Here is a 144,179-nt window from a genome sequence, read left to right as displayed (position 1 = left end):
ACTATGAGATTATGCAACTCCCGTTTGCCGGAGGAACACTTTGTGTGCTACCAAACGTCACGACGTAAATGGGTGATTATAAAGGAGCTCTACAGGTGTCTCCAAAGGTAGATGTTGGGTTGGCGTATTTCGAGATAAGAATTTGTCACTCCGACTGTCGGAGAGGTATCTCTGGGCCCTCTCGGTAATGCACATCACATAAGCCTTGCAAGCATTGCAACTAATGAGTTAGTTGCGAGATGATGTATTACAGAACGAGTAAAGAGACTTGCCGGTAACGAGATTGAACTAGGTATTGGATACCGACGATCGAATCTCGGGCAAGTAACATACCGATGACAAAGGGAACAACGTATGTTGTTATGCGGTCTGACCGATAAAGATCTTCATAGAATATGTAGGAGCCAATATGGGCATCCAGGTCCCGCTATTGGTTATTGACCGGAGATTTGTCTCAGTCATGTCTGCATTGTTCTCGAACCGTAGGGTCCGCACGCTTAACGTTACGATGACAGTTATTATGAGTTTATGCATTTTGATGTACCGAAGTTAGTTCGGAGTCCCAGATGTGATCACGGACATGACGAGGAGTCTCGAAATGGTCGAGACATAAAGATTGATATATTGGACGACTATATTCGGACACCGGAAGGGTTCCGGAGAAGTATCGGATAAAACGGGAGCACCGGGGGGTTACCGGAACCCCCCGGGGGGTTAATGGGCCTCATGGGCCTAAAGTGGAGAAGAGGAAGGGGCTGCCAGGGCAGGCCGCGCGCCCCCTCTCCTCTAGTCCGAATTGGACAAGGAGGAAGGGGCGGCGCCCCCCCCCCCCCCTTTCCTATTCTCCCTCCACCTCTCCTAGTTGGACAAGGAACGGGAGGGGAGTCCTACTCCCGGTAGGAGTAGGACTCCTCCTGCGCGCCTCCATAGGGCCGGCCGCACCCCCCCTTGGATCCTTTATATACGGGGGCAGGGGGCACCCCTAGACACACAAGTTGATCCACGTGATTGTTCCTTAGCCATGTGCGGTGCCCCCTGCCACCATATTCCACCTCGATCATATCGTTGTAGTGCTTAGGCGAAGCCCTGCGTCGGTAGAACATCATCATCGTCACCACGCCGTTGTGCTGACGGAACTCATTCCCGAAGCTTTGCTGGATCGGAGCCCGGGGAGCGTCATCGAGCTGTACGTGTGCTAAGAACTCAGAGGTGCCGGAGTAACGGTGCTTGGATCGGTCGGATCGGGGAGACGTACGACTACTTCCTCGACGTCGCGTCAACGCTTCCGTTGTGGTCTACGAGGGTACGTAGACAACACTCTCCCCTCTCGTTTCTATGCATCATCATGATCTTGCGTGTGCGTAGGAATTTTTTTGAAATTACTACGTTCCCCAACACTTGGGTCTGCACACCGCGTCCCATCAGACCATATGGTACTTGCGTTTGGGTCCCGCACCTTCCCAAAAGAAACGGGACCGTGGTGTGTCCATTTTGGCATGCACCCCTTCGGCCAAGAGGAACAGCCCCATCGTGAACTGCGGCAGCGAGGACAGGCTCGCGTTTGTGAGAACAAGACGAGCTGCAGAGGAGAGGAACTTCCCCCTCCACGGACAACCCCCCCCCCCCACCTTGGTCCAGAGTGGAGCCCGGCCCTCAATCGAGATACGTTTGGCATCCAACGGGAGGCCAAGGTAGGTGAATGGGAGTTTGCCTAGTTTGCAATTGAGCTGGTCCGCGATACGTCTACTGTCGGACGGCTCGAGCCCCATGGGCATCACTTCGCATTTGTGGAAGTTGATCTTGAGCCCCGACATAAGTTCAAAGCTAATCAACAGGGCTTTGATCGTGGCCACGCTGTGAAGGTCCGGTTGGAACAACAGAAGCGTGTCGTCGGCGTATTGCAGGTGCGATATCCCCCTTGGGATGAGGTGTCCCAACACCCCTTTGATATGGCCTGCCTCCGTTGCTTTCCGTAGCAAGGTTGCAAGTGCATCTGCCACAAAGTTGAACAAGAGAGGTGCCATGGGATCACCCTGGCGTAGGCCACGCTTGTTCCGGAAGAAGTGCCCTACTTCTTCGTTCACCGAGACCGCAGTTTGGCCCCCCGAGACCAACTGCATGACTCGGTGCACCCACACCGGCGAGAAGCCTTGGCTCGTCAGGATTTGTCTGAGGAAATCCCAGTTGACGCGGTCGTAAGCTTTTTCGAAGTCTAATTTTAGTAAAATCGCCGGCTCGCGCGTGCGCCTAAGTTCATGGAGGGTCTCTTGCAATGCTAATGGTCCCTCCAAAATGTTCCTACCGCGAATGAAGGCAGATTGGGAACGACTGATTGTGCGGTGTGTGATCGGAGTAAGCCTAGTGGCACATCCCTTGGCGCATATTTTGAAAGGCACATTAATGAGCGCTATTGGTCTGTACTGGCGGATATTATCCGCACCAGACACTTTCGGGATTAGCGAGAGCACGCCGTAGTTTAACCTAGCAATGTCCAGAAAACCGCGCATGAAGCCATTGCACACTGCGAAGATGGGATCGCGCAACAATGGCCAGAAGTGTTTGAACAACGCCACCGGCCACCCATCGGGCCCCGGGGCCGTGTCTGTTTTCATGCTTTGGAGAGCATCGTCAATCTCCTTGGGGAGGAACGCGAGCCCCAGCTCTTCGTTCTCCGACTCTAAGACCTTTTGAGCTGGGAGCCAAGCGTCCTCACTCAGCCTAGCGCGCTGAGGCTCGTCAGTCCCCATCAGGCTAATGTAAAAGTCGTAGATGTGATTGCTAATCTCCGATTGCTGGAGGAGGAGCCCCTGCTCCGTCTGCAGTCTAAGGATTAGGCATTTCCTGCGTCGGCCATTCGCGTACGCGTGGAAGTAACCAGTGTTCGCATCGCCCTTGAGCGTCCACTTAAGGCCTCCTCTACGCCTCCAATATTCCTCCTCAAATCGAAGCAACGCCTCGACTTGCCCTTCCAAGGCATATCGGTGCGCCCATTCGTGCTCCGAGAAAGGACGCAAGTCTGCTTGAATGTCGAGAATTGCAATCTCGTCGAGAAGTCTCACCCTCAAAACTTTCTCGTCTCGCCCCTGGTTCGCGCCCCATCCCTTGAGGCTTGCACGCAGGCGTCCCCCGACCACTGTCCAAAACTCCATAGGGCCGCGCTGCTGGCCCGTGGCTTGAACACACCTCAACCATCTTTCCCGAAAGATGTTGTCAAAGTCAGGGACCTCAAACCACGCTGTTTCGAAGAAGAAACGTGGGCTGCGACGTAACCTATCTTCCCCTGAAGATAAGATGAGTGAAACATGGTCCGAGCCGATCCTTGTTTTAGCAAGGAGCGAGCATAATGGGAACACCACTCCCCATTCCGGAGACATGAAAGCGCGATCCAAGACGGATCGCACCGGGGCTAGTTGCTTGTTGGTCCAAGTGTACCTTGCCCCCGTCCTTGCCACTTCCCTAAGTGACATTGACGCAATTGCGCTATTGAACATGGTCACCCCTGACCAGTTGATGTTGTGGTTGTTTTTGTCCGTGCTCGATCGGATGAGATTAAAATCTCCACCCACTAGAAGCGGGACTCGGGATGCGACGACTGCCAGCACCTTGGCTTCGAGTTCTCCCCGAAACTCTGACGAATGTGAGTGATCTGCTGGTCCATAGACTTGCAGGATCACGAGCTCGCGTAGCGAAGCTCTCACGCGAATATTGGCTGCAATAAAAAAGGTGCCTACCTCCCAGGACAACACCTCATAGATGGCACTGCAAAAGCCTAGCAGCATGCCACCCGAATGCCCAACGGCCGGGCTGTGCTTCCAAATGAAACGCTCCAGAGGGTCTGTGGCTACGATATCTTGGTGACGAAAATCGGCTTTAATGGTTTCCTGGAGCCCTACTATATCTATCCCTTCTTTCCTGATGTAGTCTCTAAGTTGGGTGCACCGCCCCGAGTGGCCGAAGCCACGGATGTTCCAAATGAGCATCCGCATCTATATGACGCGGTTTCGCAGGCGCACACCCCTAGAGGTGATCGCCTTGGCCACGCGCCTCACCTTGCCGCAGCGAGGCGAGGGAGGAGCAGCAACCCCTGTTGCTATCTCCCCTTCGGGTCGGAGTCTTAGCAACGTCGAGGGCTCATCCTCGACAGCCAGACGCTCCGCGTGTTGAGCAGCCGCCGCTGCAAGAGCCGCCTGAGCCAGCTCTTTAGCGCGCACCAACGAGATTAACTCGCTAACCCCGCCCTCCCCCACCGGTTCAACCCCACTTTCCAACAACACCTTGCCTAGGTGCTCGTCCGAGAAGGAATCCAAAATCGAAAAGCGGGGCAATGGATTACCTGAGGTTTCCCGATTCTTCTGTGCTTGGAGGAGTTGGGCGCGTTGGAGCGAAGGCATGTGCCCTTTGGCGCCCTTGGCCCGTGCACTAACCCGAACAGGGGCCACCTGCCCATCCACGACGACCTTGGAACGCTTGGCCTTCGGGACAGACACCGTCTTGGCCTCCTCCAGCGCGATCGGAGCGGAGGTGGGAACAGCCAGCGCCATCACCGCCTGCCGGGGAGTCGCCGGCGCGCCCTGGAGCTCCGCCGTACGTCCGGCCTCCGCGCTAACCTTGCGCGCGGCCAACTTCTTGAGCTGTTTCACCACACCGAGCTTGTTGGAGCTGCGGCCACCTTGAGATGGAGAGCGCGAGGCGAGCGGCAGCGTCTCCATGGACACCGCGATAGGAGTGCGCGCCTCCCCCAGCGGCTCCTCCATCTGGCCCGCACTAGGCTCCGCCACCGACCGCACCGGGGGGGACGTGACCGAGCCCAGGTTTGAGCCATACTGGTTGGGGATGGAGAGGTCCAAATCCATGGACCCCCCTGCCAGCGGCAGCTCCGTCGAAGGAAACGGTGCCCGGTTCGTCGCCCCGCCCTGTAGAAGGAATCATCTTCCATGCTTGCATCCGCCTCCTTGTCGCCGCCCAGGTTGCCGTCACGCCCTGCCCCATCCATGCCTTTGTCATTTGGAGAAGGAGGATTTGGAGAGGGCAAGGCGGGCGCCGCGATTTGCTTCGGGGGAAGCTCGGGCTCGATGGTGATGTTGAAACCCTCGCCATTGAACCAGATCTGGACCACTCCGCTCAGTTTGTGGGGATTGCGGCAAGCGAAACGCATACGGACCGGCCCCGAACGAATGAGAGACTCCTCATCTATCAGGAGGGGACGTCCGAGCATGGTGGTGGCCGCCATGAGCAGGTCGGAGCGCCGTTGCTTGGGTGGGATTCCTCCCAATTTGACCCACACCTCTGGCATCGCCATTCCCTTGGGGGCGTCGAGGACCGCGTCGCGGATGTCCACCATGAGGTTGTTGAGGGAGAGGAACAACTTGCCGCTCCTTGTTGCCATCCGGAGCATCACCGGATCAAGGAAGACCACCGAGAACGCCCCGCCCTCCATAGGTGAGATCTACCAGTCCCATTCGCCCTCGAAGAGGAGTGGCAGCTCCGCTTGCTGAATCGCTTGGGTGAGCGCTCCGGAAGGCATGGAGAGCACAGCCGCGTTGGCCCCCAGCTGGATCCGGTAGATGAACTTGATATGGAGTAGCTTCTGTGCAACATGTTCCCGCACAAAGTGATAGTCAACTTCAATGTGTTTTGTCCGAGCATGAACCGCGGAGTCCTACCTACCGCACGAGTCAACACACGCATCGCATGTTCGTCCACACTTGCAAATTATACAGATATACAGATATGGATCGGAGAAGAGGCCTCGTTTCCCTTCCTTCCTTCCTTCCTTCCCTCCTTCCACTTGCATTTTGCTCCTCCTTCTTCCTTCCTTCCTTCCTTCTTTGGATTCCTTCCACTTCCGTATTGTTGAGCGCTCGTATTTCCCCGCTGCAAGTCCTCCCCTCCAGCTGCAGGTTAGTGCTCTCCGTTGACTCTACTACTTATCCTCGCCGATCTGTTGTGTGTGTATGGCAGTCGTGCTGTAATTGCTTTGTGCAAAGCTCGATTGTAGATCTGCGTTGTGCAAAGCTAGATTGGATTACCGTCGGAGAACCAAGAAAGAGCCGACAAGTTAGATTGCTCATAAAATCTGTGCTCACGTTTATTATATCTGTATGTGTAAACATGCCCCTGCGTCTTCTGCGTTTACATCCAGGTGAACCAATAGCATGGCTGATGGGCCAAGCCGTGTGCCACTCCATTCACTGGAGATTATGACAGATAATTTCTCTCAAGGCCGGGTGCTTGGCAGCGGTTCTTACGGAAAAGTTTACCTGGTGTGATTAACCATTGACAATTTCAGAAATGGTAAAATAAATTCATCATTCGTTTGCATTGTTTATTTCATCTATTGTGGTGGGATTTAGGCGCATGCATCATCAAGGGCACCATTTGCTCATATTCGTTTTCTAGCAATCTTGTTGAGCAACAACATGCATATAACTTTCCAGAAATCTTTGCATATTCCAGGAAGAATACCTGAGTATAATATTTTCTTCTTTATAGATGCCACATATATCCCTATAAACAGAAAACTGAACCATATATATTTTTCCAATAGGGGGCGCGGGAAGATGGGCAAAAAATTGCTGTAAAGATTCTTCATGACATGCCAGGGCATGACGATGTGCAATTTGATAAGGAATTTTACAATCTTGTAAATTTGCAACACCAGAACATCGTGGAGTTAGTTGGTTATTGCCATGAAACCCGCCAAGAATACTTGCCGTACAACAAACCTAAGGTTCTTGCTAATGTGACTAAGAGAGCGCTTTGCTTTGAGTATATGGAAAATGGAAGCCTTAGCGACTGTCTTTCTGGTAAATGTATAATGATGCTTCACTTGTATACTTAGAATGTCAACCTTTCATTTTCTGTATATATGTTTCAAGAATTCTAATATTTTCTTTACTTATTTTAGACGAATTTAAGGGACATGGTTGGCGCAATCGCTACGCTATAATTAAGGGTATTTCCAATGGTTTGAAGTACCTTCACGAGGAACTGAAGACTCCCATTTTTCATTTGGATCTAAAACCGGCAAACATATTGCTGGATAAGAAGATGATCCCGAAAATTGCTGATTTCGGATTATCCAGATTCTTCATGGAAGATAAATCCTATAGCACTGATAGTCCTATAGGAACACGGTAAGCTTATTCTACATGTGAAATGTTTAATTTCTCTCAGTACAGAATTCCTATTTTCGTCAGTCAGTAACAGTACGCGTTGTGTCGTGCTTGCAGTGGGTACTTACCACCGGAGTTTATAGATCATGGCATAATCTCAAATAAACTGGATATATTCAGCCTGGGAGTTGTAGTTATAAAGATAATTGCAGGTTCCAAAGGCCACTGCAGAAGTGCTGAAATGACCTCTGAGCAATTCATTGAGATTGTAAGGATCGTATTTATTGATATCGGATGTACATTGTCATTCTGCTATTCTGTTTTCTTTTACCGACCATTCTTTGTGCTATCATTATCCAGGTACATGGGAATTGGATGACTAGGCTACAATCAGAGGCATCAGGTGATTTGTTGGAGTCGTATTCTGAACAAGTAAATAGATGCATCGTCATTGCTTTGAGCTGTGTGGAGGATGATCGACAGAAAAGGCCAACCATAGGGGACATCGTTAATATGCTAACTGATACAGAGACACCAGAAAACTATCATGGGGCATTAATTGACCAGGTATGATTGTAGTCGTTTTTCTTGTTTTCCCATCCTACAAAAACAAGTGCCAAGCTTGAACATATATATATTGCTGATGCTTCCGACCTGAAAATAGTATTCCAATGGATATTAATATTCTTAAGTTTGACGGGTTGGATGGTGCACCCTGATACTGTAGATGAGCACTTTCATGGTAAAGGACACTGGCTTGAAAGATGTTCATCCCCTAAGCGCTGTCTGTGCAACAACGGGTGAGACGAAGACATCTGAGGTTTGTTGTTGATCTTGATGGATTTGAACGTGATCAAGTAGACGCCAGGATATTCTCTGATTTTTTCCCCGTATATTTCACCTTCTGTTTTGGGCCTGGGACGGCACATGTTTTGATCAACCATGCTTACTTCAGGTCATACTTCGTGATGGTGACCGTATATTAAGGTCAATGGATGTGCACCCTACAGAGCCTTGGTGAGTTCAAACTTCTAGCCGTATTGTTTGTTACCTAAAAAGGCTTCCGCCCCGCTTTATATATAAATCAAAGATCACCAATGTCCCGATACAGACGCACGCCACCAGAACAACGCACACACCCAAGGCATGATACACAGGCGCTGAGCGCAGCAACACCACCCCTAACTACGAAGAGATGAAGCCGCATACGACGATCCGAGGACTCCAAAGCGGCGCCTTCAGCAAGGACACGACACCGGAGCGCCGCCACCGCCCGATCCAAGGATCAGAGTTTTCCCTAGAGCCCACGATGGGCGATGAGAGCCGCGACGACGCCTTCAAGAAGGGAACGAGTTTCGCCGCAGCCGGTCTGTCCGCAGAAAGAACAGCTTTTCACCCCGGCCACCCCTCACCGCCACCGAACGCCACACCCCGGCTGCCAAGCCGCCCGCACGGCCATGGCCACCCGGCAGCACCAAGCCGTAGCCTCTGCCCAAAAGCACCGCGCTACCACCACCGGGGCCGCCGCCCCGGCATCCAAGACCTAGGCACCACCTGAACCGAGACCCGCCGCTACCCCAACCGAAGAGACGAGCGGAAAGGCCCCGCCTTTCACACCCCTAGACGACCCCAGCGCTGAGGCCCAATAGGCTGGCCAAAACTGGCCTCCATCGCCCATGCTGCAGCCCCGAGTGCGAGACGAGCTTTGTCCTACTGCCGGGCGCGAGACGAGCTCCATCCTGCTGCCGGGCCCGAGACGAGCTCCATCCTGCTGCCGGGCATGAGACGAGCGAAGGACCGCAGCTCGGAGAGGGCCAGCCCTTGGACCGAAGTAACGCCCGGACGACGAGGAGATGGAGCGACGGTCGAAGCGGTCCGGACGAAAACGAACCGACGCCGGAGATAGCCGGCCATCGCCGTGGGCAGATCCGCCAAACCACCATGTAGCTGCCGCGCCCCCGGGAGGCCATCACCATGTCCCGGACCTCCATGCGCCACCGCCCACGGCCGGAGCAACGGCTACAACAGACTGCGGCCCCAACCGCGCCGTCCACCCGGATCCCCCCGCCAGAACCAAGTCGGACGCACCGCCACCCGCCCTGCAGCCGCGCAATAGCCACCCTAGCCACCCATGAAGGCTGGAGGGAGACCTCCAGGAGCGGGAGGAGAAGCCACCGGCGGCCACCAAGCCATCCGCCGCCACCACCGCCCGAATCAGGCCTGGACCGGACCAGATCGGGCCGCCGCAGCCGCGACGGGCACCGCCACCACGCAGCCCACCGCGTCGGGCCACACGTCCGCGACACCGCGCCGACACGCCCTGCGCCCACGCATCGCTACCATTCGAAGCTTCACGGCCGCGCCGGCCGTCTCCGAAGGGAGGCGAGAAACCCCACCGCCGCCGCCCACGTCGCCTCCCCGAGCGAGGTGACCGGGGGCTTCCTCCGGGCTCCTCTCCAGCTCGCCGCCCTCGCCCTTCCTCCTCCCGCCGCCGCCCGCGAGCGCGTCGGTCCTCGGACGCAGTGAGCTGGCGTCGGCGGGCCTGCCTTTCCCCGCGCGCAGCACCACCCTGCTCGGACGGTTGGTGGAGGTGCCGTGTGCCCGGTGGCTCTCTACGCGGTGGTGCGGCCGTTGGCGGTGGGGCGGCGTGGTGGCACTGTGGCTGGCGGCGCCCCCCAGCCCAGATATGGGCCCATTTGGGCCCCATCTGGGTTGGGCGGGCCGGTGACTTGGCGTTCGGCGACGATGTTCCCTGGTGGTGGCGTGGTGGCGGCGGTCTCGGACGGTGAGGACTCCGTTGGTCGGCGTGCTGCAGCGTGGTGACAGGACTGTCCAGGTCCAGTGGGCCCGGCCAGGCCGTCGTGGCCCGGCAAGTCCTCGTCGTCGCGTCCGGTCGGCTCCGCTGCGGCGGTGGAGGCAGTCCCCTCCCTCCGGTCGAGTTGTGTTCGCTCCTGTGGCCGGTATCTCCTATCCATCTCCAGGTCTCGTGTTGACAGCTCCAGTGAGGCGGTGAGGGTTGTCCGGTAATCGTGATGGCACAAGCAGGTGGGTGGCTGCGAGGGTGGTACATTTCAAAATGCCTGGGGTGGTGGTGCTAGTTGTCGGTCGGGAGAAACCCCTGTCGGCCTGTCTGGCACCGATGCGATGACGCCTGCGGGCGCCATGGGACCTTCCTGAGGGGCATCGGGTATACCCCTTCCCCACTATCCCTCGTGTACCAGGGAAACCCTAGAACTTGTTCAGGCAACAGCGGCGGCATCGTGGCATTCCTTCTTGAAGGTGTTGCTTGGGGTGCGGCGCTTCGAGATGTTGGGAGTGTGGTGGTACTTCTTCGGAGGGTGCAACGGTTGCCGGTCTTCCTCTCTTCATTGATCTACCGGTGTCGGCATTTATTTCTCTTTCTTCTTCTTCTTCTTTTCCTTTGGGATATCTGTGCTGCAGCCCCAGCAAGCTGGATGTATCGAATGTTTGCTTTATAATATAAAGCGGGGGGAAACCCTTTATTTCAGAGAGAGAGAGAGAGAGAGAGTATGGTAGCGTCTGCAATATAAAACTGTCTCACAACGGGGGAGTGCTTCACATAGGTGCTTAAGTAGCGTTTGGATTTTTGGTCCGTGAAGTGAGGACAGCAGTTTTCTCTCCTAAGCAGGCGCTAGCACCGAAATCCAATCTTTGCTTCCATCCTCCCATCCTAAGCACATGTGCAAGCCGAAGCCTAAATAAAACCGGGTTTTCTTTCTGAGGCACCAGCATAAGCACCTGCGGTGTACAGAGCTGGGGGGGGGGGGGGGGGTCCGCATTGGCTGACCAAGTCATCGCAATCCAAGTTTCATCAGAATTTTCAAGAAGCTTGGCAGCATAAATACAGTTACTCTTTCCTCCACATCTCTCTTGGCTCATACAGGAAAATGTAGGATTCCTCTTATCAAGGCTAACAAACAGGGCATGGTTTTCCAATTTCTCCATCTTCACCAACTTCTTTGGCTTGAATGCAAAGTCATGGCAGAAGACATTGAAGGAGCTACTATATGGGCCATTAGACTCGACAGAGCTTACCTAGAGGTCAACCATGAGAAGCATGTCACCATAGGCCACCAACCATGGTTTAATAGGCAGGGATTCCCACATCATTTGCTACTTCTTGCATCGTGAACTGATGTATTAAGTGTACTGCGTGGAACCTCAGCAGACCATCTACGACAAAGATATCACCTTTGAAGAGTACAATCTGATTGATGCTGGAATCATCAAGAGCAAGAGGGCTCTGACCAGTAGTTTGTTCCAACCTGCCACTCAAACATGGAATACGTTGAGAAAAGGAGGAGGCGAGAGTTGGGTGAAATTAATGGAGCCGTGAGTACCGAAGTTTGTTGCTGTCTGGGAGTTTGGGGGCTTCGCTTTGGTACCGGTGTACAAATCAACAAGGAGGGAATTGTTGGCAATAAGCCATGCCCGTGCCCGTGCGGTGGTGACCGGCGTCGACGCGACAGTTCTGGTCCATGGTGGGCACAGGTGTGTCCCAGCGTGAGTCCGTGCTCACGTTGGTTGCGTGAAGGAGCTACATGCACGAAGACCATTGCGATCTGTTGGAGCCGGCCGCGTGCGTGTAGATCATAGAGTCAGTACGTGGTTAGTTGGTGTGTAGCCGAGTCAAGTGCATGCGCTTAGTGGTTGTTAACTAGCGTGGTGCGTCTGTGTATGCATGTTTGCCTAGTCTTTTGCGTGAGTGGCATAGGAGCCGGGCAGGCTGTTGCCCTGGTAGCGTGTGTCCGCGTGTGCTACTTAAGCGGATGTAGCCGGTATGAGCCATGTTGAGGAGCTAGGAGAGATGTAGTCTCCGGTAGTCTTTCGTGTGGTGTCGAGTTCGTGCTCGGGAAAAGGCTGTTCGGGCAGCAGGCATATGTGCGCCGGAAACCACCGTGTCCACCGTATTCTTCCTCCTTCTTCTTCCACCTCAGCTCGAGTGATAGGAGAGGTAGCTAGAGGGCTTTGGTTCCAACAGGAATGCTCCTCGTAGAAGATAAGATACCCACATGAACAGCCAAATAGTTTTCAAAATAAGACTTGTCAATGTTGCACCCACTGTTTTCTTACTCGTTTGAACTAGACCGAGAGTGCGGCTTGGCACGCTGCCTGGCTCAACGAGGTCACCCAACATCTAAAACTACAATATAACACAGTGTTTAGTACATTCAAACATCCCAGGGAAATTAGAGTAACCGCCCAGGATAAATGAGTTCAGTATAGATCACAAACAATAAAGATATACCAAAAGCAAGGTATAGCCAATGCACAGGATAATTGATCTGCAAGTTTACAACAAAGCACAAAAGATTCAATTTGTAGCAAAGCAAGGCACAATGGATGCCCAGGACAACCAGCCCGCATAAAGTCAGTACGAAGCATAAAGATCTAAGACACCAAAAGTACGACAGAGTAACACAGGGGGATAAGGAACCTATATCACTCGATTTCCTAAACTAAAATCTTACAAAATATTTGTATCCGCTAACAACATAGCATAACCACATCATGAACAAATCTTCACTTTGTAAACAACTGGCCTGAGTCGTGGTGCTCCCATGGGTCCGCCTAGCGAACAATCCACCATGGAGAAAGAGGCAGGGATGCAGGAAGAGAAGTAGGAGCATTTGGTACACCTGGAGGTGGCGCAGAGACTACTTGGGACTGGCGTCTTCTCCATGCTGACGCCGATGGTGCTTCTTCAACACATGCTCCTCTTCATAGCCACAGTGCTGTGTCATGCAAGGCGCGGTGAGTTATCCAATTCCAATGAGAATCTAGTTTAACCCTGAATGCAGATATATGAAGGACCATTTTCCATTAGCAGTGAAGGAACCCAGCAATGGTCAACATCGAGAAGTCACCCAGGAGCTTTGCTGGCTAGCACCATCGATGGTAGCCATCATCCAGGCTAGTCACCCAGGGGTTCTATCCTCAGCTCTACCTGGATTAAGTTGATGCCTCGTGCCTCCTTGGCATCACTCTTTTCTAATGGCCTGGGTATCCAACAGCAACAATGAACAAAGAGGTGACATTTAAACAACTGGAAAAAAAATCAAGATGACCTACAAATGATGTATGTGCAAGAAGCTGAACACAATGATGAGAAATGCATATTAATACTAGGAAATTCTTATGATATCTGTCTGACGAACCAAGATTGTCTCTTTGGCCCAATTGACAAAGAAGAACATTGTTTTCTTTTGGTAAGTGAACCAATTCCAGCTAGTCATGGTTGGATCGGCTGCTATTCTGTTGAAGCCAACTAGAAGTTGTGCGTTTTCAGTTTTAGTAATAGTTCAAAGGGAGTCAATTGATTTACTTCATAATAAGAATTTCTCCAATCTGGAATGATGTTGCAAAGGCATCAAGAAAGGGGAAACTGTAACAAAATGTTACTTGCGCTGACTGCCCGCAAAAAAGTGAGAAATAATTAGAGTACAAAGCTTTTCTTTTTTGGAAAAGGAGGTTAAGACACTGGCCTCTGCATCAATCGATGTATACATCCATCTTTGTTAATTATTCAACAAAGATCTGACCAGAACATACATCAAGCCACCCGAAGCCACTACTCACACCTACAAACTTAATAATGTGAAGTGCTCTCACTCCCCATATCTAAAACTGGTGTCGTCGCCGATCCATCCAATAACGTATCGGAACCTACAACTAGTGCAGCAAACCTAAAGCGTGCACCACATGCACACGTTCTATAGGCCGCCATCATCATCAAACTGTTAACCCATCTTCAGGAAAGAGATCCACATCATCCTTGCCAGTCCGGTCCTCTGTCGACGCCACCATGACACCCAACGGCACCACCTCCCTGCGCGCAAACTGTTGAGCACATCGCGGTTGCTAACGGTACACCGAAGCACCATGCCGCAAAGTACCACCAGCCGACACAGCTTGAAGTCCCTGGAAGATCTATCATGCGTAGCACCTGCCGAACAGGCATGACAAAGCGTAGCAGCTGTCGGCTAGGCATGACTTGACATCTCCACCGAACCTCCGTGCAAGATGAAGCCGCTCCACCTCCTGCCTCTATCATCCAACGTTGCTCCACAACCGATGCTTCTAAGAGAGAAACGACGTCGCAGTGATGCCGCAGTGACGCCATCGTCCGATCTGGAAGACCAGCTCTTAGGGTTTTCCCCGGAGCAGTACGAGTGGGTCGATAGTAGTTACAGGATGATGCCTTCATCAATGTACGACGCCGAATGCCGCCTTCGGCTCGGTTTTCACCGGCAACTATGTCTCCCCAACTCGTCACCGGGACTAGATGACGGATCTCGAGATCCGGCCACCCAGCCTCAGGCCGGCCACCTCCGACGGAGGAGATGACCACCACCACCACAATCCGAAGCCGAACCCGAGGTTGAGCGTCGACAGCATGGCCGCCGCCACCACCTGCCGCCCGGAGATCCGACCTGCCAGCCGCCACCGCGGCACGCGAGACACGTGAACGAGGCAGAGCTTCACCACTGCCTCAGCCACTGCCACCGGAAGGGGAACAGTAACCTCCGGCCCGCGCCACCTACCGGCCAGATCCGGCCGCCGCCTCGAGGCACGCCCCTCCTACCATGCATCCCTTCACGCCGCAACGCCCCCATGCAGCAGCTGCTCCGGCGCGCCCCAGCGCCGCGGTGCCCCGCGCCCGTGCTACGCCTTGACCCGACGAGAGCGGCCCGCTCCGCCCTATCACGCGAGAGGAAGATCTAGCCCCGCCACCGCCGCCGCCGGTCAGGCTTCGCCAGGCCGCAATCTCTGGCAGCGGCGAGGAAGGAGGAGGTGACTGGCGGCGTTTTGATCGGGAGGCCCTCCTCGTCCACCTCGCGGGTGGCGGCGCGAGAGAGGGTCGAGCCTTAGAGTACAAAGCTAATAGTATCATCTATCAACCTCAAAGTAGCATGTCAATTTATACTTTGATGCACCCAAAATTTGTGTACAGTCGTGATACCTAGACTACCAACAACAGATATTTATTCTTTACAGATTCAAGAGGAATGGAGGGGAAAAACTGAAGAACAAGGACCCACCAAATCCTTTAGCAAATAGGATAGGAAATGAAGCTAGCTCCAAGGTCTCGCCCTCTCGGTCTCAAATGTAGCCTGCAGCACAACCATAAAAAGACCATTAGCACACCTGGACAATTTGTCAAGCACCTAGCGTGCAAAACATTACGATGAACTGGGAGGGAGGTGGCGCATTGGTGAGCTTCCCAGGAGGCTTTGCAGCAGCGAAGGCCATCAGGGATGGGAGTGCCCATCCAAGCAACAACTGCTGCGCGCACACACAGCAACAGCAGCATGCCGGCCTCCCTTCCCCATGGCCGCGGAGTAGGCAGTGGCGACCGGCAGTGCGAGAAGTCAGAGACGGGGCGAGAGAAGGAAAACCAGGCGTCTCGCCGATTGATTGGGACGGAGCAATGAATCGGACAGCTACATGGCGCGGAGCCTTCCTTCCACGAACCATGAGCGGGCTATGCAAGTGGAACCGCGGAGTCTTTACCTACCGCACGGGTCAACACACGCATCGCATGTTCGTCCACACTTGCAAATTATACAAATATACAGGTATGGATCGGAGAAGAGACGCCTCGTTTCCCTTCCTTCCTTCCTTCCACTTGCATTTTGTTGAGCGCTCCTCTCATATTTCCCCGCTGCAAGTCCTCCTCTGCAGCTGCAGGTTAGTGCTCTCCGTTGACTCTACTACTTATCCTCGCCGATTTCTTGTGCGTGTATGGCAGTCGTGCTGTAATTGCTTTGTGCAAAGCTCGACTGTAGATCTGCGTTGTACAAAGCTCGATTGGATTGCCGTCGGAGAACCAAGAAAGAGCCGACAAGTTAGATTGCTTAGAAATCTGAGCTAACGTTTATTATATCTGTGTAAACATGCTCCTGCTTCTTCTGCTTTTACATCCAGGTGAACCAATAACATGGCTGATGGGCCAAGCCGTGTGCCACTCCATTCACTGGAAATTATGACAGATAATTTCTCTCAGGACCGGGTAATTGGCAGCGGTTCGTACGGAAAAGTTTACCTGGTATGATTAACCATTCTCAATTTCATAAGTATATGATTAGAAATGGCACCATTTTCTTATATTCGTTTTCTATCATTCTTGTTGAGGAGCAACTTGCATATATATATATATGATTTTCCAAAAATCTACGCCTATTCAAGTATGAGTATACTTGAGTAATATTTTCTGCTTTATGGATGCCACATATATCCCTGCAATCAGACAACTAAACAGTATATGTCCAATAGGGTAAGCGGGAAGATGGTCAAAAACTTGCTGTAAAGATTCTTCACGACATGTCCGGACATGACGATGTGCAATTTGATAAGGAATTTTACAATCTTGCAAATCTGCAACACCAGAACATCGTGCAGTTAGTTGGTTATTGCCATGAAACAAGACGTGAATATTTGCCGTACAACAACAGTAAGGTTCTTGCTGATGTGACAAAGAGGGCGCTTTGCTTTGAGTTTATGGAAAATGGAAGCCTTAGCGACTCTCTTTTTGGTAAATCTGTGATGATGCTTGATTTGTATACGTACGTAGCATGGTAACTTCTCATTTTTTGTCTACATGTTTCAAGAATTCTAATATTGTCTCTATTTATATAGACGAATTTAATGGACATGGTTGGCGCACGCGCTACGCTATAATCAAGGGTATTTGCAATGGTTTGAAGTACCTTCACGAGGAACTGAAGCCTCCTATTTTTCATTTTGATCTAAAACCAGCCAACATATTGCTGGATAAGAACATGATCCCGAAAATTGCTGATTTCGGACTGTCCAGATTCTTCAAGGAAGAAAAATCTCATAGCACTAATAGTCCTATAGGAACACTGTAAGCTTTTTCTTCATGTGAACTGTTTTATTTTCTAAGCAGAGAATTCCTATTTGTGTTAGGCACAGGGAATGCCAGTAACATATATACCCGTTGTGTCGTGCTTGCAGTGGGTACTTACCACCGGAGTTTATACATCATCGAATAATCTCAAATAAACTGGATATATTCAGCCTGGGAGTTGTAGTTATAAAGATAATTGCAGGTCCTACAGGCCACTGCAGAAGTGCTGAAATGACCTCTGAGCAATTCACTGAGATTGTAAGAATTACGTCTACCAATTAAGATAAGCTGTATATTGTCACTGCTAGCGCTCTGTTTTCTTTAATCTAATAAACTAACGTTCGATGTGTTCTGAATTGCCAGGTGCATGGGAATTGGAGGAATAGGCTACAATCAGCAGCGTCCGGGTATTTGTTGGAGTTGTATTCTGAACAAGTAAATATATGCATGGAAATTGCTTTAAGCTGTTTGGAGACCGATCGGCAGAAAAGGCCAACTATAGGGGATATTGTTAATATGCTAACTGAGACAGAGACACAAGAAAACTATCATGGGGCATTAGTTGACCAGGTACGATCAGAAATACCACAATCTTTTTTTCTTTTATGATTGTAGTCGTTTTTTTTGTTTTCCCATCCTACAAAAACAAGTGTCAAGCTTGAACATATATATATTACTGATGCTTCTGACCTGAAAATGTTATGCCAATGGCTATTAATTTTTCGTAACTTTGATCGTGGCATAGACGGGTGGTATGATGCACCCCGTCTTTGCTTGCGTCGAAACCATTTTATTGCAGTTAACCTCGTGGCTTTCTTCTTGCATGCAGATCAGCACTTGCATGGTCAAGGACTCTGAGATGATAGATGTCCATCCCCTCCAGATCCACTTCTGTTTTGGGCCGAATAAGATTATGTCCTGCCCATTTCATGTAACTAATAACATGGATGATCAGCATGTGTCCGTGAGGTGTGTCGCAAAACTCCCGGAGGCAGGCCGTTATCTGAGAGATGTATCCGGTGTTGTGCCACCAAGGTCCACACACACCTTCTTTGTATCGATGAAACAAGTAGAGCAGCCGCCGACCAACATGAGCGTGCTTGACATGGTCATAGAGACTATCCTAGGGGAAGTACTGTCGTCGGATGGTTCGTTTGAGAGGTATTTTAAGGATGCTAGAAAAGAAAACAGCCGTGGATTTCGTGAGGTTACCCTAAATGCCATCTGTGCAACAACTTATGAGAAGACATCTGAGGTTAGTTGTTGGTCTTGATGGATTTGAATGTGATCAAGTAGATGCTAGCTAGGATATTCTCTGATACTTTCTTTCCGTATATTTCACCTTTTCTGTCTTCGGCCTGATACGGCACATGTTTTGATCTACCATGCTTACTTCAGGTCATACTCCGTGAGGGTGATTACGCTGCACTAAGCTCAATGGATGTGCACCCTACAGAGCCTTGGTGACTTCAAGCTTCTAGCGGTATTTATTGTTTGTTGTGTGTACAAAGTGTCATACACTTAATCACTTCAGAAACCAGGCCTTAGCCTTGCATTATAGATAAAGCAACCAACCAAAGATCCATACAAGAAATACGAAGGTAAAGGAAGTCGAGATATTTTACGGTACATCATATTACCGAATTTAAGGAGTATTATTAAGTTGATCCAACAGCCAATATGATTCAACCTTGGAGTTTAGTAATTTCCTACTAGACTCCCCATGACCTTGCATCCTCCTGCTGCATAAACGGTCGTCGATTGGTCTTCGCCTGACCACACTGCGCTACCGTATGCCATAAGCGCTGCTGTGTGGCTCGGCGACCGCTAAGCACCACACAGCACCATTGTGTTTGTCGAGTTCCAAGGTATACACATATAGCTAGCCTCCGACTCTATACGTCCTGCTTCCGACTCTATATGTCCTGCACGAATTCAACTGAAATCATATCCTATAGCAGTTGCATCTGCTCACGACCGATGCATGCAAAAGAAGGAGATTATTGACGTGGCCAGTATTCTTGAACGGGCGGACCTCTGAAGCCTGGTGTGGATGAACAGATGAGCTGGTGGAGTTGTGGCTCGATGCCGTCTTCGTTGACCGGCCGTAAGACTTGCTCGACGCGGCCATGGCTGCCTTCCCGCAGTTTTTTTTCTTACATTCCCTTACGGATGGACACTTACACATACAAGTTCCATAAGAAAAACTTAAATTCAGCCTAAGGAATTGAATCGGCTAAAATACCGGTGATGCCTTAATATACTACACTAATTCTGGTGTAGTATAGCATCATCTGGACCGATCATTCACAAAAATAAACAGCCCAGGATGATTTCATGTACCGTAAAAGGTCTCAGGAAGTCTGTGGGACACAACCAAACAAGCCCCCAAAAATTAGAAACAGGTACATGGAGGTGACTGGCGCTAGCTCGCCGGAACCAGATGACTCGCCACCACTTGAAGCTGGACAACCATCGTGTGAAGGGTGTCACACAGGAAGCCGTCACTACTGCATATATAAAAGCAAGACATGCAATTTTTTTAAGGATCTCAACCCTTAATTAAATCTCAATATTCATAGGGATACAGATTAAATCAAGCAAAACATAGAAGCCACACATGATGCCCAAAAGGAAGGGAAGAATCCGCCTTCAGAAGGGAATGAGCTTCCCAAAAGGAAGGGAAGAAGCCGCCTTCAGAAGGGAATGAGCTTCCCCATCGGGTTCCCGCTTCTCATGAATGACCTTGAGTGCTCGAAAAACTCCACGGCGGTGATTAATATCTTGAAGAATGGTAGCATAGCGACCTGAATCTGCCGTTTCAATGGCAGTCACAACCTCAACGCAGTCGGAGGCAATACATATGGACTCGACATGTAAATCAGCAGCAAGTATCAGAGCCTAGTTAATAGCATGTGCTTCTAGCGTCGCCGTATCGACAAGGCCGTCGAAAATGATAGCGGCGGCGCCAAGATATTGGCCTTGCTTTCACGTCGCATGTTCAGGCTTGCGGCGGTTCATTTTCTCGAAAAAGGTGCAGCCTTTACTAACTCACAATGAAGCATCATGGGGATACAAAACACAATGAGCATACATCCGGCCTCCTCATATGTAGGATGCACACCCCCAATATCAACGCACACACATAAAAATCACGACAGCAAATAGCAAAGCCGTAAAAGACCAACGCTATGTCTAGGCGGATGAAAGGAATGAAAAGCAACATTGATCCACGTCAAGCAGTTGTAGCCACCAAAAATGATGTAAGCGTATATGGCCCAGACATAATATACACAAGCCGTAAACTATGCACACACCAAGCAAATAGCCCATCACGGAGCCATTGATCGCAGGGAGAGAGAATACGCCATCACCGGAATCCCACCCTATAGAAAATCTGGCAATTCCATGCTTCCATCACCAGTGTCTCTCAATGATAAATCTGCACATCCCAGACAATACACCACGAGTTGTCACTGTCCTGTTAAGGCTGTGATTCTCACCGGAAAATTGCCACACACCAGCTTCATATTGCGACGTCACCACCCATGCTATGGCTCAATGCCTCAGCCACCCAAAACAGAGCACCGGTGAGACATGGAAGCGTCCCCCACAACACGAACCTACTAACATCCACTAGCCCACCTCACTGATGCAGGTCCAAGACAATGCTCCCAAGAGAGAAAAAAGACACCATTGACGTCATCGTCTGATCCAAGATTACCGTAACCTAGGGTTTCCCTCGAAGCAGCAGGTATGTAGATGAGAATGGCATCAACGACACCTTCGACAACGTAATGATGCCCAAAGACGTCACCATCGTCGGCCCAAAAATAATCCAAGCACGGCTTTCACCGTCCTTCGCGCCGCAGCCAAACAAACCGTCCCATGGCACGCCATCTAGGATAGAACCACACCACCATCACGTGCATTCGCCGAGCCACAAGACGCCACTCGTCGAACCCTGCCGTCACCCGCATCGGAGACGCGCCGCTGAGCCCCAATGCAGTGTGATTTCCCAGCCCTTGGGCCGAGTGGCACCACAAAGCGAGCAACACCGGGACACGAGGAAGAGCACGGGAAGCACACCGGCCTCGAGCACCGCAGAAAACCAGCACTAGCCATGTCCTACCTGTAGTCGTCGTCCCATGCACAAGCTGTACCATGTGCCATCAACGGAAGAAGCCCTGCCGCCACCCTCTGCTACACGGCCTTCGGCCGAAGGCCTCCTATGGTCATAACGAGGAGGAGAATGGCTAGACGGGGATGGCGTCTAAGCGAATGGTCACCGCCAGTGTCGCTCAGGTGAGCGACACGGGCCAGATCCTATTTTTTTAGGAGCGAGTGGTTTGATCTTATTGTGGGAGGCCCAAAGGGCCCAAGCCATGGCTGCAAAGGAGAACAAGAGGGGGCATCTCCTCCTACCGGTGAGAGACTCAATAATTACCACAAGGTCACTCAAATGCGTCGGGCAACAATTGCACCCCAAGGCCTCGCGAAGGCAACCCCAAACGAATTGAGCCACGATGCACAAGAAGAAAATATAAGTAAAACTCTCGCCAACCCTTCCTAGAGGGAAAAGGCTTACACCGCGTTGGTCTATGGGATAGCGAACCTATGCCCATTTGCCCATGTGGTACTTCTACTTCTCATCGGGCCCCTGCCAAAAGAAGTGATAAACTTCCTTGTCCATCTCTGTGTGGATCAGATCGAAGAGAAGGTACAAACCCATAGGAACATGGGTAGGGTAGAGGGTTATTTAGGATATTCTTAGCGACTTTGGACATGAACTTGCCCTGCCATGGCTCCATACGGGACCTAAACCACTCTACTAGTACGCCTAAGTCCTAGATTAGGATCCACGAGTCACTAATTGGAAAACCCAGGTAGATAATGGGGAAGGCGGGGAGCAGGTAATTCGGGTTGTTCGCAATGTGTTGCTAATCGTCTAGCGAGTAATAACCCAGAACCACCACCTCGCTCTTGGGACATTTAACTTCAAACCAGACATCAGCTCAAAACAAAGCAAGAGAAACTCCAGGTTGATGATGTCATGGTCGGATCCATCCACCATAAACAACGTGTCGTACGCATACTAGAGGTGGCTGAGACCGCCTCCAGCGATCAAGTGGAACATCACAGAGTTTTCCTCCCATGTTTCAACTTAAGGTATGTTTTCCTCCCATCCACCTTATTAATGTCATCACAATAGAGCTTGTCTAGGACATAATGTCTTGCATAGCAGGGGATGCACTATTCAAATTTAGAAAAAATGAAATTACATGTTAAAGCAAACATCTTTAGCCATGCTTAATTAAGAAGGAAATAAGTTCATAATTACATTATAATATAATCCCAAAAAAAATTACCGCATAATATTTGTAGCCCTCTTTAAGCGTGAGGAAGAAGAACTTATCATTTTCCAAGTGAGGTTTGTCGTACATACCCCCCTCATCGGTACAGTCATAGCACTCGGGGATCCTATCCTTGGTATTTTTAACTTGCGTACATGTATATACATGTCAGATATCTACTTGACCATGACTATCGAACTCGCTAAAAATAGTTTTGGCATCGATGGTGGTTCCCAACTACCCTAGACTCAAATGTGGTGGTTTTCTGTAATTCACTCTGAAACAAGAGAACAGAGGTTGGGAATGGGAAGGCAGCGGAAGGATCATGAGAGGTCAAGCGTCTAATTACCAAGCGAGATGCATAAACCTTAGAATCAGGTTGGTCGATCCCTTTTTGATCCAAAACCATCGGATGACCGGCTCAGGGGTCCATTAGTGCAACACGACCTAGATCCATTCCCGCAGTGCCGCTTGCTTTAACTGGGACATGTCATATTGAATCAAGGGAGGAAATTATCCATGAGTGCCACCTGCAGGGGCACTTTCCCTTAGCACTGGATGTGTTGCCAACTGGACTCTTCTCCCTTAGGAACATATTTATTATTATTTTCCTGATTTTTTATTTATTTTTATGTATTTGTTTTTTTCTGGTTTTTTGGTGGAGCATAGGTGTGCTTTCTGCGTGGAGCACATGTGTGCTTCACATACGAGAACACATGTGCTCCACATGGGACCACAAGTGTGCTTCACGCAAGAGCATAGATTGTGCTTCACATTCAAAGCACGGGTTAGTATTAGGTGGATGCATGAGTTAATTAGTAATAGGTGGGAGCACGGTTTAATTCATGTTTGGAGCACAGTTGTGCTTCACGTTGGGAACATGGGTTAGTACTAGGTAGGCACGGATTAGTTCACATTGGGAGCATAGATTAGTGTGGTTAGGAGCACACATGTTAATACTAGTTGCGAGCACAACTTAGTGCCAGTTGGGAGCACAACTTAGTGCTAGCTGGGAGCATAAATTTCACCCAAAAATAAGTTCATCAAGACCTATCAACGTGCACGTTAAATTTCAATATCTCCACATGAGGAATACAATGGTGAAAACGGTTTGTAATTTGAACTGACGGTTCACGATATTTTTTTTTAAACAGATCTTAAAAAACACAACCAACTTCATATTCCTTACGAATGGCTGTGAACAAACCCACCAAAACTCCATAGTGACGACAAGTGGTCCACATGCGATGCGTCGGTTGTCACCATCAGAGGAGTTTGGGATAACCTATGTAAGGGGTACCTCTTAATTAGTGACTAGATCATTGATGGCGCGCGTTGCTGCGCCCGGCTATTTTTTCACTTGATGCTAAAAACTTTTGTAATGCATGGACTTGTGAAAATAAAGTTATGTTTGTGTAGACAAAGACACGCATGTTCCACACTAATAAAAAAAGTTAATAATCTACATACATAATTAGTCTTGGAAAATATGTAACAAATCAATTATTTGTGAACACCAGAAAAGAATTATAAATCAACATATATAAACAGCCAAAAGCTACCACCTGTCCGAAAGACAACTCTCTCAATAGGCAATATTTCATCGAAGAATGGAATACTATCCTCTGGTTCCATATCTGCAAGGGAAGGCTTAGAGAGAAATATGCATATGATGGATTATTTTTATGGAAGGAAAGGAGAAGAGCAAACTTAAATCTTTTATATTCAATAACAAAAGAACCCAATTAAACAAAAGCAAAGCAATATAGTAAATAAAAGCCTAGTTGTAGCTGAACTTTGTTTCTATTTGTAAAATTATTTATTAAAATATTAACATCCCAACATTAGCTTATAGGATGTGTGCCATTTTTAAAATTTTGTAAGAGAAAGACTAGTTACACCTCACAGTCAAAAAGATGTGCTTGCTTCTAGGGAGAGGTCAATGTGATATGCTCATACAACTGAACCATGCACTACTATTTTACAACTATAACTGGACACAGAGGTTTAATTGGCTCCACAAAATACAGAACTATTAGATCGTGGAGTGAGCGACATGTGTTACCGGAGCAGAGCAAATGGTTGACACCGGATGTACTCATTGACAGGGAATGCAAAGCCTCAATAGATGATGCCTGCACCAGATCTTATGTAAGAAGATTCAATGCGAAAGTGTGGAGTCCCATTGGATTCAGATTGTAATAGTTGGTCGAACGATTAAATCATGACCAAGACATGTTCCTCCAAACTAATGAGAACAATTCCACAACCATGAAGCGAGACTGCTTTTTAATTGTAGATGCCCACACATATCCATAACCAAATGCATGATGATTAATGAAGGAAAATAGAGAAAAAAGGAATTGGTCGAACAAAATCAAACAATGTATAGGGCAGCAAAATGCTAATATAGGGCTCACCTCCAAACAAGAGCAGGTTGTGGGTATGTGGTATTGACGCCGTTCCTGGAGAAACAAGGCTCAATAGAAGGGGAACAAAAGCTTGCCATCATTTCCCTCACCTACAAGTGCCCTAGAAGTTAACTTGGATTCCACCACGGGGAGAGAGCAAAGAATATGTCATTGCTATCATGTTCAGGTTGTAAAGACTTAATTGTAATACAGTCCACTACAAATAAAAGATATAAATATGAAGTTCAGTTTGCAATGCTAAACATCACGTTGACATATTTACATAGATACCTACGGAGAATTGGAGATAACAAACCTAGTCAACATGCATCATCATAGAAAGGAAAATATTTATCAAACAAAGTATACTAATCAACGATGGTATAGCAAGAGAACATACTGATCAACTGGCTTTCAGGCAGTGCTTATGCAAAGATCGCTATCCTGCAACATGAATAAACTCAGGCTTTAATCTCTCTCTAGTATATGATTTGCTCGACCTACAAATTAGTGCTACATATATGCAGGGAGAATATTATGCAGAGAATCACACATGAGGATTGTTTGACTTACTTCCATAAATGTAGCAAAATAATAGTGTCAATCCATCCTATTAGAAATATGAAGACGAACCATTGGATTTAAGAGTCGAACCTGTAGGCTATGTTTTTTCTCTCTGCCCAATATAACAACCAGATGGGGCCTTGAACGAATTTGTAGATGTCGCTCAGGTGGAGGCAACACTGAGACGATTTGCTCGCATATGGATTTATTTTGGGGGCGCATGCACCGCCGCCTCGTTGCCTGGAAGTGAGAGTATGGCATGTCGTCTGTGATGCCGGTCGCTGCCACAACGTTGATTAGGGCTTGAGAGACAGAGAGAGGCGCTGCAGATCTCACCTAGAAGGGGAACACATTTGGCCGCAACGGCAGGGGAAGGAACAGCCGGCACGGCGGCCATCTTGACGACCTCTCGCCTAGGGACGGCAAGTAGCTATGGACTCTGGCATTCAAGTTCAAGGCTGGAGTTCAAAATAGGAGAACATGAGCAGGATAAACATGGTGTAATACGCAATCATGCATCCAAGATATTAGATGCCAGTCTTTTAAACACTCCCAAGTGCCACCTCTAAGTTTTTATATAAATGCTTGTAGGTAAAGAGAGGGAAAGGGAAAACGTAGGGCAGCAGAAGATTAATGCCACACATATCTCACAACATCTGCAAAGAGAATAATATATCAAACAATGGTAAATCAGATCTGCAGAATTAAGCATGACGTTAGAGCCTTGTTTAGAAGTAAGAACCTCGAGTGCTTTTTCAGCATTTGTTTCTGCGATCACACCAACTGCTGCATTTGCTGACCTATACAATCAAAATAAAAGCCATCTTATTAGTTATTGTCTTCATTTGGCACTTGGAACGTCATCTTCCTCACGTAGGATATATTCTCCGAACTGGATCAACTTACAAATGGTTCCAAAAATAGGAAGAAAACATACTGATCGATTGGACTTCAGGCAGAGCTTATGCAAAGAGCGCTATATATCAAAATGACTACACTCGGGCTTTAATCTTTCTCTCGTAAATAATTGCTCAACCTAGAAATTCAGTGCTACGTATATGCAGGGAGGAGAATATTATGTGGAGAATCTCAAGTTTATAGCAGCGGCAACCAACAAAGGCAAGGTCTGAGTGTGCACTATTATTAATAGTTTAATACTGAATGTAAGGTACATCTCTTGCGCAGTCAATATGATACACTGGGCTAAGCAAAATGTTGGATTTTCATAGAAAATGGAAAGAGCTTTGTACAACAATTAATTAGTGTACACCTCTTAAAATACAATGACCAACATCTATTCAGGCCAAGTTTAGGAACATGAAGCAAACACTTTATGAGCTAAATAAGCAACATTCTTGCATCCAGCCGACACAAATGGCAAATTCTATTGAGAACTTTTTCAGATTTACAATTCCGATAGTCACAGTTTTGCATAAGAAGTGGAAAATACTAATGTTGCTTTATATTCCCTCCGTTTCTAAATATAAGTCTTTGTAGAGATTTTACTATGAACCACATACGGATGTATATAGATGCATTTTAGAGTGTAGATTCATTTATTTTGCTCCGTATGTAGTCCATAGTGGAATCTATTCAAAGACTTATATTGAGGAACGGAGGGAGTACTTTTGATGACCCACCTTACAATCGAGCAGAACCAACCCATCCAGGCACCAAGCACAACCCACCTCGAACCCGAGAACTGCATTCATTTTGGAGTAGAGAGAACACCGTAAATCATAATAGATTCTAAGAGTAGATGCCCTCGCGCGTCTTGGCTGGATCCACCGAGAAGGCCTCACAGTGAATAAATTGTTGTTCTGTTTACATGAATAAAACCTTATATGGTTACACACCCAGTGAAAATAGTTCGTTGGATCTCGATAGTAGTGATACACATATTCGTAATGTAGAAGCCAAAAGATGCAGAGTTGATAATGATAGTGCAACTTATTTGTGGCACTGCCGTTTAGGTCATATCGGTGTAAAGCGCAGGAAGAAACTACATAGTGATGGACTTTTGGAACCACTTGATTATGAGTCACTTGGTACTTGCGAACCGTGCCTCATGGGCAAGATGACTAAAACACCGTTCTCCGGTACTATGGAGAGAGCAACAGATTTGTTGGAAATCATACATACAGATGTATGTGGTCCGATGAATGTTGAGGCTCGTGGCGGATATCGTTATTTTCTCACCTTCACAGATGACTTAAGCAGATATGGGTATATCTACTTAATGAAACATCAGTCTGAAACATTTGAAAAGTTCAAAGAATTTCAGAGTGAAGTTGAAAATCATCGTAACAAGAAAATAAAGTTTCTACGATCTGATCGTGGAGGAGAATATTTGAGTTACGAGTTTGGTGTACATTTGAAAAATTGTGGAATAGTTTCGCAACTCACGCCACCCGGAACACCACAACGTAATGGTGTGTCCGAACGTCGTAATCGTACTTTACTAGATATGGTGCGATCTATGATGTCTCTTACTGATTTACCGCTATCGTTTTGGGGATACGCTCTAGAGACGGCCGCATTCACGTTAAATAGGGCACCATCAAAATCCGTTGAGACGACGCCTTATGAACTATGGTTTGGCAAGAAACCAAAGTTGTTGTTTCTGAAAGTTTGGGGCTGCGATGCTTATGTGAAAAAGCTTCAACCTGATAAGCTCGAACCCAAATCGGAGAAATGTGTCTTCATAGGATATCCAAAGGATACTGTTGGATACACCTTCTATCACAGATCCGAAGGCAAGACTTTTGTTGCTAAATTCGGAAACTTTCTGGAGAAGGAGTTTCTCTCGAAAGAAGTAAGTGGGAGGAAAGTAGAACTTGACGAGGTAACTGTACCTGCTCCCTTATTGGAAAGTAGTACATCACAGAAAACTGTTTCAGTGACACCTACACCAGTTAGTGAGGAAACTAATGATGATGATCATGAAACTTCAGATCAAGATACTACTGAACCTCGTAGATCAACCAGAGTGAGATCCGCGCCAGAGTGGTACGGTAATCCAGTTCTGGAAGTCATGCTACTAGATCATGATGAACCTACGAACTATGAAGAAGCGATGGTGAGCCTAGATTCCGCAAAATGGCTTGAAGCCATGAAATCTGAGATGGGATCCATGCATGAGAACAAAGTATGGACTTTGATTGACTTGCCCGATGATCGGCAAGCAATTGAAAATAAATGGATCTTCAAGAAGAAGACTGACGCTGACGGTAATTTTACTGTCTACAAAGCTCGACTTGTCGCAAAAGGTTTTCGGCAAGTTCAAGGGATTGACTACGATGAGACCTTCTCACCCGTAGCGATGCTTAAGTCTGTCCGAATCATGTTAGCAATTGCCGCATTTTATGATTATGAAATTTGGCAGATGGATGTCAAAACTGCATTCCTGAATGGATTTCTGGAAGAAGAGTTGTATATGATGCAACCAGAAGGTTTTGTCAATCCTAAAAGTGTTAACAAAATATGCAATCTCCAGCGATCCATCTGTGGACTGGTGCAAGCATCTCGGAGTTGGAATATGCACTTTGATGAGATGATCAAAGTATATAGTTTTATACAGACTTATGGTGGAGCCTGTATTTACAAGAAAGTGAGTGGGAGCACTACAGCATTTCTGACAAGTATATGTGAATGACATATTATTGATCGGAAATAATGTAGAATTATTCTGCAAAGCATAAAGGAGTGTTTGAAAGAAGTTTTTCAAAGAAAGACCTCGGCGAAGCTGCTTACATATTAAGCATCAAGATCTATAGAGATAGATCAAGACGCTTGATAAGTTTTTTCAATGAGTACATACCTTGACAATATTTTGAAGTAGTTCAAAATGGAACAGTCAAAGAAAAGAGTTCTTGGTTGTGTTACAAGTTGTGAAATTGAGTAAGACTCAAAGTCCGACCACGGCAGAAGATAGAAAGAGAATGAAAGTCATTCCCTATGCCTCATCCATAGGTTCTATAAAGTATGCCATGCTGTGTACCAGACCTATTGTATAACCTACACTGATTTTGGCAAGGGAAGTACAATAGTGATCTAGAAGTAGATCACTGGACAGCGGTCAAAGTTATCCTTAGCGGAATAAGGATATGTTTCTCGATTATGGAGATGACAAATAGGTTCGCCGTAAAGGGTTACGTCGATGCAAGTTTTGACACTGATCTGGATGACTCTAAGTCTCAATCTAGATACATGTTGAAAGTGGGAGCAATTAGTTAGAATAGCTCCGTGCAGAGCATTGTTGACATAGAAATTTGCAAAATACTTACGGATCTGAATATGACAGACCCGTTGACTAAAAATTATCTCACAAGCAAAACATGATCACACTCTAGTAAACCCTTTGGGTGTTGATCACATATCGATGTGAACTATGGGTGTTAATCACATGGTGATGTGAACTATTGCTGTTAAATCACATGGTGATGTGAACTAGATTATTGACTCTAGTGCAAGTGGGAGACTGAAGGAAATATGCCCTAGAGGCAATAATAAAGTTATTATTTATTTCGTTATATCACGATAAATGTTTATTATTCATGCTAGAATTGTATTAACCGGAAACATAATACATGTGTGAATACATGATGGTGCAACTTATTTGTGGCACTGCCGTTTAGGTCATATCGGTGTAAAGCGCATGAAGAAACTCCATACTGATGGACTTTTGGAACCACTTGATTATGAATCACTTGGTACTTAACCGTGCCTCATGGGCAAGATGACTAAAACACCGTTCTCCGGTACTATGGAGAGAGCAACAGATTTGTTGGAAATCATACATACAGATGTATGTGGTCCGATGAATGTTGAGGCTCGTGGCGGATATCGTTATTTTCTCACCTTCACAGATGACTTAAGCAGATATGGGTATATCTACTTAATGAAACATAAGTCTGAAACATTTTAAAAGTTCAAAGAATTTCAGAGTGAAGTTGAAAATCATCGTAACAAGAAAATAAAGTTTCTACGATCTGATCGTGGAGGAGAATATTTGAGTTACGAGTTTGGTGTACATTTGAAAAATTGTGGAATAGTTTCGCAACTCACGCCACCCGGAACACCACAACGTAATGGTGTGTCCGAACGTCGTAATCGTACTTTACTAGATATGGTGCGATCTATGATGTCTCTTACTGATTTACCGCTATCGTTTTGGGGATACGCTCTAGAGACGGCCGCATTCACGTTAAATAGGGCACCATCAAAATCCGTTGAGACGACGCCTTATGAACTATGGTTTGGCAAGAAACCAAAGTTGTTGTTTCTGAAAGTTTGGGGCTGCGATGCTTATGTGAAAAAGCTTCAACCTGATAAGCTCGAACCCAAATCGGAGAAATGTGTCTTCATAGGATATCCAAAGGATACTGTTGGATACACCTTCTATCACAGATCCGAAGGCAAGACTTTTGTTGCTAAATTCGGAAACTTTCTGGAGAAGGAGTTTCTCTCGAAAGAAGTAAGTGGGAGGAAAGTAGAACTTGACGAGGTAACTGTACCTGCTCCCTTATTGGAAAGTAGTACATCACAGAAAACTGTTTCAGTGACACCTACACCAGTTAGTGAGGAAACTAATGATGATGATCATGAAACTTCAGATCAAGATACTACTGAACCTCGTAGATCAACCAGAGTGAGATCCGCGCCAGAGTGGTACGGTAATCCAGTTCTGGAAGTCATGCTACTAGATCATGATGAACCTACGAACTATGAAGAAGCGATGGTGAGCCCAGATTCCGCAAAATGGCTTGAAGCCATGAAATCTGAGATGGGATCCATGCATGAGAACAAAGTATGGACTTTGGTTGACTTGCCCGATGATCGGCAAGCAATTGAAAATAAATGGATCTTCAAGAAGAAGACTGACGCTGACGGTAATTTTACTGTCTACAAAGCTCGACTTGTCGCAAAAGGTTTTCGGCAAGTTCAAGGGATTGACTACGATGAGACCTTCTCACCCGTAGCGATGCTTAAGTCTGTCCGAATCATGTTAGCAATTGCCGCATTTTATGATTATGAAATTTGGCAGATGGATGTCAAAACTGCATTCCTGAATGGATTTCTGGAAGAAGAGTTGTATATGATGCAACCAGAAGGTTTTGTCAATCCTAAAAGTGTTAACAAAATATGCAATCTCCAGCGATCCATCTGTGGACTGGTGCAAGCATCTCGGAGTTGGAATATGCACTTTGATGAGATGATCAAAGTATATAGTTTTATACAGACTTATGGTGGAGCCTGTATTTACAAGAAAGTGAGTGGGAGCACTACAGCATTTCTGACAAGTATATGTGAATGACATATTATTGATCGGAAATAATGTAGAATTATTCTGCAAAGCATAAAGGAGTGTTTGAAAGAAGTTTTTCAAAGAAAGACCTCGGCGAAGCTGCTTACATATTAAGCATCAAGATCTATAGAGATAGATCAAGACGCTTGATAAGTTTTTTCAATGAGTACATCCCTTGACAATATTTTGAAGTAGTTCAAAATGGAACAGTCAAAGAAAAGAGTTCTTGGTTGTGTTACAAGGTGTGAAATTGAGTAAGACTCAAAGCCCGACCACGGCAGAAGATAGAAAGAGAATGAAAGTCATTCCCTATGCCTCATCCATAGGTTCTATAAAGTATGCCATGCTGTGTACCAGACCTATTGTATAACCTACACTGATTTTGGCAAGGGAAGTACAATAGTGATCTAGAAGTAGATCACTGGACAGCGGTCAAAGTTATCCTTAGTGGAATAAGGATATGTTTCTCGATTATGGAGATGACAAATAGGTTCGCCGTAAAGGGTTACGTCGATGCAAGTTTTGACACTGATCTGGATGACTCTAAGTCTCAATCTAGATACATGTTGAAAGTGGGAGCAATTAGTTAGAGTAGCTCCGTGCAGAGCATTGTTGACATAGAAATTTGCAAAATACTTACGGATCTGAATATGACAGACCCGTTGACTAAAAATTATCTCACAAGCAAAACATGATCACACTCTAGTAAACCCTTTGGGTGTTGATCACATATCGATGTGAACTATGGGTGTTAATCACATGGTGATGTGAACTATTGCTGTTAAATCACATGGTGATGTGAACTAGATTATTGACTCTAGTGCAAGTGGGAGACTAAAGGAAATATGCCCTAGAGGCAATAATAAAGTTATTATTTATTTCCTTATATCATGATAAATGTTTATTATTCATGCTAGAATTGTATTAACCGGAAACATAATACATGTGTGAATACATAGACAAACTTGGTGTCACTAGTATGCCTCTACTTGACTAGCTCGTTAATCAAAGATGGTTATGTTTCCTAACCATGAACAAAGAGTTGTTATTTGATTAACGGGATCACATCATTAGGTGAATGATCTGATTGACATGACCCATTCCATTAGCTTAGCACCCGATCGTTTAGTATGTTGCTATTGCTTTCTTCATGACTTATACATGTTCCTATGACTATGAGATTATGCAACTCCCGTTTGCCGGAGGAACACTTTGTGTGCTACCAAACGTCACAACGTAAATGGGTGATTATAAAGGAGCTCTACAGGTGTCTCCAAAGGTAGATGTTGGGTTGGCGTATTTCGAGATAAGAATTTGTCACTCCGATTGTCGGAGAGGTATCTCTGGGCCCTCTCGGTAATGCACATCACATAAGCCTTGCAAGCATTGCAACTAATGAGTTAGTTGCGAGATGATGTATTACAGAACGAGTAAAGAGACTTGCCGGTAACGAGATTGAACTAGGTATTGGATACCGACGATCGAATCTCGGGCAAGTAACATACCGATGACAAAGGGAACAACGTATGTTGTTATGCGGTCTGACCGATAAAGATCTTCATAGAGTATGTAGGAGCCAATATGGGCATCCAGGTCCCGCTATTGGTTATTGACCGGAGATTTGTCTCAGTCATGTCTGCATTGTTCTCGAACCGTAGGGTCCTCACGCTTAACGTTACGATGACAGTTATTATGAGTTTATGCATTTTGATGTACCGAAGTTAGTTCGGAGTCCCAGATGTGATCACGGACATGACGAGGAGTCTCGAAATGGTCGAGACATAAAGATTGATATATTGGACGACTATATTCGGACACCGGAAGGGTTCCGGAGAAGTATCGGATAAAACGGGAGCACCGGGGGGTTACCGGAACCCCCCGGGGGGTTAATGGGCCTCATGGGCCTAAAGTGGAGAAGAGGAAGGGGCTGCCAGGGCAGGCCGCGCGCCCCCTCTCCTCTAGTCCGAATTGGACAAGGAGGAAGGGGCGGCGCCCCCCCCCCCCTTTCCTATTCTCCCTCCACCTCTCCTAGTTGGACAAGGAACGGGAGGGGAGTCCTACTCCCGGTAGGAGTAGGACTCCTCCTGCGCGCCTCCATAGGGCCGGCTGCACCCCCCCTTGGATCCTTTATATACGGGGGCAGGGGGCACCCCTAGACACACAAGTTGATCCACGTGATTGTTCCTTAGCCATGTGCGGTGCCCCCTGCCACCATATTCCACCTCGATCATATCGTTGTAGTGCTTAGGCGAAGCCCTGCGTCGGTAGAACATCATCATCATCACCACGCCGTTGTGCTGACGGAACTCATCCCCGAAGCTTTGCTGGATCGGAGCCCGGGGAGCGTCATCGAGTTGTACGTGTGCTAAGAACTCAGAGGTGCCGGAGTAACGGTGCTTGGATCGGTCGGATCGGGAAGACGTACGACTACTTCCTCGACGTCGCGTCAACGCTTCCGTTGCGGTCTACGAGGGTACGTAGACAACACTCTCCCCTCTCGTTGCTATGCATCATCATGATCTTGCGTGTGCGTAGGAAATTTTTTGAAATTACTACGTTCCCCAACACTTGGGTCTGCACACCGCGTCCCATCAGACCATATGGTACTTGCGTTTGGGTCCCGCACCTTCCCAAAAGAAACGGGACCGTGGTGTGTCCATTTTGGCATGCACCCCTTCGGCCAAGAGGAACAGCCCCATCGTGAACTGCGGCAGCGAGGACAGGCTCGCGTTTGTGAGAACAAGACGAGCTGCAGAGGAGAGGAACTTCCCCCTCCACGGACAACCCCCCCCCCCCACCTTGGTCCAGAGTGGAGCCCGGCCCTCAATCGAGATACGTTTGGCATCCAACGGGAGGCCAAGGTAGGTGAACGGGAGTTTGCCTAGTTTGCAATTGAGCTGGTCCGCGATACGTCTACTGTCGGACGGCTCGAGCCCCATGGGCATCACTTCGCATTTGTGGAAGTTGATCTTGAGCCCCGACATAAGTTCAAAGCTAATCAACAGGGCTTTGATCGTGGCCACGCTGTGAAGGTCCGTTTGGAACAACAGAAGCGTGTCGTCGGCGTATTGCAGGTGCGATATCCCCCCTGGGATGAGGTGTCCCAACACCCCTTTGATATGGCCTGCCTCCGTTGCTTTCCGTAGCAAGGTTGCAAGTGCATCTGCCACAAAGTTGAACAAGAGAGGTGCCATGGGATCACCCTGGCGTAGGCCACGCTTGTTCCGGAAGAAGTGCCCTACTTCTTCGTTCACCGAGACCGCAATTTGGCCCCCCGAGACCAACTGCATGACTCGGTGCACCCACACCGGCGAGAAGCCTTGGCTCGTCAGGATTTGTCTGAGGAAATCCCAGTTGACGCAGTCGTAAGCTTTTTCGAAGTCTAATTTTAGTAAAATCGCTGGCTCGCGCGTGCGCCTAAGTTCATGGAGGGTCTCTTGCAATGCTAATGGTCCCTCCAAAATGTTCCTACCGCGAATGAAGGCAGATTGGGAACGACTGATTGTGCGGTTTGCGATCGGAGTAAGCCTAGTGGCACATCCCTTGGCGCATATTTTGAAAGGCACATTAATGAGCGCTATTGGTCTGTACTGGCGGATATTATCCGCACCAGACACTTTCGGGATTAGCGAGAGCACGCCGTAGTTTAACCTAGCAATGTCCACAAAACCGCGCATGAAGCCATTGCACACTGCGAAGATGGGATCGCGCAACAATGGCCAGAAGTGTTTGAACAACGCCACCGGCCACCCATCGGGCCCCGGGGTCGTGTCTGTTTTCATGCTTTGGAGAGCATCGTCAATCTCCATGGGGAGGAACGCGAGCCCCAGCTCTTCGTTCTCCGACTCTAAGACCTTTTGAGCTGGGAGCCAAGCGTCCTCACTCAGCCTAGCGCGCTGAGGCTCGTCAGTCCCCATCAGGCTAATGTAAAAGTCGTAGATGTGATTGCTAATCTCCGATTGCTGGAGGAGGAGCCCCTGCTCCGTCTGCAGTCTAAGGATTAGGCATTTCCTGCGTCGGCCATTCGCGTACGCGTGGAAGTAACCAGTGTTCGCATCGCCCTTGAGCGTCCACTTAAGGCCTCCTCTACGCCTCCAATATTCCTCCTCAAATCGAAGCAACGCCTCGACTTGCCCTTCCAAGGCATATCGGTGTGCCCATTCGTGCTCCGAGAAAGGACGCAAGTCTGCTTGAATGTCGAGAATTGCAATCTTGTCGAGAAGTCTCGCCCTCAAAACTTTCTCGTCTCGCCCCTGGTTCGCGCCCCATCCCTTGAGGCTTGCACGCAGGCGTCCCCCGACCACTGTCCAAAACTCCATAGGGCCGCGCTGCTGGCCCGTGGCTTGAACACACCTCAACCATCTTTCCCGAAAGATGTTGTCAAAGTCAGGGACCTCAAACCACGCTGTTTCGAAGAAGAAACGTGGGCTGCGACGTAACCTATCTTCCCCTGAAGATAAGATGAGTGAAACATGGTCCGAGCCGATCCTTGTTTCAGCAAGGAGCGAGCCTAATGGGAACACCACTCCCCATTCCGGAGACATGAAAGCGCGATCCAAGACGGATCGCACCGGGGCTAGTTGCTTGTTGGTCCAAGTGTACCTTGCCCCCGTCCTTGCCACTTCCCTAAGTGACATTGATGCAATTGCGCTATTGAACATGGTCACCCTTAACCAGTTGATGTTGTCGTTGTTTTTGTCCGTGCTCGATCGGATGAGATTAAAATCTCCACCCACTAGAAGGGGGACTCGGGATGCGGCGACTGCCAGCACCTTGGCTTCGAGTTCTCCCCGAAACTCTGACGAATGTGAGTGATCTGCTGGTCCATAGACTTGCAGGATCACGAGCTCGCGTAGCGAAGCTCTCACGCGAATATTGGCTGCAATAAAAAAGGTGCCTACCACCCAGGACAACACCTCATAGATGGCACTGCAAAAGCCTAGCAGCATGCCACCCGAATGCCCAACGGCCGGGCTGTGCTTCCAAATGAAACGCTCCAGAGGGTCTGTGGCTACGATATCTTGGTGACGAAAATCGGCTTTAATGGTTTCCTGGAGCCCTACTATATCTATCCCTTCTTTCCCGATGTAGTCTCTAAGTTGGGTGCGCCGCCCCGAGTGGCCGAAGCCACCGATGTTCCAAATGAGCATCCGCATTTATATGACGCGGTTTCGCAGGCGCACACCCCTAGAGGTGATCGCCTTGGCCACGCGCTTCACCTTGCCGCAGCGAGGCGAGGGAGGAGCAGCAACCCCTGTTGCTATCTCCCCTTCGGGCCGGAGTCTTAGCAACGTCGAGGGCTCATCCTCGACAGCCAGACGCTCCGCGTGTTGAGCAGCCGCCGCTGCAAGAGCCACCTGAGCCAGCTCTTTAGTGCGCACCAGCGAGATTAACTCGCTAACCCCGCCCTCCCCCATCGGTTCAACCCCACTTTCCACCAACACCTCGCCTAGGTGCTCGTCCGAGAAGGAATCCAAAATCGAAAAGCGGGGCAATGGATTACCTGAGGTTTCCAGATTCTTCTGTGCTTGGAGGAGTTGGGCGCGTTGGAGCGAAGGCATGTGCCCTTTGGCGCCCTTGGCCCGCGCACTAACCCGAACAGGGGCCACCTGCCCATCCACGACGACCTTGGAACGCTTGGCCTTCGGGACAGACACCGTCTTGGCCTCCTCCAGCGCGATCGGAGCGGAGGTGGGAACAGCCAGCGCCATCACCGCCTGCCGGGGAGTCGCCGGCGCGCCCTGGAGCTCCGCCGTACGTCCGGCCTCCGCGCTAACCTTGCGCACGGCCACCTTCTTGAGCTGTTTCACCGCACCAAGCTTGTTGGAGCTGCGGCCACCTTGAGATGGAGAGCGCGAGGCGAGCGGCAGCGTCTCCATGGACACCGCGATAGGAGTGCGCGCCTCCCCCAGCGGCTCCTCCATCTGGCCCGCACCAGGCTCCGCCACCGACCGCACCGGGGGGGACGTGACCGAGCCCAGGTTTGAGCCATACTGGTTGGGGATAGAGAGGTCCAACTCCATGGACCCCCCTGCCAGCGGCAGCTCCGTCGAAGGAAACGGTGCCCGGTTCGTCGCCCCGCCCTATAGAAGGAATCATCTTCCATGCTTGCATCCGCCTCCTTGTCGCCGCCCAGGTTGCCGTCACGCCCTGCCCCATCCATGCCTTTGTCATTTGGAGAAGGAGGATTTGGAGAGGGCAAGGCGGGCGCCGCGATTTGCTTCGGGGGAAGCTCGGGCTCGATGGTGATGTTGAAACCCTCGCCATTGAACCAGATCTGGACCACTCCGCTCAGTTTGTGGGGATTGCGGCAAGCGAAACGCATACGGACCGGCCCCGGACGAATGAGAGACTCCTCATCTATCAGCAGGGGACGTCCGAGCATGGTGGTGGCCGCCATGAGCAGGTCGGAGCGCCGTTGCTTGGGTGGGATTCCTCCCAATTTGACCCACACCTCTGGCATCGCCATTCCCTTGGGGGCGTCGAGGACCGCGTCGCGGATGTCCACCATGAGGTTGTTGAGGGAGAGGAACAACTTGCCGCTCCTTGTTGCCATCCGGAGCATCACCGGATCAAGGAAGACCACCGAGAACGCCCCGCCCTCCATAGGTGAGATCTGCCAGTCCCATTCGCCCTCGAAGAGGAGTGGCAGCTCCGCTTGCAGAATCGCTTGGGTGAGCGCTCCGGAAGGCATGGAGAGCACAGCCGCGTTGGCCCCCAGCTGGATCCGGTAGATGAACTTGATATGGAGTAGCTTCTGTGCAACACGTTCCCGCACAAAGTGATAGTCAACTTCAATGTGTTTTGTCCGAGCATGAACCGCGGAGTCCTACCTACCGCACGAGTCAACACACGCATCGCATGTTCGTCCACACTTGCAAATTATACAGATATACAGATATGGATCGGAGAAGAGGCCTCGTTTCCCTTCCTTCCTTCCTTCCTTCCCTCCTTCCACTTGCATTTTGCTCCTCCTTCTTCCTTCCTTCCTTCCTTCTTTGGATTCCTTCCACTTCCGTATTGTTGAGCGCTCGTATTTCCCCGCTGCAAGTCCTCCCCTCCAGCTGCAGGTTAGTGCTCTCCGTTGACTCTACTACTTATCCTCGCCGATCTGTTGTGTGTGTATGGCAGTCGTGCTGTAATTGCTTTGTGCAAAGCTAGATTGTAGATCTGCGTTGTGTAAAGCTAGATTGGATTACCGTCGGAGAACCAAGAAAGAGCCGACAAGTTAGATTGCTCATAAAATCTGTGCTCACGTTTATTATATCTGTATGTGTAAACATGCCCCTGCGTCTTCTGCGTTTACATCCAGGTGAACCAATAGCATGGCTGATGGGCCAAGCCGTGTGCCACTCCATTCACTGGAGATTATGACAGATAATTTCTCTCAAGGCCGGGTGCTTGGCAGCGGTTCTTACGGAAAAGTTTACCTGGTGTGATTAACCATTGACAATTTCAGAAATGGTAAAATAAATTCATCATTCGTTTGCATTGTTTATTTCATCTATTGTGGTGGGATTTAGGCGCATGCATCATCAAGGGCACCATTTTCTCATATTCGTTTTCTAGCAATCTTGTTGAGCAACAACATGCATATAACTTTCCAGAAATCTTTGCATATTCCAGGAAGAATACCTGAGTATAATATTTTCTTCTTTATAGATGCCACATATATCCCTATAAACAGAAAACTGAACCATATATATTTTTCCAATAGGGGGCGCGGGAAGATGGGCAAAAAATTGCTGTAAAGATTCTTCATGACATGCCAGGGCATGACGATGTGCAATTTGATAAGGAATTTTACAATCTTGTAAATTTGCAACACCAGAACATCGTGGAGTTAGTTGGTTATTGCCATGAAACCCGCCAAGAATACTTGCCGTACAACAAATCTAAGGTTCTTGCTAATGTGACTAAGAGAGCGCTTTGCTTTGAGTATATGGAAAATGGAAGCCTTAGCGACTGTCTTTCTGGTAAATGTATAATGATGCTTCACTTGTATACTTAGAATGTCAACCTTTCATTTTCTGTATATATGTTTCAAGAATTCTAATATTTTCTTTACTTATTTTAGACGAATTTAAGGGACATGGTTGGCGCAATCGCTACGCTATAATTAAGGGTATTTCCAATGGTTTGAAGTACCTTCACGAGGAACTGAAGACTCCCATTTTTCATTTGGATCTAAAACCGGCAAACATATTGCTGGATAAGAAGATGATCCCGAAAATTGCTGATTTCGGATTATCCAGATTCTTCATGGAAGATAAATCCTATAGCACTGATAGTCCTATAGGAACACGGTAAGCTTATTCTACATGTGAAATGTTTAATTTCTCTCAGTACAGAATTCCTATTTTCGTCAGTCAGTAACAGTACGCGTTGTGTCGTGCTTGCAGTGGGTACTTACCACCGGAGTTTATAGATCATGGCATAATCTCAAATAAACTGGATATATTCAGCCTGGGAGTTGTAGTTATAAAGATAATTGCAGGTTCCAAAGGCCACTGCAGAAGTGCTGAAATGACCTCTGAGCAATTCACTGAGATTGTAAGGATCGTATTTATTGATATCGGATGTACATTGTCATTCTGCTATTCTGTTTTCTTTTACCGACCATTCTTTGTGCTATCATTATCCAGGTACATGGGAATTGGATGACTAGGCTACAATCAGAGGCATCAGGTGATTTGTTGGAGTCGTATTCTGAACAAGTAAATAGATGCATCGTCATTGCTTTGAGCTGTGTGGAGGATGATCGACAGAAAAGGCCAACCATAGGGGACATCGTTAATATGCTAACTGATACAGAGACACCAGAAAACTATCATGGGGCATTAATTGACCAGGTATGATTGTAGTCGTTTTTCTTGTTTTCCCATCCTACAAAAACAAGTGCCAAGCTTGAACATATATATATTGCTGATGCTTCCGACCTGAAAATAGTATTCCAATGGATATTAATATTCTTAAGTTTGACGGGTTGGATGGTGCACCCTGATACTGTAGATGAGCACTTTCATGGTAAAGGACACTGGCTTGAAAGATGTTCATCCCCTAAGCGCTGTCTGTGCAACAACGGGTGAGACGAAGACATCTGAGGTTTGTTGTTGATCTTGATGGATTTGAACGTGATCAAGTAGACGCCAGGATATTCTCTGATTTTTTTTCCCCGTATATTTCACCTTCTGTTTTGGGCCTGGGACGGCACATGTTTTGATCAACCATGCTTACTTCAGGTCATACTTCGTGATGGTGACCGTATATTAAGGTCAATGGATGTGCACCCTACAGAGCCTTGGTGAGTTCAAACTTCTAGCCGTATTGTTTGTTACCTAAAAAGGCTTCCGCCCCGCTTTATATATAAATCAAAGATCACCAACGTCCCGATACAGACGCACGCCACCACAACAACGCACACACCCAAGGCATGATACACAGGCGCTGAGCGCAGCAACACCACCCCTAACTACGAAGAGATGAAGCCGCATACGACGATCCGAGGACTCCAAGGCGGCGCCTTCAGCAAGGACACGACACCGGAGCGCTGCCACCGCCCGATCCAAGGATCAGAGTTTCCCCTAGAGCCCACGATGGGCGATGAGAGCCGCGACGACGCCTTCAAGAAGGGAACGAGTTTCGCCGCGGCCGGTCTGTCCGCAGAAAGAACAGGTTTTCACCCCGGCCACCCCTCACCACCACCGAACGCCGCACCCCGGCTGCCAAGCCGCCCGCACGGCCATGGCCACCCGGCAGCACCAAGCCGTAGCCTCTGCCCAAAAGCACCGCGCTACCACCACCGGGGCCGCCGCCCCGGCATCCAAGACCTAGGCACCACCTGAACCGAGACCCGGCGCTACCCCAACCGAAGAGACGAGCGGAAAGGCCCCGCCTTTCACACCCCTGGACGACCCCCAGCGCAGAGGCCCAATAGGCTGGCCAAAACTAGCCTCCATCGCCCATCCTGCAGCCCCGAGTGCGAGACGAGCTTTGTCCTACTGCCGGGCGCGAGACGAGCTCCATCCTGCTGTCGGGCCCGAGACGAGCTCCATCCTGCTGCCGGGCCCGAGACGAGCTCCATCCTGCTGCCGGGCACGAGACGAGCGAAGGACCGCAGCTGGGAGAGGGCCAGCCCTTGGACCGAAGTAACGCCCGGACGACGAGGACATGGAGCAACGGTCGAAGCGGTCCGGACGAAAATGAACCGACGCCGGAGATAGCCGGCCATCGCCGCAAGCAGATCCGCCAAACCACCGTGTAGCTGCCGCGCCCCCGGGACGCCATCACCATGTGCCGGACCTCCATGCGCCACCGCCCACGGCCGGAGCAACGGCTACAACAGACTGCGGCCCCACCCGCGCCGTCCACCCGGATCCCCCCGCCAGATCCAAGTCGGACGCACCGCCACCCGCCCTGCAGCCGCGCAATAGCCACCCCAGCCACCCATGAAGGCTGGAGGGAGACCTCCAGGAGCGGGAGGAGAAGCCACCGGCGGCCACCGGCGGCCACCGGCGGCCACCGAGCCATCCGCCGCCACCACCGCCCGAATCAAGCCTGGACCGGACCAGATCGGGCCGCCGCGGCCGCGACTGGCACCGCCACCACGCAGCCCACCGCGTCGGGCCACACGTCCGCGACACCGCGCCGACACGCCCTGCGCCCATGCATCGCCACCATTCAAAGCTTCACGGCCCGAGCCGGCCGTCTCCGAAGGGGGGCGAGAAACCCCCCCGCCGCCGCCGCCCGCGTCGCCTCCCGAGCGAGGTGACCGGGGGCTTCCTCCGGGCTCCTCTCCAGCTCGCCACCCTCGCCCTGCCTCCTCCCGCCGCCGCCCGTGAGCGCCTCCGTCCTCGGCCGCGGTGAGCTGGCGGCGGCGGGCCTGCCTTTCCCCGCGCGCAGCACCACCCTGCTCGCACGGTTGGTGGAGGTGCCATGGGCCCGGTGGCTCTCTACGCGGTGGTGCGGCCGTTGGCGGTGGGGCAGCGTGGTGGCACTGTGGCTGGCGGCGCCCGCCCAGACCAGATCTGGGCCCATTTGGGCCCCATCTGGGTTGGGGCGGGCCGGTGACTTGGCGTTCGGCGGCGACATTCCCTGGTGGTGGCATGGTGGCGGCGATCTCGGGCGATGAGGACTCCGTTGGTCAGCGTGCTGCAGCGTGGTGACAGGACTGTCCGGGTCCAGTGGGCCCGGCCAGGCCGTCGTGGCCCGGCAAGTCCTCGTCGCCGCGTCCGGTCGGCTCCGCTGCGGCGGTGGAGGCAGTCCCCTCCCTCCGGTCGAGTTGTGTTCGCTCCCGTGGCCGGTATCTCCTATCCATCTCCAGGTCTCGTGTTGACAGCTCCAGTGACGCGGCGAGGGTTGTCCGGTAATCGTGATGGCACAAGCAGGTGGGTGGCTACGAGGGTGGTACATTTCGAAATGCCTGGGGTGGTGGTGCTGGTTGTCGGTCGGGAGAAACCCCTGTCGGCCTGTCCGGCACCGATGCGATGACGCCTGCGGGAGCCATGGGACCTTCCTGAGGGGCATCGGGTATACCCCTTCCCCACTATCCCTCGTGTACCAGGGAAACCCTAGAACTTGTTCGGGCAACAGCGGCGGCATCGTGGCATTCCTTCTTGAAGGTCTTGCTTGGGGTGCGGCGCTTCGAGATGCTGGGAGTGTGGTGGTACTTCTTCGGAGGGTGCAACGGTTGCCGGTCTTCCTCTCTTCATTGATCTACCGGTATCGGCATTTATTTCTCTTTCTTCTTCTTCTTGTTTTCCTTTGGGATATCTGTGCTGCAGCCCCAGCAAGCTGGATGTATTGAATGTTTGCTTTATAATATAAAGCGGGGGAAACCCTTTATTTCAGAGAGAGAGAGAGAGAGTATGGTAGCGTCTGCAAAATAAAACTGTCTCACAACGGGGGAGTGCTTCACATAGGTGCTTAAGTAGCGTTTGGATTTTTGGTCCGTGAAGTGAGGACAGCAGTTTTCTCTCCTAAGCAGCCGCTAGCACCGAAAGCCAATCTTTGCTTCCATCCTCCCATCCTAAGCACATGTGCAAGCCGAAGCCTAAATAAAACCGGGTTTTCTTTCTGAGGCACCGGCATAAGCACCTGCGGTGTACAAAGCCGGGGGGGGGGGGGTCCGCATTGGCTGACCAAGTCATCGCAATCCAAGTTTCATCAGAATTTTCAAGAAGCTTGGCAGCATAAATACAGTTACTCTTTCCTCCACATCTCTCTTGGCTCATACAGGAAAATGTAGGATTCCTCTTATCAAGGCTAACAAATAGGGCATGGTTTTCCAATTTCTCCATCTTCACCAACTTCTTTGGCTTGAATGCAAAGTCATGGCAGAAGACATTGAAGGAGCTACTATATGGGCCATTAGACTCGATAGAGCTTACCTAGAGGTCAACCATGAGAAGCATGTCACCATAGGCCACCAACCATGGTTTAATAGGCAGGGCTTCCCACATCATTTGCTACTTCTTGCATCGTGAACTGATGTGTTAAGTGTACTGCGTGGAACCTCAGCAGACCATCTACGACAAAGATATCACCTTTGAAGAGTACAATCTGATTGATGCTGGAATCATCAAGAGCAAGAGGGCTCTGACCAGTAGTTTGTTCCAACCTGCCACTCAAACATGGAATACGTTGAGAAAAGGAGGAGGCGAGAGTTGGGTGAAATTAATGGAGCCGTGAGTACCCAAGTTTGTTGCTGTCTGGGAGTTTGGGGGCTTCGCTTTGGTACCGGTGTACAAATCAACAAGGAGGGAATTGTTGGCAATAAGCCATGCCCGTGCCCGTGCGGTGGTGACCGGCGTCGACGCGACAGTTCTGGTCCATGGTGGGCACAGGTGTGTCCCAGCGTGAGTCCGTGCTCACGTTGGTTGCGTGAAGGAGCTACATGCACGAAGACCATTGCGATCTGTTGGAGCCGGCCGCGTGCGTGTAGATCATAGAGTCAGTACGTGGTTAGTTGGTGTGTAGCCGAGTCAAGTGCATGCGCTTAGTGGTTGTTAACTAGCGTGGTGCGTCTGTGTATGCATGTTTGCCTAGTCTTTTGCGTGAGTGGCATAGGAGCCGGGCAGGCTGTTGCCCTGGTAGCGTGTGTCCGCGTGTGCTACTTAAGCGGATGTAGCCGGTATGAGCCATGTTGAGGAGCTAGGAGAGATGTAGTCTCTGGTAGTCTTTCGTGTGGTGTCGAGTTCGTGCTCGGGAAAAGGCTGTTCGGGCAGCAGGCATATGTGCGCCGGAAACCACCGTGTCCACCGTGTTCTTCATCCTTCTTCTTCCACCTCAGCTCGAGTGACAGGAGAGGTAGCTAGAAGCTTTGGTTCCAACAGGAATGCTCCTCGTAGAAGATAAGATACCCACATGAGCAGCCAAATAGTTTTCAAAATAAGACTTGTCAATGTTGCACCCACTGTTTTCTTACTCGTTTGAACTAGACCGAGAGTGCGGCTTGGCACGCTGCCTGGATCAACGAGGTCACCCTGTTGGAAATATGCCCTAGAGGCAATAATAAATTGATTATTATTATATTTCCTTGTTCATGATAATCGTTTATTATCCATGCTAGAATTGTATTGATAGGAAACTCAGATACATGTGTGGATACATAGACAACACCATGTCCCTAGTAAGCCTCTAGTTGACTAGCTCGTTGATCAATAGATGGTTACGGTTTCCTGACCATGGACATTGGATGTCGTTGATAACAGGATCACATCATTAGGAGAATGATGTGATGGACAAGACCCAATCCTGAGCCTAGCACAAAGATCGTGTAGTTCGTATGCTAAAGCTTTTCTAATGTCAAGTATCATTTCCTTAGACCATGAGATTGTGCAACTCCCGGATACCGTAGGAATACTTTGGGTGTGCCAAACGTCACAACGTAACTGGCTGGCTATAAAGGTACACTACAGGTATCTCCGAAAGTGTTTGTTGGGTTGGCACGAATCGAGACTGGGATTTGTCACTCCGTGTAAGCGGAGAGGTATCTCTGGGCCCACTCGGTAGGACATCATCATAATGTGCACAATGTGATCAAGGAGTTGATCACGGGATGATGTGTTACGGAACGATTAAAGAGACTTGCCGGTAACGAGATTGAACAAGGTATCGGATACCGACGATCGAATCTCGGGCAAGTATCGTACCGATAGACAAAGGGAATTGTATACTGGATTGATTAAGTCCTTGACATCGTGGTTCATCCGATGAGATCATCGTGGAACATGTGGGAGCCAACATGGGTATCCAGATCCCGCTGTTGGTTATTGACCGGAGAACGTCTCGGTCATGTCTGCATGTCTCCCGAACCCGTAAGGGTGTACACACTTAAGGTTCGATGACGCTAGGGTTATAAAGGAAGCTTGTATGTGGTTACCGAATATTGTTCGGAGTCCCGGATGAGATCCCGGACGTCATGAGGAGTTCCGGAATGGTCCGGAGGTAAAGATTTATATATAGGAAATCCTGTTTCGGCCATCGGGACAAGTTTCGGGGTCATCGGTATTGTACCGGGACCACCGGAAGGGTCCCGGGGGGTCTACCGGGTGGGGCCACCTGCCCCGGGGGCCACATGGGCTGTAAGGGGTGCGCCTTGGCCTACATGGGCCAAGGGCACCAGCCCCAAGAGGCCCATGCGCCTAGGGTTTCAAAAGGGAAGAGTCCCACAAGGGGAAGGCACCCCCTAGGTGCCTTGGGGGGGAGGGAAACCTCCCTTGGCCGCCGCCCCCCTAGGAGATTGGATCTCCTAGGGCCGGCGCCCACCCCCCTTGGGGTCCCTATATATAGTGGGGGTAGGAGGGCCTCTTGACACACCTTTGCCTTGGTGCAGCCCTCTCCCCTCTCCCAAGTCCATCTCCTCTCCCGTGGTGCTTGGCGAAGCCCTGCAGGATTGCCACGCTCCTCCACCACCACCACGCCATTGTGCTGCTGCTGGATGGAGTCTTCCTCAACCTCTCCCTCTCTCCTTCCTGGATCAAGGCGTGGGAGACGTCACCGGGCTGTACGTGTGTTGAACGCAAAGGTGCCATCCGTTCGGCACTTGGTCATCGGTGATTTGGATCACGACGAGTACGACTCCATCAACCCCGTTCACTTGAACGCTTCCGCTTAGCGATCTACAAGGGTATGTAGATGCACTCTCCTTCCCTTCGTTGCTGGTCTCTCCATAGATAGATCTTGGTGACACGTAGGAAAATTTTGAATTTCTGCTATGTTCTCCAACAGTGGCATCATGAGCTAGGTCTATTGCGTAGATTCCATGCACGAGTAGAACACAAAGTAGTTGTGGGCATTGATTTTGTTCAATATGCTTGCCGTTACTAGTCTTATCTTGATTCGGCGGCATCGTGGGATGAAGCGGCCCGGACCGACCTTACACGTACTCTTACGTGAGACTGGTTCCACCGACTGATATGCACTAGTTGCATAAGGTGGCTAGCGGGTGCCTGTCTCTCCCACTTTAGTCGGATCGGATTCGATGAAAAAGGTCCTTATGAAGGGTAAATAGCAATTGGCATATCACGTTGTGGTCTTTGCGTAGGTAAGAAACGTTCTTGCTAGAAACCCATAGCAGCCACGTAAAACATGCAAACAACAATTAGAGGACGTCTAACTTGTTTTTGCAGGGTATGCAATGTGATGTGATATGGCCAAAAAGGATGTGATGTTTCATATATGTGATGTATGAGATTGATCATGTTCTCGTAATAGGAATCATGACTTGCATGTCGATGAGTATGACAACCGGCAGGAGCCATAGGATTTGTCTTTATTTATTTATGACCTGCGTGTCAACTTAAACGTCATGTAATTACTTTACTTTATTGCTAACCGTTAGCTATAGTAGTAGAAGTAATAGTTGGTGAGACAACTTCATGAAGACACAATGATGGAGATCATGATGATGGAGATCATGGTGTCATGCCGGTGACGATGATGATCATGGAGCCCCGAAGATGGAGATCAAAAGGAGCAATATGATATTGGCCATATCATGTCACTATTTGATTGCATGTGATGTTTATCATGTTTATACATCTTGTTTACTTAGAACGACGGTAGTAAATAAGATGATCCCTTCCAACAATTTCAAGAAGTGTTCTCCCCTAACTGTGCACCGTTGCTAAAGTTCGTCGTTTCGAAGCACCACGTGATGATCGGGTGTGATAGATCCTTACGTTCACATACAACGGGTGTAAGACAGTTTTACACATGCAAAACACTTAGGGTTAACTTGACAAGCCTAGCATGTGTACAGACATGGCCTCGGAACACAGAAGACCGAAAGGTCGAGCATGAGTCGTATGGTAGATACGATCAACATGAAGATTTTCACCGATGATGACTAGTCCGTCTCACATGATGATCTGACACGGCCTAGTTGACTCGGATCATGTAATCGCTTAGATGACTAGAGGGATGTCTATCTGAGTGGGAGTTCATAAGATGAACTTAATTATCCTGAACATAGTCAAAAGGTCTTCGCAAATTATGTCGTAGCTCGCGCTTCAGTTCTACTATTTAGATATGTTCCTAGAGAAAATTTAGTTGAAAGTTGATAGTAGCAATTATGCGGACTAGGTCCGTAAATTGAGGATTGTCCTCATTGCTTCATAGAAGGCTTATGTCCTTAATGCACCGCTCAGTGTGTTGAACCTCGAACGTCGTCTGTGGATGTTGCGGACATCTGACATACACGTTTTGTTAACTACGTGATAGTTCAGTTAAATGGTTTAGAGTTGAGGCACCGAAGACGTTTTGAAACGTCACGAAACATATGAGATGTTTTGAGGGCTGAAATTGGGATTTCAGGCTCGTGCCCACGTCAAGAGGTATAAGACCTCCGACGATTTTTCTTGGCCTACAAACTAAGGAGAAAAGCTCAATTGTTGAGCTTGTGCTCAGATTGTCTGAATACAACAATCATTTGAATCAAGTGGGAGTTGATCTTCCAGATGAGACAGTGATGTTTCTCCGAAGTCATTACCACCAAGCTGCTAGAGCTTCGTGATGAACTATAATATATCAGGGACATATATAATGATCCTTGAGAGATTCGCGATGTTTGACACCACAAAAGTAGAAATCAAGAAGGAGCATCAATTGTTGATGGTTGGTGAAACCACTAGTTTCAAGAAGGGCAAGGGCAAGAAGGGATACTTCATGAAACGGCAATTCAGCTGCTGCTCTAGTGAAGAGACCCAAGGTTGAACCCAAACCCGAGACTAAGTGCTTCTGTAATAAGGGGAACAGCCACTGGAGCAGAATTACCCTAGATACTTGGTAGATAAGAAGGCTGGCAAGGTTGATAGAAGTATATTGGATATACATTGTGTTGATGTGTACTTTACTAGTACTCCTAGTAGCACCAGGGTATTAGATACCGGTTCGGTTGCTAAGTGTTAGTAACTCGAAATAAAAGCTACGGAATAAACGGAGACTAGCTAAAGGTGAGATGACGATATGTGTTGGAGGTATTTCCAAGGTTGATCAAATATCGTACGCTCCCTCTACCATCGAGATTGGTGTTTGCGTTGAGAATGGACATGATTGGATTATGTCTATCGCAATACGGTTATTCATTTGAGGAGAATAATGGTTACTCTGTTTATTTGAATAATACCTTCAATGGTCTTGCACCTAAAATGAATGGTTCATTGAATCTCGATCGTAGTGATACACATGTTCATGCCAAAAGATATAAGATAGTAATGATAGTACCACCTACTTGTGGCACTGCCACGAAAGTAATATCGGTATAAAACGCATGAAGAAGCTCCATGTTGATGGATCTTTGGGCTCACTTGTTTTTGAAAAGTTTGAGACATGTGAACCATGTCTATTGGAGTATATGCATGAAGAAACTCCATGCAAATGGACCGTTCGGACTCGCTTGATTTTGAATCACTTGAGACATGCAAATCATACCACATGGGCAAGATGACTGAAAGCCTCTTTTTCAGTAAAATGGAACTAGAAAGCAACTTGTTGGAAGTAATACATTTTGATGTGTGCAGTCCAATGAGTGCTGAGGCGTATAGTGGATATCGTTATGTTCTTACTTCACAGATGATTTGAGTAGATGTTGAGTATATTTACATGATGAATCACGAGTCTGAATTATTGAAAGGTTCAAGTAATTTCAGGGTGAAGTTGAAAGATCGTCGTGACAAGAGGATAACAGATCTATGATATGATCATAGAGATGAATTACGAGTTTGGCACAGAATTAAGACATTGGGAAATTGTTTCACAACTGATACAGCCTGGAACACCATAGTGTGATGGTGTGTCCGAACATCATAACTGCACCCTATTGGATATGATGCATACCATGATGTCTCTTATCGAATTACCACGATAGTTTATGGGTTAGGCATTAGAGACAACCGCATTCACTTTAAATAGGGCACCACGTAATTCCGATGAGATGACACCGTATGAACTATGGTTTGGAGAAACCTAAGCTGTCATTTCTTAAAAGTTTGGGGCAGTGACGCTTACGTGAAAAAGTTTCAGGCTGATAAGCTCGAACCCAAAGCGGATAAATGCATCTTCATAGGACACCCAAAACAGTTGGGTATACCTCCTGTCTCAGATCCGAAAGCAATAAGGGATTGTTTCTGGAATCAGGTCCTTTCTCGAGGAAAAGTTTCTCTCGAAAGAATTGAGTGGGAGGATGGTGGAGACTTGATGAGGTTATTGAACAGTCACTTCAACTAGCGTATAGCAGGGCACAAAGAGTTGTTCCTATGGCACCTACACCAATTGAAATGGAAGCTTATGATATTGATCATGAGACTTCGGATCAAGTCACTCCCAAACCTCGTGGGATGACAAGGATGCGTACTACTTCAAAGTGGTACATAATCCTGTCTTGGAAGTCATGTTGCTAGACAACAATGAACCTACGAGCTATGGAGAAGCAATGGTGGGCCTGGATTCTGATAAATGGCTTGAGGCCATATAATCCGAGAGAGGATCCATATATGAAAACAAAGTGTAGACTTTGGAAGAACTACCTGATGGTCGTAAGGCTGTTAGGTACATATGGATTTTAAAAGGAAGACGGACAATGATGGTAAATATCACCATTAAGAAAGCTCGACTTGTCGTTAAGATGTTTCCCGACAAGTTCAAGGACTTGACTACGATGAGACTTTCTCACTCGTAGCGATGCTAAGAGTCTGTTGGAATAATATTAGCGATTACTGCATTATTTATGAAATCTTGCAGATAGGATGACAAAACATTGTTTCCTCGATGATTTTCTTGAGGAAAGGTTGTATGTAATACAACCGAAAGGTCTTGTCAATCCTGAAAGATGCTAATAAGTATGCAAAGCCCCCGCAATCCTTCTGAGGACTGGAGTAAGCATCTTGGAGTTGGAATGTATGCTTTGATAATAATCAAAGATTTTGGGTGTATACAAAGTTTATGAGAAACTTGTATTTCCAAAGAAGTGAGTGGGAGCACTATAGAATTTCTGATGAATATATGTTGTTGACATATTGTTGATCAGAAATGACGTAGAATTTCTGGAAAGCATATAGGGTTATTTGGAAAGTGTTTTTCAATGGAAAGCCTGGATTAAGCTACTTGAGCTTTGAGCATCAAGATCTATAAGGATAGATCAAAACGCTTAATGGTACTTTCAAAATGAGCACATACCTTGACATGATCTTGAAGGTGTTCAAGATGGATCAGTCAAAAAGGGAGTTCTTGCCTGAGTTGTAAGGTATGAAGTTAAGACTTAAAGCTCGACCGCGGCAGAATAGAGAGAAAGGACGAAGGTCGTCCCCTATGCTTAAGACATAGGCTCTACAGTATGCTATGCTGTGTACCGCACCTAAAGTGTGCCTTGCCATGAGTCAGTCAAGGGGTACAAGAGTGATCCAAGAATGGATCACAGGACAGCGGTCAAAGTTATCCTTAGTAACTAGTGGGCTAAGGAATTTTCTCGATTATGGAGGTGGTAAAAGAGTTCGTCGTAAAGGGTTACGTCGATGCAAGCTTAACATCTATCCGGATAGCTCAGAGTAGAGATACCGGATACGTATAATGGAGCAACAATTTAGAATAGCTCCAAGTAGAACAGTTATTTGGAATAGCTCCAAATAGAACGTGGTAGCTGCATCTAGGAGATGACATAGAGATTTGTAAAGCACACACGGATCTGAAAGGTTCAGATCTGTTGACTAAAACCTCTCTCACAAGCAACATGATCAAACCCAGAACTCATTGAGTGCTAATCACATAGTGATGTGAACTAGATTATTGACTCTAGTAAACTCTTTGGATGTTGGTTACATGGCGATGTGACCTGTGAGTGTTAATCACATCGCGATGTGAACTAGATTATTGACTCTAGTGCAAGTGGGAGACTGTTGGAAATATGCCCTAGAGGCAATAATAAATTGATTATTATTATATTTCCTTGTTCATGATAATCGTTTATTATCCATGCTAGAATTGTATTGATAGGAAACTCAGATACATGTGTGGATACATAGACAACACCATGTCCCTAGTAAGCCTCTAGTTGACTAGCTCGTTGATCAATAGATGGTTACGGTTTCCTGACCATGGACATTGGATGCCGTTGATAACAGGATCACATCATTAGGAGAATGATGTGATGGACAAGACCCAATCCTGAGCCTAGCACAAAGATCGTGTAGTTCGTATGCTAAAGCTTTTCTAATGTCAAGTATCATTTCCTTAGACCATGAGATTGTGCAACTCCCGGATACCGTAGGAATACTTTGGGTGTGCCAAACGTCACAACGTAACTGGCTGGCTATAAAGGTACACTACAGGTATCTCCGAAAGTGTTTGTTGGGTTGGCACGAATCGAGACTGGGATTTGTCACTCCGTGTAAGCGGAGAGGTATCTCTGGGCCCACTCGGTAGGACATCATCATAATGTGCACAATGTGATCAAGGAGTTGATCACGGGATGATGTGTTACGGAACGATTAAAGAGACTTGCCGGTAACGAGATTGAACAAGGTATCGGATACCGACGATCGAATCTCGGGCAAGTATCGTACCGATAGACAAAGGGAATTGTATACTGGATTGATTAAGTCCTTGACATCGTGGTTCATCCGATGAGATCATCGTGGAACATGTGGGAGCCAACATGGGTATCCAGATCCCGCTGTTGGTTATTGACCGGAGAACGTCTCGGTCATGTCTGCATGTCTCCCGAACCCGTAAGGGTGTACACACTTAAGGTTCGATGACGCTAGGGTTATAAAGGAAGCTTGTATGTGGTTACCGAATATTGTTCGGAGTCCCGGATGAGATCCCGGACGTCATGAGGAGTTCCGGAATGGTCCGGAGGTAAAGATTTATATATAGGAAATCCTGTTTCGGCCATCGGGACAAGTTTCGGGGTCATCGGTATTGTACCGGGACCACCGGAAGGGTCCCGGGGGGTCTACCGGGTGGGGCCACCTGCCCCGGGGGCCACATGGGCTGTAAGGGGTGCGCCTTGGCCTACATGGGCCAAGGGCACCAGCCCCAAGAGGCCCATGCGCCTAGGGTTTCAAAAGGGAAGAGTCCCACAAGGGGAAGGCACCCCCTAGGTGCCTTGGGGGGGAGGGAAACCTCCCTTGGCCGCCGCCCCCTAGGAGATTGGATCTCCTAGGGCCGGCGCCCCCCCCCCCCCCCTTGGGCTCCCTATATATAGTGGGGGTAGGAGGGCCTCTTGACACACCTTTGCCTTTGGTGCAGCCCTCTCCCCTCTCCCAAGTCCATCTCCTCTCCCGTGGTGCTTGGCGAAGCCCTGCAGGATTGCCACGCTCCTCCACCACCACCACGCCGTTGTGCTGCTGCTGGATGGAGTCTTCCTCAACCTCTCCCTCTCTCCTTCCTGGATCAAGGCGTGGGAGACGTCACCGGGCTGTACGTGTGTTGAACGCGGAGGTGCCGTCCGTTCGGCACTTGGTCATCGGTGATTTGGATCACGACGAGTACGACTCCATCAACCCCGTTCACTTGAACGCTGCCGCTTAGCGATCTACAAGGGTATGTAGATGCACTCTCCTTCCCTTCGTTACTGGTCTCTCCATAGATAGATCTTGGTGACACGTAGGAAAATTTTGAATTTCTGCTACGTTCTCCAACACACCCAACATCTAAAACTACATTATAACACAGTGTTTAGTACATTCAAACATCCCAGGGAAATTAGAGTAACCGCCCAGGATAAATGAGTTCAGTATAGATCACAAACAATAAAGATATACCAAAAGCAAGGTATAGCCAATGCACAGGATAATTGATCTGCAAGTTTACAACAAAGCACAAAAGATTCAATTTGTAGCAAAGCAAAGCACAATGGATGCCCAGGACAACCAGCCCGCATCAAGTCAGTACGAAGCATAAAGATCTAAGACACCAAAAGTACGACAGAGTAACACAGGGGGATAAGGAACCTATATCACTCGATTTCCTAAACTAAAATCTTACAAAATATTTGTATCCGCTAACAACATAGCATAACCACATCATGAACAAATCTTCACTTTGTAAACAACTGGCCTGAGTCGTGGTGCTCCCATGGGTCCGCCTAGCGAACAATCCACCATGGAGAAAGAGGCAGGGATGCAGGAAGAGAAGTAGGAGCATTTGGTACACCTGGAGGTGACACAGAGACTACTTGGGACTGGCGTCTTCTCCATGCTGACGCCGATGGTGCTTCTTCAACACATGCTCCTCTTCATAGCCACAGTGCTGTGTCATGCAAGGCGTGGTGAGTTATCCAATTCCAATGAGAATCTAGTTTAACCCTGAATGCAGATATATGAAGGACCATTTTCCATTAGCAGTGAAGGAACCCAGCAATGGTCAACATCGAGAAGTCACCCAGGAGCTTTGCTGGCTAGCACCATCGATGGTAGCCATCATCCAGGCTAGTCACCCAGGGGTTCTATCCTCAGCTCTACCTGGATTAAGTTGATGCCTCGTGCCTCCTTGGCATCACTCTTTTCTAATGGCCTGGGTATCCAACAGCAACAATGAACAAAGAGGTGACATTTAAACAACTGGAAAAAAAATCAAGATGACCTACAAATGATGTATGTGCAAGAAGCTGAACACAATGATGAGAAATGCATATTAATACTAGGAAATTCTTATGATATCTGTCTGACGAACCAAGATTGTCTCTTTGGCCCAATTGACAAAGAAGAACATTGTTTTCTTTTGGTAAGTGAACCAATTCCAGCTAGTCATGGTTGGATCGGCTGCTATTCTGTTGAAGCCAACTAGAAGTTGTGCGTTTTCAGTTTTAGTAGTAGTTCAAAGGGAGTCAATTGATTTACTTCATAATAAGAATTTCTCCAATCTGGAATGATGTTGCAAAGGCATCAAGAAAGGGGAAACTGTAACAAAATGTCACTTGCGCTGACTGCCCGCAAAAAAGTGAGAAATAATTAGAGTACAAAGCTTTTCTTTTTTGGAAAAGGAGGTTAAGACACTGGCCTCTGCATCAATCGATGTATACATCCATCTTTATTAATTATTCAACAAAGATCTGACCAGAACATACATCAAGCCACCCGAAGCCACTACTCACACCTACAAACTTAATAATGTGAAGTGCTCTCACTCCCCATATCTAAAACCGGTGTCGTCGCCGATCCATCCAATAACGTATCGGAACCTACAACTAGTGCAGCAAACCTAAAGCGTGCACCACATGCACACATTCTATAGGCCGCCATCATCATCAAACCGTTAACCCATCTTCAGGAAAGAGATCCACATCATCCTTGCCAGTCCGGTCCTCTGTCGACGCCACCATGACACCCAACGGCACCACCTCCCTGCGCGCAAACTGTTGAGCACATCGCGGTTGCTAACGGTACACCGAAGCACCATGCCGCAAAGTACCACCAGCCGACACAGCTTGAAGTCCCTGGAAGATCAGTCATGCGTAGCACCTGCCGAACAGGCATGACAAAGCGTAGCAGCTGTCGGCTAGGCATGACTTGACATCTCCACCGAACCTCCGTGCAAGATGAAGCCGCTCCACCTCCTGCCTCTATCATCCAATGTTGCTCCACAAACGATGCTTCTAAGAGAGAAACGACGTCGCAGTGATGCCGCAGTGACGCCATCGTCCGATCTGGAAGACCAGCTCTTAGGGTGTTCCCCGGAGCAGTACGAGTGGGTCGATAGTAGTTACAGGATGATGCCTTCATCAATGTACGACGCCGAATGCCGCCTTCGGCTCGGTTTTCACCGGCAACTATGTCTCCCCAACTCGTCACCGGGACTAGATGACGGATCTCGAGATCCGGCCACCCAGCCTCAGGCCGGCCACCTCCGACGGAGGAGATGACCACCACCACCGCAATCCGAAGCCGAACCCGAGGTTGAGCATCTACAGCATGGCCGCCGCCACCACCTGCCGCCCGGAGATCCGATCTGCCAGCCGCCACCGCGGCACGCGAGACACGTGAACTTCACCACTGCCTCAGCCACTGCCACCGGAAGGGGAACAGTAACCTCCGGCCCGCGCCACCTACCGGCCAGATCCGGCCGCTGCCTCGAGGCACGCCCCTCCTACCATGCATCCCTTCACGCCGCAACGCCCCCATGCAGCAGCTGCTCCGGCGCGCCCCAGCGCCGCGGTGCCCCGCGCCCGTGCTACGCCTTGACCCGACGAGAGCGGCCCGCTCCGCCCTGTCACGCGAGAGGAAGATCTAGCCCCGCCACCGCCGCCGCCGGTCGGGCTTTGCCCGGCCGCAATCTCTGGCAGCGGCGAGGAAGGAGGAGGTAGACTGGCGGCGTTTTGATCGGGAGGCCCTCCTCGGCCACCTCGCGGGTGGCGGCGCGAGAGAGGGTCGAGCCTTAGAGTACAAAGCTAATAGTATCATCTATCAACCTCAAAGTAGCATGTCAATTTACACTTTGATGCACCCAAAAATTGTGTACAGTCGTGATACCTAGACTACCAACAACAGATATTTATTCTTTACAGATTCAAGAGGAATGGAGGGGAAAAACTGAAGAACAAGGACCCACCAAATCCTTTAGCAAATAGGATAGGAAACGAAGCTAGCTCCAAGGTCTCGCCCTCTCGGTCTCAAATGTAGCCTGCAGCACAACCATAAAAAGACCATTAGCACACCTGGACAATTTGTCAAGCACCTAGCGTGCAAAACATTACGATGAACTGGGAGGGAGCTGGCGCATTGGTGAGCTTCCCAGGAGGCTTTGCAGCAGCGAAGGCCATCAGGGATGGGAGTGCCCATCCAAGCAACAACTGCTGCGCGCACACACAGCAACAGCGGCATGCCGGCCTCCCTTCCCCATGGCCGCGGAGTAGGCAGTGGCGACCGGCAGTGCGAGAAGTCAGAGATGGGGCGAGAGAAGGAAAACCAGGCGTCTCGCCGATTGATTGGGACGGAGCAACGAATCGGTACAGCTACATGGCGCGGAGCCTTCCTTCCACGAACCACGAGCGGGCTATGCAAGTGGAACCACGGAGTCTTTACCTACCGCACGGGTCAACACACACATCGCATGTTCGTCCACACTTGCAAATTATACAGATATACAGGTATGGATCGGAGAAGAGACGCCTCGTTTCCCTTCCTTCCTTCCTTCCACTTGCATTTTGTTGAGCGCTCCTCTCATATTTCCCCGCTGCAAGTCCTCCTCTGCAGCTGCAGGTTAGTGCTCTCCGTTGACTCTACTACTTATCCTCGCCGATCTCTTGTGCGTGTATGGCAGTCGTGCTGTAATTGCTTTGTGCAAAGCTCGACTGTAGATCTACGTTGTACAAAGCTCGATTGGATTGCCGTCGGAGAACCAAGAAAGAGCCGACAAGTTAGATTGCTTAGAAATCTGAGCTAACGTTTATTATATCTGTGTAAACATGCTCCTGCTTCTTCTGCTTTTACATCCAGGTGAACCAATAACATGGCTGATGGGCCAAGCCGTGTGCCACTCCATTCACTGGAAATTATGACAGATAATTTCTCTCAGGACCGGGTAATTGGCAGCGGTTCGTACGGAAAAGTTTACCTGGTATGATTAACCATTCTCAATTTCATAAGTATATGATTAGAAATGGCACCGTTTTCTTATATTCATTTTCTATCATTCTTGTTGAGGAGCAACTTGCATATATATATATATGATTTTCCAAAAATCTACTCCTATTCAAGTATGAGTATACTTGAGTAATATTTTCTGCTTTATGGATGCCACATATATCCCTGCAATCAGAGAACTAAACAGTATATGTCCAATAGGGGAAGCGGGAAGATGGTCAAAAACTTGCTGTAAAGATTCTTCACGACATGTCAGGACATGACGATGTGCAATTTGATAAGGAATTTTACAATCTTGCAAATCTGCAACACCAGAACATCATGCAGTTAGTTGGTTATTGCCATGAAACAAGACGTGAATATTTGCCGTACAACAACAGTAAGGTTCTTGCTGATGTGACAAAGAGGGCGCTTTGCTTTGAGTTTATGGAAAATGGAAGCCTTAGCGACTCTCTTTTTGGTAAATCTGTGATGATGCTTGATTTGTGTACGTACGTAGCATGGTAACTTCTCATTTTTTGTATACATGTTTCAAGAATTCTAATATTGTCTCTATTTATATAGACGAATTTAATGGACATGGTTGGCGCACGCGCTACGCTATAATCAAGGGTATTTGCAATGGTTTGAAGTACCTTCACGAGGAACTGAAGCCTCCTATTTTTCATTTTGATCTAAAACCAGCCAACATATTGCTGGATAAGAACATGATCCCGAAAATTGCTGATTTCGGACTGCCCAGATTCTTCAAGGAAGAAAAATCTCATAGCACTAATAGTCCTATAGGAACACTGTAAGCTTTTTCTTCATGTGAACTGTTTTATTTTCTAAGCAGAGAATTCCTATTTGTGTTAGGCACAGGGAATGCCAGTAACATATATACCTGTTGTGTCGTGCTTGCAGTGGGTACTTACCACCGGAGTTTATACATCATCGAATAATCTCAAATAAACTGGATATATTCAGCCTGGGAGTTGTAGTTATAAAGATAATTGCAGGTCCTACAGGCCACTGCAGAAGTGCTGAAATGACCTCTGAGCAATTCACTGAGATTGTAAGAATTACGTCTACCAATTAAGATAAGCCGTATATTGTCACTGCTAGCGCTCTGTTTTCTTTAATCTAATAAACTAACGTTCGATGTGTTCTGAATTGCCAGGTGCATGGGAATTGGAGGAATAGGCTACAATCAGCAGCGTCCGGGTATTTGTTGGAGTCGTATTCTGAACAAGTAAATATATGCATGGAAATTGCTTTAAGCTGTTTGGAGACCGATCGGCAGAAAAGGCCAACTATAGGGGATATTGTTAATATGCTAACTGAGACAGAGACACAAGAAAACTATCATGGGGCATTAGTTGACCAGGTACGATCAGAAATACCACAATCTTTTTTTCTTTTATGATTGTAGTCGTTTTTATTGTTTTCCCATCCTACAAAAACAAGTGTCAAGCTTGAACATATATATATATATATATATATATATATATATATATATATATATATATATATATATCACTGATGCTTCTGACCTGAAAATGTTATGCCAATGGCTATTAATTTTTCGTAACTTTGATCGTGGCATAGACGGGTGGTATGATGCACCCCGTCTTTGCTTGCGTCGAAACCATTTTATTGCAGTTAACCTCGTGGCTTTCTTCTTGCATGCAGATCAGCACTTGCGTGGTCAAGGACTCTGAGATGATAGATGTCCATCCCCTCCAGATCCACTTCTGTTTTGGGCCGAATAAGATTATGTCCTGCCCATTTCATGTAACTAATAACATGGATGATCAGCATGTGTCCGTGAGGTGTGTCGCAAAACTCCCGGAGGCAGGCCGTTATCTGAGAGATGTATCCGGTGTTGTGCCACCAAGGTCCACACACACCTTCTTTGTATCGATGAAACAAGTAGAGCAGCCGCCGACCAACATGAGCGTGCTTGACATGGTCGTAGAGACTATCCTAGGGGAAGTACTGTTGTCGGATGGTTCGTTTGAGAGGTATTTTAAGGATGCTAGAAAAGAAAACAGCCGTGGATTTCGTGAGGTTACCCTAAATGCCATCTGTGCAACAACGTGTGAGAAGACATCTGAGGTTAGTTGTTGGTCTTGATGGATTTGAATGTGATCAAGTAGATGCTAGCTAGGATATTCTCTGATACTTTCTTTCCGTATATTTCACCTTTTCTGTCTTCGGCCTGATACGGCACATGTTTTGATCTACCATGCTTACTTCAGGTCATACTCCGTGAGGGTGATTACGCTGCACTAAGCTCAATGGATGTGCACCCTACAGAGCCTTGGTGAGTTCAAGCTTCTATCGGTATTTATTGTTTGTTGTGTGTACAAAGTGTCATACACTTAATCACTTCAGAAACCAGGCCTTAGCCTTGCATTATAGATAAAGCAACCAACCAAAGATCCATACAAGAAATACGAAGGTAAAGGAAGTCGAGATATTTTACGGTACATCATATTACCGAATTTAAGGAGTATTATTAAGTTGATCCAACAGCTAATATGATTCAACCTTGGAGTTTAGTAATTTCCTATTAGACTCCCCATGACCTTGCATCCTCCTGCTGCATAAACGGTCGTCGATTGGTCTTCGCCTGACCACACTGCGCTACCGTATGCCATAAGCGCTGCTGTGTGCCTCGGCGACCGCTAAGCACCACACAGCACCATTGTGTTTGTCGAGTTCCAAGGTATACACATATAGCTAGCCTCCGACTCTATACGTCCTGCCTCCGACTCTATATGTCCTGCACGAATTCAACTGAAATCATATCCTGTAGCAGTTGCATCTGCTCACGACCGATGCATGCAAAAGAAGGAGATTATTGACGTGGCCAGTATTCTTGAACGGGCGGACCTCTGAAGCCTGGTGTGGATGAACAGATGAGCTGGTGGAGTTGTGGCTCAATGCCGTCTTCATTGACCGGCCGTAAGACTTGCTCGACGCGGCCATGGCTGCCTTCCCGCAGTTTTTTTTCTTACATTCCCTTACGGATGGACACTTACACATACAAGTTCCATAAGAAAAACTTAAATTCAGCCTAAGGAATTGAATCGGCTAAAATACCGTTGATGCCTTAATATACTACACTAATTCTGGTGTAGTATAGCATCATCTGGACCGATCATTCACAAAAATAAACAGCCCAGGATGATTTCATGTACCGTAAAAGGTCTCAGGAAGTCTGTGGGACACAACCAAACAAGCCCCCAAAAATTAGAAACGGGTACATAGAGGTGACTGGCGCTAGCTCGCCGGAACCAGATGACTCGCCACCACTTGAAGCTGGACAACCATCGTGTGAAGGGTGTCACACAGGAAGCCGTCACTGCTGCATATATAAAAGCAAGACATGCAATTTTTTTAAGGATCTCAACCCTTAATTAAATCTCAATATTCATAGGGATACAGATTAAATCGAGCAAAACATAAAAGCCACACATGATGCCCAAAAGGAAGGGAAGAATCCGCCTTCAGAAGGGAATGAGCTTCCCAAAAGGAAGGGAAGAAGCCGCCTTCAGAAGGGAATGAGCTTCCCCATCGGGTTCCCACTTCTCGTGAATGACCTTGAGTGCTCGAAAACCTCCACGGCGGTGATTAATATCTTGAAGAATGGTAGCATAGCGACCTGAATCTGCCGTTTCAATGGCAGTCACAACCACAACGCAGTCGGAGGCAATACATATGGACTCGACATGTAAATCAGCAGCAAGTACCAGAGCCTAGTTAATAGCATGTGCTTCTAGCGTCGCCGTATCGACAAGGCCGTCGAAAATGATAGCGGCGGCGCCAAGATATTGGCCTTGCTTTCACGTCGCATGTTCAGGCTTGCGGCGGTTCATTTTCTCGAAAAAAGTGCAGCCTTTACTAACTCACAATGAAGCATCATGGGGATACAAAACACAATGAGCATACATCCGGCCTCCTCATATCTAGGATGCACACCCCCAATATCAACGCACACACATAAAAATCACGACAGCAAATAGCAAAGCCGTAAAAGACCAACGCTATGTCTAGGCGGATGAAAGGAATGAAAAGCAACATTGATCCACGTCAAGCAGTTGTAGCCACCAAAAATGATGTAAGCGTATATGGCCCAGACATAATATACACAAGCCGTAAACTATGCACACACCAAGCAAATAGCCCATCACGGAGCCATTGATCGCAGGGAGAGAGAATACGTCATCACCGGAATCCCACCCTACAGAAAATCTGGCAATTCCATGCTTCCATCACCAGTGTCTCTCAATGATAAATCTGGACATCCCAGACAATACACCACGAGTTGTCACTGTCCTGTTAAGGCTGTGATTCTCACCGGAAAATTGCCACACACCAGCTTCATATTGCGACATCACCACCCATGCTACGGCTCAATGCCTCAGCCACCCAAAACAGAGCACCGGTGAGACATGGAAGCGTCCCCCACAACACGAACCTACTAACATCCACTGGCCCACCTCACTGATGCAGCTCCAAGACAATGCTCCCAAGAGAGAAAAAAGACACCATTGATGTCATCGTCTGATCCAAGATTACCGTAACCTAGGGTTTCCCTCGAAGCAGCAGGTAGGTAGATGAGAATGGCATCAACGACACCTTCGACAACGTAATGATGCCCAAAGACGTCGCCATCGTCGGCCCAAAAATAATCCAAGCACGGCTTTCACCGTCCTTCGCGCCACAGCCAAACAAACCGTCCCATGGCACGCCATCTAGGATAGAACCACACCACCATCACGTGCATTCGCCGAGCCACAAGACGCCACTCGTCGAACCCTGCCGTCACCCGCATCGGAGACGCGCCGCTGAGCCCCAATGCAGTGTGATTTCCCAGCCCTTGGGCCGAGTGGCACCACAAAGCGAGCAACACCGGGACACGAGGAAGAGCACGGGAAGCACACCGGCCTCGAGCACCGCAGAAAACCAGCACTAGCCATGTCCTACCTGTAGTCGTCGTCCCATGCACAAGCTGTACCATGTGCCATCAACGGAAGAAGCCCTGCCGCCACCCTCTGCTACACGGCCTTCGGCCGAAGGCCTCCTATGGTCATAACGAGGAGGAGAATGGCTAGACGGGGATGGCGTCTAAGCGAATGGTCACCGCCAGTGTCGCTCAGGTGAGCGACACGGGCCAGATCCTATTTTTTTAGGAGCGAGTGGCTCGATCTTATTGTGGGAGGCCCAAAGGGCCCAAGCCATGACTGCAAAGGAGAACAAGAGGGGGCATCTCCTCCTACCGGTGAGAGACTCAATAATTACCACAAGGTCACTCAAATGCGTCGGGCAACAATTGCATCCCAAGGCCTCGCGAAGGCAACCCCAAACGAATTGAGCCACGATGCACAAGAAGAAAATATAAGTAAAACTCTCGCCAACCCTTCCTAGAGGGAAAAGGCTTACACCGCGTTGGTCTATGGGATAGCGAACCTATGCCCATTTGCCCATGTGGTACTTCTACTTCTCATCGGGCCCCTGCCAAAAGAAGTGATAAACCTCCTTGTCCATCTCTGTGTGGATCAGATCGAAGAGAAGGTACAAACCCATAGGAACATGGGTAGGGTAGAGGGTTATTTAGGATATTCTTAGCGACTTTGGACATGAACTTGCCCTGCCATGGCTCCATACGGGACCTAAACCACTCTACTAGTACGCCTAAGTCCTAGATTAGGATCCACGAGTCACTAATTGGAAAACCCAGGTAGATAATGGGGAAGGCGGGGAGCAGGTAATTCGGGTTGTTCGCAATGTGTTGCTAATCGTCTAGCGAGTAATAACCCAGAACCACCACCTCGCTCTTGGGACATTTAACTTCAAACCAGACATCAGCTCAAAACAAAGCAAGAGAAACTCCAGGTTGATGATGTCATGGTCGGATCCATCCACCATAAACAACGTGTCGTACGCATACTAGAGGTGGCTGAGACCGCCTCCAGCGATCAAGTGGAACATCACAGAGTTTTCCTCCCATGTTTCAACTTAAGGTATGTTTTCCTCCCATCCACCTTATTAATGTCATCACAATAGAGCTTGTCTAGGACATAATGTCTTGCATAGCAGGGGATGCACTATTCAAATTTAGAAAAAATGAAATTACATGTTAAAGCAAACATCTTTAGCCATGCTTAATTAAGAAGGAAATAAGTTCATAATTACATTATAATATAATCCCAAAAAAAATTACCGCATAATATTTGTAGCCCTCTTTAAGCGTGAGGAAGAAGAACTTATCATTTTCCAAGTGAGGTTTGTCGTACATACCCCCCTCATCGGTACAGTCATAGCACTCGGGGATCCTATCCTTGGTATTTTTAACTTGCGTACATGTATATACATGTCAGATATCTACTTGACCATGACTATCGAACTCCCTAAAAATAGTTTTGGCATCGATGGTGGTTCCCAACTACCCTAGACTCAAATGTGGTGGTTTTCTGTAATTCACTCTGAAACAAGAGAATAGAGGTTGGGAATGGGAAGGCAGCGGAAGGATCATGAGAGGTCAAGCGTCTAATTACCAAGCGAGATGCATAAACCTTAGAATCAGGTTGGTCAATCCCTTTTGGATCCAAAACCATCGGATGACCGGCTCCATTAGTGCAACACGACCTAGATCCATTCCCGCAGTGCCGCTTGCTTTAACTAGGACATGTCATATTGAATCAAGGGAGGAACTTATCCATGAGTGCCACCTGCAGGGGCACTTTCCCTTAGCACTGGATGTGTTGCCAACTGGACTCTTCTCCCTTAGGAACAGATTTATTATTATTTTCCTGATTTATTTATTTATTTTTATGTATTTGTTTTTTTTCTGGTTTTTTGGTGGAGCATAGGTGTGCTTTCTGCGTGGAGCACATGTGTGCTTCACATACGAGAACACATGTGCTCCACATGGGACCACAAGTGTGCTTCACGCAAGAGCATAGATTGTGCTTCACATTCAAAGCACGGGTTAGTATTAGGTGGATGCATGAGTTAATTAGTAATAGGTGGGAGCACGGTTTAATTCATGTTTGGAGCACAGTTGTGCTTCACGTTGGGAACATGGGTTAGTACTAGCTAGGCACGGATTAGTTCACATTGGGAGCATAGATTAGTGTGGTTAGGAGCACACATGTTAATACTAGTTGCGAGCACAACTTAGTGCCAGTTGGGAGCACAACTTAGTGCTAGCTGGGAGCATAAATTTCACCCAAAAATAAGTTCATCAAGACCTATCAACGTGCACGTTAAATTTCAATATCTCCACATGAGGAATACAATGGTGAACACGGTTTGTAATTTGAACTCACGGTTCACGATATTTTTTTTTAAACAGATCTTAAAAAACACAACCAACTTCATATTCCTTACGAATGGCTGTGAAAAAACCCACCAAAACTCCATAGTGACGACAAGTGGTCCACATGCGATGCGTCGGTTGTCACCATCAGAGGAGTTCGGGATAACCGATGTAAGGGGTACCTCTTAATTAGTGACTAGATCATTGATGGCGCGCGTTGCTGCGCCCAGCTATTTTTTCACTTGATGCTAAAAACTTTTGTAATGCATGGACTTGTGAAAATAAAGTTATGTTTGTGTAGACAAAGACACGCATGTTCCACACTAATAAAAAAAGTTAATAATCTACATACATAATTAGTCTTGGAAAATATGTAACAAATCAATTATTTGTGAACACCAGAAAAGAATTATAAATCAACATATATAAACAGCCAAAAGCTACCACCTGCCCGAAAGACAACTCTCTCAATAGGCAATATTTCATCGAAGAATGGAATACTATCCTCTGGTTCCATATCTGCAAGGGAAGGCTTAGAGAGAAATATGCATATGATGGATTATTTTTATGGAAGGAAAGGAGAAGAGCAAACTTAAATCTTTTATATTCAATAACAAAAGAACCCAATTAAACAAAAGCAAAGAAATATAGTAAATAAAAGCCTAGTTGTAGCTGAACTTTGCTTCTATTTGTAAAATTATTTATTAAAATATTAACATCCCAACATTAGCTTATAGGATGTGTGCCATTTTTAAAATTTTGTAAGAGAAAGACAAGTTACACCTCACAGTCAAAAAGATGTGCTTGCTTCTAGGGAGAGGTCAATGTGATATGCTCATACAACTGAACCATGCACTACTATTTTACAACTATAACTGGACACAGAGGTTTAATTGGGTCCACAAAATACAGAACTATTAGATCGTGGAGTGAGCGACATGTGTTACCGGAGCAGAGCAAATGGTTGACACCGGATGTACTCATTGACAGGGAATGCAAAGCCTCAATAGATGATGCCTGCACCAGATCTTATGTAAGAAGATTGAATGCCAAAGTGTGGAGTCCCATTGGATTCAGATTGTAATAGTTGGTCGAACGATTAAATCATGACCAAGACATGTTCCTCCAAACTAATGAGAACAATTCCACAACCATGAAGCGAGACTGCTTTTTAATTGTAGATGCCCACACATATCCATAACCAAATGCATGATGATTAATGAAGGAAAATAGAGAAAAAAGGAATTGGTCGAACAAAATCAAACAATGTATAGGGCAGCAAAATGCTAATATAGGGCCCACCTCCAAACAAGAGCAGTTTGTGGGTATGTGGTATTGACGCCGTTCCTGGAGAAAAAAGGCTCAATAGAAGGGGAACAAAAGCTTGCCATCATTTCCCTCACCTACAAGTGCCCTAGAAGTTAACTTGGATTCCACCACGGGGAGAGAGCAAAGAATATGTCATCGCTATCATGTTCAGGTTGTAAAGACTTAATTGTAATACAGTCCACTACAAATAAAAGATATAAATATGAAGTTCAGTTTGCAATGCTAAACATCACGTTGACATATTTACATAGATACCTATGGAGAATTGGAGATAACAAACCTAGTCAACATGCATCATCATAGAAAGGAAAATATTATCAAACAAAGTATACTAATCAACGATGGTATAGCAAGAGAACATACTGATCAACTGGCTTTCAGGCAGTGCTTATGCAAAGATCGCTATCCTGCAACATGAATAAACTCAGGCTTTAATCTCTCTCTAGTATATGATTTGCTCGACCTACAAATTAGTGCTACATATATGCAGGGAGAATATTATGCAGAGAATCACACATGAGGATAGTTTGACTTACTTCCATAAATGTAGCAAAATAATAGTGTCAATCCATCCTATTAGAAATATGAAGACGAACCATTGGATTTAAGAGTCGAACCTGTAGGCTATGTTTTTTCTCTCTGCCCAATATAACAACCAGATGGGGCCTTGAACGAATTTGTAGATGTCGCTCAGGTGGAGGCAACACTGAGACGATTTGCTCGCATATGGATTTATTTTGGGGGCGCACGCACCGCCGCCTCGTTGCCTGGAAGTGAGAGTATGGCATGTCGTCTGTGATGGCGGTCGCTGCCACAACGTTGATTAGGGCTTGAGAGACAGAGAGAGGCGCTGCAGATCTCACCTAGAAGGGGAACACATTTGGCCGCAACGGCAGGGGAAGGAACAGCCGGCACGGCGGCCATCTTGACGACCTCTCGCCTAGGGACGGCAAGTAGCTATGGACTCTGGCATTCAAGTTCAAGGCTGGAGTTCAAAATAGGAGAACATGAGCAGGATAAACATGGTGTAATACGCAATCATGCATCCAAGATATTAGATGCCAGTCTTTTAAACACTCCCAAGTGCCACCTCTAAGTTTTTATATAAATGTTTGTATGTAAAGAGAGGGAAAGGGAAAACGTAGGGCAGCAGAAGATTAATGCCACACATATCTCACAACATCTGCAAAGAGAATAATATATCAAACAATGGTAAATCAGATCTGCAGAATTAAGCATGACGTTAGAGCCTTGTTTAGAAGTAAGAACCTCGAGTGCTTTTTCAGCATTTGTTGCTGCGATCACACCAACTGCTGCATTTGCTGACCTATACAATCAAAATAAAAGCCATCTTATTAGTTATTGTCTTCATTTGGCACTTGAAACGTCATCTTCCTGACGTAGGATATATTCTCCAAACTGGATCAACTTACAAATGGTTCCAAAAATAGGAAGAAAACATACTGATCGATTGGACTTCAGGCAGAGCTTATGCAAAGTGCGCTATATATCAAAATGACTACACTCGGGCTTTAATCTTTCTCTCGTAAATAATTGCTCAACCTAGAAATTCAGTGCTACGTATATGCAGGGAGGATAATATTATGCGGAGAATCTCAAGTTTATAGCAGCAGCAACCATCAAAGGCAAGGTCTGAGTGTGCACTATTATTAATAGTTTAATACTGAATGTAAGGTACATCTCTTGCGCAGTCAATATGATACACTGGGCTAAGCAAAATGTTGGATTTTCATAGAAAATGGAAAGAGCTTTGTACAACAATTAATTAGTGTACACCTCTTAAAATACAATGACCAACATCTATTCAGGCCAAGTTTAGGAACATGAAGCAAACACTTTATGAGCTAAATAAGCAACATTCTTGCATCCAGCCGACACAAATGGCAAATTCTATTGAGAACTTTTTCAGATTTACAATTCCGATAGTCACAGTTTTGCATAAGAAGTGGAAAATACTAATGTTGCTTTATATTCCCTCCGTTCCTAAATATAAGTCTTTGTAGAGATTTTACTATGAACCACATACGGATGTATATAGATGCATTTTAGAGTGTAGATTCATTTATTTTGCTCCGTATGTAGTCCATAGTGGAATATATTCAAAGACTTATATTGAGGAACGGAGGGAGTACTTTTGATGACCCACCTTACAATCGAGCAGAACCAACCCATCCAGGCACCAAGCACAACCCACCTCGAATCCGAGAACTGCATTCATTTTGGAGTAGAGAGAACACCGTAAATCATAATAGATTCTAAGAGTAGATGCCCTCGCGCGTCTTGGCTGGATCCACCGAGAAGGCCTCACTTCTTTGGATCTCCTTGAGCGCCTCGGCTCGATCCACTGAGAAGACCAGCGGACGCTGAATCCCATCGCGGATAGCCCGCGTCGCCGGCATCCCCCCTGTATCGAGCGCCCCCACCGATCTGTTTCCTCCTGTTTGAGCGAACAGTTTTTCCTAGCGGAGCGTCGGATCAGTTTCTACCTAAATGGGCTGTGCGTAGAAGCCCAATTGACCACAGGCCTTTGAAAAAGTTTCCAGAATAGCGGCCTATTAGGACAGCCAGCCCAAATCGCGGATAACTGGCGCTTAGAGAAATATCGGACGGCCAAAAACTAATTTAACACGAATCTGGCGGCTGAAAACGCTGAGGGCGTGAGAGAGCTCTCTTTAGGCTCAGTTATACTGTCCTTAATTTCGTTGAATGGAGCACCCGGACATCTTGGCAGGGGCCCGTGGGCCAGGAGAGAGCTTGGTCAACCTAGGCCTTAGTACTAGCCCATCCCGAGGAAGAGTGAGGGCGGTTCCATGGTGGAACCCTTGCCCCATCTGCGAGAGGGTCAACGATGGCAGTCTTGTGCCCACTGGGGAAGCACCGACGACAGTCGCACTCGAGAGCAGCGCAGCCGACAGACTGCGTACCTCACACCGCCCCGCTTCCACTGGCCAGGAAGTTCCCACGGCGATGCCATGTTCCGCCTCCCCGGTGAATAACCCCAACGGGGAATGCCCGCTGCACCCAGGACAAAGACAACTCCCTGGTGGGAAGACAAGGCCCCGCACTGCTAACATCGAGCCAGGGGACCCGACCACTGTGATGAAGTCACAAAGCGTGCTGGTGCAGTCCTCCTCCTCTTCCGCAAAGTCTGACCAAGCTGGGCCACGAGGCCTCCAAGGCGCCAGCACCGAGGCCGGGCTACCGGCAAGGGCGATTCCGACTACCGCGCCTAGAGAGCGACGTGTATGATGTAAATTTTCTAGAAACCGGTGGAAGCATAAGTTTTGCCTACTATACAGCTAAATGCAGCAGCCCATATATAACCTCTACGCTTGACCTTCATCTCGGTACGAGTCACGTCCAGGGATTATAAATTTTTTAGTTCCTCCGGGGCACTTTATGTGGTTCTTGCTCCTTGTGAAAACTAGGGATGCAAGAAAAGCTCAATTCTTGTGAGCCGTTCGAGATCAACTTACTTCTTGCCAGGACGCGAGATCGACTCTCAAAGAAATGAGTTGTGTCTGAGCATTAATTCTATGTAGTTTGTTAAAAAAAGTGTTGATCTTGAGCTAACACTAGCTCATTAGAGCATTTTATGTAGTTTGACAAATAAAAACATGTTGGTCTTGAGCTAACACAAGCTCTTTAGATTTTAGCTTTACAGCTTAAAATAGTACAATGAGTGGGAGAAAAAAACATATACATTTTGCCTGTAAACTATGTAATCCGGCCTAAGCGAATACAATTTTCTTTTGCTTCAAGATTGATGTATTTTTCCCACACAAAAATATATTTGTAAATAAAAAAATTAAGTGCATCACGTGTCATCGGGGTATTTTATCACCTTGTTCCCTAATAGTATTAAGCTATCTAGTGCATGTGCACAGGTTGATGACTAGTTTTAATAATTATTTTCTATGCCTACTATGTTTCTCAGGATTTTGGCAGGCCATAACAGACGACTTGACATTTGGAACTACAAGACCCAGGTATGTATATACGTAGGATGCAGCCGTATTCTTGTTGGGATGCATTGATGTGGTGGGCCCTCACATATACTTACATACTGACTTCCAATTGTATCCATATTCTTGTTGGGATGCATTGATGGGCTGGGCCCTCACACACTGATTTCAAATTGTATCCATACCTTTTGTGCGATGCAGACAAGAATGATGGAGCGTGAATTCTACCCTGGGTGGGCTCATGCCATCAGAATGTTTGTCTCCTCTAGGGTGTTTGTTAACACCGTTAGGTTTATCATGAAGTCGACGGAGCAATTGTTCGTGGTGGGTGATACGGACGGGTACATCCACGTGCATGACTGTATGACAATGAAGAGAGTCAAGGAATTCAAAGCTCACCATGGTTGGGTCACATCATTGGCCGTTCACCCGACTCAACCATTTGTGCTGTCAGCATCTTCCGACAAACTAATCAAGCTTTGGAACTGGGAGAAGGGGTGGGAGTGCATCCGGACATTCACTGGGCACTTGCACTGGGTGAACCAAGTCAAGTTTAATCCGCATGACGCCAACACTTTTGCCAGTGCTTCCTATGACGGCACAGTGAAGGTTAATTATTACTACTATTCCTTTTTTTACTCGTCCTCGTATGTAGCTACAAATAAATATCGATTGTCCATCTGATATTATTTATTTATTTCTCGTTCACAGATCTGGAGAATTTTATCCCCCACTCATTTCTCCAGCCTCAACTGCGAAAGGGTACAGGCCTGTGTTGATTACTATCCCACGTGTGTTGATCAGCAGCACTACATTGTTACAGGATCGGCATGGTCTTCGAGCTCAACAACTGGGACGGCACGCGTATGGCTTCTAGATCATCATCTTAATTCAACAAAACAAAAAGATACTTATCAGACATACAAACAAACAAATGATATCAGATGTTGTACTGCGTGGTTGCATGCATGCATGACTCACATCTCACATTAATAAAGTCTCTCCTTCATTTTCTAATATCAATCAGATCTGGGATTTGCGAACACAGACATGTATCAGTGAAATCAAGGGGCTCCAAGATCCCTGTAGTGTTGGTGTGATCGATTGCCACCCAGATCGTCCAGCAGTGTTGGTTACCGCGTCAAAGAGCTATTGTGTTTCTCTCCACGACTCCACAACCTACAGGTATAACGCTCCAGCAGCCGCTACAATCCATTGTGGCTTCCTACTACTCCCCTCGGGCATAGTTCTTTTTAAATTTTCAGGGTCACTGTACTAAAGAAACACATGTGATGGTCATTATAGTAAATAAATGTAGATGTTAGATCTCCTTTGAACAACAATCACATAGTAACACGTGGATGTTTAAATTTGGGTCAGAATCCATACGGGAGAAAGCAGACAATCCACAAGTAATACACTCTAACTACAAGCATGCTTTCAACTCAAGTCCTTATATACAAACCAGAGGGCCAATAGCATGGCTACACCATTCCCCTTCTCTTCCTCTGCTTTTCTTTTTGTTTATTATGATGTAGAGTATACATGGCTAGCTAAATTCCGTAAGAAGTTTAGAAATAAATAGTATGACTCGTAATTTTGCAGGTGTGAAAGAACGGTTAATTTCGGTCTCAGCGAGGTTGTCTGTTTTGCAAACATCAAGGCCACAAGAAGGTAGCCGAAATAAATCCTATAACTCTTGTACTTTAGCCCCACACATCTTCTTTTCAAATTTTTGGTGGGAACAAAGCGGGCTAACAAACTAAAGCCATCTCGTCCAGTGCCAACATCCAATCTCAAACAGCCCTCTGAGGGGATAAAAGTACTAACATAGTCAATGAAAGAGCAGTGCTTCCGTACTCCTACACCCGTATTTTCGCATTTAGGGAAAAAGATTAATATACATTTTTATAAAATCTCATTCGGTGAGTCAACTCCATCGTTGTTTTCCCAAAGCTTGTCCTTGATACGCGAAGCTCTTGGGGTGGCGGTGGTGCCGCCGTCCCCGGCCTGTAGCGCCGGCCTTGAAAGATTTTTCCACTGTTGACCCTTATTTGTCATTGGCCCCACCCGCTACTTCTACCCTCGAAGCAGTCTGCCAGTGCCAGCCCTTGCCCATGGTCGCTGCCACCTGCCAAAGAGGATGACCAGACAGGAGGGAGATGTCGAGTACGTGGCCATTTGTGGCAAAGCCTCACCGGTGAACAATCTTGATGAAGATGCAATCATCATCAACAACCCTATCTCAAGCAGAAGTAATTCCAATTCAAACTCTGCATGTGATTGCAGCAGCAGCAGTTCTAACTAAAATTCCAGCAGTTATTGCAGCAGCTCATATTCAGATTAGAGCATTGACAGTACAGATCCAGCAGAGCACACACGAACTGATCGCCCTTGGCAAGGAATCTTCGGAAAGGCAGGAGAAGGAGGCGAGGTCCAGGGCAAGGGAGATGGCCCGTCGGGACGTGCTGGAGACAAAGAGGACGGTGATGCCTAGCGTGAAGATACACTGGCTGGTTCCGAAAGGCAGCTTGGGCTATTCCTCGAGGTTGAGGATCACCTGAACTAGTGGCAGCATCAAAGATCGGTTGTGATCTTGAGTCAGATATGAAACTTCATCTAATATTACACATGTCTCCTATTTGAAGTTATTAACTCCAAACAAAGTATTTCCATAAATCAGTTTTAACAAAACAACAACTTGAACGTTTACACCCCGAAAAAACAACTTGAACTAGTTTTCCCAAAATCCTCTTTAAGCCGTTTTGCTAAAACATGTTCCATATAGCAGCTATCCGAAACAACCATTAAATTACGGGATCAAAGTAGGACGGTTTTATAATTGAGCATGGGGATTTTTCTTCACAATGTTATTCCACAGTTCAGATGTCTGACCAGAGTATCATATGTATGTAGCCTCGCCATTGGACATAAGTACGGAGTTGCCATCGTGGAAATCGATAGATTCTTTAAGGAAGTCCCGCCTCCTACAAGGTAATTGAGGAATAGAGTAAAATAAAGCTTTATCGATGGAGCATGAATTGCGTGATTGAGTTATGCCAATGTAAATTTGGTGCAGATATTGTTCTCAGTGGGGTTATTCAGTTATGTGATTAGCGTTATTTATTTGTACTGTAGAAGTACATTTTTTTGCTGTGTGCATAGGAGTATGTTCTGATCTGTGAAACATTGGTTCCCTCAAAATTTACATTTCTTCAGGATTTTCTGATTTTAAATATGTTATGAACTTTGCGCGTGTCTTCATGAGTTTCCGATTTTTAAATTGATATGAACTTTGTGCTTTCCTGCGGATCCTATTCCCCGCGTAATGCAAGGACTGTGTACCAAATGCGGGCACCCTGTCGCGTCTATGTAGCTGCTTTGAACTGGCCCATTTAAGAGTGAACGCGTGAAAGCAGAGCATTATTTAAGGTTGACGGGAGGGGGTAGACTCCTGGTGTAGGAATATTTGAAGAGCAACACTGTTTTCATGCAGTTTTCTATTCTCAATGATCCCATTGGCTGATGTTGCCTGATTGATGGCAAACAATTCCCTTAGTTTCAAGCCGAAGTTGTTCGGGTCGGCATTGCTATCGTTCCGCGGTAACACACAGGCATTCAATTAGTATCTCTAAAAACCGAGGAGCCATTGTGCGCTTTATCATAGTGTCATACAAAAGCGCTCTATCAAAGTGTCATGCAAACTTCCAAGCAAAACTGCAAATACATACGGGTTGATGATCCAATTTTCAAGAGACGGAATCAGACGAGAGAGATTTGAGTGGCATAGTACTTGTCGGACCTCGTCGTCTGTCCAATTTTCAAGAGACGGAATCAGACAAGAGAGATTTGAGCGGCATAGTCGAGAGCCACATTAATTTAGCATGCCAATATGGATCAATTGTACTTGAACTCAAAACATTGATCCCAAAGTGATGAAACCTTAAAAGCTAGAATACCAGTTGCTAACTAAAATAAACTCAGGTCTTGTTCTAGAAAAGACCACAAAACCCTGCGACAAATATTGCTAGCCAGAACCATAAATTAAGTTGAGGAACACCTAGAGGCTGCTTACTAAGCTGTGTTAACTAATCTAGATGTTGGCTTTAGGGTTTTAGTCTAGTTTTATTTCCTGTCAAATAAACGGACTGCATGAGCCGCAACTTGTGCGTGCAATGCAAGTAGCTTAGTTGGGCGGGCTGGACGTGGTCACCACGGCCCGGTAGCCTCGCAGGTGGACTAGGAGGCACGATCAGCGCTCGTGGGATGGCGCGAGCACGGCGGGTCGTGGCGCATAGATAGGATCTCCACCTGCCTCTCCTTCCTCTGTAACAAATAAATAGAGAGTAAAGAAAACGGGAAAAGTCGCAAGTTTGCATGCGACGCAAAACTCTGTCTTCTCTGTGATTGTGAAATCGAGTGTCTAGATTTCTAACAAGTGGTATCAGAGCCTCGTTTTGGCGATCCTGACCATGTCCGATCACGGAGAACGGCCGGACGGATCCGCGGCGGCGGCGGTGGCCCTCAACGCAGGCGGGGGCGGGCTGGCACGCTCGGCGACTCCACCACGGGAGCGCAGCCGCGGGCGAAGCCGCGTGAGGCAGGAGCGGCAGGTGGTGATCCACCAGGCGGCGGCCACGGAGCGCGTGCCGTTCGTGCCTGGAGCCGGCACCACGTTCCCGACCCTCACCTCGACCAACTACATCGAATGGTCGCTAGTGATGAAGGTCCACCTGGAGTCCTGGGGGCTCTGGGACGCGATCGAGGGCAACGCGCAGCACGTACGCGACGACAAGTCCGCGCTCGGCGTCCTCCTTCGAGCCGTTCCGCCGGAGATGCTCGTCGTCAAGGAGACGGCCAAGGCGGCCTGGGACACCATCAAGGTCATGCGGATGGGAGTACACCGCGTGCGTGAAGCCACCGCGCAACGACTACGCGCGGAATTCGAGCAGATCGCCTTCCACGACGGCGAGATCCTCGACGCTTTTGGCATGCGCATCACCAGCCTCGTCAATCAGCTGCACACGCTGGGCGACAACATCGAGGAGGTACGAGTCGTGCAGAAGCTATTACGTGTTGTTCCTCCCCGATACACGCAGATCGCAGTGGCGATTGAGACTCTTCTGTACCTGAGTGCGGTCTCGGTCGAGGAGTTGATCGGGCGGCTGCGCACAGCCGAGGAGCGATGCGCCGTGCCCGCGGCGACCCAGGGCAGCGGACAGCTCCTCCTCACCGAACAGCAGTGGGAGGCGCGCAAGAAGGGGCGCGAGTCCGGACAGGGCTCTGGCGGAGCCAACGCCAATGGTGGCGGCGGCCGAGGAGGCGGCCGCGGCAGGAACCAGGGGCGAAGGGGCGGTGGCTCCGGTGGCCGCGGTGGCGGCCGTGACATGAGCAAGGTAAAATGCTACAACTGCAACCACATGGGGCACTTCTCGCGCGATTGCACCGAGCCCAGGCGCGAGCGCAAGGAGCAGGTCCACCTTACGGAGGGCGGCACCGAGGAGTCCACGCTCCTCCTGGCGAGTCTGTGCGTGCTCACCGCACCCACGGAGACACCCGTGGAGCACGTCCTGCTCAACGAGGAGCACTCGCAGGCGCGCACAGCGCCGAACGGAGGGGAGTACGACACGGCCTGGTTCCTGGACACAGGCGCGAGCAACCACATGTCCGGCCGGCGCGAGATCTTCTCCGAGCTGGACTGTGGTGTGCGCGGCGCGGTGAAGCTGGGGGACGGGTCTACGGTGCAGATCAAGGGGAGAGGAACCGTCCTCTTCCAGTGCCTCAACGGTGAGCATCTCATTCTGTCGGAGGTGTACTATATGCCCAGGTTGTGCAGCAACATCGTCAGTGTAGGTCAACTGGACGAGAGTGGCTACGACGCGCACATTCGCCGGCGAGTTCAAGCTGCGCGACCCGAGCGGGCGGCTAGTCGCGCGTGTGCAGCGTGGCCACGGACGCCTGTACATGTTGCGCCTGAACCTGGCGCGACCAGTGTGCCTTGCAGTGCACGCTGGCGACGAAGCATGGCTGTGGCACGCACGCTACGGCCACATCGGATTCCAGGCGCTCCGGTCGCTCGCACGGGGCAACATGGTGCGCGGTCTGCCCCTCCTCGATGAGGTGGACCGCGTTTGCGAGGCGTGCCTGGCCGGGAAGCACCGGCGAATTCCTTTTCCCCGCCAGGCACTGAACCGCGCCGGAGAGGTGCTCGAACTCGTTCACGCCGACCTCTGCGGCCCAATCTCCCCCGCGACGCCAGGAGGCAAGCGATACTTCCTCCTGCTCGTCGACGACAAGAGCCGTTATATGTGGATACGGCTGCTCATGACGAAGGACGAAGCGGAGACTGTGCTCCGTCAGTTCCAGGCGGCAGCAGAGCGCGAGTCAGGCTATCGTCTCAAGACCCTGCGTACCGATCGCGGGGGTGAATTCAACTCCACAAGTCTGGGGGAGTTCTTCGCTGAGCTGGGGGTGCACCGACAGCTCACCGCTCCATACACGCCGCAGCAAAACGGCGTGGTCGAGCGCCGGAACCAGACGATCGTCGGCATGGCAAGAAGCTTGCTCAAGGCGAAGGGCGTGCCGGCTCGTTTTTGGGGCGAGCCTGTGTCAACGGCCGTGCACCTGCTCAACAGGGCAACGACAAAGAGTGTGACAGGCATGACACCGTACCAGGCGTGGTGCGGGAGCCGGCCCAGCGTGGAGCACTTCCGGACCTTTGGGTGCGTTGCTCACGTCAAGGTGACGCGCCCGAACGTGAAAAAACTGGACGATCGGAGTGTGCCCATGGTACTTCTCGGGTATGAACCCGGATCGGCTGCCTACCGCGTCTACCATCCGCCTTCCGGGCGCGCCCATGTCTCACGCGACGTGGTGTTCGACGAGAGCGCCGCTTGGGACTGGGGCGCCGTTGCAGAGGAACATGGCGGTGGGCTGGACTCCTTCACCGTGGAGCTGGTGCCCGCACCCACGGCCAGTGCCCAGGCGGAACCTGTGGACGCCCCGGCCGCCCACGCCCCGGAGCTCACGACCAGGGGCGAGCCATCCACGCCACAGGCGGTGTCCGACACGCCTCCTCCCAACAGCCCAGTGTACGGCACGCCGATAGCGACGCCAACGGGCGTTGAATTTGCTTCACCGCCCACGGGTGCGTCGGAGGCACCTGCCGGCGTGGAGGCGCCTCGACGGCACCGCACACTTGAGAATGTCTAGAACACCATGGAGGAGGTGGAGGCAGTCTACAGCGACAACGAGTTGTCTATGTTCGCGGGAGAAGAACCTGCTTCCTTCCTTGAAGCAGAGAGGGAGCAGGGCTGGCGCGCGGCGATGGATGAGGAAATGAAGAGCATCGTCGAGAACAACACCTAGGAGCTATGTGACCTCCCACCCGGTCACCGTCCGATCGGCCTAAAGTGGGTTTATAAACTCAAAAAGGACCCGCGAGGCGTGGTGGTGAAGCACAAGGCGCGTCTGGTAGCAAAGGGCTACGTTCAGCAATAGGGCGTGGATTTCGAGGAGGTGTTCGCGCCGGTCGCGCGCATGGACTCGGTGCGCGTCCTCGTCGCACTCGCGGCGCACCACGGTTGGCAGGTACACCACATGGACGTGAAGTCCGCTTTCTTGAATGGTGACTTGCTCGAGGAGGTTTACGTGCAGCAGTCGTCGGGGTACGTCGCGGCCGGCCGGGAGGGCAAGGTGTTGCGCCTCCGCAAGGCGCTCTACGGGCTTCGCCAAGCACCGAGAGCCTGGAATGCAAAGCTTGACGAGAGCTTGTGCGCTCTGGGGTTCGAGCGATGCCCATCGGAGCACGCCGTGTATCGACGCGGCACGGGCGTCTCACTTCTGATCGTCGGGGTCTACGTCGATGACCTCGTCATCACTGGAGCGGCCACGGCGGAGATCGGCTCCTTCAAGCAACAGATGACCAGGTTGTTTCGTATGAGCGACCTGGGCATGCTCAGCTACTACCTCGGCATCGAGGTAAGCCAGGAGCGCGGCCGCATCGTGCTCGGGCAAGCAGCGTATGCCAAGCGGCTGCTGGAGCGCGCGAAGATGGAGGACTGCAACCCTTGCAACACTCCCATGGAGGCACGGCTCAAGCTGAGCAAGGAGAGCACCGCCGAGCCAGTGGACAAGACAAAATATCGCAGTATCATCGGAGGGCTGCGATACTTGGTGCACAGGAGACCTGGCATCACTTTCGCCGTGGGATACCTGAGCAGGTTCATGAAGAAGCCTGCGGCCGATCACTATGCCGCGATGAAGCATCTGTTAAGGTACGTGGCCGGAACGTTGGACCACGGCTGTGCATATGAGCGCGGCAAAGGAGAGCTGCAGCTCACCGGTTACAGTGACTCTGATCACTCCGGGGACACGGATGACAGGAAGAGTACCACGGGCGTGATCTTCCTCCTCGGCAACAGCCCGGTGAGCTGGCAGTCTCAGAAGCAAAGGGTGGTGGCGATCTCCTCGTGCGAGGCCGAGTACATGGCTGCCACCACAGCTGCCTGCCAAGGCATTTGGCTGGCACGGCTTCTTGGCGAGATGCTGAACAAGGAAGCAGAACCGCCAATGCTCCTCGTCGACAACAAGTCGGCGATCTCTCTCGCGAAGAACCCTGTCTTCCACGATCGCAGCAAACACATTGAGATCAGGTACCACTTCATTCGCGAGTGCGTGGAACAAGGGCGGATCCTCATCAACTACATCAGGACAAGTGGTCAACTGGCCGATGCCCTAACAAAGGCACTTGGACGTCTCATTTTTTTGACTAAAGAAGAAGATCGGGATGGTTGAGATAATTCGCCAACGTCAATATTAGGGGGTGATTTGTTAACTAATCTAGATGTTGGCTTTAGGGTTTTAGTCTAGTTTTATTTCCTGTCAAATAAACGGACTGCATGAGCCGCAACTTGTGCGTGCGATGCAAGTAGCTTAGTTGGGCGGGCTGGACCTGGTCACCACGGCCCGGTAGCCTCGCAGGTGGACTAGGAGGCACGATCAGCGCTCGTGGGATGGCGCGAGCACGGCGGGTCGTGGCGCATAGATAGGATCTCCACCTGCCTCTCCTTCATCTGTAACAAATAAATAGAGAGTAAAGAAAACGGGAAAAGTCGCAAGTTTGCACGCGACGCAAAACCCTGTTTTCTCTGTGATTGTGAGATCGAGTGTCTAGATTTCTAACAAGCTGCAGTTGGGAGGGAACACGCGGCCATATAATACATAGTTAACTGTTTTTTCTCGCACTAGCTAGCCAAGCTCGACCACAATCCAAGCTTCATCAGGATCTTCAAGGTAGCTTAGCAGCATAAATGCAGTCACTCTTTCCTCCCCCACCTCTCCAGGCTCACGCAGGAAAATGTAGGATTCCTCTTATCAAGGCTAGAAAACAGGGCATAATCTTCCAACTTCTCCATCTTCACAAACTTAAAAGACCTTAAAGGTGCTGATGTATATGCCCTCCAGCTCGTCAGTGTTTAGAGAGAGGTCAACCATGAAGCATTTCACCACAAACCACCAGCCATGGGTTAATAGGAATGTAGTCCCACATAATTCCAACTTCACCGTAACCCCGTGCTCCTTCTCCTCCGGTCGACCTTCCCGGCTTCTCTGACAGCCATATTCTAGACCCACGACATCTCCAGACTTCACATACATCAACACCACGGGCGGCTGACCAATCTCGCGGAGCCAGCACCTAACCTGTAGAGCATGCCCTGCTGTGCCTCTTGCAGATGGTCGTGGATGGGGAGGCGGAGATCTTGCTAGAGGTGGGCGTTGGAGATGCGCCGCGTTGGAGAGGAAAGAGGATGCGTGGGAGAGGAAACGAGCCGCGAGGGGAGCTGATGGAAGGGAAATAGATTGATTCTACGGGATGGATACATAGATATTTTCACTTGGGGAGGTGTTACCTGGGCCTGGTACTTTTGTATCGCCACAGTAAAATCGGCTGGTTAACACGCTCAGCGATCACCATTATAGCGACTCTTATTGTCTTTGATGAGTAGCCCAAATATTGCATTGTATCTCGAGTATTTCGAGGCACCGGACATAAGATTTTCTAGCTAGGATCATTGAGCTGCCACATGCAATTAGATAAAAGGTGGCATAAGGACCATCTAGTTTAAAGTGGAGGCATTCTGAAAAAGGGCTTTACCTATAGATTGTCTGATTCCTGTTCAACTCCTGCACCGCCACACCTCACCTTCCTCCGCCTCCTGCGTTTCACCGCTAACCGGAGGGGGCCTCCAAGCTTGCCGCACGGCCATCGAGGGAGGTGGCAGCGAGGCTTCTATCTGCTCTATGGCCTGCATGGGGAGTTTGGATCTGAGCGGCGGCCTCAACAGCTTCCGCACCACCGTCCCTGCATCAGATAAATCTTGGTTCTCTCCTGAGAAAAATACTTATTACTAGGTTACTTCACCTCTACACCTAGGGTTACCCAACCACTCTTACGAGAGACCACTCGTCAGAATCCATGTATCTAAAAATCAAAGCACAAAGAGAGTAATTTTCAGAAGAGACAATACCTTTTGAAGACTTGCGGACTGGATAAACAAAGTAGGCTCACATATATAATTATAGCTTGCTGGAGAGGTAAGTTTTCATCAATGACCGCTTTGGAATGAAGTTACAAAGACATGAAGAAAGGTAAATTGTAAGAAAAATGTGACTTAGGCTAACTTTCCGCAAAAAAGGGTGGAAATAGTTAAATCACAGTGGCCTTGTATTCCAACGACCACGGACAGGTAAATTTATATATTTAATTATCATAACACTTTAAAAACAAGCAAAAAATTTTATCACTATATTAATGATTATATTACTTTAGGAAAATGCAGGGATGTGTCCGAAAATCCATTTATGCACCCGAGCTCATCTGCACCCACCCTGATGAAAAAAATCAAAACAAACACTAGAAAATTTCAAAAAATTCCAATTTTTTGTGCGGTAGACAATTTGATGCGTGAGGTTCTCTCCAATTTTCATAGCATTTGGATATCTGAGCAGCTCCTAAAAAAACACAAATTTGGGTTTTGTAAAATGGTTTACTGTTCATGTACTGTTTTGGCCTAATTTGTCTTTTTTGTTGAGAGCTTCTCAGATGTTCAAATGATCTATAATTTGAAGTGGGCCTCACGCATCAAATTTTCTACCGCCCAATATTTTTAATTTTTTTAGTATTTTTTACGATTTTTTTTCTAACCGTGCAGATGAGACAGGGCACCGAAACGGCGTACTCGGATATGTTTAGCTATTTTACTATTTTATTTTATGCTCTGCTGGAAAGGTAAAGGATTGGTTCGTCCGGTTTGCATGGGAAGTAATCTCCATTACATATTTTATGACCTTGGGCGCGAAGTATTCATGCTATGCGGGATGAGTATGAGTTGAGGAAGAAGTTTTTATTATACTTGCTAAAATAGTAGGCGAATGAAGCTATAAACAACATTTGTGATATTTTGTGAGAATTTATTAAGCGCACCAAGTATTTTAATTTGTTACACATTTTTAGTTGGATCATCGCTCTATATGTATACACCGTCAAATTGCCTTTTTTAAAATCAATTTATATTACAAGTGAAGTGGACTTCAATAAATACCGGATTGTGTGAAATTGAACATGCATTATGATTATATTACTCCAACGAAATATTTCAAAAGGCCGCGGCAACACACGGGCAGTCTACTAGTTACAGTAGAAAGCTAGTTGTATCATGTATCTACCTCCAATTAGCATGTCAATTCATACTTTGATGCACCTGATAATTATATACAGCCGTGATACCTTGATTAAATGACAAACCAAATCCTTTAGCAGATAGGAAACGTAGCTAGCTCCCTCTCAGTCTTAAATGTAGCCTGCACCACAAGCCATAAAAAGACCATTAGCACACCTGGAGAATTTATCAAACACCTAACGTGTGTTGTTGCCGCTCTCTCTTTCTCAAGATTAGAGGTAGAAGAAGGAGGAGCACAGTACACTAGAATTTCACCCGGCTGTACATACAGTTCCGTTACTATTCCCCAAGCACAAAACTCTCTTACAAACACACACTGCAGCTTTGTAGTCTACAGCAGCGCAGCGCCCAAATCTCCATGCGCACGTACGCACGAGCGCTGCCCACTCCTACTCAGCCGCATGCATAATCTGCATACCACGGCCACACGCGCTCACGATGCGGTCAATACGCACATTGCGTCCAGCTCACAACAGATCGCTAACTACCTGGCTAGATAGCTCACGCAGCTGTATCACCACGCAACACACACGCCACACATGCCTACGAACCTGACGCGGCCATACATCACCCATACACACACATATGCACACGCCACGTTGTTGCGTCCCGCACGTCTCGCGCGCATCCAATGCGCCCGACGAGTCCGACTGCATCAATGCGCCCTGCACGTTTCACGCGAATCCGTCGCGCCCGACCAACCCGACTGCACCAGCCTACACAGCGATCCCGCCGCGCTTGATACGCTCGGCGCGCGCCCATACACGCGCCCGACGCGTCCGACACTGGCGCCGCGGCTTATTCTGGCCAACACTCAGCCCATAAGCCGTGGCCTCGCCGCACGGCCTGCCGACAGGGGCCCTGGCTCGTCGTCGTCGCCTTGTCGCCATTTACGCCTCCGCTGCGTCTCCGGCACAAGCCGCCGCTCGCTGCCGCTGCAGCCGCCCGCAGTCCCATGCGCCGCCACGTCACGTCTCCGTGCCACGCGCCTCCACGGTTGTCGCGCCGAGCCGTCGCGACCTCTGCACCACCACGCAGGTCCTTCGCGACCTCCTCGTCTCCACGACCGTCGTGCCCTTCGCGCGCACGACATCACACCGCACAGCCGTGAACTCGCGGCACGTTGCCGTCGCCACGCACTCGCCGTGCGCCGCAGCCGATGCCTCCATGTCGGCCGCGCACGCCGCGCTCGCCGCGGACGCCACCGCACGCCACGGCCGCCCCTCGAACCTTGTGGCTCTTAATACCAATTGTTGTTGCCGCTCTCACTCTCAAAACTAGAAGTAGAAGAAGGAGGAGCACAATACACTGGAGTTTCACCCGACTGCACACACAGCCCCGTTACTATTCCCCAAGCACAAAACTCTTACAAACACACACTGCAGCTTTGTAGTCCACAGCAGCGCAGCGCCCAAGTCTCCATGCGCACGTATCGCACGAGCGCTGCCCACTCCTACTCAGCCACATGCACAATCTGCATGCCCCGGCACACGCGCTCACGATGCGGTTAACACGCACGTTGCGTCCAGCTCGTAACAGATCGCTAACTACCTGGCTAGCTAGCTCACGCAGCTGTATCACCACGCAACACACACACGCCACGCATGCCTACGAACCTGACGCGGCCATACACCGTCCATACACACATATACGCATATGCCACGCTGCTGCGTCCTGCACGTCCCGCACGCATCCAACGTGCCCGACGAGCCCGACTGCATCAGTGTGTCCCACACGTCCCGCACGAATCTGTCGCGCCCGACGAGCCCGACTGCACCAGTCTACACCGCAGTCCCACCGCGCCTGACACGCCCGGCGCGTCCGACACTGGCGCCGCGGCTTATTCTGGCCAACAACGTGCAGAACATTACAATGAGTGGGCTTCCGAGCTGATCGCACCAACCGGGACGTAGGTGTGGCGGGAAATAGAAAACCAGGGGTCTCACCAAACTGGGAATGGAGCAAACAAACGAATCGGGAAAGCTACGTTGCCGGGTGCAACTGGAGCCATCGCCGAGTCTTCCCGCGGGGGGGAGTCAGAGGGGAGCCGTCGTAGAGTCTTCCCGGATCCATCGCGGAGTCTTCCCGGAACCACGAGCGGGGTATTGCCGTATGCAAGTGGAGAAGTCTTCCCAGACTCTCATCCCAGCCACGGAAGGCTCTGCACCTCACGTCAATTCACTCACAACCACACACCCACATACAGATATGGGGATAAGACGTGAGCAGTGTTAGACTTAGGGTTTTGGGGAAACTGCACGACACCTAACGGGTGTGGCTATCTCATATATATATGGGGTACACAAGAGTGCATGTACAATACAATATACAAGATCTATACAGAGGCCACGTATAAATACAGTCTAACATCCTCCCTTAATCTTAACTATGCCCTGAAGTACAAAGTATATTCAGATTGTGCCTACAGCCTACAAACTGAGGTTGTGATAGAGGCTTCGTGAAGATGTCAGCAAGTTGATCTTTATAAGAGATGAACTTGATATTTTATTTTTTAGAACGTAGACGTTAGAAGCGTCCGGCTTTAACTTAATAAAGCCCACAACTTAGGCAGCGTTTACAGACGAAGTCTAGGACAAACGGAACGAGCACGGAGGCTCAGGTCACGCTGGCGCGGGGCACAGCAAGGTCACGGCAGGCCATAGGCCAAAGAAACAAAGCGAGTCTATTACAGGCCAAAGGCCATGAGCATAGAGCACGCAGCTCGCGAGACGAGACAAAAGAAACCACTTCACGTCGAAGAAGCGGCGGACGGCTCCCTAGCCAGAACGTAGACTTGGCGAAGACGATCTTGAGCTTGCTTCATCCTCTCAGCATCCTTGTGCTTCACCAACGGACTCCACTGCTGCATAAGAATGTTGCATTTGTAAAGAATATTAGCAGGGTGTGATGGGAAGATTCCTTTGATGGCAAGTTTGTTCCTTGTAAGCCACATAGCCCAGGCTAAGGCACCGAGGCAGCTCCAAAGCACGCGTTTACTGCCACAGTCATCGACGCAACTATGGCCGCCAGGTCAGCGGCCGATTGCGGGTCCCAATTGGTGTTGGTGGCCTCACGAACTGCACTCCAGGTAAAACGCGCTAGAGGGCAGCGGAAGAACACATGATTCGCATCTTCCATGGTGTTGCAAATGGCACATAAGCCGGAAGACGGGTCATTGCGTTTTGAAACATTGGCCAAAGTGGGAAGTCTATTGCGGAAAAGTTGCCAAAAGAACACCTTGACTTTAAGCGGAATACGAGCGTTCCACAAACCCGTCGGCATTGGGAAGGCCGATCCCTGATCTTGGCACAGCCTGCGGTACAGGGATTTGACCGTGAACTTTCCGGACGGGGTGAGAGCCCATGTGACCGTGTCAGCGGAAGTGGACAGCGTCACCGATTGTGTCATGCCAAGCAGCTCCTCTAAGTGTGCTTGTTCAGGGCCCGTAAGCTCTCTACGGAAGTGGATCGCGGGAGGGTTGGAGGCGAGGGCCGTCGCTACCGTCATCTCCGGGTTGACCGCCAGGACGTACAAGTCCTGAAATTGGACCGAAAGGGGCTGCGCTCCCAGCCATAGGTCAAGCCAGAAGCGGGCCGAGCAGCCATTTCCTACGACGAACTTGGCGCCAAGGGCAAAGGCCGGGCGCACCGCTTGTAGGTCGTTCCAGAAGGGTGAGCCCCGCGGCCTACCTTTGAAAAATTTCCCGTTGGGGAAATATTTAGCGCGCAGCAGGTCCACCCACAGACCGGTCGCCCCCTGCGACAACTTCCAAATCCATTTGCACATAAGTGCAATGTTGAGGATCCGTGTTTGTGATCCCTAGCCCCCCTAGGTCCTTGGGTCTGCACACCGCGTCCCATCAGACCATATGGTACTTGCGTTTGGGTCCCGCACCTTCCCAAAAGAAACGGGACCGTGGTGTGTCCATTTTGGCATGCACCCCTTCGGCCAAGAGGAACAGCCCCATCGTGAACTGCGGCAGCGAGGACAGGCTCGCGTTTGTGAGAACAAGACGAGCTGCAGAGGAGAGGAACTTCCCCCTCCACAGACAAACCCCCCCCCCCCACCTTGGTCCAGAGTGGAGCCCAGCCCTCAATCGAGATACGTTTGGCATCCAACGGGAGGCCAAGGTAGGTGAACGGGAGTTTGCCTAGCTTGCAATTGAGCTGGTCCGCGATACGTCTACTGTCGGACGGCTCGAGCCCCATGGGCATCACTTCGCATTTGTGGAAGTTGATCTTGAGCCCCGACATAAGTTCAAAGCTAATCAACAGGGCTTTGATCGTGGCCACGCTGTGAAGGTCCGGTTGGAACAACAGAAGCGTGTCGTTGGCGTATTGCAGGTGCGATATCCCCCCTGGGATGAGGTGTCTCAACACCCCTTTGATATGGCCTGCCTCCGTTGCTTTCCGTAGCAAGGTCGCAAGTGCATCTGCCACAAAGTTGAACAAGAGCGGTGCCATGGGATCACCCTGGCGTAGGCCACGCTTGTTCCGGAAGAAGTGCCCTACTTCTCTGTTCACCGAGACCGCAGTTTGGCCCCCCGAGACCAACTGCATGACTCGGTGCACCCACACCCGCGAGAAGCCTTGGCTCGTCAGGATTTGTCTAAGGAAATCCCAGTTGACGCGGTCGTAAGCTTTTTCGAAGTCTAATTTTAGTAAAATCGCCGGCTCATGCGTGCGCCTAAGTTCATGGAGGGTCTCTTGCAACGCTAATGGTCCCTCCAAAATGTTCCTACCGCGAATGAAGGCAGATTGGGAACGACCGATTGTGCGGTGTGCGATCGGAGTAAGCCTAGTGGCACATCCCTTGGCGCATATTTTGAAAGGCACATTAATGAGCGCTATTGGTCTGTACTGGCGGATATTATCCGCACCAGACACTTTCGGGATTAGCGAGAGCACGCCGTAGTTTAACCTAGCAATGTCCACAAAACCGCGCATGAAGCCATTGCACACCGCGAAGATGGGATCGCGCAACAATGGCCAGAAGTGTTTGAACAACGCCACCGGCCACCCATCGGGCCCCGGGGCCGTGTCTGTTTTCATGCTTTGGAGAGCATCGTCAATCTCCTTGGGGAGGAACGCGAGCCCCAGCTCTTCGTTCTCCGACTCTAAGACCTTTTGAGCTGGGAGCCAAGCGTCCTCACTCAGCCTAGCGCGCTGAGACTCGTCAGTCCCCATCAGGCTAATGTAAAAGTCGTAGATGTGATTGCTAATCTCCGATTGCTGGAGGAGGAGCCCATGCTCCGTCTGCAGTCTAAGGATTAGGCATTTCCTGCGTCGGCCATTCGCGTACGCGTGGAAGTAACCAGTGTTCGCATCGCCCTTGAGCGTCCACTTAAGGCCTCCTCTACGCCTCCAATATTCCTCCTCGGATTGAAGCAACGCCTCAATTTGCCCTTCCAAGGCGTATCGGTGCGCCCATTCGTGCTCCGAGAAAGGACGCGAGTCTGCTTGAATGTCGAGAATTGCAATCTCGTCGAGAAGTCTCGCCCTCAAAACTTTCTCGTCTCGCCCCTGGTTCGCACCCCATCCCTTGAGGCTTGCACGCAGGCGTCCCCCGACCGCTGTCCAAAACTCCATAGGGCCGCGTTGCTGGCCCGTGGCTTGAACACACCTCAACCATCTTTCCCGAAAGATGTTGTCAAAGTCAGGGACCTCGAACCACGCTGTTTCGAAGAAGAAACGTGGGCTGCGACGTATCCTATCTTCCCCTGAAGATAAGATGAGTGAAACATGGTCCGAGCCGATCCTTGTTTCAGCAAGGAGCGAGCATAATGGGAACACCACTCCCCATTCCGGAGACATGAAAGCGCGATCCAAGACGGATCGCACCGGGGCTAGTTGCTTGTTGGTCCAAGTGTACCTTGCCCCCGTCCTTGCCACTTCCCTAAGTGACATTGACGCAATTGCACTATTGAACATGGTCACCCTTGACCAGTTGATGTTGTCGTTGTTTTTGTCCATGCTCGATCGGATGAGATTAAAATCTCCACCCACTAGAAGCGGGACTCAGGATGCGGCGATTGCCAGCACCTTGGCTTCGAGTTCTCCCAGAAACTCTGCCGAACGTGAGTGATCTGCTAGTCCATAGACTTGCAGGATCACGAGCTCGCGTAGCGAAGCTCTCACGCGAATATTGGCTGCAATAAAAAAGGTGCCTACCTCCCAGGACAGCACCTCATAGATGGCACTGCAAAAGCCTAGCAGCATGCCACCCGAATGCCCAATGGCCGAGCTGTGCTGCCAAATGAAACGCTCCAAAGGGTCTGTGGCTACGATATCTTGGTGACGAAAATCGGCTTTAATGGTTTCCTGGAGCCCTACTATATCTATCCCTTCTTTCCTGATGTAGTCTCTAAGTTGGGTGCGCCGCCCCGAGTGGCCGAAGCCACGGATGTTCCAAATGAGCATCCGCATCTATATGACGCGGTTTCGCAGGCGCACACCCCTAGAGGTGATCGCCTTGGCCACGCGCCTCACCTTGCCGCAGCGAGGCGAGGGAGGAGCAGCAACCCCTGTTGATGTCTCCCCTTCGGGCCGGAGTCTTAGCGACGTCGAGGGCTCATCCTCGACAGCCAGACGCTCCGCGTGTTGAGCAGCCGCCGCTGCAAGAGCCGCCTGAGCCAGCTCTTTAGCGCGCACCAGCGAGATTAACTCGCTAACCCCGCCCTCCCCCATCGGTTCAACCCCACTTTCCACCAACACCTCGCCTAGGTGCTCGTCCGAGAAGGAATCCAAAATCGAAAAGCGGGGCAATGGAACCTGAGGTTTCCAGATTCTTCTGTGCTTGGAGGAGTTGGGCGCGTTGGAGCGAAGGCATGTGCTCTTTGGCGCCCTTGGCCCGCGCGCTAACCCGAACAGGGGCCACCTGCCCATCCACGATGACCTTGGAACGCTTGGCCTTCGGGACAGACACCGTCTTGGCCGCCTCCAGCGCGATCGGAGCGGAGGTGGGAACAGCCAGCGCCATCACCGCCTGCCGGGGAGTCGCCGGCGCGCCCTGGAGCTCCGCCGTACGTTCGGCCTCCGCGCTAACCTTGCGCACGGCCACCTTCTTGAGCTGTTTCACCGCACCGAGCTTGTTGGAGCTGCGGCCACCTTGAGATGGAGAGCGCGAGGCGAGCGGCAGCGTCTCCATGGACACCGCGATAGGAGTGCGCGCCTCCCCCAGCGGTTCCTCCATCTGGCCCGCACCAGGCTCCGCCACCGACCGCACCGGGGGGACGTGACCGAGCCCAGGTTTGAGCCATACTGGTTGGGGATGGAGAGGTCCAACTCCATGGACCCCCCTGCCAGCGGCAGCTCCGTCGAAGGAAACGGCGCCCGGTTCGTCGCCCCGCCCTTGTCGTTAATGCCCAGCTTCTCCCATGCCGCCGTATAGATGGAATCATCCTCCATGCTTGCATCCGCCTCCTTGTCGCCGCCCAGGTTGCCGTCACGCCCTGCCCCATCCATGCCTTTGTCATTTGGAGAAGGAGGATTTGGAGAGGGCAAGGCGGGCGCCGCGATTTGCTCCGGGGGAAGCTCGGGCTCGATGGTGATGTTGAAACCCTCGCCATTGAACCAGATCTGGACCACTCCGCTCAGTTTGCGGGGATTGCGGCAAGCGAAACGCATACGGACTGGCCCCGGACGAATGAGAGACTCCTCATCTATCAGCAGGGGACGGCCGAGCATGGTGGTGGCCGCCATGAGCAGGTCGGAGCGCCGCTGCTTGGGTGGGATTCCTCCCAATTTGACCCACACCTCTGGCATCGCCATTCCCTTGGGGGCGTCGAGGACCGCGCCGCGGATGTCCACCATGAGGTTGTTGAGGGAGAGGAACAACTTGCCGCTCCTTGTTGCCATCCGGAGCATCACCGGATCAGGGAAGACCACCGAGAACGCCCCGCCCTCCATAGGTGAGATCTGCCAGTCCCATTCGCCCTCGAAGAGGTGTGGCAGCTCCGCTTGCAGAATCGCTTGGGTGAGCGCTCCGGAAGGCATGGAGAGCACAGCCGCGTTGGCCCCCAGCTGGATCCGGTAGATGAACTTGATATGGAGTAGCTTCTGTGCAACACGTTCCCGCACAAAGTGATAGTCAACTTCAATGTGTTTTGTCCGAGCATGAACCGCGGAGTCCTACCTACCGCACGAGTCAACACACGCATCGCATGTTCGTCCACACTTGCAAATTATACAGATATACAGATATGGATCGGAGAAGAGGCCTCGTTTCCCTTCCTTCCTTCCTTCCTTCCCTCCTTCCACTTGCATTTTGCTCCTCCTTCTTCCTTCCTTCCTTCCTTCCTTGGATTCCTTCCACTTCCGTATTGTTGAGCGCTCGTATTTCCCCGCTGCAAGTCCTCCCCTCCAGCTGCAGGTTAGTGCTCTCCGTTGACTCTACTACTTATCCTCGCCGATCTGTTGTGTGTGTATGGCAGTCGTGCTGTAATTGCTTTGTGCAAAGCTCGATTGTAGATCTGCGTTGTGCAAAGCTCGATTGGATTACCGTCGGAGAACCAAGAAAGAGCCGACAAGTTAGATTGCTCATAAAATCTGTGCTCACGTTTATTATATCTGTATGTGTAAACATGCTCCTGCGTCTTCTGCGTTTACATCCAGGTGAACCAATAGCATGGCTGATGGGCCAAGCCGTGTGCCACTCCATTCACTGGAGATTATGACAGATAATTTCTCTCAAGGCCGGGTGCTTGGCAGCGGTTCTTACGGAAAAGTTTACCTGGTGTGATTAACCATTGACAATTTCAGAAATGGTAAAATAAATTCATCATTCGTTTGCATTGTTTATTTCATCTATTGTGGTGGGATTTAGGCGCATGCATCATCAAGGGCACCATTTTCTCATATTCGTTTTCTAGCAATCTTGTTGAGCAACAACATGCATATAACTTTCCAGAAATCTTTGCATATTCCAGGAAGAATACCTGAGTATAATATTTTCTTCTTTATAGATGCCACATATATCCCTATAAACAGAAAACTGAACCATATATATTTTTCCAATAGGGGGCGCGGGAAGATGGGCAAAAAATTGCTGTAAAGATTCTTCATGACATGCCAGGGCATGACGATGTGCAATTTGATAAGGAATTTTACAATCTTGTAAATTTGCAACACCAGAACATCGTGGAGTTAGTTGGTTATTGCCATGAAACCCGCCGAGAATACTTGCCGTACAACAAACCTAAGGTTCTTGCTAATGTGACTAAGAGAGCGCTTTGCTTTGAGTATATGGAAAATGGAAGCCTTAGCGACTGTCTTTCTGGTAAATGTATAATGATGCTTCACTTGTATACGTAGAATGTCAACCTTTCATTTTCTGTATATATGTTTCAAGAATTCTAATATTTTTTTACTTATTTTAGACGAATTTAAGGGACGTGGTTGGCGCAATCGCTACGCTATAATTAAGGGTATTTGCAATGGTTTGAAGTACCTTCACGAGGAACTGAAGACTCCCATTTTTCATTTGGATCTAAAACCGGCAAACATATTGCTGGATAAGAAGATGATCCCGAAAATTGCTGATTTCGGATTATCCAGATTCTTCATGGAAGATAAATCCTATAGCACTGATAGTCCTATAGGAACACGGTAAGCTTATTCTACATGTGAAATGTTTAATTTCTCTCAGTACAGAATTCCTATTTTCGTCAGTCAGTAACAGTACGCGTTGTGTCGTGCTTGCAGTGGGTACTTACCACCGGAGTTTATAGATCATGGCATAATCTCAAATAAACTGGATATATTCAGCCTGGGAGTTGTAGTTATAAAGATAATTGCAGGTTCCAAAGGCCACTGCAGAAGTGCTGAAATGACCTCTGAGCAATTCACTGAGATTGTAAGGATCGTATTTATTGATATCGGATGTACATTGTCATTCTGCTATTCTGTTTTCTTTTACCGACCATTCTTTGTGCTATCATTATCCAGGTACATGGGAATTGGATGACTAGGCTACAATCAGAGGCATCAGGTGATTTGTTGGAGTCGTATTCTGAACAAGTAAATAGATGCATCGTCATTGCTTTGAGCTGTGTGGAGGATGATCGACAGAAAAGGCCAACCATAGGGGACATCGTTAATATGCTAACTGATACAGAGACACCAGAAAACTATCATGGGGCATTAATTGACCAGGTATGATTGTAGTCGTTTTTCTTGTTTTCCCATCCTACAAAAACAAGTGCCAAGCTTGAACATATATATATTGCTGATGCTTCCGACCTGAAAATAGTATTCCAATGGATATTAATATTCTTAAGTTTGACGGGTTGGATGGTGCACCCTGATACTGTAGATGAGCACTTTCATGGTAAAGGACACTGGCTTGAAAGATGTTCATCCCCTAAGCGCTGTCTGTGCAACAACGGGTGAGACGAAGACATCTGAGGTTTGTTGTTGATCTTGATGGATTTGAACGTGATCAAGTAGACGCCAGGATATTCTCTGATTTTTTTTCCCCGTATATTTCACCTTCTGTTTTGGGCCTGGGACGGCACATGTTTTGATCAACCATGCTTACTTCAGGTCATACTTCGTGATGGTGACCGTATATTAAGGTCAATGGATGTGCACCCTACAGAGCCTTGGTGAGTTCAAACTTCTAGCCGTATTGTTTGTTACCTAAAAAGGCTTCCGCCCCGCTTTATATATAAATCAAAGATCACCAACGTCCCGATACAGACGCACGCCACCACAACAACGCACACACCCAAGGCATGATACACAGGCGCTGAGCGCAGCAACACCACCCCTAACTACGAAGAGATGAAGCCGCATACGACGATCCGAGGACTCCAAGGCGGCGCCTTCAGCAAGGACACGACACCGGAGCGCTGTCACCGCCCGATCCAAGGATCAGAGTTTCCCCTAGAGCCCACGATGGGCGATGAGAGCCGCGACAACGCCTTCAAGAAGGGAACGAGTTTCGCCGCGGCCGGTCTGTCCGCAGAAAGAACAGGTTTTCACCTCGGCCACCCCTCACCGCCACCGAACGCCGCACCCCGGCTACCAAGCCGCCCGCACGGCCATGACCACCCGGCAGCACCAAGCCGTAGCCTCTGCCCAAAAGCACCACGCTACCACCACCAGGGCCGCCGCCCCGGCATCCAAGACCTAGGCACCACCTGAACCGAGACCCGCCGCTACCCCAACCGAAGAGACGAGCGGAAAGGCCCCGCCTTTCACACCCCTGGACGACCCCAGCGCTGAGGCCCAATAGGCTGGCCAAAACTGGCCTCCATCGCCCATCCTGCAGCCCCGAGTGTGAGACGAGCTTTGTCCTACTGCCGGGCGCGAGACGAGCTCCATCCTGCTGCCGGGCACGAGACAAGCTCCATCCTACTGTTGGGCACGAGACGAGCGAAGGACCGCAGCTGGGAGAGGGCCAGCCCTTGGACCGAAGTAACGCCCGGACGACGAGGAGATGGAGCGACGGTCGAAGCGGTCCGGACGAAAACGAACCGACGCCGGAGATAGCCGGCCGTCGCCGCGGGCGGATCCGCCAAACCACCGTGTAGCTGCCGTGCCCCCGGGAGGCCATCACCATGTGCCGGACCTCCATGCGCCGCCGCCCACGGCCGGAGCAACGGCTACAACAGACTGCGGCCCCACCCGCGCCGTCCACCCGGATCCCCCCCCCCAGATCCAAGTCGAACGCGCCGCCACCCGCCCTGCAGCCGCGCAACAGCCACCCCAGCCACCCATGAAGGCTGGAGGGAGACCTCCAGGAGCGGGAGGAGAAGCCACCGGCGGCCACCGAGCCATCCGCCGCCACCACCGCCTGAATCAGGCCTGGACCGGACCAGATCGGGCCGTCGCGGCCGCGACGGGCACCGCCACCACGCAGCCCACCGCGTTGGGCCACACGTCCGCGACGCCGCGCCGACACGCCCTGCGCCCATGCATCGCCACCATTCGAAGCTTCACGGCCCGCGCCGGCCGTCTCCGAAGGGGGGGCGAGAAACCCCACCGCCGCCGACCGGGCTTTGCCCGACGGCGCGAGCCTGCGGCGGTGAGGGGAGGGAGGACGGCCCGGCGGCGGCACTAGGGAGAGCCCCCCCCCCCCCGCCCCCCCCGCGCGCGCGTTCGCTCGCGGGAGCGACGCGGGAGGGGAGGGGAGGGTCCACAAAACTCGGTATTGTTTGTTTGGTGTGGGTACAAAGTGACGTGCACTTTCATCACTTCGGAAACCAGGCCTTAGCCCTGCATTATAGATAAAGCAACCAACCAAAGATCCATTTAAGAAGTACAAAGGTAAAGGAAGTCTGTCGTAGAACAAGGTACATAGAAACAGGTAAATAGAGAGTCTGTTGTAGTAGGCTATCCTTCTGTTGTCTCAGAACTTGTAGTCTTGGTTCAGCTACTTTGGTTGATCCTGAGCGTTGGAAACAGTTTAGTGTGTATGGTTTGCCTCATTTTAATAAAATGGGGCGTGGGGAAACCCCTTTTCATTAGAAAAAATAAAATACACAACCAAACAAGCCCCCAAAAACAGGAAACAGGTAAATAGAGGCGAGGCGACCGGCGCTAGCTCGTCGGAACCAGACGACTCGCCACCACTTGAAACCGGAGAACCATCAAGTCAAGGGTGTCTCACTCCCGGAGTCTCACAGGAAGCCGTCACTGCTGCATAAAAGCAATAAACGCAAATGAGATCAGTCGCATGTTGCAGCGGTTCATGAACAACCACAAGCTTATTTCGGCATGTCCAAAGGGCCCAAGCCATGGGTGCAAAGGAGAACAAGAGGAGGCCTCTCCTCCAACCGGTGAGAGACTCAATAATTGCCACAAGGTCATGCAAACCTGCCGGGCACCAATGGCACCCCAAGGCCTCGCGAAGGCAACCCCAATGGAATTTAGCCTCCATGCACAAGAAGAAAATTTAAGAAAAATCCTCGCCCACCCCGCGCAGAGGGAAAAGGCCATCTTCAGGGCCATTCCTCTTCAGCACTTTAGAGAACCCGACGGGAAGCAGCCATGGGTGAGCTGCCACAGGAAGATCCGAATCTTGAGCGGGACGCGCATGGCCCAAAGCTCAGCAACCAAACTGGGGCCATGCCTAGCCACTAGGGAGTGTTAAATAAACCTAGAGTTGAACACTCCCGATGGCGAGCACTCCCAGGACACTGAGTTTCGCGAGCCTGGGGAAAGCCAACCCCCACCCATCATGACCAGAGCCTACCACTCAGTTGTCTCCTTAGCACTGAATGGCCAGTGAAACGAGAAATTCTAGTGGCATTACGACAGACCACGGCAACTTTAGCGGCAGACTCGTTACAAATGGAAAAGAGGGATTAGAAAGAATCCTACAGCGTGGCATGCGGCTAGACTAGGGACCCCTCCGGAATGAGGTGATTACTAGTTTGCATCGACCGCTAGAACATGGAACCATCCTTTCGAGAGCATGCGAGAAGAGGGTGGTCATAAAAGTATTACTTTGATCAGATCAAGCCAAAGCCGCCCCCCCCCCCTCACCTGAAGAATCCACCAGATCAATTTCAGGAATAGAGCACATTGATGTCCCGGGACGCAATAATCCCTACACCACCTTGATCTATGGGATGGCAAACCTGCGCCCATTTAACCATGTGGTACTTATGCTTCTCATCTGGTCCTTGCCAGAGGAAGCGATAAACCTCCTTGTCCATCTATGTGTGGATCCCATGGAGGAGAAGGTACAAGCCCATAGGAACATGGGTAGGGTAGAGTATTAATTTGGATCTTTTTAGCAACTTTGGACATGAACTTGCCCCGGGAGGGCTCCACACGGGACCAAAACCACTCCACTAGTAGGCCTCAGTCCTAGATTAGGATCCGCTAGTCAGTAATTGGAAAACCCAGGTAGGTAATGGGGAAGGCGTGGGGCGACAATTCGGGTTATTTGCAATGCGTTGCTACTCGTCTGGTGAGTAACCCAAAAGCACGACCTCGCTCTTGGGAAATTTAGTCTTCAAACCAGACATCACCTCAAAACAAAGTAAGAGACCGGCTCCACCATGGTCGGATCCCTCCACCATGAACATCGTGTCATCCACATACTAGAGGTGGGTGAGACCGCCTATAGCGATCAAGTGGAACACAACCCCATGGATGTGGCCAGCCTCTCTGGGCTTATCCAGAATATATGCAACGACATCGGCGATGACGTTAAATAGGAGCGAAGAGAGAAGGTCCCATTGGCACACACTATGGGTGGACTTGAAGTAAGGTCCTGGCACACCATTGGTATTGATGGGCATGCTACACAAGTTGCATCACCCAGGTCATCCCATGGTCATCAAAGCCCCTCCGCTCTAGGACCCGATGAAGGAACGAGCACTCCAAGTGGTCATATGCTTTCTAGAAGTCAAGTTTAAGGAAGACCCCCCTCTAGCGCTTCAACTTAACTTCACGGAGAACCTCAAAGCACGAGCACCCCATCTAGCTAGGAGTGGATGAACCTATCAGCAATTGGAACCAGGTGCATTGCGCACTCCTTCCAAATATGCACTGAAGGACGATGATCATAGTAATAGGACTAAATTGCCTAATGTCGTTGGCCCCAAGAACATTGGGGATAAGGGGACGACCCTGAAATTAATTCATGGCATGTTAAGGGTCCCGATAAAAAAGTCCCAAAACATCCGAACCACCACTTCCTTGGTGGTGCTCGAGAACTTGGTGAAAAATATCAGTGGGAGGCCATCAAGACCCAGGGTTGAGCTTGTTTGCATGTCCCCCGAGGCCGCCTCAATTTCTTACTAATGGAAAAGAAGGGTGAGGGTCTCATTCTCCGGCAATCAAGACCCTCGACTCCATGGGCAAGAAATTAGGGCAAGGGCACCCCCCCCCCCTACTCCGAGCGGCCTCAAACAATGCCTTATATAAGGCATATGTGTGCTCCTGGATGGCGCGAGGCTCTTGAATGAAGGACCCATGCTACTACAAGGTTGTCAGCATTAACCGGCCAAAAACCATCATTAGTGGCCAGTTGGCGACCCGTCAGTGATGACTACCTTAGCACTGACCGATCAGCTGACATGTGATTACTAGTCATCACTGGTTGGCCAACTGGTTAGTGGTGACTATTGATGGGGCGACATGGGATAGACCAGTAGTGATCGACCATTCACTTTGGTCGGCATATGATGACTTGTGGTGCCTTTGGTAGCAGGGGTTGCAATGCTAGCACACTGTTCTAGCAGTGCTGCCCAGACTACACCGCCTCATACAAAGATACATTACATCATCAACATTGCATTTCATAGCATCACATACAAAACAGTATCAACATTGCATATCATCCCATACACAAATACATTGCATACCATAGCCTCACATACAAACAGTATCATCATTGCATATCCTCAATATTTCATTTCAACATTTTTAACTTACGTGCATGTATACATTGTTGCCGTCGTAAAGTATATCAAATCTATCCATCTTACCTCTTCATGTCTGGACCATTGATCCTTGTCAGATATCTGCTTGACCAACTCACTACAAATATTTTTGCCAAATACGGAGGTTCCTTGATATCCTAGCCCCAAATGTGATGGTTTTCTGTAATTTACTTTGAAATGAGAGAAGAGAGGTTGGGAGAGGGGAGGCAGCGGAAGGATCAGGAGAGGTCAGAGAAGCGTCTCATCACCACGCAAGATGCACAAACCTTAGAGCCAGGTTGGCCGGTCCCTTTTGGATCCAAAGCCATCGGATGGCAGCCTCAGGGGTCCATGAGTGTGCAAAACAACATAGATCCATTCCCGCAATGCCGCTCACTTTAACTGGGACATGCCGAACTGAATCAAGGGAGCAACTTATCCACGTGTGCCACCTGCAGGGGGCACTTTCCCCTAGCATAGGACGTGTCATCAATTGGACGCTTCTCCCATAGGAATTTTTTCTGTGTTTTCTATTTTTTTATCTTCCAGGTTTTTCTCGTTTTTTGATTTATTTATTTTCATATTTGTTTTGTTTCTGTTTTTTTGGTGGAGCATAGGTGCTTCACATAGCAGAACATATGTGCTCCAGGTGGGAGCACAAGTGTGGATCATGCAGGAGCATAGTTTTTGCTTCACATTCAACGCAAGGGTTAGTATTAGGTGGAAGCATGAGTTAGTAATAGGTGGGAGCACGGGTTAGTTCATATTGGGTGGGAGCACAGTTGTGCTGCACGTTCGAAGCATAGGTTAGAACTAGGTGGGAGCACGAGTTAGTACTAGGTGACAGTACGGATTAGTTCATATTGGGAGCATAGATTGGTGTGGTTAGCAACGCACATGTTAATACTAGTTGGGAGCTTGTTCTGATGCACAAGTTAGGAGCATAGGTTAATACTAGTTGGGAGCATAAATTTCGCTCGAAAATAAGTTCGTTAAGACCTATGAATATGAGATTAAACCTGAAAATATCTACACGATGAATACAATGGTGAAAACGGTTTGTAATTTGTACCGGCGGTTCATGAGATATTTGTTTTTTTAACGGAAAAACTAACGCCCACACGTGTGGGTGTTTGCACATCGCTCACACGTCTCCATCACCACTCATTTTGCTACGTATGAACAGATGACATCAGCAGAAATCTTTTTGGTTTTCGGCTTAAAAATGTTTTATCTCTTAATTATAAAAGCGAATTAAAAATCCATTTTCACCATTAAATCCGTCTCGACGAGATCTTCAAAACTAGACCCCATGTTGATATGTTTCGACGAAAAAAAAATTTGCCCAAAAGTTGCCATGATGTTTACACTGTAGTTGCAATAGTGTTTAAACTAAAGTTGCCATGTGGTAATTTTAGTTTGTAGATCATGGCAATTTTAGTTTTTTTATGATGGCAATTCCAGTATTTTGACCATGAAAATATTTTTTTGTATGAACCATGGCAATTTTAAGTGCATGTATCATGGCAATTTTAATTTATGGTGCATGGCAAGTCTAGTTTCTTAATTCCTCATTTTATAATATGTCAAAATTTACTTTTAAATGTAGAAGAAAATAGCTGAAATATATCATGGCAACTTCAGTATAAACATCATGGCAATTCATGTGCAATAGACACAGCAACTTTTAACTAAAAAAATTCGTCGAAATATATTGATATAAGATCTAGTTTCGAAGATCTCGTCGTGAGGGATTAAATGGTGAAAACGGATCTTCAATCGGATTTTTCATTTAAGAGATAAAAAATTTTAAAAACAGAAAATCCAAAAAGATTTTCACGTGCATGCATGTGGTGACATGACGTAGTCTATGTGCTATAGGGCGTGTGGGCGGGTTTGGCTCCCACCACACGTGTGGGCGTTAGCGTTGTCCTTTTTTAAACGGGTCTAGAAAGAAACACACAACCAAGCTCACATTCCTCATGCAGGGGTGTAAAAAAAATAGACCAATACTCTCTAGTGGTGACAACTGGTCCACCTGCGCTGCATCATTTTTCACCACCAAAGGAGTCTGGGATAATCTTTGCAAGGGGTACCTCTTAATTGGTGATTTCGCTGAATGGAGTACCCAGACATCTTGGCTGGGGCAGTGGGCAAGGAGAGAGCTGGGCCAACCTAGGCCTTGGTACCGGTCCATCTCAAGGGGAGTGGGGACGGTTTCGCGGTGGAACCCTTGCCCCATCCGCAAGAGGGTCGGCGGTGACGGCCCTGCGCACACCAGGGAAGCGCCAAACGACGGTCGCACTCGAGAGCAACACAGCAGATGGACCGCGTGCCTCACGTTGCCATACTTCAACTGGCTGCGACACCATGTTCTACCTTCGCAGCGAACAACCCCGGCGGGGAACGCCCATGCACCCAAGACAAAGACAACTCGATGGTGGGGAGACAAGCCCCGGGCTGCTAACTTTGAGCCAGCGCACCTGGCCACTGCAACAATGCGCGACCTTGGGCGTCACCGCCGCAGTGGCGATGAAGTCACCAAGGTTGCTAATGCAGCCCTCCTCCTCCTCCACAAAGTTTTCCCAATGGGCCACGAGGCCTCCAAGGCGCCGACACCAAGGTCGGGCTACCGGCGAGGGCGATTTCAACTGTTGTGCATAGAGAGCGCCGCATATCATGTAAATTTTCTGGAAAACGATGGAATCACAAGTTTGGCCTAACAATATACAGCTAAATGCATCATCCCATTACCTGTACGCTCGACCTTGATCTTGGTCACGACTCACGTGAACATTTTTTGATAAAGGCGCTTTTGTTAACTCAAAATATAGCATCGAGCAGATACAAAGCACAAAGATCGACACACGCCTCTGCATAGCTGAGATGAACACAACCATCAAACGAATAGTCTAACGAAGAATATAAAACAACAAAGTGGCAAAAAGCCATATGAGACCGAAAATATGCCTATGTCAACGAAGAAGGTGGTCCGATTCAGAGATTATGCTGTCACCCATGTTGGGTAAAAACCTCCTCGGGTACCATCTCCAACCGCATACACACCGCCCTGAACAGTGATTGGTACTCAGTTCAGTGCAGAGTAGACCACGTATGAAGTCAGTACGTACAATGGTAAATAACCTCCATAGGAGAATTGATTTTGCCATTAAAAACACAATCATTTTTACATAGCCAAATCTACCATAGTCGCTCCCACCCATATTACTGTGCTAAACATATTTGGTATTCCATCAATCCAGTGGCCATATATATTGGCAAAACATGTTGATGGATACAAATTTGACGCTATTTGAATGCCTAATCATGTAAAACGCGCAAACTTGCATTGAAAGAAGAGTTGTTCGATTGTCTCGTTACGAGTACAAAAACTACACTTCTTGTTTTCTTTCTAATTGCGTCAAGCGAGGTTGTCTTTAGTTAGCACAACTCCTCACCGAAGATACCACATGAAAATCTGAACTTTTAGTGGCATATTCGATTTTCAGATTTGTTTATTATTGTCCATTGGAATCTCTGTTTGAGGGAGTGCACGGAACATAGAGAACTGCAATGGACTCAGATGTAGTAAGATTCCAGCGAAACACATCCCGCCCTTGTGTCAAGTTAATCGAATCCAAACCGGATATAAAATGTTGTCATGACACAACGTGGAGGCTAATCAAATCCTTCCTAAATGATATATCTGGTGGGGAAGAGCTCATCATGTGTGGAAGAGTATCATTCTTATCGTGTACAATCAGTTGTGTGTGAGCATATATGTAGTTTGATAAAAACAACGTGTTGGTCTGGAGCTAACACTAGCTCATTAGATTTTAGGTTGACGGCTTAAAATAGTATTCCCTCCATCCCGCAATATAAGAGTGTTTTAGTGTTAAAAACACTCTTATATTATGGGATGGAGGAAGTATAATTTAGTATATAATTAATAGATATGTAGATAGATTCAAAACCATACAATCGATTATAGTGCAGCTCAAAAAATATGTATATATACATTTTGCATGTAAACTATGTAATCCGGCCCAAACGGATACAATTTTCTTTTGCTTCAAGATTGATGGATTTTTCCCATAAAAAATATATTTGTAAATAAAAAATAGTATTAAGCTATCTCGTGCATGTGCACAGGTTGATGACTAGTTTTAATAATTATTTTCTATGCCTGCTATGTTTTTTCGTGTCACACGTAGGATTTTGGCAGGCTATATGAGTCGACTTGTCATTTGGAACTACAAGACCCAGGTACGTATGTACGTAGGATGCAGCCGTATTCTTGTTGGGATGCAATGATGGGCTGGGCCCTCACATTGTATATTACACACTGATTTCCAATTGTATCCATATCTTTTGTGCCATGCAGACAAAAATGATGGAGCGTGAATTCTACCCTGGGTTTGCTCATGCCATAAGAACCTTTGTCTTCACTTTTGTGGTTGTTTCCACTGTTAGGTTTATCGTGAAGTCAACGGAGCAATTGTTCGTGGTGGGTGATGACACCGGGTACATCCACGTGTATGAATTTATGACAATGAAGAGAGTCAAGGAATTCAAAGCTCACGGCGATGATGTCACATCATTCGCCGTTCACCCGACCCAACCATTTGTGCTGTCGGCATCTAAGGACAAACTGATCAAGCTGTGGGACTATGAGAAGGGCTGGGTGTGCATTCGGACATTCACGGGCCACTCAAGCTGGGTGAACCAAGTCAAGTTTAATCCGCATGATGCCAACACTTTTGCCAGCGTCTCCTTTGACCGCACAATGAAGGTTAATTAATATTCCTTCTTTTAATACTCGTATAAACTTGTGCTACAAATAAATATTGTTTGTCCATCTGGTATGATTTATTTATTTCTCGTCCACAGATCTGGACAATCTTTTCTCCCATCCATGTCACCAGCCTCGACTGCGAAGATATGCAGTGGTCTGTTGATTACTATCCCACGGGTGGCGATCAGCAGCACTACATGGTTACAGGATCATACAATGGGACGGCACAGGTATGGCTTCTAGAAAGATCATCTTCTTAATTCAGCAAACAAACAAATGATATCAGATGTTGTACTGCGTGGTTGCATGCATGCATGACTCACATCTCAAATTAACGTCTCACATGCCGCAGATCTGGGATTTGCGGACACAGACGTGTATCTGTGAAATCAATGGGCCACGTACATTCGGATTAACGTATCTCAAATCAACACCCTGTCAAGTTGGTGTGGTCGATTGCCACCCAGATCGTCCGGCAGTGTTGGTTACTGCATCAGAGACCTACGGTGTTTCTCTCCACGACTCCACAACCTACAGGTATAACGCTCCGGCAGCCGCTACTATACACTGTGGCCTCGTACTACTCCCCAGGGCCATAGTTCTTTTCTAATTTTCAGGGTCCCACTAAAGGAACACATGTGATGGTCATTATAATAAAAAAAATGTCCATGTTGGATCTTCTTTGAACAACAATCACATAGTAACACGAGAATGTTTTTGGGTCAGAATCCATCCGGGATAAAGCAGACGACCCAAAAATAACGCTCCAACTACAAGCTTGCTAACTTCAAAATTAAAATAAAAATTTACAGGCTTGCTTTCCAGTTCAAGTCCTTGTATTACAAACCAGAGGGCCAAGAGCATGGCTACACCATTTTCCTCCTCTAAGAATTTTGGAAATTAACAGTAGGATTCATAATTTTGCAGGTGTGAGAGAACGGTTCATTTCGATCTTCGCGATGTTTTATGTCTTGCATACATCAAGGCCACAAAAAGGTAACAGAAGAATTTCATACAACTCTTGTATTTTACCCCCGCACATCATCTTTTCATCAGTAGATAACGTGCTAACAAACTGAAGCCATCTCGTCCGCACGAAGAATCCTAGCATTCCTAGCCAAATCTGCCAACATCCAAGCTCAACCAGCCCTTTGAGCAAAGAAAAGCATAGTCAACGACTGCTTGTTGCTTGCACACATTTAAGAATGACGGAATGGGGTACGGAAGCACTGCTCTTTCATTGGTATTAGAATCTTGGGAAATGAGATCAAGTAACTAAGGTGCATGCTTCCAAAAATTGTTAACGGTTTGTAAATTAGGCCTCCTCCAATGCAAATGTGTTTAGGTAAGGTGCTAAGTGCATGAAATGGCATAATAGCAACTAAAGTCCCCAATGCATAGGTGCTCAGATTCTTATTATAATTAGTTGTAGGTTTAAATTGTGTTTTCACTTATAGGTCTCCCTAAAATGGAAAACTTCATTGAACCTACATGCATGTCTGTTGTTTAGATACTGTGATTTCAGTTAAACCTGTTTATGAAAAGTTGATCTCGCATCGATTTAACGTAAACTCTGTTTGGATACCATAACCAATCCCTGGATTACCAAACATGGTATCGCCTACACCTGTAATTTGTGTTTTGAGAAATGATTAATTGTCATTTTATGAAAACTCACTCGGTGAGCCAACTGCATCGTCGTTTCCCCAAAGCCAATCTGGGATATGCGAGGCTCTTGCTATGGTGGTGGTGGTGCCACCACCGCGGCATGTAGTGTCAGCCTTGAAAGACTTTGCCAGCTGTGTTGGCGCTTGTTTGTCGTCATCGCCACCGCCGTTCCACCATCAAAGCAGTCTGCCACTGCCAGCCCTTGCCCATGGTCGCTGCCACATGCCCAAGAGGATGACGAAACAGGAGGAAGATGTTAACATAGCCGGCGGCTTCTGCCCTTTGGCGATCACATCGGCACTGACGCTCATGGAAGAGGAGGACGGGTACATTTACATATGCAGCAAAGCCTCACCGGTGAAGAATCTTGATGAAGATGCAATCATCATCAACAGCCCTATCTCAAGCAGAAGTGATTCCAATTCAAACTCCGCATGTGATTGCAGCAGCGGCGGTTCTCATTCAAATTCCAGCAGTGAATGTAGCAGCTCGTATTCAAATGAGAGCATCAACAATACAGCTCGAGCAAAGTGCACACGAACTGATCTCCCATGGTAAGGAATCTTTGGAAAGAAGGCAGAAGGAGACGAGCTCCGGGGTGAAGTCCCGTCGGGACGTGCTGGAGACAAAGAGGACGGTGATGCCTAGCGAGAAGATACACTGGGTGGTTCTTAAAGGCAGCTTGGGCTCTTCCTCGAGTGTGACGATCACCCCAATTAGTGGCAGCATCAGAGCTCGGTTGTGTTCTTGCGCCCGATATGAAACTTCATCTAATACACATGTCTCCTATTTGAAGTTATTAAGCCAAATAAAGTATTCCATAAACCAGTTTTAACAAAGCCACAACTTAAAACTTGTTTCCTAAAAATCCTCTTTAGCAGATTTTGCTAAAAATTATTCCATATATCAGTAATCCAAACAACCACTAAAGTGTGGGATCACAAAGTAGGATGGTTTTGTAATTCAGCTTGGGAGTTTTCTTCAGAATATTATTCCACAGTTGAAACTTCTGACCAGAGTATCATATGTATGTAGCCTCGCCATTGCACATACCTACGGCATTGTAATCATGGGAATCGATGAACTTTCCATGGACGCCCTACCTCCTGCAAGGTAATTGAGGAATGGAGCAAAATAAAGCTTGAACAACGGAGCATGAATTGCGTGTTTGAGTTATCCAATGCAAAGTTGCTGCAGAGATTGTTCTTAGTGGGGTTATTCAGTTATGTGATTAGCAACATTTATGTGTTCTATAGAAGTGCATAATTTCGTTGTGTACATTGGAGTATCTTCCGATCTGTGAAACATGGGTTCCCACAAAATTTTCATTTCTTATGAGTTTCTGATTTTAAATTTGCTATGAACTTTTCACATTCTTCACGTGTTTCTGATTTTTAATTTATTATGAACTTTGCGCTTATCTACGGATCCTACACCCTGCATAACGCATGGAATCCTCTATAACACTAAACTTCCTAGTTTTAAAGAGCCCACATTCAATTGAGGTCTCCAATAAGAATTGGGTAACCCGATTTTGACCGGGTCAACAATTTCTCAAGGATATCTCATTCAATTCTTTTATACTATACACCATGCTTTCTAATTTTTAAGGGCTCACAATTAATTGAGGTATTCAGTTTAGCCTTGGGTCAACCGATTTTAATCGGTTCAACACTTTCTAAGCTCTCCCATTTAATTCTTTTATTCATTATGTTCCCTAATTTTGAAGCTCTTCCATTCAATTGAGGTATTTAATTTTGGATTTGGTTTACGATTTTGACGGGGCCAACAAATTTTCAAATCAATCAGTAGCAATCGGCCTATAAAAACATATCAATCTCACGCACCCTCCCATCACCTGCCAAAAAAAAAATCAGCGTCATCACATGATATTATAGCACCAATATAGTAGTACATGCGGCCATCGACACGGAAATTTTCTCTCATAAGTAAAGGTTGGCTAGCGGATAACACGGAATCACAGCATGAGATGCCCACAAAATCACTGCATTATAAATAAAAATAAAACACACTCTATCATCTCCCCCACCCACCAAACTGATCATTACATATGTTCCAAAATATATGGGGTATAGTTTTGTTGAAAGTCAAATTTCTTTAACTTTGACCAAGTTCAGAGAAAAAATATCGACATCCACAATATTAAAAAGAAGTATGGAAATTCATTTCATGATGAATTTAAAAATACCGATTTGATATTATGGATTTTGGTATACTTCTCTACAAATTTGATTAAACATAAAAGGTTCCAACTTTCAAAAACAGTAATACACCTTATATTTTGATATGGAGGGATTTTTTTTTGAAGAAACCGAACAACATCAACGGCGCAGCAAAGCGCGCCCAACCCTTCTAGTATGTACCCTTGTTGCCTCGTTGTAGCTGCTTTGGGTTGGCCCATTTAGGAGTGAATGGGGTGAAAGCAGAGCATTATTTAAGGTCAACGGAAGGGGGCGGTACTCCTCCAGGAGTGAACGGGCTTGGTGCAACAATATTTTAGGAGAAACATTGTTTCCATTCAGTTTTGCATTCTCACTGATCCCCTCGGCTGATGTTTCTTGATGGATGCCAAACAATTGCCTCGGTTTCAAGCCTAAGTTGCTCGGGTTGGCATCACTAAGCTAGCACCGCTATCGTTCTGTGGCAACGACAGGCATTTTCATCTATGTTGGTATTAATTTGCTTGATGAAAACTCGGTTGCAAAAGTGCATCATAATATAACTGACAGAATTTGTTACAACTTACAAACTTGGCATGATGATAGCCATTGACCTATGGCTCTTATTCCTTTGTATCCTACATGAGTTTTGTACTACATAATGTGTACTTTCACGCGATACCTATGCTTGCCATGTTAATCATCTTGAACATGTTCATTTCTTGCATCTAAGTGACTAACACGGTATAAATGATCTTCTATTACAAATAGTAATTAATCCTGGCATCATATGAATACGATCTAACTATGGAAGTCAAAAAAAATTATGTCAACATATATATTCTCGGCCTATGCAAGCTAGCTTCTAGGATTTTAGTGTTATGTTAGGATTTTGGCGTTCTCCACCACCATTCTCGCCGTGTCCGCAGACGTAATGAGGGCCGCGTCAGAGGTGAAGAGCACCGTGTGCGACATCACGTTCTTGTAGTATTGTTTGTCCAGCTTGTTGGGCATCACCACGTCCTTTATCACCATCGGGTTGTTACCGCCTAGCGTCGCGTCGGCTAGGCACTGCCCCCACAGGAATGCGGCGAGGACACCGTTGATGTCGGAGGGGGTATTGAGACGGTCGGAGACGAAGGACGAGTTGTATTTTCTCAACTTGTCTTGTATGAAGTACATACATGATCCAGATTAGCCATGGGAGACTCAAACTAAGATAGTACTCCCTCTGTAAACTAATATAAGAGCGTTTAGATCACTAAAATAGTGTTCTAAACGCTCTTATATTAGTTTACGGAGGGAGTACAAAGCAAATACAACCTTTAGTCCATGGTTGTAACTAGGGCCCTGTTTGGTTCATAAGTCCTAGGATTTTTTTAGTCCCAACTTATAAGTCCTAAGTCCCTAAAAAGTCCCTACCTGTTTGGTTCCCGGGACTTATAAGTCTCTATAAGACCATATTACAACTATAAATCCCTATAAGTCCCTCCTTAAAAGTCTTATTTCATAAGTCCCAAATGCCCACTTTAAGTCCCTATAAGTCCCTCATGTTTGATTTAGATAAGACTTATAGGGACTTATTTAAGTCCCTAGACCAATAAGTTCCTAGAAACAAGCACCCTTTAGGACATGCATTGGAGCATATTATAAAGAAAGAAATCCTAAAGCAGAGGGATTTGTGGGTATTCAAGCGGATTTGGGGGGATTGGGTGGGAAAAAAGATTCACGAAATCCTCTGAGATCCCCACCCCGGGCTAAATCCCCCCTCTACCAAGCAAGGCCTTAGGAAGGGGGCAAAATCAGTACACAGATCTGGCAGACTATCGCACAACCAGGGAAAAAGCGTACCCGCGCGGAGAGACGGAAGCATGCATCGGCGGCTCCGGCAGTCTCCATGCTGTGGTCGGCCTCTGGCAATCTCGCGAGATCAGAGGCGACGGCGGAGCAAACAAGGTGGCCAAGCGACGGAGGCGACAGTCTGAGGCTTTGGATTGGACAGAGAAAGAGGCGCCTTTTTTTTTATCGTAAGAAAGAGGCGCCTTGTTTGTATCGCCTTGCTGCTGGACACACGTTTCTTTTATGTCTTTCCTTAATGGCTTTTACTGTTTTCCAGCAGGTTTTTTTGGGCTTCGTTGCGCTTTTTTCTTTCTTACATTCTCATTGGTTTTCTTATTTTTAAACATATATGTCTAAGTTTTTCATACGAATTTTACATTTGTTATATACATTAGCCGCAATTTTTATACATGCTTAGCATTTTCAAATACATGATTAATGATTTTTACAAATAGTATGTTGATGTTTGAATTTTTCATATACACCTTACATTTACTGTATACATGTAACATATTTTATATATACGTCTAACATTCTGAAATCAATGATTACATTATTTCAAATACTTTTCTAAATTTATTGAATATGAGTTAAAGATTTTTTGAGTACACGTTGAAACTTATTTTGTATGATACAAAAAAAAATCTTTAACTATTTGAAAAAAATTACATTGGATAAATATTTTTTAATGTCAGAAAACATTTGTTTGAAAATTGTGACATTTAAAAAAACCATTTAACATAAATATTTTTGAATAGTATGAATCTTTCTTAAGAATTAAGTGATCATTTTTGCTCTGCATAGGATTTCCATAAATGTTACCACATTTTTTTACACGTGTGAACATTTTTAAATTTCACATGCTTTTTTTTAATGGTACAAAATTCTTCTTAAAGCTAAGTGACACTTGATGTACAATGCCTAAAGTTTTTTTTATTGTGTGTTGAATACTTCAAAACATTAAAAAAAATTGCATTTTCACGGTGAAAACTTCGAAACAGGCTTTAGAAAACGTTGGCTTAGAAAATGGAAAGAAAATGATATGGCTTTTCTAATGCTATTGTCATCCAACGTTTTTTAGAACTTGGTTTTCAGCTACAGAAAGAAGGGTGGGTCGCTGGGAGAGCTCATTTCGGCCGACACATGTTCGGCGGCGGGACAACCCATGTACGGGGGCAGTACAGCCCCGTGTTTTGTTGGTTCATCTTTTTCTTATTATTCTTTCTTTACTGTTTAATTTTTAAAAATAATTAAGGATATAAAAAGAGTCCCAAAATTCAAAAAATAACTAATTTTGAAAAACAAATGTCTGAAAGTCATAAAATTTTTTCGAAGTCACAAAATATTCATAATTTGGAAAATAATGGTTGGGAAATCATAAATGTTCATGAAGTAAAAAAAACATTTGCATATTCAGAATATGTTCATGATTTTGAAAAAAAAATATTTGGGAAATAAAAATATTCATGATTATGAAAAATGTTTGTGAACTTTAACAAATGTTCAACCCAGAATAAGTCTCTAATATTTGTGCAGAATAGATCTCTAATATTTGCTCCTTTTCCAGCTCAGCATTCCAGCTGCCGGCATTCTCTCTCTTCATGTAAACCTTGTAAAATATGAGAGAAAAGACATAAGTATTGTGAGATCAAAATAGCCCATAATGCAATAAATATGTGTAATAACAGCCCATAATGCAATAAATATCGATATAAAAACATGATGCAAAATGGACGTATCAGCCCACCAGACCATTTGGCTGATGCTATCACATAATTTTTTTGTAAGATCAAAATAGGCCATCGCGTACGTGGGAATCGCTTTTTTATTAGGATTACCTTTGCCGCCTTTGAGAGGAGCTTGATCTTCCATCCTTGCAGGATCTCCCAAATTCTTTCCATAAGATACTGGAAGCATTTTTTCCTTGGACTGCCCCACATAGCTTGGAAGCCCCAAATCCAATGTTTTCTAAAACCTGATTTTTTTTTGTCAGCTACAGAAAGAAGGGTGGACCGCAGGGAGAGCTCAAAAAAATTTGGCACATAACATGCTGGAAAAGGCACCACGAGCGCAACCACCTCCCCCCGCGAGCCCATTTGGGCCGACACATGTGCGGTGGCGGGACAACCCATGTACGGGGGCAGTACAGCCCCGTGTTTTGTTGGTTCATCTTTTTCTTATTATTCTTTCTTTACTGTTTAATTTTTAAAAATAATTAAGGATATGAAAAGAGTCCCAAAATTCAAAAAATAACTAATTTTTAAAAACAAATGTCTGAAAGTCATAAAAAAATTTCGAAGTCACAAAATATTCATAATTTGGAAAATAATGGTTGGGAAATCATAAATGTTCATGAAGTAAAAAAAACATTTGCATATTCAGAATATGTTCATGATTTTGAAAAAAAATATTTGGGAAATAAAAATATTCATGATTATGAAAAATGTTTGTGAACTTTAACAAATGTTCAACCCAGAATAAGTCTCTAATATTTGTGCAGAATAGATCTCTAATATTTGCTCCTTTTCCAGCTCAGCATTCCAGCTGCCGGCATTCTCTCTCTTCATGTAAACCTTGTAAAATATGAGAGAAAAGACATAAGTATTGTGAGATCAAAACAGCCCATAATGCAATAAATATGTGTAATAACAGCCCATAATGCAATAAATATCGATATAAAAACATGATGCAAAATGGACGTATCAGCCCACCAGACCATTTGGCTGATGCTATCACATAATTTTTTTGTAAGATCAAAATAGGCCATCGCGTACGTGGGAATCGCTTTTTTATTAGGATTACCTTTGCCGCCTTTGAGAGGAGCTTGATCTTCCATCCTTGCAGGATCTCCCAAATTCTTTCCATAAGATACTGGAAGCATTTTTTCCTTGGACTGCCCCACATAGCTTGGAAGCCCCAAATCCAATGTTTTCTAAAACCTGATTTTTTTTTGTCAGCTACAGAAAGAAGGGTGGACCGCAGGGAGAGCTCAAAAAAAATTTGGCACATAACATGCTGGAAAAGGCACCACGAGCGCAACCACCTCCCCCCGCGAGCCCATTTGGGCCGACACATGTGCGGTGGCGGGACAACCCATGTACGGGGGCAGTACAGCCCCGTGTTTTGTTGGTTCATCTTTTTCTTATTATTCTTTCTTTACTGTTTAATTTTTAAAAATAATTAAGGATATGAAAAGAGTCCCAAAATTCAAAAAATAACTAATTTTTAAAAACAAATGTCTGAAAGTCATAAAAAATTTTCGAAGTCACAAAATATTCATAATTTGGAAAATAATGGTTGGGAAATCATAAATGTTCATGAAGTAAAAAAAACATTTGCATATTCAGAATATGTTCATGATTTTGAAAAAAAATATTTGGGAAATAAAAATATTCATGATTATGAAAAATGTTTGTGAACTTTAACAAATGTTCAACCCAGAATAAGTCTCTAATATTTGTGCAGAATAGATCTCTAATATTTGCTCCTTTTCCAGCTCAGCATTCCAGCTGCCGGCATTCTCTCTCTTCATGTAAACCTTGTAAAATATGAGAGAAAAGACATAAGTATTGTGAGATCAAAACAGCCCATAATGCAATAAATATGTGTAATAACAGCCCATAATGCAATAAATATCGATATAAAAACATGATGCAAAATGGATGTATCAGCCCACCAGACCATTTGGCTGATGCTATCACATAATTTTTTTGTAAGATCAAAATAGGCCATCGCGTACGTGGGAATCGCTTTTTTATTAGGATTACCTTTGCCGCCTTTGAGAGGAGCTTGATCTTCCATCCTTGCAGGATCTCCCAAATTCTTTCCATAAGATACTGGAAGCATTTTTTCCTTGGACTGCCCCACATAGCTTGGAAGCCCCAAATCCAATGTTTTCTAAAACCTGATTTTTTTTTGTCAGCTACAGAAAGAAGGGTGGACCGCAGGGAGAGCTCAAAAAAATTTGGCACATAACATGCTGGAAAAGGCACCACGAGCGCAACCACCTCCCCCCGCGAGCCCATTTGGGCCGACACATGTGCGGTGGCGGGACAACCCATGTACGGGGGCAGTACAGCCCCGTGTTTTGTTGGTTCATCTTTTTCTTATTATTCTTTCTTTACTGTTTAATTTTTAAAAATAATTAAGGATATGAAAAGAGTCCCAAAATTCAAAAAATAACTAATTTTTAAAAACAAATGTCTGAAAGTCATAAAAAAATTTCGAAGTCACAAAATATTCATAATTTGGAAAATAATGGTTGGGAAATCATAAATGTTCATGAAGTAAAAAAAACATTTGCATATTCAGAATATGTTCATGATTTTGAAAAAAAATATTTGGGAAATAAAAATATTCATGATTATGAAAAATGTTTGTGAACTTTAACAAATGTTCAACCCAGAATAAGTCTCTAATATTTGTGCAGAATAGATCTCTAATATTTGCTCCTTTTCCAGCTCAGCATTCCAGCTGCCGGCATTCTCTCTCTTCATGTAAACCTTGTAAAATATGAGAGAAAAGACATAAGTATTGTGAGATCAAAACAGCCCATAATGCAATAAATATGTGTAATAACAGCCCATAATGCAATAAATATCGATATAAAAACATGATGCAAAATGGACGTATCAGCCCACCAGACCATTTGGCTGATGCTATCACATAATTTTTTTGTAAGATCAAAATAGGCCATCGCGTACGTGGGAATCGCTTTTTTATTAGGATTACCTTTGCCGCCTTTGAGAGGAGCTTGATCTTCCATCCTTGCAGGATCTCCCAAATTCTTTCCATAAGATACTGGAAGCATTTTTTCCTTGGACTGCCCCACATAGCTTGGAAGCCCCAAATCCAATGTTTTCTAAAACCTGATTTTTTTTTGTCAGCTACAGAAAGAAGGGTGGACCGCAGGGAGAGCTCAAAAAAAATTTGGCACATAACATGCTGGAAAAGGCACCACGAGCGCAACCACCTCCCCCCGCGAGCCCATTTGGGCCGACACATGTGCGGTGGCGGGACAACCCATGTACGGGGGCAGTACAGCCCCGTGTTTTGTTGGTTCATCTTTTTCTTATTATTCTTTCTTTACTGTTTAATTTTTAAAAATAATTAAGGATATGAAAAGAGTCCCAAAATTCAAAAAATAACTAATTTTTAAAAACAAATGTCTGAAAGTCATAAAAAATTTTCGAAGTCACAAAATATTCATAATTTGGAAAATAATGGTTGGGAAATCATAAATGTTCATGAAGTAAAAAAAACATTTGCATATTCAGAATATGTTCATGATTTTGAAAAAAAATATTTGGGAAATAAAAATATTCATGATTATGAAAAATGTTTGTGAACTTTAACAAATGTTCAACCCAGAATAAGTCTCTAATATTTGTGCAGAATAGATCTCTAATATTTGCTCCTTTTCCAGCTCAGCATTCCAGCTGCCGGCATTCTCTCTCTTCATGTAAACCTTGTAAAATATGAGAGAAAAGACATAAGTATTGTGAGATCAAAACAGCCCATAATGCAATAAATATGTGTAATAACAGCCCATAATGCAATAAATATCGATATAAAAACATGATGCAAAATGGATGTATCAGCCCACCAGACCATTTGGCTGATGCTATCACATAATTTTTTTGTAAGATCAAAATAGGCCATCGCGTACGTGGGAATCGCTTTTTTATTAGGATTACCTTTGCCGCCTTTGAGAGGAGCTTGATCTTCCATCCTTGCAGGATCTCCCAAATTCTTTCCATAAGATACTGGAAGCATTTTTTCCTTGGACTGCCCCACATAGCTTGGAAGCCCCAAATCCAATGTTTTCTAAAACCTGATTTTTTTTTGTCAGCTACAGAAAGAAGGGTGGACCGCAGGGAGAGCTCAAAAAAATTTGGCACATAACATGCTGGAAAAGGCACCACGAGCGCAACCACCTCCCCCCGCGAGCCCATTTGGGCCGACACATGTGCGGTGGCGGGACAACCCATGTACGGGGGCAGTACAGCCCCGTGTTTTGTTGGTTCATCTTTTTCTTATTATTCTTTCTTTACTGTTTAATTTTTAAAAATAATTAAGGATATGAAAAGAGTCCCAAAATTCAAAAAATAACTAATTTTTAAAAACAAATGTCTGAAAGTCATAAAAAAATTTCGAAGTCACAAAATATTCATAATTTGGAAAATAATGGTTGGGAAATCATAAATGTTCATGAAGTAAAAAAAACATTTGCATATTCAGAATATGTTCATGATTTTGAAAAAAAATATTTGGGAAATAAAAATATTCATGATTATGAAAAATGTTTGTGAACTTTAACAAATGTTCAACCCAGAATAAGTCTCTAATATTTGTGCAGAATAGATCTCTAATATTTGCTCCTTTTCCAGCTCAGCATTCCAGCTGCCGGCATTCTCTCTCTTCATGTAAACCTTGTAAAATATGAGAGAAAAGACATAAGTATTGTGAGATCAAAACAGCCCATAATGCAATAAATATGTGTAATAACAGCCCATAATGCAATAAATATCGATATAAAAACATGATGCAAAATGGACGTATCAGCCCACCAGACCATTTGGCTGATGCTATCACATAATTTTTTTGTAAGATCAAAATAGGCCATCGCGTACGTGGGAATCGCTTTTTTATTAGGATTACCTTTGCCGCCTTTGAGAGGAGCTTGATCTTCCATCCTTGCAGGATCTCCCAAATTCTTTCCATAAGATACTGGAAGCATTTTTTCCTTGGACTGCCCCACATAGCTTGGAAGCCCCAAATCCAATGTTTTCTAAAACCTGATTTTTTTTGTCAGCTACAGAAAGAAGGGTGGACCGCAGGGAGAGCTCAAAAAAATTTGGCACATAACATGCTGGAAAAGGCACCACGAGCGCAACCACCTCCCCCCGCGAGCCCATTTGGGCCGACACATGTGCGGTGGCGGGACAACCCATGTACGGGGGCAGTACAGCCCCGTGTTTTGTTGGTTCATCTTTTTCTTATTATTCTTTCTTTACTGTTTAATTTTTAAAAATAATTAAGGATATAAAAAGAGTCCCAAAATTCAAAAAATAACTAATTTTGAAAAACAAATGTCTGAAAGTCATAAAATTTTTTCGAAGTCACAAAATATTCATAATTTGGAAAATAATGGTTGGGAAATCATAAATGTTCATGAAGTAAAAAAAACATTTGCATATTCAGAATATGTTCATGATTTTGAAAAAAAATATTTGGGAAATAAAATATTCATGATTATGAAAAATGTTTGTGAACTTTAACAAATGTTCAACCCAGAATAAGTCTCTAATATTTGTGCAGAATAGATCTCTAATATTTGCTCCTTTTCCAGCTCGGCATTCCAGCTGCCGGCATTCTCTCTCTTCATGTAAACCTTGTAAAATATGAGAGAAAAGACATAAGTATTGTGAGATCAAAACAGCCCATAATGCAATAAATATGTTTCGAAGAAGAAACGTGGGCTGCGACGTATCCTATCTTCCCCTGAAGATAAGATGAGTGAAACATGGTCCGAGCCGATCCTTGTTTCAGCAAGGAGCGAGCATAATGGGAACACCACTCCCCATTCCGGAGACATGAAAGCGCGATCCAAGACGGATCGCACCGGGGCTAGTTGCTTGTTGGTCCAAGTGTACCTTGCCCCCGTCCTTGCCACTTCCCTAAGTGACATTGACGCAATTGCACTATTGAACATGGTCACCCTTGACCAGTTGATGTTGTCGTTGTTTTTGTCCATGCTCGATCGGATGAGATTAAAATCTCCACCCACTAGAAGCGGGACTCAGGATGCGGCGATTGCCAGCACCTTGGCTTCGAGTTCTCCCAGAAACTCTGCCGAACGTGAGTGATCTGCTAGTCCATAGACTTGCAGGATCACGAGCTCGCGTAGCGAAGCTCTCACGCGAATATTGGCTGCAATAAAAAAGGTGCCTACCTCCCAGGACAGCACCTCATAGATGGCACTGCAAAAGCCTAGCAGCATGCCACCCGAATGCCCAATGGCCGAGCTGTGCTGCCAAATGAAACGCTCCAAAGGGTCTGTGGCTACGATATCTTGGTGACGAAAATCGGCTTTAATGGTTTCCTGGAGCCCTACTATATCTATCCCTTCTTTCCTGATGTAGTCTCTAAGTTGGGTGCGCCGCCCCGAGTGGCCGAAGCCACGGATGTTCCAAATGAGCATCCGCATCTATATGACGCGGTTTCGCAGGCGCACACCCCTAGAGGTGATCGCCTTGGCCACGCGCCTCACCTTGCCGCAGCGAGGCGAGGGAGGAGCAGCAACCCCTGTTGCTGTCTCCCCTTCGGGCCGGAGTCTTAGCGACGTCGAGGGCTCATCCTCGACAGCCAGACGCTCCGCGTGTTGAGCAGCCGCCGCTGCAAGAGCCGCCTGAGCCAGCTCTTTAGCGCGCACCAGCGAGATTAACTCGCTAACCCCGCCCTCCCCCATCGGTTCAACCCCACTTTCCACCAACACCTCGCCTAGGTGCTCGTCCGAGAAGGAATCCAAAATCGAAAAGCGGGGCAATGGATTACCTGAGGTTTCCAGATTCTTCTGTGCTTGGAGGAGTTGGGCGCGTTGGAGCGAAGGCATGTGCTCTTTGGCGCCCTTGGCCCGCGCGCTAACCCGAACAGGGGCCACCTGCCCATCCACGATGACCTTGGAACGCTTGGCCTTCGGGACAGACACCGTCTTGGCCGCCTCCAGCGCGATCGGAGCGGAGGTGGGAACAGCCAGCGCCATCACCGCCTGCCGGGGAGTCGCCGGCGCGCCCTGGAGCTCCGCCGTACGTTCGGCCTCCGCGCTAACCTTGCGCACGGCCACCTTCTTGAGCTGTTTCACCGCACCGAGCTTGTTGGAGCTGCGGCCACCTTGAGATGGAGAGCGCGAGGCGAGCGGCAGCGTCTCCATGGACACCGCGATAGGAGTGCGCGCCTCCCCCAGCGGTTCCTCCATCTGGCCCGCACCAGGCTCCGCCACCGACCGCACCGGGGGGGACGTGACCGAGCCCAGGTTTGAGCCATACTGGTTGGGGATGGAGAGGTCCAACTCCATGGACCCCCCTGCCAGCGGCAGCTCCGTCGAAGGAAACGGCGCCCGGTTCGTCGCCCCGCCCTTGTCGTTAATGCCCAGCTTCTCCCATGCCGCCGTATAGATGGAATCATCCTCCATGCTTGCATCCGCCTCCTTGTCGCCGCCCAGGTTGCCGTCACGCCCTGCCCCATCCATGCCTTTGTCATTTGGAGAAGGAGGATTTGGAGAGGGCAAGGCGGGCGCCGCGATTTGCTCCGGGGGAAGCTCGGGCTCGATGGTGATGTTGAAACCCTCGCCATTGAACCAGATCTGGACCACTCCGCTCAGTTTGCGGGGATTGCGGCAAGCGAAACGCATACGGACTGGCCCCGGACGAATGAGAGACTCCTCATCTATCAGCAGGGGACGGCCGAGCATGGTGGTGGCCGCCATGAGCAGGTCGGAGCGCCGCTGCTTGGGTGGGATTCCTCCCAATTTGACCCACACCTCTGGCATCGCCATTCCCTTGGGGGCGTCGAGGACCGCGCCGCGGATGTCCACCATGAGGTTGTTGAGGGAGAGGAACAACTTGCCGCTCCTTGTTGCCATCCGGAGCATCACCGGATCAGGGAAGACCACCGAGAACGCCCCGCCCTCCATAGGTGAGATCTGCCAGTCCCATTCGCCCTCGAAGAGGTGTGGCAGCTCCGCTTGCAGAATCGCTTGGGTGAGCGCTCCGGAAGGCATGGAGAGCACAGCCGCGTTGGCCCCCAGCTGGATCCGGTAGATGAACTTGATATGGAGTAGCTTCTGTGCAACAGGTTCCCGCACAAAGTGATAGTCAACTTCAATGTGTTTTGTCCGAGCATGAACCGCGGAGTCCTACCTACCGCACGAGTCAACACACGCATCGCATGTTCGTCCACACTTGCAAATTATACAGATATACAGATATGGATCGGAGAAGAGGCCTCGTTTCCCTTCCTTCCTTCCTTCCTTCCCTCCTTCCACTTGCATTTTGCTCCTCCTTCTTCCTTCCTTCCTTCCTTCCTTGGATTCCTTCCACTTCCGTATTGTTGAGCGCTCGTATTTCCCCGCTGCAAGTCCTCCCCTCCAGCTGCAGGTTAGTGCTCTCCGTTGACTCTACTACTTATCCTCGCCGATCTGTTGTGTGTGTATGGCAGTCGTGCTGTAATTGCTTTGTGCAAAGCTCGATTGTAGATCTGCGTTGTGCAAAGCTCGATTGGATTACCGTCGGAGAACCAAGAAAGAGCCGACAAGTTAGATTGCTCATAAAATCTGTGCTCACGTTTATTATATCTGTATGTGTAAACATGCTCCTGCGTCTTCTGCGTTTACATCCAGGTGAACCAATAGCATGGCTGATGGGCCAAGCCGTGTGCCACTCCATTCACTGGAGATTATGACAGATAATTTCTCTCAAGGCCGGGTGCTTGGCAGCGGTTCTTACGGAAAAGTTTACCTGGTGTGATTAACCATTGACAATTTCAGAAATGGTAAAATAAATTCATCATTCGTTTGCATTGTTTATTTCATCTATTGTGGTGGGATTTAGGCGCATGCATCATCAAGGGCACCATTTTCTCATATTCGTTTTCTAGCAATCTTGTTGAGCAACAACATGCATATAACTTTCCAGAAATCTTTGCATATTCCAGGAAGAATACCTGAGTATAATATTTTCTTCTTTATAGATGCCACATATATCCCTATAAACAGAAAACTGAACCATATATATTTTTCCAATAGGGGGCACGGGAAGATGGGCAAAAAATTGCTGTAAAGATTCTTCATGACATGCCAGGGCATGACGATGTGCAATTTGATAAGGAATTTTACAATCTTGTAAATTTGCAACACCAGAACATCGTGGAGTTAGTTGGTTATTGCCATGAAACCCGCCGAGAATACTTGCCGTACAACAAACCTAAGGTTCTTGCTAATGTGACTAAGAGAGCGCTTTGCTTTGAGTATATGGAAAATGGAAGCCTTAGCGACTGTCTTTCTGGTAAATGTATAATGATGCTTCACTTGTATACGTAGAATGTCAACCTTTCATTTTCTGTATATATGTTTCAAGAATTCTAATATTTTTTTACTTATTTTAGACGAATTTAAGGGACGTGGTTGGCGCAATCGCTACGCTATAATTAAGGGTATTTGCAATGGTTTGAAGTACCTTCACGAGGAACTGAAGACTCCCATTTTTCATTTGGATCTAAAACCGGCAAACATATTGCTGGATAAGAAGATGATCCCGAAAATTGCTGATTTCGGATTATCCAGATTCTTCATGGAAGATAAATCCTATAGCACTGATAGTCCTATAGGAACACGGTAAGCTTATTCTACATGTGAAATGTTTAATTTCTCTCAGTACAGAATTCCTATTTTCGTCAGTCAGTAACAGTACGCGTTGTGTCGTGCTTGCAGTGGGTACTTACCACCGGAGTTTATAGATCATGGCATAATCTCAAATAAACTGGATATATTCAGCCTGGGAGTTGTAGTTATAAAGATAATTGCAGGTTCCAAAGGCCACTGCAGAAGTGCTGAAATGACCTCTGAGCAATTCACTGAGATTGTAAGGATCGTATTTATTGATATCGGATGTACATTGTCATTCTGCTATTCTGTTTTCTTTTACCGACCATTCTTTGTGCTATCATTATCCAGGTACATGGGAATTGGATGACTAGGCTACAATCAGAGGCATCAGGTGATTTGTTGGAGTCGTATTCTGAACAAGTAAATAGATGCATCGTCATTGCTTTGAGCTGTGTGGAGGATGATCGACAGAAAAGGCCAACCATAGGGGACATCGTTAATATGCTAACTGATACAGAGACACCAGAAAACTATCATGGGGCATTAATTGACCAGGTATGATTGTAGTCGTTTTTCTTGTTTTCCCATCCTACAAAAACAAGTGCCAAGCTTGAACATATATATATTGCTGATGCTTCCGACCTGAAAATAGTATTCCAATGGATATTAATATTCTTAAGTTTGACGGGTTGGATGGTGCACCCTGATACTGTAGATGAGCACTTTCATGGTAAAGGACACTGGCTTGAAAGATGTTCATCCCCTAAGCGCTGTCTGTGCAACAACGGGTGAGACGAAGACATCTGAGGTTTGTTGTTGATCTTGATGGATTTGAACGTGATCAAGTAGACGCCAGGATATTCTCTGATTTTTTTCCCCGTATATTTCACCTTCTGTTTTGGGCCTGGGACGGCACATGTTTTGATCAACCATGCTTACTTCAGGTCATACTTCGTGATGGTGACCGTATATTAAGGTCAATGGATGTGCACCCTACAGAGCCTTGGTGAGTTCAAACTTCTAGCCGTATTGTTTGTTACCTAAAAAGGCTTCCGCCCCGCTTTATATATAAATCAAAGATCACCAACGTCCCGATACAGACGCACGCCACCACAACAACGCACACACCCAAGGCATGATACACAGGCGCTGAGCGCAGCAACACCACCCCTAACTACGAAGAGATGAAGCCGCATACGACGATCCGAGGACTCCAAGGCGGCGCCTTCAGCAAGGACACGACACCGGAGCGCTGTCACCGCCCGATCCAAGGATCAGAGTTTCCCCTAGAGCCCACGATGGGCGATGAGAGCCGCGACAACGCCTTCAAGAAGGGAACGAGTTTCGCCGCGGCCGGTCTGTCCGCAGAAAGAACAGGTTTTCACCTCGGCCACCCCTCACCGCCACCGAACGCCGCACCCCGGCTACCAAGCCGCCCGCACGGCCATGGCCACCCGGCAACACCAAGCCGTAGCCTCTGCCCAAAAGCACCACGCTACCACCACCGGGGCCGCCGCCCCGGCATCCAAGACCTAGGCACCACCTGAACCGAGACCCGCCGCTACCCCAACCGAAGAGACGAGCGGAAAGGCCCCGCCTTTCACACCCCTGGACGACCCCAGCGCTGAGGCCCAATAGGCTGGCCAAAACTGGCCTCCATCGCCCATCCTGCAGCCCCGAGTGTGAGACGAGCTTTGTCCTACTGCCGGGCGCGAGACGAGCTCCATCCTGCTGCCGGGCACGAGACAAGCTCCATCCTACTGTTGGGCACGAGACGAGCGAAGGACCGTAGCTGGGAGAGGGCCAGTCCTTGGACCGAAGTAACGCCCGGACGACGAGGAGATGGAGCGACGGTCGAAGCGGTCCGGACGAAAACGAACCGACGCCGGAGATAGCCGGCCGTCGCCGCGGGCGGATCCGCCAAACCACCGTGTAGCTGCCGTGCCCCCGGGAGGCCATCACCATGTGCCGGACCTCCATGCGCCGCCGCCCACGGCCGGAGCAACGGCTACAACAGACTGCGGCCCCACCCGCGCCGTCCACCCGGATCCCCCCCCCCCCAGATCCAAGTCGAACGCGCCGCCACCCGCCCTGCAGCCGCGCAACAGCCACCCCAGCCACCCATGAAGGCTGGAGGGAGACCTCCAGGAGCGGGAGGAGAAGCCACCGGCGGCCACCGAGCCATCCGCCGCCACCACCGCCTGAATCAGGCCTGGACCGGACCAGATCGGGCCGTCGCGGCCGCGACGGGCACCGCCACCACGCAGCCCACCGCGTTGGGCCACACGTCCGCGACGCCGCGCCGACACGCCCTGCGCCCATGCATCGCCACCATTCGAAGCTTCACGGCCCGCGCCGGCCGTCTCCGAAGGGGGGGCGAGAAACCCCACCGCCGCCGACCGGGCTTTGCCCGACGGCGCGAGCCTGCGGCGGTGAGGGGAGGGAGGACGGCCCGGCGGCGGCACTAGGGAGAGCCCCCCCCCCCCCCCCGCCCCCCCCGCGCGCGCGTTCGCTCGCGGGAGCGACGCGGGAGGGGAGGGGAGGGTCCACAAAACTCGGTATTGTTTGTTTGGTGTGGGTACAAAGTGACGTGCACTTTCATCACTTCGGAAACCAGGCCTTAGCCCTGCATTATAGATAAAGCAACCAACCAAAGATCCATTTAAGAAGTACAAAGGTAAAGGAAGTCTGTCGTAGAACAAGGTACATAGAAACAGGTAAATAGAGAGTCTGTTGTAGTAGGCTATCCTTCTGTTGTCTCAGAACTTGTAGTCTTGGTTCAGCTACTTTGGTTGATCCTGAGCGTTGGAAACAGTTTAGTGTGTATGGTTTGCCTCATTTTAATAAAATGGGGCGTGGGGAAACCCCTTTTCATTAGAAAAAATAAAATACACAACCAAACAAGCCCCCAAAAACAGGAAACAGGTAAATAGAGGCGAGGCGACCGGCGCTAGCTCGTCGGAACCAGACGACTCGCCACCACTTGAAACCGGAGAACCATCAAGTCAAGGGTGTCTCACTCCCGGAGTCTCACAGGAAGCCGTCACTGCTGCATAAAAGCAATAAACGCAAATGAGATCAGTCGCATGTTGCAGCGGTTCATGAACAACCACAAGCTTATTTCGGCATGTCCAAAGGGCCCAAGCCATGGGTGCAAAGGAGAACAAGAGGAGGCCTCTCCTCCAACCGGTGAGAGACTCAATAATTGCCACAAGGTCATGCAAACCTGCCGGGCACCAATGGCACCCCAAGGCCTCGCGAAGGCAACCCCAATGGAATTTAGCCTCCATGCACAAGAAGAAAATATAAGAAAAATCCTCGCCCACCCCGCGCAGAGGGAAAAGGCCATCTTCAGGGCCATTCCTCTTCAGCACTTTAGAGAACCCGACGGGAAGCAGCCATGGGTGAGCTGCCACAGGAAGATCCGAATCTTGAGCGGGACGCGCATGGCCCAAAGCTCAGCAACCAAACTGGGGCCATGCCTAGCCACTAGGGAGTGTTAAATAAACCTAGAGTTGAACACTCCCGATGGCGAGCACTCCCAGGACACTGAGTTTCGCGAGCCTGGGGAAAGCCAACCCCCACCCATCATGACCAGAGCCTACCACTCAGTTGTCTCCTTAGCACTGAATGGCCAGTGAAACGAGAAATTCTAGTGGCATTACGACAGACCACGGCAACTTTAGCGGCAGACTCGTTACAAATGGCAAAGAGGGATTAGAAAGAATCCTACAGCGTGGCATGCGGCTAGACTAGGGACCCCTCCGGAATGAGGTGATTACTAGTTTGCATCGACCGCTAGAACATGGAACCATCCTTTCGAGAGCATGCGAGAAGAGGGTGGTCATAAAAGTATTACTTTGATCAGATCAAGCCAAAGCCCCCCCCCCCCCCCCCCCCCTCACCTGAAGAATCCACCAGATCAATTTCAGGAATAGAGCACATTGATGTCCCGGGACGCAATAATCCCTACACCACCTTGATCTATGGGATGGCAAACCTGCGCCCATTTAACCATGTGGTACTTATGCTTCTCATCTGGTCCTTGCCAGAGGAAGCGATAAACCTCCTTGTCCATCTATGTGTGGATCCCATGGAGGAGAAGGTACAAGCCCATAGGAACATGGGTAGGGTAGAGTATTAATTTGGATCTTTTTAGCAACTTTGGACATGAACTTGCCCCGGGAGGGCTCCACACGGGACCAAAACCACTCCACTAGTAGGCCTCAGTCCTAGATTAGGATCCGCTAGTCAGTAATTGGAAAACCCAGGTAGGTAATGGGGAAGGCGTGGGGCGACAATTCGGGTTATTTGCAATGCGTTGCTACTCGTCTGGTGAGTAACCCAAAAGCACGACCTCGCTCTTGGGAAATTTAGTCTTCAAACCAGACATCACCTCAAAACAAAGTAAGAGACCGGCTCCACCATGGTCGGATCCCTCCACCATGAACATCGTGTCATCCACATACTAGAGGTGGGTGAGACCGCCTATAGCGATCAAGTGGAACACAACCCCATGGATGTGGCCAGCCTCTCTGGGCTTATCCAGAATATATGCAACGACATCGGCGATGACGTTAAATAGGAGCGAAGAGAGAAGGTCCCATTGGCACACACTATGGGTGGACTTGAAGTAAGGTCCTGGCACACCATTGGTATTGATGGGCATGCTACACAAGTTGCATCACCCAGGTCATCCCATGGTCATCAAAGCCCCTCCGCTCTAGGACCCGATGAAGGAACGAGCACTCCAAGTGGTCATATGCTTTCTAGAAGTCAAGTTTAAGGAAGACCCCCCTCTAGCGCTTCAACTTAACTTCACGGAGAACCTCAAAGCACGAGCACCCCATCTAGCTAGGAGTGGATGAACCTATCAGCAATTGGAACCAGGTGCATTGCGCACTCCTTCCAAATATGCACTGAAGGACGATGATCATAGTAATAGGACTAAATTGCCTAATGTCGTTGGCCCCAAGAACATTGGGGATAAGGGGACGACCCTGAAATTAATTCATGGCATGTTAAGGGTCCCGATAAAAAAGTCCCAAAACATCCGAACCACCACTTCCTTGGTGGTGCTCGAGAACTTGGTGAAAAATATCAGTGGGAGGCCATCAAGACCCAGGGTTGAGCTTGTTTGCATGTCCCCCGAGGCCGCCTCAATTTCTTACTAATGGAAAAGAAGGGTGAGGGTCTCATTCTCCGGCAATCAAGACCCTCGACTCCATGGGCAAGAAATTAGGGCAAGGGCACCCCCCCCCCTACTCCGAGCGGCCTCAAACAATGCCTTATATAAGGCATATGTGTGCTCCTGGATGGCGCGAGGCTCTTGAATGAAGGACCCATGCTACTACAAGGTTGTCAGCATTAACCGGCCAAAAACCATCATTAGTGGCCAGTTGGCGACCCGTCAGTGATGACTACCTTAGCACTGACCGATCAGCTGACATGTGATTACTAGTCATCACTGGTTGGCCAACTGGTTAGTGGTGACTATTGATGGGGCGACATGGGATAGACCAGTAGTGATCGACCATTCACTTTGGTCGGCATATGATGACTTGTGGTGCCTTTGGTAGCAGGGGTTGCAATGCTAGCACACTGTTCTAGCAGTGCTGCCCAGACTACACCGCCTCATACAAAGATACATTACATCATCAACATTGCATTTCATAGCATCACATACAAAACAGTATCAACATTGCATATCATCCCATACACAAATACATTGCATACCATAGCCTCACATACAAACAGTATCATCATTGCATATCCTCAATATTTCATTTCAACATTTTTAACTTACGTGCATGTATACATTGTTGCCGTCGTAAAGTATATCAAATCTATCCATCTTACCTCTTCATGTCTGGACCATTGATCCTTGTCAGATATCTGCTTGACCAACTCACTACAAATATTTTTGCCAAATACGGAGGTTCCTTGATATCCTAGCCCCAAATGTGATGGTTTTCTGTAATTTACTTTGAAATGAGAGAAGAGAGGTTGGGAGAGGGGAGGCAGCGGAAGGATCAGGAGAGGTCAGAGAAGCGTCTCATCACCACGCAAGATGCACAAACCTTAGAGCCAGGTTGGCCGGTCCCTTTTGGATCCAAAGCCATCGGATGGCAGCCTCAGGGGTCCATGAGTGTGCAAAACAACATAGATCCATTCCCGCAATGCCGCTCACTTTAACTGGGACATGCCGAACTGAATCAAGGGAGCAACTTATCCACGTGTGCCACCTGCAGGGGGCACTTTCCCCTAGCATAGGACGTGTCATCAATTGGACGCTTCTCCCATAGGAATTTTTTCTGTGTTTTCTATTTTTTTATCTTCCAGGTTTTTCTCGTTTTTTGATTTATTTATTTTCATATTTGTTTTGTTTCTGTTTTTTTGGTGGAGCATAGGTGCTTCACATAGCAGAACATATGTGCTCCAGGTGGGAGCACAAGTGTGGATCATGCAGGAGCATAGTTTTTGCTTCACATTCAACGCAAGGGTTAGTATTAGGTGGAAGCATGAGTTAGTAATAGGTGGGAGCACGGGTTAGTTCATATTGGGTGGGAGCACAGTTGTGCTGCACGTTCGAAGCATAGGTTAGAACTAGGTGGGAGCACGAGTTAGTACTAGGTGACAGTACGGATTAGTTCATATTGGGAGCATAGATTGGTGTGGTTAGCAACGCACATGTTAATACTAGTTGGGAGCTTGTTCTGATGCACAAGTTAGGAGCATAGGTTAATACTAGTTGGGAGCATAAATTTCGCTCGAAAATAAGTTCGTTAAGACCTATGAATATGAGATTAAACCTGAAAATATCTACACGATGAATACAATGGTGAAAACGGTTTGTAATTTGTACCGGCGGTTCATGAGATATTTGTTTTTTTAACGGAAAAACTAACGCCCACACGTGTGGGTGTTTGCACATCGCTCACACGTCTCCATCACCACTCATTTTGCTACGTATGAACAGATGACATCAGCAGAAATCTTTTTGGTTTTCGGCTTAAAAATGTTTTATCTCTTAATTATAAAAGCGAATTAAAAATCCATTTTCACCATTAAATCCGTCTCGACGAGATCTTCAAAACTAGACCCCATGTTGATATGTTTCGACGAAAAAAAAATTTGCCCAAAAGTTGCCATGATGTTTACACTGTAGTTGCAATAGTGTTTAAACTAAAGTTGCCATGTGGTAATTTTAGTTTGTAGATCATGGCAATTTTAGTTTTTTTATGATGGCAATTCCAGTATTTTGACCATGAAAATATTTTTTTGTATGAACCATGGCAATTTTAAGTGCATGTATCATGGCAATTTTAATTTATGGTGCATGGCAAGTCTAGTTTCTTAATTCCTCATTTTATAATATGTCAAAATTTACTTTTAAATGTAGAAGAAAATAGCTGAAATATATCATGGCAACTTCAGTATAAACATCATGGCAATTCATGTGCAATAGACACAGCAACTTTTAACTAAAAAAATTCGTCGAAATATATTGATATAAGATCTAGTTTCGAAGATCTCGTCGTGAGGGATTAAATGGTGAAAACGGATCTTCAATCGGATTTTTCATTTAAGAGATAAAAAATTTTAAAAACAGAAAATCCAAAAAGATTTTCACGTGCATGCATGTGGTGACATGACGTAGTCTATGTGCTATAGGGCGTGTGGGCGGGTTTGGCTCCCACCACACGTGTGGGCGTTAGCGTTGTCCTTTTTTAAACGGGTCTAGAAAGAAACACACAACCAAGCTCACATTCCTCATGCAGGGGTGTAAAAAAAATAGACCAATACTCTCTAGTGGTGACAACTGGTCCACCTGCGCTGCATCATTTTTCACCACCAAAGGAGTCTGGGATAATCTTTGCAAGGGGTACCTCTTAATTGGTGATTTCGCTGAATGGAGTACCCCAGACATCTTGGCTGGGGCAGTGGGCAAGGAGAGAGCTGGGCCAACCTAGGCCTTGGTACCGGTCCATCTCAAGGGGAGTGGGGACGGTTTCGCGGTGGAACCCTTGCCCCATCCGCAAGAGGGTCGGCGGTGACGGCCCTGCGCACACCAGGGAAGCGCCAAACGACGGTCGCACTCGAGAGCAACACAGCAGATGGACCGCGTGCCTCACGTTGCCATACTTCAACTGGCTGCGACACCATGTTCTACCTTCGCAGCGAACAACCCCGGCGGGGAACGCCCATGCACCCAAGACAAAGACAACTCGATGGTGGGGAGACAAGCCCCGGGCTGCTAACTTTGAGCCAGCGCACCTGGCCACTGCAACAATGCGCGACCTTGGGCGTCACCGCCGCAGTGGCGATGAAGTCACCAAGGTTGCTAATGCAGCCCTCCTCCTCCTCCACAAAGTTTTCCCAATGGGCCACGAGGCCTCCAAGGCGCCGACACCAAGGTCGGGCTACCGGCGAGGGCGATTTCAACTGTTGTGCATAGAGAGCGCCGCATATCATGTAAATTTTCTGGAAAACGATGGAATCACAAGTTTGGCCTAACAATATACAGCTAAATGCATCATCCCATTACCTGTACGCTCGACCTTGATCTTGGTCACGACTCACGTGAACATTTTTTGATAAAGGCGCTTTTGTTAACTCAAAATATAGCATCGAGCAGATACAAAGCACAAAGATCGACACACGCCTCTGCATAGCTGAGATGAACACAACCATCAAACGAATAGTCTAACGAAGAATATAAAACAACAAAGTGGCAAAAAGCCATATGAGACCGAAAATATGCCTATGTCAACGAAGAAGGTGGTCCGATTCAGAGATTATGCTGTCACCCATGTTGGGTAAAAACCTCCTCGGGTACCATCTCCAACCGCATACACACCGCCCTGAACAGTGATTGGTACTCAGTTCAGTGCAGAGTAGACCACGTATGAAGTCAGTACGTACAATGGTAAATAACCTCCATAGGAGAATTGATTTTGCCATTAAAAACACAATCATTTTTACATAGCCAAATCTACCATAGTCGCTCCCACCCATATTACTGTGCTAAACATATTTGGTATTCCATCAATCCAGTGGCCATATATATTGGCAAAACATGTTGATGGATACAAATTTGACGCTATTTGAATGCCTAATCATGTAAAACGCGCAAACTTGCATTGAAAGAAGAGTTGTTCGATTGTCTCGTTACGAGTACAAAAACTACACTTCTTGTTTTCTTTCTAATTGCGTCAAGCGAGGTTGTCTTTAGTTAGCACAACTCCTCACCGAAGATACCACATGAAAATCTGAACTTTTAGTGGCATATTCGATTTTCAGATTTGTTTATTATTGTCCATTGGAATCTCTGTTTGAGGGAGTGCACGGAACATAGAGAACTGCAATGGACTCAGATGTAGTAAGATTCCAGCGAAACACATCCCGCCCTTGTGTCAAGTTAATCGAATCCAAACCGGATATAAAATGTTGTCATGACACAACGCGGAGGCTAATCAAATCCTTCCTAAATGATATATCTGGTGGGGAAGAGCTCATCATGTGTGGAAGAGTATCATTCTTATCGTGTACAATCAGTTGTGTGTGAGCATATATGTAGTTTGATAAAAACAACGTGTTGGTCTGGAGCTAACACTAGCTCATTAGATTTTAGGTTGACGGCTTAAAATAGTATTCCCTCCATCCCGCAATATAAGAGTGTTTTAGTGTTAAAAACACTCTTATATTATGGGATGGAGGAAGTATAATTTAGTATATAATTAATAGATATGTAGATAGATTCAAAACCATACAATCGATTATAGTGCAGCTCAAAAAATATGTATATATACATTTTGCATGTAAACTATGTAATCCGGCCCAAACGGATACAATTTTCTTTTGCTTCAAGATTGATGGATTTTTCCCATAAAAAATATATTTGTAAATAAAAAATAGTATTAAGCTATCTCGTGCATGTGCACAGGTTGATGACTAGTTTTAATAATTATTTTCTATGCCTGCTATGTTTTTTCGTGTCACACGTAGGATTTTGGCAGGCTATATGAGTCGACTTGTCATTTGGAACTACAAGACCCAGGTACGTATGTACGTAGGATGCAGCCGTATTCTTGTTGGGATGCAATGATGGGCTGGGCCCTCACATTGTATATTACACACTGATTTCCAATTGTATCCATATCTTTTGTGCCATGCAGACAAAAATGATGGAGCGTGAATTCTACCCTGGGTTTGCTCATGCCATAAGAACCTTTGTCTTCACTTTTGTGGTTGTTTCCACTGTTAGGTTTATCGTGAAGTCAACGGAGCAATTGTTCGTGGTGGGTGATGACACCGGGTACATCCACGTGTATGAATTTATGACAATGAAGAGAGTCAAGGAATTCAAAGCTCACGGCGATGATGTCACATCATTCGCCGTTCACCCGACCCAACCATTTGTGCTGTCGGCATCTAAGGACAAACTGATCAAGCTGTGGGACTATGAGAAGGGCTGGGTGTGCATTCGGACATTCACGGGCCACTCAAGCTGGGTGAACCAAGTCAAGTTTAATCCGCATGATGCCAACACTTTTGCCAGCGTCTCCTTTGACCGCACAATGAAGGTTAATTAATATTCCTTCTTTTAATACTCGTATAAACTTGTGCTACAAATAAATATTGTTTGTCCATCTGGTATGATTTATTTATTTCTCGTCCACAGATCTGGACAATCTTTTCTCCCATCCATGTCACCAGCCTCGACTGCGAAGATATGCAGTGGTCTGTTGATTACTATCCCACGGGTGGCGATCAGCAGCACTACATGGTTACAGGATCATACAATGGGACGGCACAGGTATGGCTTCTAGAAAGATCATCTTCTTAATTCAGCAAACAAACAAATGATATCAGATGTTGTACTGCGTGGTTGCATGCATGCATGACTCACATCTCAAATTAACGTCTCACATGCCGCAGATCTGGGATTTGCGGACACAGACGTGTATCTGTGAAATCAATGGGCCACGTACATTCGGATTAACGTATCTCAAATCAACACCCTGTCAAGTTGGTGTGGTCGATTGCCACCCAGATCGTCCGGCAGTGTTGGTTACTGCATCAGAGACCTACGGTGTTTCTCTCCACGACTCCACAACCTACAGGTATAACGCTCCGGCAGCCGCTACTATACACTGTGGCCTCGTACTACTCCCCAGGGCCATAGTTCTTTTCTAATTTTCAGGGTCCCACTAAAGGAACACATGTGATGGTCATTATAATAAAAAAAATGTCCATGTTGGATCTTCTTTGAACAACAATCACATAGTAACACGAGAATGTTTTTGGGTCAGAATCCATCCGGGATAAAGCAGACGACCCAAAAATAACGCTCCAACTACAAGCTTGCTAACTTCAAAATTAAAATAAAAATTTACAGGCTTGCTTTCCAGTTCAAGTCCTTGTATTACAAACCAGAGGGCCAAGAGCATGGCTACACCATTTTCCTCCTCTAAGAATTTTGGAAATTAACAGTAGGATTCATAATTTTGCAGGTGTGAGAGAACGGTTCATTTCGATCTTCGCGATGTTTTATGTCTTGCATACATCAAGGCCACAAAAAGGTAACAGAAGAATTTCATACAACTCTTGTATTTTACCCCCGCACATCATCTTTTCATCAGTAGATAACGTGCTAACAAACTGAAGCCATCTCGTCCGCACGAAGAATCCTAGCATTCCTAGCCAAATCTGCCAACATCCAAGCTCAACCAGCCCTTTGAGCAAAGAAAAGCATAGTCAACGACTGCTTGTTGCTTGCACACATTTAAGAATGACGGAATGGGGTACGGAAGCACTGCTCTTTCATTGGTATTAGAATCTTGGGAAATGAGATCAAGTAACTAAGGTGCATGCTTCCAAAAATTGTTAACGGTTTGTAAATTAGGCCTCCTCCAATGCAAATGTGTTTAGGTAAGGTGCTAAGTGCATGAAATGGCATAATAGCAACTAAAGTCCCCAATGCATAGGTGCTCAGATTCTTATTATAATTAGTTGTAGGTTTAAATTGTGTTTTCACTTATAGGTCTCCCTAAAATGGAAAACTTCATTGAACCTACATGCATGTCTGTTGTTTAGATACTGTGATTTCAGTTAAACCTGTTTATGAAAAGTTGATCTCGCATCGATTTAACGTAAACTCTGTTTGGATACCATAACCAATCCCTGGATTACCAAACATGGTATCGCCTACACCTGTAATTTGTGTTTTGAGAAATGATTAATTGTCATTTTATGAAAACTCACTCGGTGAGCCAACTGCATCGTCGTTTCCCCAAAGCCAATCTGGGATATGCGAGGCTCTTGCTATGGTGGTGGTGGTGCCACCACCGCGGCATGTAGTGTCAGCCTTGAAAGACTTTGCCAGCTGTGTTGGCGCTTGTTTGTCGTCATCGCCACCGCCGTTCCACCATCAAAGCAGTCTGCCACTGCCAGCCCTTGCCCATGGTCGCTGCCACATGCCCAAGAGGATGACGAAACAGGAGGAAGATGTTAACATAGCCGGCGGCTTCTGCCCTTTGGCGATCACATCGGCACTGACGCTCATGGAAGAGGAGGACGGGTACATTTACATATGCAGCAAAGCCTCACCGGTGAAGAATCTTGATGAAGATGCAATCATCATCAACAGCCCTATCTCAAGCAGAAGTGATTCCAATTCAAACTCCGCATGTGATTGCAGCAGCGGCGGTTCTCATTCAAATTCCAGCAGTGAATGTAGCAGCTCGTATTCAAATGAGAGCATCAACAATACAGCTCGAGCAAAGTGCACACGAACTGATCTCCCATGGTAAGGAATCTTTGGAAAGAAGGCAGAAGGAGACGAGCTCCGGGGTGAAGTCCCGTCGGGACGTGCTGGAGACAAAGAGGACGGTGATGCCTAGCGAGAAGATACACTGGGTGGTTCTTAAAGGCAGCTTGGGCTCTTCCTCGAGTGTGACGATCACCCCAATTAGTGGCAGCATCAGAGCTCGGTTGTGTTCTTGCGCCCGATATGAAACTTCATCTAATACACATGTCTCCTATTTGAAGTTATTAAGCCAAATAAAGTATTCCATAAACCAGTTTTAACAAAGCCACAACTTAAAACTTGTTTCCTAAAAATCCTCTTTAGCAGATTTTGCTAAAAATTATTCCATATATCAGTAATCCAAACAACCACTAAAGTGTGGGATCACAAAGTAGGATGGTTTTGTAATTCAGCTTGGGAGTTTTCTTCAGAATATTATTCCACAGTTGAAACTTCTGACCAGAGTATCATATGTATGTAGCCTCGCCATTGCACATACCTACGGCATTGTAATCATGGGAATCGATGAACTTTCCATGGACGCCCTACCTCCTGCAAGGTAATTGAGGAATGGAGCAAAATAAAGCTTGAACAACGGAGCATGAATTGCGTGTTTGAGTTATCCAATGCAAAGTTGCTGCAGAGATTGTTCTTAGTGGGGTTATTCAGTTATGTGATTAGCAACATTTATGTGTTCTATAGAAGTGCATAATTTCGTTGTGTACATTGGAGTATCTTCCGATCTGTGAAACATGGGTTCCCACAAAATTTTCATTTCTTATGAGTTTCTGATTTTAAATTTGCTATGAACTTTTCACATTCTTCACGTGTTTCTGATTTTTAATTTATTATGAACTTTGCGCTTATCTACGGATCCTACACCCTGCATAACGCATGGAATCCTCTATAACACTAAACTTCCTAGTTTTAAAGAGCCCACATTCAATTGAGGTCTCCAATAAGAATTGGGTAACCCGATTTTGACCGGGTCAACAATTTCTCAAGGATATCTCATTCAATTCTTTTATACTATACACCATGCTTTCTAATTTTTAAGGGCTCACAATTAATTGAGGTATTCAGTTTAGCCTTGGGTCAACCGATTTTAATCGGTTCAACACTTTCTAAGCTCTCCCATTTAATTCTTTTATTCATTATGTTCCCTAATTTTGAAGCTCTTCCATTCAATTGAGGTATTTAATTTTGGATTTGGTTTACGATTTTGACGGGGCCAACAAATTTTCAAATCAATCAGTAGCAATCGGCCTATAAAAACATATCAATCTCACGCACCCTCCCATCACCTGCCAAAAAAAAAATCAGCGTCATCACATGATATTATAGCACCAATATAGTAGTACATGCGGCCATCGACACGGAAATTTTCTCTCATAAGTAAAGGTTGGCTAGCGGATAACACGGAATCACAGCATGAGATGCCCACAAAATCACTGCATTATAAATAAAAATAAAACACACTCTATCATCTCCCCCACCCACCAAACTGATCATTACATATGTTCCAAAATATATGGGGTATAGTTTTGTTGAAAGTCAAATTTCTTTAACTTTGACCAAGTTCAGAGAAAAAATATCGACATCCACAATATTAAAAAGAAGTATGGAAATTCATTTCATGATGAATTTAAAAATACCGATTTGATATTATGGATTTTGGTATACTTCTCTACAAATTTGATTAAACATAAAAGGTTCCAACTTTCAAAAACAGTAATACACCTTATATTTTGATATGGAGGGATTTTTTTTTGAAGAAACCGAACAACATCAATGGCGCAGCAAAGCGCGCCCAACCCTTCTAGTATGTACCCTTGTTGCCTCGTTGTAGCTGCTTTGGGTTGGCCCATTTAGGAGTGAATGGGGTGAAAGCAGAGCATTATTTAAGGTCAACGGAAGGGGGCGGTACTCCTCCAGGAGTGAACGGGCTTGGTGCAACAATATTTTAGGAGAAACATTGTTTCCATTCAGTTTTGCATTCTCACTGATCCCCTCGGCTGATGTTGCTTGATGGATGCCAAACAATTGCCTCGGTTTCAAGCCTAAGTTGCTCGGGTTGGCATCACTAAGCTAGCACCGCTATCGTTCTGTGGCAACGACAGGCATTTTCATCTATGTTGGTATTAATTTGCTTGATGAAAACTCGGTTGCAAAAGTGCATCATAATATAACTGACAGAATTTGTTACAACTTACAAACTTGGCATGATGATAGCCATTGACCTATGGCTCTTATTCCTTTGTATCCTACATGAGTTTTGTACTACATAATGTGTACTTTCACGCGATACCTATGCTTGCCATGTTAATCATCTTGAACATGTTCATTTCTTGCATCTAAGTGACTAACACGGTATAAATGATCTTCTATTACAAATAGTAATTAATCCTGGCATCATATGAATACGATCTAACTATGGAAGTCAAAAAAAATTATGTCAACATATATATTCTCGGCCTATGCAAGCTAGCTTCTAGGATTTTAGTGTTATGTTAGGATTTTGGCGTTCTCCACCACCATTCTCACCGTGTCCGCAGACGTAATGAGGGCCGCGTCAGAGGTGAAGAGCACCGTGTGCGACATCACGTTCTTGTAGTATTGTTTGTCCAGCTTGTTGGGCATCACCACGTCCTTTATCACCATCGGGTTGTTACCGCCTAGCGTCGCGTCGGCTAGGCACTGCCCCCACAAGAATGCGGCGAGGACACCGTTGATGTCGGAGGGGGTATTGAGACGGTCGGAGACGAAGGACGAGTTGTATTTTCTCAACTTGTCTTGTATGAAGTACATACATGATCCAGATTAGCCATGGGAGACTCAAACTAAGATAGTACTCCCTCTGTAAACTAATATAAGAGCGTTTAGATCACTAAAATAGTGTTCTAAACGCTCTTATATTAGTTTACGGAGGGAGTACAAAGCAAATACAACCTTTAGTCCATGGTTGTAACTAGGGCCCTGTTTGGTTCATAAGTCCTAGGATTTTTTTAGTCCCAACTTATAAGTCCTAAGTCCCTAAAAAGTCCCTACCTGTTTGGTTCCCGGGACTTATAAGTCTCTATAAGACCATATTACAACTATAAATCCCTATAAGTCCCTCCTTAAAAGTCTTATTTCATAAGTCCCAAATGCCCACTTTAAGTCCCTATAAGTCCCTCATGTTTGATTTAGATAAGACTTATAGGGACTTATTTAAGTCCCTAGACCAATAAGTTCCTAGAAACAAGCACCCTTTAGGACATGCATTGGAGCATATTATAAAGAAAGAAATCCTAAAGCAGAGGGATTTGTGGGTATTCAAGCGGATTTGGGGGGATTGGGTGGGAAAAAAGATTCACGAAATCCTCTGAGATCCCCACCCCGGGCTAAATCCCCCCTCTACCAAGCAAGGCCTTAGGAAGGGGGCAAAATCAGTACACAGATCACAGATCTGGCAGACTATCGCACAACCAGGGAAAAAGCGTACCCGCGCGGAGAGACGGAAGCATGCATCGGCGGCTCCGGCAGTCTCCATGCTGTGGTCGGCCTCTGGCAATCTCGCGAGATCAGAGGCGACGGCGGAGCAAACAAGGTGGCCAAGCGACGGAGGCGACAGTCTGAGGCTTTGGATTGGACAGAGAAAGAGGCGCCTTTTTTTTTATCGTAAGAAAGAGGCGCCTTGTTTGTATCGCCTTGCTGCTGGACACACGTTTCTTTTATGTCTTTCCTTAATGGCTTTTACTGTTTTCCAGCAGGTTTTTTTGGGCTTCGTTGCGCTTTTTTCTTTCTTACATTCTCATTGGTTTTCTTATTTTTAAACATATATGTCTAAGTTTTTCATACGAATTTTACATTTGTTATATACATTAGCCGCAATTTTTATACATGCTTAGCATTTTCAAATACATGATTAATGATTTTTACAAATAGTATGCTGATGTTTGAATTTTTCATATACACCTTACATTTACTGTATACATGTAACATATTTTATATATACGTCTAACATTCTGAAATCAATGATTACATTATTTCAAATACTTTTCTAAATTTATTGAATATGAGTTAAAGATTTTTTGAGTACACGTTGAAACTTATTTTGTATGATACAAAAAAAAATCTTTAACTATTTGAAAAAAATTACATTGGATAAATATTTTTTAATGTCAGAAAACATTTGTTTGAAAATTGTGACATTTAAAAAAACCATTTAACATAAATATTTTTGAATAGTATGAATCTTTCTTAAGAATTAAGTGATCATTTTTGCTCTGCATAGGATTTCCATAAATGTTACCACATTTTTTTACACGTGTGAACATTTTTAAATTTCACATGCTTTTTTTTAATGGTACAAAATTCTTCTTAAAGCTAAGTGACACTTGATGTACAATGCCTAAAGTTTTTTTTATTGTGTGTTGAATACTTCAAAACATTAAAAAAAATTGCATTTTCACGGTGAAAACTTCGAAACAGGCTTTAGAAAACGTTGGCTTAGAAAATGGAAAGAAAATGATATGGCTTTTCTAATGCTATTGTCATCCAACGTTTTTTAGAACTTGGTTTTCAGCTACAGAAAGAAGGGTGGGTCGCTGGGAGAGCTCATTTCGGCCGACACATGTTCGGCGGCGGGACAACCCATGTACGGGGGCAGTACAGCCCCGTGTTTTGTTGGTTCATCTTTTTCTTATTATTCTTTCTTTACTGTTTAATTTTTAAAAATAATTAAGGATATAAAAAGAGTCCCAAAATTCAAAAAATAACTAATTTTGAAAAACAAATGTCTGAAAGTCATAAAATTTTTTCGAAGTCACAAAATATTCATAATTTGGAAAATAATGGTTGGGAAATCATAAATGTTCATGAAGTAAAAAAAACATTTGCATATTCAGAATATGTTCATGATTTTGAAAAAAAATATTTGGGAAATAAAAATATTCATGATTATGAAAAATGTTTGTGAACTTTAACAAATGTTCAACCCAGAATAAGTCTCTAATATTTGTGCAGAATAGATCTCTAATATTTGCTCCTTTTCCAGCTCAGCATTCCAGCTGCCGGCATTCTCTCTCTTCATGTAAACCTTGTAAAATATGAGAGAAAAGACATAAGTATTGTGAGATCAAAACAGCCCATAATGCAATAAATATGTGTAATAACAGCCCATAATGCAATAAATATCGATATAAAAACATGATGCAAAATGGACGTATCAGCCCACCAGACCATTTGGCTGATGCTATCACATAATTTTTTTGTAAGATCAAAATAGGCCATCGCGTACGTGGGAATCGCTTTTTTATTAGGATTACCTTTGCCGCCTTTGAGAGGAGCTTGATCTTCCATCCTTGCAGGATCTCCCAAATTCTTTCCATAAGATACTGGAAGCATTTTTTCCTTGGACTGCCCCACATAGCTTGGAAGCCCCAAATCCAATGTTTTCTAAAACCTGATTTTTTTTGTCAGCTACAGAAAGAAGGGTGGACCGCAGGGAGAGCTCAAAAAAATTTGGCACATAACATGCTGGAAAAGGCACCACGAGCGCAACCACCTCCCCCCGCGAGCCCATTTGGGCCGACACATGTGCGGTGGCGGGACAACCCATGTACGGGGGCAGTACAGCCCCGTGTTTTGTTGGTTCATCTTTTTCTTATTATTCTTTCTTTACTGTTTAATTTTTAAAAATAATTAAGGATATGAAAAGAGTCCCAAAATTCAAAAAATAACTAATTTTTAAAAACAAATGTCTGAAAGTCATAAAAAATTTTCGAAGTCACAAAATATTCATAATTTGGAAAATAATGGTTGGGAAATCATAAATGTTCATGAAGTAAAAAAAACATTTGCATATTCAGAATATGTTCATGATTTTGAAAAAAAATATTTGGGAAATAAAAATATTCATGATTATGAAAAATGTTTGTGAACTTTAACAAATGTTCAACCCAGAATAAGTCTCTAATATTTGTGCAGAATAGATCTCTAATATTTGCTCCTTTTCCAGCTCAGCATTCCAGCTGCCGGCATTCTCTCTCTTCATGTAAACCTTGTAAAATATGAGAGAAAAGACATAAGTATTGTGAGATCAAAACAGCCCATAATGCAATAAATATGTGTAATAACAGCCCATAATGCAATAAATATCGATATAAAAACATGATGCAAAATGGACGTATCAGCCCACCAGACCATTTGGCTGATGCTATCACATAATTTTTTTGTAAGATCAAAATAGGCCATCGCGTACGTGGGAATCGCTTTTTTATTAGGATTACCTTTGCCGCCTTTGAGAGGAGCTTGATCTTCCATCCTTGCAGGATCTCCCAAATTCTTTCCATAAGATACTGGAAGCATTTTTTCCTTGGACTGCCCCACATAGCTTGGAAGCCCCAAATCCAATGTTTTCTAAAACCTGATTTTTTTTGTCAGCTACAGAAAGAAGGGTGGACCGCAGGGAGAGCTCAAAAAAATTTGGCACATAACATGCTGGAAAAGGCACCACGAGCGCAACCACCTCCCCCCGCGAGCCCATTTGGGCCGACACATGTGCGGTGGCGGGACAACCCATGTACGGGGGCAGTACAGCCCCGTGTTTTGTTGGTTCATCTTTTTCTTATTATTCTTTCTTTACTGTTTAATTTTTAAAAATAATTAAGGATATGAAAAGAGTCCCAAAATTCAAAAAATAACTAATTTTTAAAAACAAATGTCTGAAAGTCATAAAAAAATTTCGAAGTCACAAAATATTCATAATTTGGAAAATAATGGTTGGGAAATCATAAATGTTCATGAAGTAAAAAAAACATTTGCATATTCAGAATATGTTCATGATTTTGAAAAAAAATATTTGGGAAATAAAAATATTCATGATTATGAAAAATGTTTGTGAACTTTAACAAATGTTCAACCCAGAATAAGTCTCTAATATTTGTGCAGAATAGATCTCTAATATTTGCTCCTTTTCCAGCTCAGCATTCCAGCTGCCGGCATTCTCTCTCTTCATGTAAACCTTGTAAAATATGAGAGAAAAGACATAAGTATTGTGAGATCAAAACAGCCCATAATGCAATAAATATGTGTAATAACAGCCCATAATGCAATAAATATCGATATAAAAACATGATGCAAAATGGACGTATCAGCCCACCAGACCATTTGGCTGATGCTATCACATAATTTTTTTGTAAGATCAAAATAGGCCATCGCGTACGTGGGAATCGCTTTTTTATTAGGATTACCTTTGCCGCCTTTGAGAGGAGCTTGATCTTCCATCCTTGCAGGATCTCCCAAATTCTTTCCATAAGATACTGGAAGCATTTTTTCCTTGGACTGCCCCACATAGCTTGGAAGCCCCAAATCCAATGTTTTCTAAAACCTGATTTTTTTTGTCAGCTACAGAAAGAAGGGTGGACCGCAGGGAGAGCTCAAAAAAATTTGGCACATAACATGCTGGAAAAGGCACCACGAGCGCAACCACCTCCCCCCGCGAGCCCATTTGGGCCGACACATGTGCGGTGGCGGGACAACCCATGTACGGGGGCAGTACAGCCCCGTGTTTTGTTGGTTCATCTTTTTCTTATTATTCTTTCTTTACTGTTTAATTTTTAAAAATAATTAAGGATATGAAAAGAGTCCCAAAATTCAAAAAATAACTAATTTTTAAAAACAAATGTCTGAAAGTCATAAAAAATTTTCGAAGTCACAAAATATTCATAATTTGGAAAATAATGGTTGGGAAATCATAAATGTTCATGAAGTAAAAAAAACATTTGCATATTCAGAATATGTTCATGATTTTGAAAAAAAATATTTGGGAAATAAAAATATTCATGATTATGAAAAATGTTTGTGAACTTTAACAAATGTTCAACCCAGAATAAGTCTCTAATATTTGTGCAGAATAGATCTCTAATATTTGCTCCTTTTCCAGCTCAGCATTCCAGCTGCCGGCATTCTCTCTCTTCATGTAAACCTTGTAAAATATGAGAGAAAAGACATAAGTATTGTGAGATCAAAACAGCCCATAATGCAATAAATATGTGTAATAACAGCCCATAATGCAATAAATATCGATATAAAAACATGATGCAAAATGGACGTATCAGCCCACCAGACCATTTGGCTGATGCTATCACATAATTTTTTTGTAAGATCAAAATAGGCCATCGCGTACGTGGGAATCGCTTTTTTATTAGGATTACCTTTGCCGCCTTTGAGAGGAGCTTGATCTTCCATCCTTGCAGGATCTCCCAAATTCTTTCCATAAGATACTGGAAGCATTTTTTCCTTGGACTGCCCCACATAGCTTGGAAGCCCCAAATCCAATGTTTTCTAAAACCTGATTTTTTTTGTCAGCTACAGAAAGAAGGGTGGACCGCAGGGAGAGCTCAAAAAAATTTGGCACATAACATGCTGGAAAAGGCACCACGAGCGCAACCACCTCCCCCCGCGAGCCCATTTGGGCCGACACATGTGCGGTGGCGGGACAACCCATGTACGGGGGCAGTACAGCCCCGTGTTTTGTTGGTTCATCTTTTTCTTATTATTCTTTCTTTACTGTTTAATTTTTAAAAATAATTAAGGATATGAAAAGAGTCCCAAAATTCAAAAAATAACTAATTTTTAAAAACAAATGTCTGAAAGTCATAAAAAATTTTCGAAGTCACAAAATATTCATAATTTGGAAAATAATGGTTGGGAAATCATAAATGTTCATGAAGTAAAAAAAACATTTGCATATTCAGAATATGTTCATGATTTTGAAAAAAAATATTTGGGAAATAAAAATATTCATGATTATGAAAAATGTTTGTGAACTTTAACAAATGTTCAACCCAGAATAAGTCTCTAATATTTGTGCAGAATAGATCTCTAATATTTGCTCCTTTTCCAGCTCAGCATTCCAGCTGCCGGCATTCTCTCTCTTCATGTAAACCTTGTAAAATATGAGAGAAAAGACATAAGTATTGTGAGATCAAAACAGCCCATAATGCAATAAATATGTGTAATAACAGCCCATAATGCAATAAATATCGATATAAAAACATGATGCAAAATGGACGTATCAGCCCACCAGACCATTTGGCTGATGCTATCACATAATTTTTTTGTAAGATCAAAATAGGCCATCGCGTACGTGGGAATCGCTTTTTTATTAGGATTACCTTTGCCGCCTTTGAGAGGAGCTTGATCTTCCATCCTTGCAGGATCTCCCAAATTCTTTCCATAAGATACTGGAAGCATTTTTCCTTGGACTGCCCCACATAGCTTGGAAGCCCCAAATCCAATGTTTTCTAAAACCTGATTTTTTTTTTGTCAGCTACAGAAAGAAGGGTGGACCGCAGGGAGAGCTCAAAAAAATTTGGCACATAACATGCTGGAAAAGGCACCATGAGCGCAACCACCTCCCCCCGCGAGCCCATTTGGGCCGACACATGTGCGGTGGCGGGACAACCCATGTACGGGGGCAGTACAGCCCCGTGTTTTGTTGGTTCATCTTTGTCTTATTATTCCTTCTTTACTGTTTAATTTTTTAAAACAATTCAAGATATCAAAAAAGTCCCAAAATTCAAAAAATAACTAATCTAGAAAAACAAATGTCTGAAAGTCATAAAAAACGAAGTCACAAAAAATTCATAATGTCGTAAATAATGTTTGGGAAATCATAAACGTTCATGAAGTAAAAAAACATTTTAATATTAAGAATATGTTCGTGATTTTGACGAAAAAAACTATTTGGGAAATAAAAATATTCATGATTATGAAAAATGTTTGTGAACTTTAACAAATGTTCAACCCAGAATAAGTCTCTAATATTTGTGCAGAATAGATCTCTAATATTTGCTCCTTTTCCAGCTCAGCATTCCAGCTGCCGGCATTCTCTCTCTTCATGTAAACCTTGTAAAATATGAGAGAAAAGACATAAGTATTGTGAGATCAAAACAGCCCATAATGCAATAAATATGTGTAATAACAGCCCATAATGCAATAAATATCGATATAAAAACATGATGCAAAATGGACGTATCAGCCCACCAGACCATTTGGCTGATGCTATCACATAATTTTTTTGTAAGATCAAAATAGGCCATCGCGTACGTGGGAATCGCTTTTTTATTAGGATTACCTTTGCCGCCTTTGAGAGGAGCTTGATCTTCCATCCTTGCAGGATCTCCCAAATTCTTTCCATAAGATACTGCAAGCAGTTTTTCCTTGGACTGCCCCACATAGCTTGGAAGCCCCAAATCCAATGTTTTCTAAAACCTGATTTTTTTTGTCAGCTACAGAAAGAAGGGTGGACCGCAGGGAGAGCTCAAAAAATTTTGGCACATAACATGCTGGAAAAGGCACCACGAGCGCAACCACCTCCCCCCGCGAGCCTATTTGGGCCGACACATGTGCGGTGGCGGGACAACCCATGTACGGGGGCAGTACAGCCCCGTGTTTTGTTGGTTCATCTTTGTCTTATTATTCCTTCTTTACTGTTTAATTTTTTAAAACAATTCAAGATATCAAAAAAGTCCCAAAATTCAAAAAATAACTAATCTAGAAAAACAAATGTCTGAAAGTCATAAAAAACGAAGTCACAAAAAATTCATAATGTCGTAAATAATGTTTGGGAAATCATAAACGTTCATGAAGTAAAAAAACATTTTAATATTAAGAATATGTTCGTGATTTTGAAGAAAAAAACTATTTGGGAAATAAAAATATTCATGATTATGAAAAATGTTTGTGAATTTTAACAAATGTTCGCACACTCCAAAAAAGTGTTCACAAACTTCAAATATTGTTGCGACTTTACAATTTTGTTCCCAAAAATTTAGAAAATGTCCATCGATTCAAATAAATGTGTCACTCACTCAAAAATGTTAATTTATTCAAAATAAATTTATGCAATCAAATTAAAAAATTGTCATAAATCTCAATACATATTCCGAAATTTCAAAAAATGTTCGCCCATTGAAAATAATTGTTTGCTAGTTTAGAAAAATGTTCAAAATTTCAGAAAATGTTCACGAATTAAAAATAAATATTTTCAAATTAGGAAAGTGTTCGAAAATTCGAAAATGATCATTCATTCAGAAATGAATTACGTTTCAAAAAAATGTTAAAATTTTGAAATATATTTTTGCAAAATGAATAAAAGAAAGAAAAGTTAAATAAAAAAGAAATGAAAAATATAAATATAAATTAAATATAAAGAAAAAATAAATAAAGGAAAAATAGAAAAGAAAAACACAAAAAAGAGAAAACAGGTCTGGGAACGTTGCCAAATCCGGAGAAGAGCTAGTTTGGCCGGCCCAAAGTGTACCCGGCATGGGAGCCATGCAGAGAATCACACATGAGGATAGTTTGACTTACTTCCATAAATGTAGCAAAATAATAGTGTCAATCCATCCTATTAGAAATATGAAGACGAACCATTGGATTTAAGAGTCGAACCTGTAGGCTATGTTTTTTCTCTCTGCCCAATATAACAACCAGATGGGGCCTTGAACGAATTTGTAGATGTCGCTCAGGTGGAGGCAACACTGAGACGATTTGCTCGCATATGGATTTATTTTGGGGGCGCACGCACCGCCGCCTCGTTGCCTGGAAGTGAGAGTATGGCATGTCGTCTGTGATGGCGGTCGCTGCCACAACGTTGATTAGGGCTTGAGAGACAGAGAGAGGCGCTGCAGATCTCACCTAGAAGGGGAACACATTTGGCCGCAACGGCAGGGGAAGGAACAGCCGGCACGGCGGCCATCTTGACGACCTCTCGCCTAGGGACGGCAAGTAGCTATGGACTCTGGCATTCAAGTTCAAGGCTGGAGTTCAAAATAGGAGAACATGAGCAGGATAAACATGGTGTAATACGCAATCATGCATCCAAGATATTAGATGCCAGTCTTTTAAACACTCCCAAGTGCCACCTCTAAGTTTTTATATAAATGTTTGTATGTAAAGAGAGGGAAAGGGAAAACGTAGGGCAGCAGAAGATTAATGCCACACATATCTCACAACATCTGCAAAGAGAATAATATATCAAACAA

At 46.8% G+C, this 144,179-nt stretch overlaps 6 protein-coding genes and 1 pseudogene across 7 annotated transcripts in view; 6 read left to right on the top strand and 1 right to left on the bottom strand.

Moving 5' to 3' along the window:
* The first annotated feature begins 6,182 nt into the window (after positions 1 to 6,182).
* On the top strand, positions 6,183 to 7,688 carry LOC147977526 (cysteine-rich receptor-like protein kinase 26). Its single transcript, XM_087545793.1, has 5 exons — positions 6,183 to 6,263; positions 6,548 to 6,806; positions 6,908 to 7,136; positions 7,233 to 7,383; positions 7,476 to 7,688. The coding sequence occupies exons 1-5, from the start codon at positions 6,201 to 6,203 to the stop codon at positions 7,686 to 7,688; spliced, it is 915 nt and encodes a 304-aa protein (XP_087401919.1). The 5' UTR covers positions 6,183 to 6,200.
* Positions 7,689 to 16,077: 8,389 nt separating this feature from the next.
* On the top strand, positions 16,078 to 18,474 carry LOC147977525 (cysteine-rich receptor-like protein kinase 44). Its single transcript, XM_087516380.1, has 7 exons — positions 16,078 to 16,185; positions 16,413 to 16,671; positions 16,776 to 17,004; positions 17,115 to 17,265; positions 17,371 to 17,577; positions 17,837 to 18,262; positions 18,406 to 18,474. Exons 1-7 carry the CDS (start codon positions 16,078 to 16,080, stop codon positions 18,472 to 18,474), a joined length of 1,449 nt encoding a protein of 482 aa, XP_087372506.1.
* A 20,494-nt stretch (positions 18,475 to 38,968) lies between these two features.
* Positions 38,969 to 73,346, top strand: LOC125542553 (uncharacterized). Of its 2 annotated transcripts, XM_087516378.1 has the most exons (15): positions 38,969 to 39,076; positions 39,361 to 39,619; positions 39,721 to 39,949; positions 40,046 to 40,196; positions 40,289 to 40,495; positions 47,961 to 47,971; positions 58,973 to 59,090; positions 59,366 to 59,821; positions 59,965 to 60,029; positions 70,321 to 70,372; positions 70,550 to 70,957; positions 71,060 to 71,212; positions 71,376 to 71,533; positions 71,954 to 72,022; positions 73,265 to 73,346. In XM_087516378.1, exons 1-15 carry the CDS (start codon positions 38,969 to 38,971, stop codon positions 73,344 to 73,346), a joined length of 2,526 nt encoding a protein of 841 aa, XP_087372504.1. The 2 variants fall into 2 exon arrangements, with proteins under 2 accessions (XP_087372504.1, XP_087372505.1); XM_087516379.1 differs by lacking the exons at positions 38,969 to 39,076; positions 39,361 to 39,619; positions 39,721 to 39,949; ... (1 more) ...; positions 40,289 to 40,495; positions 47,961 to 47,971 and adding exons at positions 57,591 to 57,698; positions 57,926 to 58,184; positions 58,289 to 58,517; positions 58,628 to 58,778 and having other exon boundaries at positions 58,884 to 59,090; positions 59,396 to 59,821.
* On the bottom strand, positions 43,622 to 44,553 carry LOC125542549 (uncharacterized; annotated as a pseudogene).
* A 17,793-nt stretch (positions 73,347 to 91,139) lies between the features above and the next one.
* LOC147977524 (uncharacterized) lies at positions 91,140 to 103,196 on the top strand. The gene is made up of 9 exons (XM_087545791.1): positions 91,140 to 91,365; positions 91,466 to 91,694; positions 91,791 to 91,941; positions 92,034 to 92,240; positions 92,631 to 92,692; positions 101,683 to 101,734; positions 101,853 to 102,260; positions 102,359 to 102,493; positions 103,191 to 103,196. Exons 1-9 carry the CDS (start codon positions 91,155 to 91,157, stop codon positions 103,194 to 103,196), a joined length of 1,461 nt encoding a protein of 486 aa, XP_087401917.1. The 5' UTR covers positions 91,140 to 91,154.
* Positions 103,197 to 118,802: 15,606 nt separating this feature from the next.
* On the top strand, positions 118,803 to 120,343 carry LOC147977523 (cysteine-rich receptor-like protein kinase 37). The gene is made up of 6 exons (XM_087545790.1): positions 118,803 to 119,013; positions 119,114 to 119,342; positions 119,502 to 119,589; positions 119,805 to 119,888; positions 120,049 to 120,141; positions 120,278 to 120,343. The coding sequence occupies exons 1-6, from the start codon at positions 118,803 to 118,805 to the stop codon at positions 120,341 to 120,343; spliced, it is 771 nt and encodes a 256-aa protein (XP_087401916.1).
* Positions 120,344 to 131,812: 11,469 nt separating this feature from the next.
* The window catches only part of LOC147977522 (uncharacterized), an 18,255-nt gene continuing 5,888 nt past the window's right edge, over positions 131,813 to 144,179 (top strand). The window contains exons 1-2 of the mRNA XM_087545789.1: positions 131,813 to 132,144; positions 132,626 to 132,703. Coding sequence (XP_087401915.1) covers positions 131,813 to 132,144; positions 132,626 to 132,703 — 410 coding nt within the window. The remainder of the gene's footprint in view (positions 132,145 to 132,625; positions 132,704 to 144,179) is intronic.

Source organism: Triticum urartu, chromosome 3A, assembly GCF_056163025.1.
Source record: "Triticum urartu cultivar PI428250 chromosome 3A, HENAU_Tu73, whole genome shotgun sequence".
Taxonomy (NCBI): domain Eukaryota; kingdom Viridiplantae; phylum Streptophyta; class Magnoliopsida; order Poales; family Poaceae; genus Triticum; species Triticum urartu.
This window is presented reverse-complemented; position numbering and strand designations above follow the sequence as displayed.

What these genes read in the sequence shown, in the direction of transcription:
- LOC147977525 (XM_087516380.1), top strand. Translation starts at nt 16,078, where the DNA reads ATGGCTGATGGGCCAAGCCGTGTGCCACTCCATTCACTGGAAATTATG. An exon ending in CCTTAGCGACTCTCTTTTTG is followed by an intron (nt 16,672 to 16,775) that starts GTAAATCTGTGA and finishes CTATTTATATAG; the next exon opens with ACGAATTTAATGGACATGGT. An exon ending in ATGGGGCATTAGTTGACCAG is followed by an intron (nt 17,578 to 17,836) that starts GTACGATCAGAA and finishes TCTTGCATGCAG; the next exon opens with ATCAGCACTTGCATGGTCAA.
- LOC147977523 (XM_087545790.1), top strand. Translation starts at nt 118,803, where the DNA reads ATGCCAGGGCATGACGATGTGCAATTTGATAAGGAATTTTACAATCTT. An exon ending in CTGAGCAATTCACTGAGATT is followed by an intron (nt 119,590 to 119,804) that starts GTAAGGATCGTA and finishes GATGATCGACAG; the next exon opens with AAAAGGCCAACCATAGGGGA. An exon ending in ATGGGGCATTAATTGACCAG is followed by an intron (nt 119,889 to 120,048) that starts GTATGATTGTAG and finishes CTGATACTGTAG; the next exon opens with ATGAGCACTTTCATGGTAAA.
- LOC147977524 (XM_087545791.1), top strand. Translation starts at nt 91,155, where the DNA reads ATGCCAGGGCATGACGATGTGCAATTTGATAAGGAATTTTACAATCTT. An exon ending in TTTGGAACTACAAGACCCAG is followed by an intron (nt 101,735 to 101,852) that starts GTACGTATGTAC and finishes TGTGCCATGCAG; the next exon opens with ACAAAAATGATGGAGCGTGA. An exon ending in CCTTTGACCGCACAATGAAG is followed by an intron (nt 102,261 to 102,358) that starts GTTAATTAATAT and finishes TCTCGTCCACAG; the next exon opens with ATCTGGACAATCTTTTCTCC.
- LOC147977526 (XM_087545793.1), top strand. Translation starts at nt 6,201, where the DNA reads ATGACAGATAATTTCTCTCAAGGCCGGGTGCTTGGCAGCGGTTCTTAC. An exon ending in CCTTAGCGACTGTCTTTCTG is followed by an intron (nt 6,807 to 6,907) that starts GTAAATGTATAA and finishes TACTTATTTTAG; the next exon opens with ACGAATTTAAGGGACATGGT. An exon ending in CTGAGCAATTCATTGAGATT is followed by an intron (nt 7,384 to 7,475) that starts GTAAGGATCGTA and finishes ATCATTATCCAG; the next exon opens with GTACATGGGAATTGGATGAC.
- LOC125542553 (XM_087516378.1), top strand. Translation starts at nt 38,969, where the DNA reads ATGGCTGATGGGCCAAGCCGTGTGCCACTCCATTCACTGGAGATTATG. An exon ending in GTGCACCCTACAGAGCCTTG is followed by an intron (nt 60,030 to 70,320) that starts GTGAGTTCAAGC and finishes TATGTTTCTCAG; the next exon opens with GATTTTGGCAGGCCATAACA. An exon ending in CACGACTCCACAACCTACAG is followed by an intron (nt 71,534 to 71,953) that starts GTATAACGCTCC and finishes GTAATTTTGCAG; the next exon opens with GTGTGAAAGAACGGTTAATT.